Raw genomic sequence first — 128013 nt, 5'->3', positions numbered from 1 at the left:
GGGTCTAACCTTAAGAACTGGGTCTAAGAATAGAGGAGACTAAGGCTAGCTGGGTTTCAATTTCCGTTCTCGGGAGAGAAACAAGGTGACTCTTCTTCTCATTTTCATGCTACAACCAACATTTCTGTGACCACGAAAGTGCAAAGATCACAGCCCTAACTAGTAGGAGGCACTGTCAGATCCTACAGGTTGGGGGCTCAGTCCCCATGACTTCCTGCCTTCCACACTAGATGCCAGATGGAAGTTGTTTTAGTCAGGTTCACTGGCTGCCAATAAGCCAGAGGCCCCATGGCTCCCTCCTTAGGTTCCATTACTTTGCTCAAGCTGCTCAGAGAACTCAGGAAGAGAGTGGGATTTTACTATTTTATCATAAAGAATACAACAAAGAAGAAGATGACAAAACGCAGTGGGAAAGGGGCCACGTGGCACTTCCACGTCCTCTTTAGACCTGCCACTCCATAGAAGTTGCCACATAGCCAACTATCTAGAAGCTCTCTGAACCCTGTCCTTCGGCGTTTTATGGAGACTTTATTGCCTAGGCGTGATTGCTAATAAACTGGGTGGGAAAACCCAGCAAGGTCTATCTTAGGAAGATTTTTTTTTTAGTCCTCTCTATGTGGCTTTCCTATGGTTTGGATCTCACTGGAGTGAGGAGGCCCCTATTACATACTATACCACAACAGTCTTTATGGCGAGCTCCCAGACAAAAAGTGGGAGCTGGGAATAAGTTTGCTATGGCCTATTAGAGAAGACATAGTTTGCTTTTATGGCCTGTCTTGAGGAGAGAGTTATAAAATGGCAACCATGGACAAAATCTAAACCCAGCATCATACACACACACACACACACACACACACACATATATATTTACATGTGTTTCTCATATTTATAATCACGCATACACTCACCATAACTTACCTGGTCTGTAACCTAATTGATTGCTCTCTTGCTTTGTGGTTTGGAATACATACTTTGGAGTCCGAAAGCAAAGCCAGGGACTTATTTACAACCTTGCAATAGAAATTTATTCTATTTCCATTCAGTAATCCATGCGAAGAGCACCCATCCTTGTCCCACCGATGTTGAGCTTGGCCACGAGACTTGTTCTGACCAATGGAACATTAGCCAAAGCAAAGGAAACAGAAGTTTAGAACGCGGTTTCTGATCTTACCCTCCAGCCTCTGTCCCTGATTAGAAAGTGGCCTGAGGAAAATGAGTGACAAGAGGAGCAAATCTGGACCAGCCTTCAGGGTGGCACCAAACCCAGCTGAGCCCAGTCCAGGCTGACTGAACCCCAGCTGGTCCTCAGACGTGGGAAGGAGAAATAATTACCATCAGCTTTTGCTTCCTGGGGTTGCTTTGTTGCATGGGTATCACGGTGATGACTGAGGTGACTGAGACAGGCTCACCCTGGCTCCACTTTTTTTTCTTTTTTCCTTTTTTTTTTTTTTTTTTTTTTTTTTTGAGACAGGGTTTCTCTGTGTAGCCTTGGCTGTCCTGGAACTCACTCTGTAGACCAAGCTGATCTCAAACTCAGAGATTTGCCTGCCTCTGCCTCCCAAGTGCTGGGATTAAAAGTGTGTGCCACCACCACCTGGCCTGGCTTCATTTTCTTAATAATTTTTCCTTTGCAAAATTTTGAATTATTAATTTTTGAGACAGGGTCTCACTACGTAGCTCAGACTAGTCTCAAATTCCTGATCCTTCTGCCTCTGCCTCCTGAGGGCCTGAATGATAGGTGAATGCTACCACAGTTGACCAACTTTTAATTTTTTTTTTTTTGATTTTTCGAGACAGGGTTTCTCCGTAGCTTTTGGTTCCTGTCCTGGAACTAGCTCTTGTAGACCAGGCTGGCCTCGAACTCACAGAGATCCGCCTGCCTCTGCCTCCCGAGTGCTGGGATTAAAGGCGTGCGCCACCACCGCCCGGCCCAACTTTTAATTTTTAAATTTATTTATTATTTATTGCAGGGGGTTGGCACTGCCACAGCACTCAAGTGGAGGTCAGAGGACAAACTGTAGAAGCTGGTCCTCTCCTTCCACCATGTGGGTTCCAGGGGTGAACCACCTTTATGTACTGAGCCATCTTTCCAATGCCAGGTTTTAATTGTAATGAAGTACAGTTACCCAAAACTCCCTGGGGCGGGGCGGGGGGTGCTAGACAGATGGTTAAGGGCACTTACAGCTCTTGTGGAGGACCTGGTTAGGTTCCCAGGCACAACAATCTGTGACTCAAATTCCAAGAAATTGGGTGCCCTCTTCTGGCCTCCTCAAGAACAACATCAACATGCAGCAAAATGTACATACCTATAAAATAAAATCCTTAAAAAATGTGTGTTTGTGGGTGGGGCAGACCACGACAGAATACATACAGAGGTCAGGAGAAAACCTCAAGTGTAAGTCCTCACCTTTGACCTTTCACCTTATTTGAGACAGGGCGTCTTGATGTTTTCATCTGTGTGAGCCAGGCTAGCAGCGCTGTAAGCTTCCACAGCCTCCACTTCCATTTAGAGAGGTGCTGTCTGCTTCTGTTTAGAGGGGTGCTGTCTGCTTCCGTTTAGAGGGGTGCTGTCTGCTTCCACTTACAGGGGTGCTGTCTGCTTCCGTTTAGAGGGGTGCTGTCTGCTTCCATTTACAGGGGTGCTGGGCTTGTACTACCCAGCTACTTTTTCAGGGGGAAGGGTATGGGACAGGGTCTTACTATGTAGACCACGCTGGCCTCAAACTCACAGAGATTTGTCTGCCTCTGCTTCCCTGAGATTAGAGGCATGCCCACCATGCCTGGCTCATGCCCAGCTCTTTAGGTTGGTTCTGAGGATCTGAACTCAAATTAATCCAGTCTGTCAGGCTTACACAACAAGCACTTTACTCACCCCCTCCTCATATTTTTAGGCAAAGTCTCACTGTGCTGCTCAGGCCAACCTCAAGTTCCTGGGCTCCAGCAATCCTCCCATCTCAGAATAAATTTTTCTTTCATAGACTATGCTTTTGGTATTGTATCTGTCTCCATGCTTTCATCTGTCTTTTCTGTGATCAGAGGGATGAGTCAGTGTTAGATTTAAAAAAGTAGGAAAAAAGGAGCTGACTCATTGACCTTGTCTATGCAGTAATAAATTCTAATCCCTGTAACTCCAGCACTTGCAAGACCAAGGCAGGAGGACTGTTATGAATTCCAGGCCAGCTTGGTCTGCATAGCAAATGTCAGGCCAGCCTGGGCAAAGGTCAAGAAGGAGGAGAGAAAAAATCCTAAGCTTGAAGAATATGTTCTCAAAAAAATTATCTAATGGAAGACTAGTATCCAAAATGTACAAAGAGTACTCTTGACTCAATCATAAGAAAACAACTTGATTTCAAAATGAGCAAGGTTGGGCCAGGCGATGGTGGCGCACGCCTTTAATCCCAGCACTCGGGAGGCAGAGGAAGGCGGATCTCTGTGAGTTCGAGACCAGCCTGGTCTACAGAGCGAGTTCCAGGACAGGCTCCAAAGCCACAGAGAAACCCTGTCTCGAAAAACAAAACAAAACAAAAAAAATGAGCAAGGTTGGAAAAGGCACCTCGTAAAAGGCACACAGGCAATGGATAAGCATGAGAAAGATGTCCCATATCATGTGTCACTGGGAGATGAAAACTAAAATGACAAGCGCACACTTAAAAGGACAAAGACTCCAAATGTTGATGACACCAAACTTGACTGAGTACACAGTCGCTCAGTGCTGCAGGAACTCAGGATACCACAGTCACTTGGGAAGATGACCCAACATTTCTTCTATAAAACTAAACCATCTCTGAACTGTAGGAGTCATCAGCTGGGTCTCCTGGTGTTTTGCGTATGAGTTGAAGATGTGTGTCCATACAGGAATCCACACAGGACTGTCCAAGTAGCTTCCTTTGTTATTACCAAAGCAAGCAGATGGCCTTTCAAAGAGATTGAGGAAACTGTAATAGATTACTAACACTTAAAAGAGATCAGGTATTAAGTCAAGAAAAGAGAGAAGGGAATCTTATTTCGTTCCTGGGAGAAGCCAAGTTGGTTCTGTGGATCTGAGTGGTAAAGCCTTTTCTGGCATACACAAGGTCCTCGGTCCCACCCCCCCAGCACAACAGGGTGGGGAAAGAACCAGTCCATAAAGGGCATATACTATAGATCTCAGTTACATAACCTCCTGAAAACAGAAAACCTCAGATACAGTAACAAGTCGTTGCTACGAATTTGAGAAAAGTGATCAAGGAAGAATAGAAAGAACACAGGCGGGTTTTAGGGCAGTGAACTATTCTGAATGATACTACTTACCAAGAAGCCGCTGTCAAAACTCACTGAAAGTATGGCACGAAGAGTGGACCTAAAGCCAGGTATAGAGGTGGGTACCTTTAATCCCAGCACTTGGGAGGCAGAGGCAGGTGAGTCTCTGTGAGTTCAAGGCCATCCTGGTCTACAGAGTGAGTTCCAGGACAGCAAGAGCTGCATAGTAAGACCCTATCTTAAAAAAAAAAAAAAAGAAAGAAAGAAAAAAAAACTAAGAGGAAAAGGAGAGGGGGAGGAGACCCTGAGGTAAGGTAAAGACTTGAGTTGCTAATACATCACTACTGGTTCGTTTGCTTCCACAAATGGACCACCCAGGCAAGGTATCAACGGGGAAAACCAGTGTAGGATGCCAAGTTACGTGGACCTGTATTCTATGCACCAGTACTCTATACTTAAATTGGCTTCAGTCCATTTGTATTGCTCTAATAGAATTACTGAGGCTGAGTAATTCATAAAGAATAGGAATCCATTTCTTAGGAGTTCTAGGGGCAGAACTCTCTCTTCAGCAACACGAATAATAAGATTGGAACCATACAGAGCTTATCACGGCCCCTGTGCAAGGATGGCACACAAACTCACAAGCACTCCATATGACAATATAAAAAGCCCCAGAGGCAGAGATTTCTGAGGCCGAGGGGTCAGCATACAGCAAGGGTCTTTTTTGGGGGCGGGGGGAACGGATCAAGACAGGGTTTCTCTGTAGCTTTGGTGCCGGTCCCGGAACTAGCTCTTGTAGACCAGGTTGGCCTCGAACTCCCAGAGATCCGCTTGCCTCTGCCTCCCAAGTGCTGGGATTAAAGGCGTGCGCCACCACCGCCCGGCAAGGAAGATGAAAGAACAAGAAGGATGATAAAGCTGGGTGGAGACTGAATCCCTGAGTGGAGTCTGGGGTACTGAAACTGCACCAGCCTGGGCTCTTCCACCTCTGGCTTTTACCTCCAAGGCCAGGACTCTCTCTCAGAGTGGGCTGAACTTTCTTTTGCCCTGGTACACATGAGGTGCCTGGGATGTAAGTAGTGTGTATATTTTAAACTACAGAAACCTCAGGAACTAGTGTTTCCAGAATGTTCAAAGAGCCGTCGTATGTACACCCTTTGGGGGCAGTGCTCCTTTTGAGCCCAGCTCCCCTCTTCTGGATGGGCAGGTTCTAAGGCAGTGATTCTCAGTCTGTGGGCCACAATTTGAGGGGTGAAGCAACCCTTTCACAGGGTCACCTTAGACCATCAGAAAACACAAATATTCACATTACAGTTCATAACAGTAGCAAAATCACAGTTATTAATTTGCAATGAAAATAATTTTATGGTTGGGGGTCACCATGACATGAGGAACTTACTAAAGGGTCACAGCATTAGGAAGGTTAAGAACCACCCCTCTAAGAGATGTGTCCTCCCAGATTCCTCACTGAAAAACCTTCAGATTCTCATGAGAGTAACTTGCTTGATGCCTTACCCTTTCCAGATGAGTTCCGACATCAGTACAAGTTCAGAATTTGTTAATCTTCATGAGTAATATGAAGGAGAATGTTGGGCACGGTGGTACATGCCTGTATTCCCAACACTAGGGGAGCTGAGGTGGAGACTGTGCAATTGGGGAACCGTTTTAGCATAGAAAACAACAAAGATGAAACTGAAATAATAAAGACCTCTCCTTTCTTGATTCATCAGGGACTTGAGCAACTATGTCAAAGAAGCTGAGAATTTCAAACTATCATATATATACCTTGTGGTTATAGTATAACGGCAATAGACACTACATGCTGTGAAATAGAATCTACAATACTGGGTATACCAGATGGCTTAGTGAGACACACGCAGACAAGCCTCGAGATCTGAGTTCAATCCTGGGTCCCACATTGTAGAAGGACAGGATCAGTTACTGAAAGTTGTCCTCTAAATTCTGTATGTGCAGCAAGGCATGTAGTCATATGTACACACTCAAACACACACACACATGCACTAAATATATGTAATAAAAATGTTTAAAACTGATAACATTGGAGCTGGGCAATGGTGGCACCCACCTTTAATCTCAGAACTCAGGAGGCAGAGGCAGGTGGATCTCTGAGTTTGATGTCAACCTGTTCTACAGAGTGAGTTCCAAGACTACACAGAGAAATGCTATTTCAGATATATTTATTTATTGATATGAATATATTCTTTTATGTAGTTTGTATGGGTGTTTTGCTGCATGTATGGCTGTGCACCATTTGCATGCCTGAAGCCTGCAGAGGCCATAAGAGGGCATCAGATTCCCAAGAAACTGGAGTTATAAACAATTGTGAGTAGCCATGTAGGTGCCGAGACTTGAACCCTGATCCTCTGGAAGATCAACCAGTGCTCCTAACTGCTGAGCCATCCTTCCAGTCCCATCAGTATTCTTCCTTAAGCAGACCGAGATATAAGAGATTTCCAAGATTTAAGCCACAGTAGAACTGGTCACAAGTTTGCAATTCAGAGTTACTGCAAGACTGGTAAATCCTTCCTGTTTCTCTAGCTCCCTGCCCTCTAGGACTATATCTGCTCTTTGGGATGGTTGGGACAGGTACAGTCATTTACCAGTGTGTGTTTCAGGCTTCGTAATAAGCCATCCCCAAAACTAAATCAACTAGGTTCAACCATGTAGTTCTTTTGTCTTACACAATGCCAATAAATTATGCTCTTCAAACTAATTTCATGCATATGTGTAATGTCAGGTGGAACTTCTAGAATGCCTCTAGGAACGAAGTGGACCTGTCACTTTACAGGGCTCTCCAGCAGGACACCTAGCTTTATTTATATCCTGGGGTAGAAGAAGCTGCCAAGCCTCTTAAGGCCTCGGTACAGAACTGGAAGACACTCATAATTCATTCTATTGGTCAAAGCAAGTAACTTGACCACCATATTCAACAAGAGGGGAAAAAGTTTACCTTTTGATAGGTGAACCAGTTGCTCATCATGTGGGATGTCCTTCTATACATGTGTTGCTTTTCTTGGTTGATGAATTTATTGGTTTCTGCCAATGGTTTAGCAAAGTAAAGCCAGGCAGGAAATTTGAACAGATATAGAGAGAAATACAGGGAGCTACAGATATGATAGGATAAAAGGGTAGAATCTACTTTGGGAAAAAAAGGGATGATATAGATATGATAAGATAAAAAGGTAGATTATTAAATCTACTTTTAGAAAGCAACCACTAGTTTTAAATGTTTTACATTGGATTGGACTTTTGTATATTGTATACAAATTTTGTATATTAATACAAAATTGAGATTAGCTTTGTTAAAACAGACTGTACATGTTTCTAATCTTGTTCAAGGTATTGTACCTATACAGCTCATTTAACAATGTAATGCAAATTTCTAGTCCTTGAATAGACTAATAAGAAATAATAGAATAATAAGAAAACGCAGGCCGGGCGGTGGTGGCGCACGCCTTTAATCCCAGCACTCGGGAGGCAGAGGCAGGCAGATCTCTGTGAGTTCGAGACCAGCCTGGTCTACAGTGCTAGTTCCAGGACAGGCTCCAAAGCCATAGAGAAACCCTGTCTCGAAAAATCCAAAAAAAAAGGAAAGAAAGAAAGAAAGAAAGAAAGAAAAATGCAGGTTAGTAGCTAATCACCTATTATAATTGAACTTGTAGTCACATTAGGTATGTTTTCTTTCTTTTTTGAAGATTTATTCATTTATTACATAGTGTTCTGCCTGCATATATGCCTGCAAGCCAGAAGAGGGCACTAGATCTCATCACAGATGGTTGTGAGCCACCATGTGGTTGTGGGGAATTGAACTCAGGACTTCTGGAAGAGCAGCCAGTGCCCATGATGGCTGAGTCATCTCTCCAACTCCTTGGTATGTTTTTAAGGTCAAACAAAGATATATTTTAGATAGACAGGTCATCTTCAAACACTACAAAATATGGCATTTAAGATGTTTTAATAACATAGGTTCTTTTCTTTATGACAATGAGACAATGTCTGCCCCTGGCAGCACCAATCTACTTCAGAGAAGATGATGGGCATCAAAGAAACTCCACATGGAATTTGCTTTCTTTGTGACAAAAGTAAGCCACTGGGCAAGAAAGTGCCCTTGCCTCAACTGCTGATGGTATGCTGTGATATGGGATGTCCTAATGGGACAAGCAGGACACAAAAGGGAGTGGCTGCCAAACCTTGCCCAGACAAGGCAGGCAAGTCCTTCAAAAACCCTGCTTCATAGAAAAGTCTGTCAGATTTTCTAGGCCTATAGGCCAAAGATGGATGCTCCAATTTTGCAGAGGAACTTTGGGTGACTGTCCAGGCAGCCAGCTGTTTCTGCATTTCTCACAATTTCCCGAAGTCACTTACTTGCACTTCCTGCTTACTCAGTTAATATTATCTCCTTCTTGGGTCTCTGAGGGAGTTGAAAACTAGATAGAGTTAGAGTTTTCCTTGTTCACCTGATGTAGAAAGCAAATTATTATAGAAAATAAATTAGGTACAAGACTTTGGACTCACCAAGATAGGATAGATATGGAGGATTTTCTCTAAATTTGTCAAATGCAAATGGACTAGACATTGTTGATGTACTTATTGTCTGTAGTTATTATGTATAGTTTTCTTATATTAGTTATAGCCTTTTAATTTTAGACAAAAGGGGGAAATGTAGTGATATTTTATTTGTATTTTAATAAATAAAGCTTGCCTGAAGATCAGAAACTAAAACAGCCATACTGGTCAGTGATATAGAGCAGGCAGTGGTGGCACACACCTTTAATCCCAGTAGCCACACTAGTTAGCCAAAGAAACTGGGCAGTAGTCATGTATGCCTTTAATCCCAGCATTAGAGAGGAATATAAAACAGGAGGAGACCCATCTCAGCTCAGTCTCATTCTGACGATTCCTGGAGGCAGGATCGCCATTACCTCTACCTCTGAGGTAGAGGTAAGAGCCAGTGGCTGACTGCTTTGCTTTTCTGACCTTCAGGTTGAACACCAATTTCTCTCTCTGATTTTTATTATTCATGATAGATGCTCATACAGGGATGAGAAGGCTGTTAGTAGACATTTATGTAGAAGAACCTACCAGAGTGGTGGTTGACCACAGTGGTGGTCGGAATTCAACTGTTCCCTGCCAAGATGAGGAATGGGATAACTAGAACCCTCAGCTGTTGTGAACAGCACCAAGAGCCGCAGCGTTCAGCAAGGCTAAGTGGTCCCCCCCCCCCCCCCCCCCCCCCCCCCCCCGCCACCCCAGGGGCTCGCTCTCTCTTTCTCTTGTTCAGGCTGGACTAAAACTTACCAGTGCAGGCCCCACCCCCGCCAGCCCTTTTTAAACCAATACTAGAAACTAACAATGAAAACTAACCAGGAGGCCGGGCGGTGGTGGCGCACGCCTTTAATCCCAGCACTCGGGAGGCAGAGGCAGGCGGATCTCTGTGAGTTCGAGACCAGCCTGGTCTACAGAGCTAGTTCCAGGACAGGCTCCAAAGCCACAGAGAAACCCTGTCTCGAAAAATCAAAAAAAAAAAAAAAAAAAAAAAAAAAAAGAAAAAGAAAAAGAAAACTAACCAGGACATGTTAACCCCAAGATTAGAGAGGAGAAAGACCACTGACCCAAATTATCACGGCCAAAGTAATCAAAGCAAGCCTTTAAAAAAAAAATCGTGTATACTGGTTGTCTCTCCCTAAAATTGGGGTTCAAGAGATCAGCACTGGAGACCGGGCACAAGAGATCAGTTCAGGAGTGGAGGCTTCCAAATGGAGGAGCTGGCAAACAGGTGGGTTACAGAAGCGGAACACGGGCATAACAAGTTGACTATATCAACTTTCTCAAACAACAACAAAAGATGTCTTCGCAAAAGATGCCGTTCGGGCTAAGTATTTTCAGAGAGTCATTTAACAGTGTATTGTTTGAGGGACCTACCATCTACGGGAAGGAATGTACATGATCATATAATGACAATTATTTATCGAATACTTCCTGTGTACGATCCGTGAATACTCAACATAAATCAGTTATGAAAGTAATCTAGAAATCTGCCCCATTTTAGAGACGACAAAAAGCCAGGGTAAGGTGAAAGACAGTCTTACCGTCATAGGGATTACAGCCGATTAGTATTATTAGTATTAGAGAATATATAATAGTCAAGTAAATATCTAAACACATAATTACAAATTACTTGGAATCCAGCTGCTGTCAGAGAGGGTTTACCAAGCCTTCTGTCTCACAATTAAGGTCTCGGGTAACCCTAGCAACGGGTCTTTCTGCCAATAGTAAAGATGGCATCCAGAGAGCGCGCCTGTTTCTACACACCCCAATTACCCACAATGCAAAAGGAGTGGGGGGAGGAGCACTGTCTGCCAGGAGTTAATATGGCTCCAATAGTTACATCGTATTCTCTCTTTACCTGCTCAGAGACCTCACTGTTAAGACAAGTTTTCCAAGGAGAAATTAAGTCTCCTTTACCTCCTCACTAGTGCGACTACAAAAGCAACTGAAGCGAAGCGACCCCCTTGTGGAGTTACAGTCCGTACTCAGGGAAGCACCACTTCCGCTGACGTCATCACGGCGACACGTGGATCCAAGATGGCGGCGGCGATGGTGAGTGAAGGAGACTCCGGGAACCGGAGCTGGAGCAGGGCCCCCTGGCTAGCCCAGGACCTTCCGGCACCCCATGGCCTGGTCCCCAGCCTCCTTCAGAACCCCTGCTCGGGTTGCCCTTCACTGGGTTGGCCCCTCACAAAATCCCTTTCGCCAGCATTGGCTTCCACCTAGACTTGTCAGGGCCTGGAGTTTTAGGGGAGGTGCCGCTTGGAAAGAAGACCTCAAATAGTGTCTCCGCGGTTCTCGTTTCTGCTTTCGTTCCCGCCCCCTTGTCACCCCTATTTCCCAATTTTCACCTCCTGGCCTTGTCTCATTCTCCGTTATCTCTACCTTCGCTCCTCCTCCTCACGTTCAGACCCAGCTCTCCCCGTATCCCCATCATCTTGACCAGTCTGCGGATGCTGCCTCGCTTCGGACCACCTCTTAGCCCAAGCCCTGTCCTTAAATGCACCCACAGCTGTTCCCATAACGCATCCCGCTTGTTTGCTGCTCTATCAGGGCACCTTGTGCCCATCTTCCATCCCCAGGTCCTTTCCTCCTGCCTTCCTGTCAAAACTCATTATCTCTCCTAAAGTGCTTTTATCCAATTGGCTTTTAAACTTCACCGTGCATGGAAATCTTAGGTTGTGGATGGGGAGGCATGTTAAAATGCAGTTTCCTGAGCTTCACCCCCAAAGAGTGCAGTTCCTTAGGGTTAGGCAGTGCTCAAGAATCTACACTTTCCCAAGCAGTCCTGTGATTTTAATGGAGGAGGAACCTGTACAGCTGTTTAAAAACACCCCCGGCCCCTACCTGTCCGCGTCCCCTTCCCATGCTGTACAGCTCCTTATAGATGAAGACTCGCTGTCACGAAGCTGACTGGACTTAAGGCTCTTTATGGGTGAGATGGGTGAGGTGACAGCTGTGTCTGGAGGGTGGGTCACAACTTGCTGGCTTCTATTATGGAACCACAGAATTGAGTTTTGGAAGGACCGGCTTTTCTCTGAGAAATTCAGCTCAAATTCTGTTAGCCAAGGAATAAGAACCGAGGTGAAATTTCCTGGGTGGCCCTATATATTCTTCCTCAGAAGATAAAATTTTATTTCATCCTGATAGTGAATGACAAGAAAGACCCAAAGAACAAGCTTGTGACATTTGACTCCACCAAAGGAAAACTCTTGCTTAAGCTGTGTGCTGTTGGTTTTCTCTAAACAGGGTCAGGTTAATCATCTGACAGGATTCCCTGCTGTTAGCAAATTGCTAACTTAATTGTTTTTTAAAACAGTTTTCTTTTTTATAAACCGAGAAGTCAGGTAAAGGATTTCATGGCTTGGGGGAGTGTAGCTCATTGGTAGAGCCCTTGCTGAGCCTACACAAGAGCCAGGGTTTGTTCTCTGCACTGTTTTGGGGGAAAATGTTTCAAAGCTTTAGCTGGTTTCTGTGGCTTCAGGCTTCAGTCTGAATCAATGAAGTGGGGACAAATCCTCAGGGTGGAAAGTTGAACCCGTTTTCTCCTTTGCCTCATTCAGAACAAGGCTGATGGGAAGACAGGAAGTCACACCCTTTCTTGCCCATAGAGAGTTCAATAAAGTGATATTTATGGCACTACACTGGGAAGTTTCTGTCCTGTACAGAGTTTTAAGAGTTTATAAGTTAGCAATATGTGTTTCTAGTATGTATTTTATTTAATCAGCAAATATTTGAGAGCCCAGTCAGTGCATGGAACCAGGTGTATAATTGTCAGAGGGTCAGGGTCCCACCCTTGTGGAGCTTCTTTCGTTTGCAGAAATCTACAGTGAGGCAGACAGAGAAATAGTGAAAATGGAGAGTGTGCTGTATGCCGCGGCCAGTTTTAAAGGCACACAAAAAGCTGCATGTTTAGTGAGGAGACACAGGGCAAGTTTGTGCAGAGGTGTATGTGGAGTCACAGGTAGATGGGAATTTGGTCTGTGCCAAGCATGTTACTACACACTGAAGTCAGAACTGTCCCCACGCCTTCATACACGTAAGCTATTTTGCAACCATTTTGGGTGGGGCATATAGATCTATTTTGGGGTGGATCAGCTTCTGAGGCAAGTCATGCTGAGAGGAACTTAGCTAGTGGACTCGGTGGCTATGTGAACAGGCTGGGACTTGAGGAAGCTGTTTACTTTGAAAGTTAGAGTTGTAGATATTACAGTTCAAGGGCTTTCCCCCTCCCTCTTACTGTCATGAATGGCTCTTCCCCAATTGTACAGGTGCTGCCCAAGTCTGCTAAGCACAACAGTGTTTCCTGAATCTGCAGAGTAAGACTTCTGGCTATAGGGAAAGGAGGCCAGGAGTTTGTCTTCTGCCCTGGATTAGACCACCCTATAAAGTTACAGGATAGAATTCATCTGGCTGGGTCAGAATTGAGAAGCAGGCTCATATCTCATTACAGGAAGCTACTCTTGGGAATATTTTAATGGAACTTGGGAAATGCCCATTGAGTACATTCATAGGCATATAATATTCTATTTTCCTTATATATTGCCTGTCTCACACTGTATTAGCTTTTATTATAGTTTTATCTCTATGGATATGACTCATATAGCACAAAATCGCCCCTTATTAAAAGATCTTTTTAAATTTTATGTGTTTGTCTGTGTGCATGTATGTGCACCGTGTGCATGCCTGGTGCCTGGGGAAACCAGAAGAGATGACTGGAACTGGCGCTCCAGATGGTTGTGAGCCACCTTGTGGGTTCAGGGAAGCAAAGCCAGATCCTCCGCGGGAGCAGTGAGTGCTTCTAACACTGAGCCCTTTTAAAGTTCACAGTTCGTGGGGTCTGGCGTATTTAGAGGATCATGTGTAATTCCAGAACATTTTCATCAATCTACAAAGAAGCATTCATATCACTCCCAGGCTTTGCTCCTCCTAGTCTCCGGCAGCCCCTGATTTCCTGTCTCTGAGGCTTTACCTTCCCTCATTTCATATAAAGAGAATGTACAGTATGTGGTGTTTCTTACCTAACTGCTTTACTTTTCCATGCACTTTCAAAGTTCATCCATGTTGTATGTAACATTCCTAGTACTTTATTCTTTCTAAATGGCTAAACCGTTGTGCTGTATGGATAGACCACAGTCTCTCTATCCCTTAGCTGCTGGAATAATCCCGCTGTGAACTTTGTGTGCATCTTTACATAGCGTGTTTCAGTGTTCCAGTATACATGCCTGGGAGTAGAGGTCCTGGGCCGGTTTATTCTAGTTTGAAGGCTTTTGTTCCATGTAGGGCAGAGTAATAAGCTGACTGACACCAGGTTGGAGCCAATAAAGGTGGTGCTGATAGGGCAGCTGGATGGAAGTGGAGCAGGAGGCAGGCAGCTCCTCTGACTCAGTTTCATGTGGTGGCAGCTGCTGTCTCCTTTGGGCTTTTAGAGCATCAGTCACACTGGAGAAGGAGGCAAAAGCTTGGCTCATTGTAGTACAGGCATTGATTTCATGTGTGGCCTGGCAAATGGATTTGGCTTTCTTGGTCTGTTTATGTAGATGTCATATGTGGCATTAAAACTTGAACTTCAGCTGGGGGTGGTAGTACATGCCATTAATCCCAGCACTGAGGAGGCAGAGGCAGGTGCATTTCTGAGAGTTCTGCCAGCCTGGCCTACATAGGAAGTTCCAGGCGAGAGAGAGATTGCCTTTAGAAAAACTGGACTTGATGGATTTCTGAGTTCAGGTGGAATGCTCTGCAGCGAGCGCTCACATCAAAGCTGCTTTTGCTAATGAACTGTGCAGTTGAATTTGTTTGTACCAATCACCGTTCTTGTGCTCCCTCCCCTCCAGGGTGTTGTGTTGGGGATATTTTCTGTCTGCTTCCTTGAGTTGCCTCACCTGGGACATATTCTGCATGAACCACTGTATCCTGGGAACTGAGTGTCTATACCAAGCCTTGGTTAATGTGTTTCTCCAAGCAGTCTCTTTTAAAGGAGGCCCTCAGCCCCCAGGAAATGCAGAGGAGATGGTATTTAGTTGCCTCTTGGTCTCTGTTTTACAACTTGAACAAAAGGTCTCCTTTGATCTTGGAATTAAAGAAGTGGGTTACAGAATGTTGGAGAAGGTTGAGTTTTGATCTCTGAGCACTGGCAGGGAGGTGGGAAGGACCCAGTATGAGCAGAGCCATCTGGCCACGGATGGTAGGGGCCGCTGCCTTATGCTGCTTTGATCCCTGAACCATTTGCTGTCACTATTGTTTCCCAGGAGTGGGGGACACCCAAGACTTTCTCAATTCCACCTCATTCCTCTTCATTGCTTCCTCTGTGCCATCCAATATGTCCAGTACGATTTCTCACCCACATCCGCTGCCATAAGCTGACAGAGCCTCCCAGGGTGTAAAAGCAGGGGGTAGAATTACTTTTGTGACTGGGCAAACTTCTTGCCTCTGGAAGCCTGTTATTTTTTTTCTTACTATTTTCATTGTGGCGAAATAGATGTAAAACTTGCACAAGTTCAGGACGTTCTCTACATTCGGTGTTACCGCAGCACCTCCTCCAGCCATCTCCAGAGCTTACCCACCGTCCCATACTGAATCTAGTCCCATAATTTGAAAGTGGGGATGAGACTCCTCAAAAGAATTATTGTAATAGTGATCTGAGTGCCTAGCGCTTTGTAGCCAGCATCCCAGAGTTGAAGTGTTGTTGGCCTTCCTTGTCTGGGCCTACCGTCTGCCGACCTGGGAGCTATTTTGTGAATGCCCCCGAGGGCAGGGACAAGCAGTCATTTCACCTGGACTTCCTCCTTCCTGACAGGCCTCCCTAACTCCACCTCCTCTGGAAGGTTTTTAGTCTTGCCTTGTTTCTGTTTAGCTGTCGTGTCTCTGTTCTGAAGTAAAGGCTGCATTTTTAGTTGCTAGTGGCTAATTTAGTTCTGAGTATTTTGTTATTTTCATGTAGCTGGGTGAGTTCTTTAGCTTCTTGGGGGTCTTGGTGAGTGATCTTTAGTTGTCTTTAGCCTCATTCACCTGTGGTTGAATTCTTAGGGAGCTTTAACTAATTAGATAATTGATTTCAGTTAACTGCTGGCAAACAATGCCTTGATAGCCTCCCTACCCCCACCCCTGTGCCTCAGTTCCTTAATCTGGGGAGTAGTCCCTGACCTTAAAGCGGTGCTGCGTGCAGAGAGGAAGAACAAGATAGCAGGCTCCAGTGTGCCCTGAGAAAGGCGCTGCTGCTTCTGGAGGACTGCACAGAAATGGCCTGTTCAAGATTGGTCCCAGCTGTGTGGCTAGGTGATGCTATTTATAGGAGAAGCTGGAGAAGCAGAGAGCTCCAAAAAGGAAGAGGTTAACATCTGGTCACAGAAATGCTATTGGATGAACAATTTTCACTTCTAGGAGAAACTCCCTGTTTTCTTTGGGAGAGGTTAACTGTCCACAGCTTTCAAAAGGGCAAAATTGGCAGGCTGAATATTTTTTTTCCTAGTACCCTTCTCTTAGGTTACTATGGGTCGGGGGGTGGGGAGTTTGCCAGTTGCTTCTTAACATCCAGACCCCAAGAATTTAAAAAACAAAACAGGAGAAACTGATTCTTGGGTCCCTTGAGCTTTTCAACTTTCCAGGTCACTGGTACTTTTGCCAGGGGTGGAGTGTTAGATTACCTGCAGAGAGTTCTCGATTGCCATCATCTGGTTCCTGACAGGCTGCTCCTACAGTCTTGTGATGCTGTGGAATGGACTGAGACACAAGTCAGGGCTAGATGGATGATGGCGCAGTGGTAAGAAGACTTGTTCTCGGTGGGTGCCATCCGTGATTCCAGTTCCTGCTCCAGGAGAGCCTGTGCCTTCTCTGACTTCAGGCATACATGTGGTGTACAGATACATATGCAGGCAAACACTCACTTGTAAAATCTAATAATAATTTTGACAAAAGACCAAAGAACAAGACAGAAATTTCCCAATATACAGGGATTCACCATCCTCTCAAGCTTTGGGACCCATAAACTGCTAAGTCTTCAAGCCTTCTTAAATCGGGCAACATCCTAATATTAGGACTTTTGACATTAGGATATGTAGCTCTTATCAGCATTTTGTGGGAGTTTACAAGACTCTCCCAAGGTTAGAATTGCTGATTTAGTTATCACCTGAAAACCTGGTGATCAAATTTTCTGTTTCTGGACATTTCATATGTCTCCCATCTAGGTAATTTTACAGGCAGTGCATTTCCTTCCCTTAAAATATAAATGTAAGCCAGGCAGTGGTGGTGCACACCTTTAACCCCAACACTCGGGAAACAGAGGCAGGCAGATCTCTGTGAGTTCGAGCCCAGAGAAAATTCCAGGACAGCCAAGATTATACCAAGAAATGCAATCTCAAAAAACAAAACAGAGAAAAATATATATATATAAATATATTACTGGGAATGTTGCTCAGTTAGTAAAATGCTGACCTAGCAAGCATTAGGCTCTAGGTTCCATCTCTATCCAGCACTGCATAATCTGGTCATAGTACTACATACCTGTAATCTTAGCATCGGGATAATGAAGATAGGAGAACAGAAGTTCAAAGTTTCCTGTCTATATAGCAAGTTCAAGGTCACATATGAGACTCGTCTTAGGTTTTTAAAAAATTTGTATGTATCATTGTGTATAATGCTGATCCATGTATATGGGAAAGTGTATATGAAAATATAAAAATATGGCACAGCACCAAAGCTACAGAGAAACCTTGTCTCGAAAAAAACAAAAATAAAATTAAAAAAATATGAAGAAACACATAATCAATATGTACAATTTTAATTTGTTAATTTTTTTAAAACCTGTATAAATTACTTGGCTTTGCAAGCTTGGCAACCTGAGTTCGGTCCCTGGAATCCAAGTAAAGATGGAAGAAGAAAACTGACTTTACAGTTGTCTTCTGGCCTCTACACACCCTGTAGCATATAAGCACAGATGGCGTGCACACCGCAGACACACAATAACAATAAAGGAGAAAATAGAAAAGCTGGATAAGTCACTTGGCATTTTTATAATACTTTATGCATATATAATTTTTACTTTTAAAACCTTATTATAGGTTGGTTGTGGTAGTATATGCCCTTAGTCTTTGTACTGGGGTCGGGGGTGCAAAGGTAATTGAATCTCTGAGTTTAAGACGAACCTAGTCTATATAGGGAGTTCCAGGCCAGCCAATACTACATAGTAAGACCCTGTCTCAAAACAGTAAAAGCCCAGCTTGCTGTAATGATTCCAGCAAACAGCAGCTTAGATATTGTCACTTATCACCAAGCTTCACCAGATGTCATCACATTGCCACATCCTTTCACCTCCAGCTAGCTAGTTCCTTCTGGCATATTAATCTATACTTCATAGTATACAAATCACTCTTGTGACCTTTAGCTTTGTGTAAACTTTTGCCCTTGTTACAGTGACGACAATGGTATAGGACAGTTCTGTTACCCCAAGTTTCCTCACATTGGTCAAGGGAGTGGTGCAATCAGGCCCTTGTTCCCACAGCCAAACCTCCACTAATCTGATTTCTGTCTCTGTAAATTTCCTTTGCTGGGCATTCCGTGGAAACGGAGTCGTGTGTTATTTAAATGTCTGCATTTGGCTTCTGTTACTTAGGATAGTGTTTTCTGGGTTATTCCTTCTTGTGGTGTTTATTGGTTGTTTTTTGTTTTTGTTTTTGCTCATAGATGTAGTGTTTTTTCTGCTTTTGCTAACGATTAGACTTTTGAGTTGTTTTCAGTTTTCAACTATAGTAGTTCCCCCAGTCTGAGGGTGTGTGTGTTCCAAGCCCTCTGAGGAGATGCTTGGAATCCAGCCGGGATGGAACTCTGTGTTTTCACTATTTTGTGTACTAGGAATTGAACCTAGGGTATGTTCTAGGCAAATGCTATGCCCAGACCTCCTCTTTTGAGACAGAGTCTTACTAAGTTGTGCAAGCTGGCTTTGAATTCACTCTGTAGCCAAGCAGGCCTTGAGTTTGGTGATTTCCTGCCTCGGCCTTTTAGGTAACTTAATTATAGGCCTGTGTTAACTGGGTGTTGCTGCCTCCTTGAGTTGTAAGAGCTTTTTATGCATCCTGAACCGGTCCCCTCTACCTACATCACTCACAAAGATTTTCCTGTCCATGGCCTAGAAGTGTACAATTTTTTATTTTTATGAAATTTATTAATTTAAATGGTCATATTTTTGGTGGCATCTCTAAAACATCTTCATTTAACTTAAAGTGACAGTTTTTCTTCTAGGAATTTTAGTTTCAGCTTTTTTTTTCATCTGTTGTTCATTTTGAATTTGTTATTTTTGTGAATGGTCTAATGTTACTTATGAATATGGTTACCACATAGTTAAAGCTTTTGTTTCTCTTGCCAGTGTTTTGTAATTTTCAATAAATAAGCCCTTAAAATTCGTTTTCATGTACCTAGACATGGGTAGTGCTTGCCTGTATTCTGGCATCTCAAAGGCTGAAGCAGGACAAGTACCATGAGTGTGAGGCCAGCCCAGACTACATAGAGGCCACCCTGTCTCGAACCAAAACAAAATGCTATTTGTTTTCCCTTTTTTTTTTTTCTTTATTATCTGTAATGTTGTAGCTTTGTTGACAATGCTTGGCAAGTGCTTTACCACTCCACTGCATTCAGCCCAAAGTCCTTCCTGTTCTTAGGGCTGGAGAGGTGTCAGCAGTGCAGAGCACTTGACTGCCCTTCAGAGGACCCGGGTTTGGCTTCCAGCACCACATGGTGATTATAACTCCAGTTCCCGGGGTTCCAATACCTTTAGACCTTCTCAGGCTCCCACACACATGATATACATACACTCATTTGTACGTGTATGCATATAATAAGTATTTTTAATATATATTCTTAAATGTTTTTCAATACCAAGTAGAACCATGTTTTAATTTTATTTTTGAGTTGCTTATAGCCAATATATAGAAATACAATTATTTTTTATATATCAATCTGATAGTCTGTGCTTGTCCTCAGCTTGTTTAATTCTAGTTATTGTATAGATTTCTTAGAGTGTTCTAGATGCAAGATTATATGATCTATAAATAAAAGCATTTGTTACTTAATTTTTCAGTTTGGATGTGTTTCAATTTCAATTTTCTTTCTTTCATGTGTTGGTTTATACCATAGAAGAATAGACATGGCAAGAATGTGTATCCTCTTTTGTTCCTGATCTTAAGGGAACTTAGCATTTAGTTTTTCACCATTAAGTGTGATGATTGCCTGTGGGTTTTCATAGCTGCCCTTTGACTGGGGAAGTTCCTTTTTAGTTATGCTTTAAGTTGTTTTGATAACTGTTGAATTTTGTGAACTGCCTTTTCTATGTTAGTTGTGATGCTGACTTTTTTTCCTCTGTGACATGCGGTAGTAATTGACGAGCGAGAAGGCCTTCCTTGCATTCTTGGGATAAGTCAAACACCACCACATTCTATAGTCCAGAATGACCTCAGCTCATTCTGTTCTGCCTCCAAACTGCTGGGGTTACAGGTCTAATTCACCATACCTAGCTGAGGTGGGTTTTGTGCTATTAATTGCAGAACACTTTCTTAAGGATATTTCCGTCTGTGTTCATGCTAAAATAGTTTTTCCTTTTTGATTACTTTGATTTTGGCATATACTTAAAAAGGGGGCGGGGGCAGGGTCTCATTGTATATTCGTGGCTGGCCTCGAACTTGCTATGTGGACCAGAAGCCTCAAACTCACAGAGATCTACCTGCCTCTGCTTCTGGAGTGCTGGGATTAAAGATGTGCCACCAAACACACTGGTATGTGCTTTCACACATTTAAACAGGCAAGAATGGGCTATACATACATAAACTAGGATCATTTTTGTATACCTAAGAACTTGTGTTGGCAGTACTTGAGAGTAGCTCTGTCTCTCACGTTGCTAATTCTCTGCTCAAAGATGATCCAGTTTATCTCCCTCTAGCATACTCTTTGTTTTGTTCTGTTTAGAGACGGAGCTTACTTATTTATTCATTTGTACACATTTGCATCTATGTGAGTGCTTGTACACAATGTGTTTTGTATGCAGATGCCCAAGACGCCAGAGGGCATTGGAACGCCTGGAACTTGAGATACAGGCTGTGTAAGCCTTCTGACGTGGGTGCTAGGAACTGACCCCATGTCCTTTGCAAGAGCACTAAGTCTTATTAACCACTGAAGAACATCTCTCTACTACCACGACTCCCTTTTTGGAGATGGGATTTTGCTATGTTGCTTAGAGGTTGGTCTTGAACTTGTAGGCTCAAGTAATCCTCTTGTCTCAGCAGCCTCCCGAGTAATTGGGATTACAGGCACGTGCCACAGCTCCCACCCCACCCCCGAGTTATGAAATGGGAATACAGGCTTATACATGAGAAGAACCTAAAACTGCCTGGCACATATTGGCATTTAGTAAATATTAGCTGTTGTCATCAGCATCATACATTTTAATATATGATGCTGACCAGGCTATAGACCAGGCTGGCCTTGATCTTGGAGATCCACCTGCTTTTGCCTCCTGAGTGCTGGGATCAAAAGCGTGCACCACCATCAGCCTGCTCATCATCTTATATTAAAACTCACCTGCCTCAACAGAGCACACAAATTCCATCATCATATTTGGGTTGCAAGACCTGGGATAAGTTATTGTTTGAGGGAGGGGAGTGAGTTGAGATGGGATCTCACATAGCCCAGACTGGCCTAGAACTCACTGTAGCTGAGGATAACCTTAAACATCCATCTATTCCTCCTACCTCTGTCTCCCAAGTGCTAGGATTAGATGCTGGAATCAAACCCAGGGCTCTGAGCATACTAGGCATGCACACTCCTTCTAGCTCACAGTCACAGCCTCCAAGTTAGTCTATCTCTCTGTCTCAGATTAACTGGAGATCCACAGCACAATGGTGCAGAAGTGGACAGGTAGCCGCTGTGAGATAAGCAGTGAGGGAGAGGTGCTTAGCACAGCAGCTAGGTAAACAGTTGCCATGTCTGTTCAGTTCTATGTTCTTCACAGGTGTTAATGACTCTGGTTCCTTGTTGCTTTTTTAATGTTGCTTTCCTGCTGGCTTGAGCGTGAATCTCACTGTTTATTTTTGGGTTTTGTTTGTTTGGGGGAGGAGGAAGGGCTTCATTGGTTTGAGACTTTGGAACCAAAATTAATTGTAGTCTTCCCGGATTTACTTTTCGTTCTTCTGCAACCTGAGGTCTCAAGGGAGCCTTCTGCTGCCCTGGGCAGTGTTCTCAGTTAGATCTAGAGATTCTGTTTCTGAAGGAGGTAGAACTAAAGTAACTTCTTAGATTTAATTGGCCTGATAAACTTAGAAGATTTTAATCCTCTGTCCGTGCTTCGAGTCACTTATCAGATAAGGCTAAAGGTCCAGTATCAGGCTTCTTAGGAGGAAATCCAGAACACGTTTTCTTTACATTAACAGAAACAGTGATCTTGGTGCCTTACATGTGAGACTAGCGACTTGGGACTGGAGAGATGGCGCAGTCACTAAAATGCTTGCCGTGCAAGCATGAGGACCCTGAATTCAGGTTCCCAGCACCCACACAGAAAGTGAGCAGGCCCAGCCAGCACTGCATACCTGAGCTGGTCTAGCTTAATCCGTGAGCTTTAGGTTCAGTGAGAGATCATCTCTAAGAAAAGATGGGCAACAATTGAGAAGTCATCAGATGTTACACATATGTACACACATGTACATATATGAAAAAAAGTTACTAAAAAGAGTAGTTGGGACTAGAGAGATGGCTCAGCAGTTAAGAGATCTGTGGTTCATTTCCTAGCACCCACATGGCAGATTACAACTGTATGTAACTCTAGTTCCAGTGGTTTCAACACTCTCTTCTGGCCTCCACTGGCATCAGGCACACATGTGGTGCAGAGATGTATATACAGGCAAACACCCATATAATAATAATAATAGTAGTAGTAGTAGTAACCTAGAGGTCAGTAAGTGGCTCCAACCCCACTTCCCTTACGTGAATCTCTTATAAAAATGAGGAGACAGAAACGTTGGGCCATAACTGCTTAGCTGAGGGGTAGGCTACAATGCCCTGCCAATATTTGAGGCCCCCAAATTTAATGCCTTCTCTGAATATGATAGCCACCTCCCTATTGATTGTCAGGATACACTTTTAAACCTGACCGGGGAGAATTAGAGACCCATACTTCCTGCTTCCCAGTTGACTCTAGGACACTCCTCCTCACTCCCACAGGAACAGTTAGTTCTTCACTCTTACTGCTAGGTCGTCTTGCAGAATTTACTCTGATTCGCCAGGCCCACTGCATAACCATACTGTCTGTGCTTCTAAGAAACTTCTAGAAAATGCTGCTGCCGGTGCTCTCCACAGATCTCACTTTGTATGTGAGCATCTAGATACCCTTTAAACATACTGAAAGTAGGACACTGACTCCCAGAGATTCAGATGGTCCATAATCTAGATGAAGCTAGGTATTGTGGTTTAGTCCTAGCGCATAGGAAGCAAGCAGATCCTCTCAAGTCCAGCCCTGTCGACATAATGAGTTCCAGGTCAGCCAGAGTTAATGCAGTGAGACCCAAATAAAAACAATGGTAATAATAATCTGGCATTGGTAGGACTGTTTGGTTTGGTTTGGTTTGATTTGGTTTGGGGAAGAGGTTTGAGATAGAGTTTCTCTATATAGCCCTAGCTGTCCTGAACCTCGCTTTGTAGACCAGACTGGTTTTGAATTCACAAAGATTACCTGACTCTGTCTCTTGAATGCTAGGATTAAAGGCATGTGCTAACATGTCCCCCACTCCTCAATCTCATGCAGTACAGGTTGGTCTGGAACTTGGCATCTTCCTGCCTCTAATTAGAATTGTGGGTGTACATTATCACACCTGGCTAACTGTATTTCTAAAGTGATGTAAATATATAATTGTATATAAAACGTTAGAAAGAACATAAACAGAAGAAGGGGGAAAAGCCTATCCATCCATATAGCATTCTGGTAAATGTCCTTCCTTGTATATTTTGGTAGAGTTGCCTTATCTTTCTTAACATGTCTAGAAACAGTCCAGAGCCTGGAGAGATGGTTCAGTGGGTGGGAGGGCTTGTGCTCTTCCAGAGGGCTTTAAAACTTTTAAAAAAAATCTTAGGAATAGAATTGCTGGGGATTCTAGGAAATCTAGCCAAGTTGCTATCTGCATAGCCCCAGCTTGAAGTCTGCCCACCATATCAGAGCACAGAGTGGCATTTTAATATCTCAGACTAGCAGTGGTGCCAAGTCTATTTTCCTTCCAGATAGTAATTGCTTGACCCATCTTGTCCCATTTCTGTAAGTGCAGAGTCTTGTTCCTTGAAGCATTTTGGGAAGCAACTTTACAAGGGCATCAGGCTTCCCAGAACAGAGGTGACACTGGCCAGTGCAAGCAGATTTGAAGATTCCCACTTAATCTGCCCTGCAGGAAAGTTCACTTCTCTCTCTCTCCCCAGCAGGTTTGGTGGCCAAGGTTCCTGCTGCTTCTCTGTCTTACATGTAAAACAAGCACCTTCTATGTCCCTGGAGTTGCACCAATCAACTTCCACCAAAACGACCTGGTAGAGATCAAGGTGAGTGAGTGCTTCGACCATAGGAGCACCTGTGCCTAGCAGCCTGGCTAGAGGACTGTGTTGAGCTGTTCGTGTCCATCCTGGACTTATAGAGAACACGGACAGACAAGGGCCAGCTCCCCTGGGAAAAAGAGGGTTGACTCCATACTACGTGGCTGCCTACAGTTCTGCCTTTTCATTGTCCCTCTCTGCCTCTGGGTCTCTGTCTCCTCACTCTCACTTTTCTGTGGTGTGTCACACGCCCTGCACCATCTGTGTGTTACTCTGCTTGCTTCCTTCTGTGACTTCTCTGCCTCCCTTTCTCATCTGCTCCATCATCTTTCATTGCCAGCTGTTCAGATGTCTGTGTTGTAAGAAGCTCTCTTCCTTATACCTTGCAGGAAAAACAAGAGTAACATTTCCTGAGGGTTATTACATGCTACGCATTGGGCTCTGCTTAGGTCAAGATGCCCCCATGAACCTTCTGAGGGAAATTTTGGTTTACGGATTTTCTGTGTGTTTCACAGATATGGAAACTATTGCACAAAGAAGTGAGCCCACTGGTCACATGCAGAGAAATGCAAACACTGACACCAAGTGAGAGTCACGATATGAGCACATGGCACCTAGTGGGGCACCTTGCCAACTCAGCTATGTTTCTAGATTGTCTCTCTGTCTCTATTCCTGTCTCTCCTCTCTCTTTCCTTTCTTTTTACTCCTTCTTTCCTCTTTTCTTTCTTGGTTTTACTCTGTAACTTGAGTTCACTCTCCTGCTGTCTCAGTCTTGATTATATCATGGTTGATCAGTTTCCCATCGTAGAGGTTGTAAAGGGTTTCTATGTTTTTCCTCTTTGGTCGTTTGTTTAGCAGACATTAAATGAACATCTACTGTGCTGTGCTCATAAGTGGGAAAAACTGATTTTTAAAGACATAGGGAAGACCAGGGTGTGGTGACTGGTGGCTCACACTAGTGATGAGAGCACTGAGAATTGTGGATTCAAGGCCAGCCTGAGCTACAGAGAAAGACACTGTCGCAAATAAAAAAATAAAATAAAATAAAAATAAAACTTAATATACAATAATTGCAGAGAAAGTTGAAATGGAATGATGAGGACTTCATTTAAATACAGTGGGTATGGAAGGGCTCATGGGTTGAGACCTAGATAGGAGAAAGCATCAGATGAGCACAGAGGGGCTCAGAGAGGAATGGCAGGGGGAAGGCCTGAGGTAAGAGAGCTATAGGCTCAAGGAACTGAAAGGACAGGGCTACATGGGTTTCAATTGAGGCACAGAGCTCTTGGTTCTAAAGCCTCCTGCAGAAGGGCACTCAAGTGACATCTCGTCCAAAGAGCAGCCACATGTTTACGACTCAGTGAGTATTGGATCTCACTGTGGCTTTAAACTAGATCTGTGTGCTGTCTACAGCAAAATCCAGAATAGTGGGCTGTACAGGAGTGGCGTGCAGTGAGCTTGCCTATTGGGTGATAGTGCTAAGTGTGCTAAAGACATCTGAGTGCCAAGGAGTCTTCTTGGAACAGCCTTCTGTTTCTGGTGCATTGAAGAATAACGACTTCTCTCCTTCCTGCAGGCTGTGAAGCTTACCAGCTCTCGGACCCAACTTCCTTACGAGTACTACTCATTGCCTTTCTGCCAGCCCGACAAGATAACCTACAAGGCAGAGAATCTGGGTAAGCCTCTCGTACTGCTTCTGCCTGTCTCACAGGAACCTGGCATGGTTTTCATAGCAGCTACCTTACCGAACACTTGCTATGTGGTAGACACTGTTGTATATATTTATGTACAACATTGTTTGTGTTAGCTTAGTGAGTCATACTGGCCCTGCAGAGGTAGTGATTTTGTGTCTGTTTGTAGACTGACTTGACTTTGGTTATACTATTAGGTAATAGCTAACCTGGGCTTTACTAGCTTTCAGAGTGAGAGCGCTCAACTTCTAACCATAGCAGCTTTCCCTTGGTTTCTAGATAGCCCTTTCTTTTCTAGTGGCTTCTATTATTCGCTCTGCCCTTATCCTGCTTTTGGTGTGTATTGATCAGAGATTGACATTAGGTGTCTTCCTGGATTGCTCTTCACAGTATTTATTGGGACATGGTTTCTTTCTTGAACCTGAAGCTCACTGATTTGGTTGGTTAGACTGGCTATCCAAGTTGCTCTGGGGATTCCTGTCTCTGTTCCCTAGTGCTGGGATCACAGGCAGGTCAGCACATCCACCCAGTATTTATATGGGTATTAAGGAGCTGATCCCAAGCACTTTACCCATTGAACCATCTCCCTAGATCGTTGCTCTACCTTTAATTAAAAGGTTGATGTTAAATATTGTATTATATATGAAATTCTCAAAAAATAAAAGAATAGAAAAGTCTGGGCAGTAGTGATGCGCTCCTTTAATCCCAGCACTTGAGAGGCAAAAGCAGGTGGATCTCTGAGCTTGAGGCCAGCCTGGTCTACATAGTGAGTTCCAGGACAGCCAGGCCTACACAGTGAAACCCTGTCTCAAAAAAGAAAAGAAAAGAGTGATTATCTTTGCCTCGAAGCAAGCGAAAATATTGACATTCTTGCTAAGCCAAGCAAGACTTACTCAGAAAGTGTGTAAAATGCCCTGCACAGTGTCTGGCACAAGAGTTAAATAGCAGCCATGATTCTAGTTAAATATTCTCCCACTGGAGGTACCTCTTCAGGACAGTTGCTTGTGCTTCCTCTCTGCCTGTCTCAGCTTTAAGTCCTAGAGAAGCAAGCAGACAGACACTCCTTGAACCTCAGAGGCCTCAGCAGATTTCCCTGTTATGTCTTAGCAAAGAGAAGGAAGACACTTGTTCTCTAAAGGTTTGTTTTATTTATTCATATGTGCTCATTTGTGTGAGTGTATGTGATGTGTATGTGAGTAAGTACACTTGGAGGCCAGAAGAGATGCCTCAGAGCTGGAGTTACAGGCGTTTTGTGGTACACCTGGCTTATCATGTGGGTGCTGAGATGTGAAGTCCAGTTCTCAGGACTGTGCAGCAAGTGCTGTTTTCTGCAGAGCCATCTCTTTGTTCCCTCTTTTTTTTTTTTTTTTGAGATAAGATTTCTAACAAGGAACCGGCCATATTGCCTATTGCCCAAACTGTCCTTAAACCTATGATCCTCCTGCTTCAACCTTTTGAGTGCTGGGATCTGAATTCCAATCCTCATGATCATGCAGCAGTTGCTAACTGCCTAGATATGGGGTGCCATAAGAAAGGTGCTGGGGATCAAACCTAGGACCTTTGGTATGCTGGTATGCTGGGCAAGTGCTCTCCACTGAGCTACACCCTAGCCTTTGGGAATTGGTTCTTTTAAATGTTTTTTTATTAGCATATATTGTTTAGTCACATCATGGCTTCTTGTTTATTGTTAAAAGGTGACAGGCCTGCTGTCTGAGCTACTTGAGAGGCTCAGCAGGAGGACAGCTTGAGCTTGGGAGTTTGAAAACAACCTGGGTCCATAGTGAGCCCCTGTCTCAAAAAACAAAAAAAGGTGGGGGAGGGATGATTTAGCTAGGCATGATGGCCCATGCCTTTAGTCACAGCACTCCAGAGGCAGAGACAGGTGTATCTCTAGGAGTTCAAGGCCAGCCTGGTCTACATAGTAAATTTCAGATTAGCCAAGGCAATATAGTGAGACCCTGTCCCAAAAGAAAGAGGAATATTTATATATTTTTTAGAAATGAGGCATGCTAGACCAGGATGTCCTCTTTCCCCTTTTTCTTCCCCAAGACAGGGTTTCTCTGTGTATGTAGCCTTAGCTGTCCTGGAACAGAGATCCACCTGCCCCTGCCTCCTGAGTCCTGGGAATAAAGGTGTGTACTGCCACCACCCAGCACCTTCTTTCTTAATTCAATTTACTTTCCAAACTTAAGAAGTGACACAGCCTTACTCAGTGTGTGGCCTCTTTTCTCTACAGTCCCTCCTCTCTTCAGCTCCTTATTGGCTTGCAAATAAATGAGCAGTAGAACATGGTGTAAGGAAAGAGCCCACTCCTGAAACTGAGGTTTCTCTCCCGCCCGCCAGTTCCCCAATAACCACTCTGAGGCTTAATATTAATTACAAACTGTTTGGTCTGTTAACTCAGGCTTAGTATTAACTAGCTCTTACAACTAAATTAACTCATTTCCATTAGTCTATATTTTACCACAAGGCTTGTGACTTGTTACCTCACATCTTACTTCCCCAGGGGCTGCTGGCATCTTCCTGACTCCACCTTCTTTCTTCCTGTATCTTTGCTTAGATATCCCTCCTGACTCTATTCTGCCTGGCTATTGGCCAAATTGGGTTCTTTATTAACCAGTGGTAATAAAACACATTCACAGCATACAGAAGAGCATCCCACTTTAACTCTGGGGATCATGTTGAGCTACTGTCTCTAGTCCTGGTTGTCTATAAAATGCCATTTCAGCTGTGGGCTATGCAGATGTCCTATTGATATCCTCACGCTCTGTTCACCACTGATCCCAGACTTACAGGCTCATGTGCACTGTCAGGCATCTAATAGCACCTGAGGAATAGAGGCCTTCACCCTCTTCACTCTCCTCCTTTTCCTCTCCTGGATGGCCTGTGCCATACTCAGGATATGACGTAGGGCTGCTACCTTGCATGGCTACCTTCTGTCTCTGGTACGGTAGAGTTTGTGGCTCTACCACTTCTCACTTATCTACCAACAGCTCACAGCATCCAGCTGCCTGACCTTAGAAACCAGAGTGTCTTCCCTTCCTTATCCATAGTACCCAGTAAGCAGCTGGTTCCCACAGTTTTACCACCTTCACTGCTCTTGAATCTGTGTGCTATGATGGTGGCTGCCCCACACACTCTTCCTGTGTTTGTCCTTACTTCTTGACTGGTGCCATTACTCCAGCCAGATTTTTGCATCCCTTTTTCTGCACAAAGCAGTCAGAGTGATCTTTCTGTGATCATTACTGCAGACAGGTGATGTCTTCTCTATTCGTATTGGAACCCCTCATGAACTTCTTTGCTTTCTGGACAGAGTATGTGCTCATCCTAAGGCCAGCCCAACCCATCTCTTACCCATCTCTCCAACTCTCCCAGGTCACTCCCAGACATTGCTTTGCCACACACAGGTAATCTTAAAGTCTCTGCCCCCAAGCAGCCTTGCTTTTATCTAAATTGCCTGGTTAATACTGCCCCTCCTCCAAGCCCTACCTGATCACGGAGATTTCCCTGGATCTACTCTCCATGACATCAGTTACACAGTACATTTTCACTATGCTATTTCATCAGTCTCTTTCACACTAGATCTTAGGGTCGTAAGTTCTACAAGTATGTCTGTTCAACATTGTATCTTCAGGCCTGGCACATAGCCAGTTCCCAGTAAGCGTTGGGTAATGAATGAGTAAGTGAGTAGATAAGGCATGTTGAGTGTAGCAAGTAGATCCACTGGCATATGTTGGACCGAGTACTTGTGGAGGTGGTAGTCCTGCCTGTTGGCATGGTGTGTCTCCTTCAGCCTGCCCCAGTTTCATATCATTACTGTTGAAGTAATGAGCAGCTCTGAGTGAAAACACAGTGGGTCTAGTTGATGCTTCCCAGCTGCTCAGTGCCTGTGAGTATAACATTTGGCTTCAGGTTCCTCGGGGGAAACAGGCATGAAGTGCCAGTGCATTGAGTGTAGTAGGTGTTGACTCAGAGAGCTCCCTGGTAGTAGGGGGGTCAGACCTACACAAATTAACATGCTGCAAAGTAACATCACTGATGCAGAGGAGCTGCACAGAGATAGAAGGTCTTGGGTAGGAGGCCAGCTGGCCGCAGAGGTGATGCCAATGTTGCAAATGATGTTCTTTGTCTCCTGCCTGATCTGTGCCTGGGAGTGAATTAACCCCACAGTTCTCAGTATATCTGTAAGGAGAATATTAACTGCTGTCTCATTTTCTGGAGGAGGGAATTGAAGCTCCGTAAAGTGACATGCACAGACTAAGCTGGTAAGTGTCAGGCAGGGTGAGTTAGCAGGTAGCCTAGAGTCAGAATATTTTCTTCACTGTACAGAGGGGGGGCAGGAGGGAGTGGCAAGCTCCAGGCTGACAGGGTCAGCAAAAGCTGCTTGGGGGCACACACTATGTGATCTTTGTCCAGAAAGCTAAGGAGTTCATGAGGGGTTCCAATAGGGATAGAGAAGACATCACCTGTCTGTAGTTATGGAATCAGGAAGGGGAGTGTGGGGCAAGACACACCAGGCATAGGATGCCACCCAGGACTCTAGAGATACGGGAGGATGTGGAGCATCTACCAGCAATGGAACACAGAGTAGAGAGGGTAGCAGAACAGTTGAAACAGGTGGGGCAGAGCCTGACAGCAGGTCTGTGGCACTGTGACATCCTTGGAGCTCCATTTTGTCCTGCTGTCTACAGCCCTGTGACTGCTGACCTCAGCCACCACAGGGCTGAAGCTCTGAGCTCCGTCTGTCTCTCTTATGGCAGGAGAGGTGCTGAGAGGGGACCGGATTGTGAACACCCCTTTCCAGGTTCTCATGAACAGTGAGAAGAAGTGTGAAGTTCTCTGTGGCCAGGCCAGCAAGCCAGTGACCCTGACAGTGGAGCAGAGCAGGCTGGTGGCTGAGCGCATCACAGAAGACTACTACGTTCACCTGTAAGTTACCTGCTGTCCTTGAACTCAGCCCAGGGAGGACCTGGTGGGAGTGTGGTCCTGAGAGACTGAGTGAGGCCTTGGGTTTCTAGCATTGCTGACAACCTGCCTGTGGCCACCCGGCTGGAGCTCTATTCCAACAACCGTGACAGTGATGACAAGAAGAAAGAAAAAGATGTGCAGTTTGAACATGGCTACCGACTTGGCTTCACGGATGTCAATAAGGTAGAGTAGTATCTGGCATGCTCAGAGGACTGGGTTAACAGGTTGCAAGTAAAGGTGCTTGTTCCCAACTGATGACTTAGGTTCAATCCCTAGTACCCACGAGGCCGAAGGAGAGAACTGACTCCTACAAGCTGTCCTCTAGCCATCACATGTGCTAAAGTGTGTGTGTGTGTGTGTGTGTGTGTGTGTGTGTGTGTGTGTGTTTAAATGAGGGTCAACAAGAACACATTTCTGCCAGTGCCTCATGGTAGATAGCCTGTGAGAATTCTGTGGCTTTGGACTGGTTCCAGCCTACACTATAAAGAGATAAAAGTATAGTCGCTAAAATATTAGATTCTGTTTCTGTAAGATTAAAACTAGAAAAGGAACCTAGAAGTTGTAAAGTGTGTAGGAGAGAAGACCACATGATGATCAAGATTACACTGAAGGTTCCTTGGGCTGAATCCTGCAGCCACCATTTACTAGTGATCTAAAAGTTCTTGGTCCAGTGTTTCTATCTTGAAACAGTGATACTTACATGGTTTTGAAAATCAGTCTCTGTGTACACTTCATGACACAACTCCTGGTGGTAAGCTAGTAATGAATGACATAGATTATAGTTGTGTCCTCTTCATCCGATTTCCCAGGGAGTAAAAGGCTGACATTCCTTTGTTTGCATAGAGGGTTAGGGTTAGCCTTGTCCTGATTTGGAGAAAACTGATGGTGTGAGGCCCCGAGTTGTGTTGCTTCTCACTAGCTAGGGAGCCGTTGTACATTTGGGGCTTTGTGAAGGAGCTAGGGCCTTAGAAAAGAGTGGAGTAGAGGAAGGAGAGCATTCCAGTTGCTGCAAACAGAGGTACAGGGTAGGAACTGCCTGTGAGGAAGGGACAGGCTAAAGAGCCCAGGTGAGCTAATGTGACAATTGGTAAGGCAGAGGGTGAGCAAGACAAGAATAGAATATGTATGAAAATGCCATAATGAAACCAATATTTTGTGTGCTGGCTTTTAGAGAGAGAGAGAGAGAGAGAGAGAGAGAGAGAGAGAGGAGAGAGGGGGGACACAATGACAGCCAGGCCGGCCAAGGAGACTTAGCTACTGAGCCCCAGGAAGTCACAGCGGGTGTCAGAGCAAGAGTGCACTATGGCCAGAGGAAGGCTGGTCAACCTTGCGGACTGGACAGAGGAAGGCTGGTCAACCTTGCGGACTGGACAGAGGAAGGCTGGTCAACCTTGCGGACTGGACAGAGGAAGGCTGGTCAACCTTGTGGACTGGCCAGAGGAAGGCTGGTCAACCTTGCGGACTGGACAGAGGAAGGCTCTAGTTGCTTGGAGTGGGCTCCCTGAATAACTTTCTGCTTTGCTAGCTATTTCTTATTCTCTCTTTCTCTGCTTTAGATCTACCTGCACAATCACCTCTCGTTCATCCTTTATTACCACCGGGAGGACATGGAAGAGGACCAGGAGCACACATACCGCGTCGTCCGCTTCGAGGTGATTCCCCAGAGCATCAGGCTGGAGGGTGAGTGGGGAGGTAGCACCAGAGGGGCAGGGCTGGATGGGCCTGGGCTTCCATACACAGGATAGGATCTTCTCACAGTCTCACCTCGCTACCAGCTGATAGGCCCAGTTGTGGCACATAGGTTCATCCCCAGAAGGCCACTGTACCCCAGGAGAGCAAGTTGTGAATGAGGGAGAGTTGTATCTGCTGTCTTGTGGACTGGGTACCATGTAAGCCTACCACCTTCCAACAACTCCAGGAGGTTGGAGGTGATTATAGATGAGGAACCAGAGGCTCAAGAGGTTAGTGACTTGGCCGAGGACTTCGTTGAGCCTCTTTCCAAGAACCAGTCTGCCTGGTTGAAGAACAAGGGATGATGATACAGAGAAAGCAGTTGTGGTTTACTTTGTCTCCTTCTATGTGGGTGATAGACTGAAATTGCCCAAGGTCGGCAATAGGCCAGGAATTAAGGGCTTAGCGCAGTCCTGATGGCCACACAGCATTTGATGGAACTTGGATTTTTTGTTCTTCCACTGCTGCTGCCTCCTCTTTCCTTCTTTTTTTTTTTTTTTTTTTTTTTGGAGTCAGGGTCTTTCTATGTAACCCTGGTTGTTCTGGAACTCACTATGTAGACCAGCAGGGTGGCCTCAAGCTCACAAAGATCTGCCTCTCCTTCTGGAGTGCTGGAATTTAAGGCTTGCATCACTCCGCCTTTTTGTTTTCTTTTCAAGACACAGTCTCACCACACTGCCCAGACTGACCTGAACCCGTGGATCCTCTTTTCACGTGCTAGGAGTCAAATCTAGGGTCTCACATATTCTGGGCAAGTGCTCCACTGAGCTCTGTCTCTAGCCTGCCTCCCAGCCTTTGTCCACAATGGTGATTTTCTGCCTTCTTGAAAAAGTATGGATCATGACTTCCCACGTGAAGCAGTCATAAAGCGTGAGACCTGAGCTGTAAGGACTGTCCTTCCTCTCCTATGGATGTCATAAGCACAGTTCATTTACAGATGATTTTTTAAAAGGTCTCCTACATCCTCGGTGGTTCCATTCCGTCCTTTTCTTGGCAGCACACACAGCACTGACCCATGGTTGGTGTTTGTATGTTGTTTGACTAGATGAGGCAATGAATGACAGCACCCAAATGAGGGAATGGAAGGGGAAGGCGTAGGCTTGGCGGGCTTGCTAAAGTAATGAAGATGACTGAGTCCGTGAGCAAGCAGAGGGAGCCGCAGGGATGCAAGCTGAGTGGGCCTGATTGGATGGTGAATGAGTGAGTGGGTGTTTGGGTTCAATGTAGAAATGGAGGGAATTAGACTCAGATCCTTCTCTCCCTCCCTCCCTCCCCCATGTATATACCTTTTTACTCCTGAAGGCCCTTGGGAAAACCAGGGCTCCAGAGAGTCAGTTACCTCTTGTGTTCCCAACCTCCATTCAACCCTGAGACGCCTGCAGAACAGCCCTGCCTGGGGGAATAGCACTGGCCACTGTGAGAGCAGACTGGGTCTCTGTCTCTCACAGACCTCAAAACAGATGAGAAGAGTTCATGTATCCTACCTGAGGGTACCAACTCCTCGCCCCAAGAAATTGACCCCACTAAGGAGAATCAGCTGTACTTCACCTACTCTGTGCACTGGGAGGTGAGACCGAGTGCCTGCTCTGGCCAGGGAAGGAGGTCTTGCTCTGGGCTGGGGTTCTCTGACCAACAGGAGGCCTGACTCTGCTTCCTCCTGCCTGCCAGGAAAGTGACATCAAATGGGCCTCTCGATGGGACACTTACCTAACCATGAGTGATGTGCAGATCCACTGGTTTTCTATCATTAACTCTGTCGTGGTGGTCTTCTTCCTGTCAGGTGAGAGCTCTGAGTACTGAAGGTGGAGCTGAGGGTCTGAGGTATCACATACTTAAGGGGAATTTCTAGGGTGTTATCAGGGTCACGTGCATCAGAAGCAGTCAGTCACCACGTCCTGTGCTGGGCTTCATGTGTACAGATGTGAACAGGAATTGGCAGAGGCCCTGGTAAGCTGCTAGAGAACAGATACGTTTGTCTGCACAGCCACTGATTCATTCAGTAACCCCCAGAAACATGGTTCTGCCGTGAAGCAAGCTTGGCAGAAAGCTGGGTGGAGAAGATGTTGGACAGAAGTAGAATGAGGACACTTGTTTCCATCTAGGAGAAGCGAAGGTAGTAGCAGCTCCTGCTTCTCCACTGCCTCCCCAGGGGCTGGGTGCTGCCCTTCTTTACAAACTCCAGCTCTCAGCGCAGGGGCTAAGCCTAACAGCATAGAGAGCTTGGGCTCATGGCCCATTTCCATTCACCATGCTGCTGCCTAGAGAGGGAGGCAGAGTGACGGTGCTGTGCCCTGAGCTGTTGAGGAACAGAGAGGTGATGGTATCCCAGGTGAGTCTTGATGCACGGGTGGAAGTCCATCATTCAGGGCATTTCCAGCAAATAGACTTCTCCGGTAAACTCTCCTCCCTGACACAAAGCAACATTCTGTAGCCGTCTCTCTCATCCCAAGGTTTCTTTCTCTTCACACCCCCTTCTCAGCTGGAGTGAAGCTCTGCTTGTGTGGGAGGGGCTTGGGTGGTCTCATGACCAGGCCCTGCTGGAAAGGGGCATGGAGCTAGACCTCTCTGTCAGCAGTGCTCACCCTCCACCCTGTCGTTTGCAGGCATACTCAGCATGATTATTATCCGGACCCTGCGGAAGGACATCGCCAACTACAACAAGGAGGATGACATTGTACGAGGTCTTGGCTGGGGCGGGATGGACTGGAAGAGGGAGGACGAGCTAACAGTAGGGCTCTCCACGTGCACACACATGAGAGAGAGAGAGAGAGAGAGAGAGAGAGAGAGAGAGAGAGAGAGAAGGAAATAAACCTCAAAGGCATTGAAAAGGAAAAACAGAAACATTCCTAATCATCCAAATGGGTAGATCTGGACTAAGTCACAGAAAGAAAACTTAGTTAATTTGTCATTTTAAAGTAGAGCTTTTGAGATGGCACATAATGTTAAGGGTGCTGGCCACCAACCCCTGACAGCCTGAGTTTGATCCCTAGGACACATATGGTGGAGGTAAGAGAAGTAACTTTCCACAAAGTGTCCTCTGACACTTTATTATACATACATGCTCCCACACACACACATACATACATACATACATACACACACACACATACATACATACATATACACATACATACATAAATAAATGGTTTTTCATAGAAGGTTTAAAATTAGAGCCAAGCATAGCATTATATACCCATGATCCCAGCATTCAGTAGGCTGAGACAGGAGAATCTCTAATTTGAGATGACTTGGTCCATAACAAGACCCTGAATCAAAAATAGCAAGGCCCAGCATGGTCATTCATGCCTATTTCTTGGGAAGCAGAGGCAGGTGGAGCTCTATGAGTTCAAGGTTAGCCTGATCTATATAGAGAGAGTTCTAGGCCAACAAGGATCCAAAAAAAGAAAAAGACGGGCTGGAGAGATGGCTCAGAGGTTAAGAGCACTGACTACTCTTCCGGAGGTCCTGAGTTCAATTCTCAGCAACCACATGGTGTCTCACAACCATCTGTAATGAGATCTGGTGTCCTCTTCTGGCCTGCAGGCGTACATGAAGGCTGATCACTGTGTACTTAATAAATAAATAATTCTAAAAAAGAAAAAAGAAAAAGACAAAAACAATCACCATCACCACCACCAATAAGAAAATAAAAAATCCTAAACTTTTTATGTAGTGAACATTTCTTATGTATTTACAGGTGAGAAACTACACATAGCCAATAATCGCACGATGCTTTGGTATTTGTTAGGATTTAATACTATTATTACAGATATGCATGAACACGTTTTATTTGGAATTTTTTTATGCTTCAGGAATAGCCCCCCAAAATTCAGATTCCAACTGTCATAAGAGTGGTTTGGGGACATATAAATAGCACAGATTTTTTTTTTTTTTTAAAGACAGGGTCTCATTGTATTGCCTGGGCTCTTTTAAACTGGAGATCCTTCTGTCTCAGCCTCTGAATGCTAGACCACAGGTATACATCACCACACAAGACTTCCCTCCCTCCCTCCTTCCCTCCCTCCCTTTCTCCCTCCCTTCCTTCCTTCTTTTCTTCCTTCCCTCCTTCCTTCCTTCTTCGTAGTGCTAATTGTGGGGCTGGGGAAATGGCTTAGTTGGTAAAAGTGCTTGCTTTGCCACACAAACACAAGGACCTGAATTTGGATCCTCAGTACCCACATACAGCTAGGGATGGCAGCATGCATCTATAACCCTGCTGAAGGGGTCAGAGACAGATGGATGGTTCCCTGAGGTCCAGAGAGAGACCATGTCTCAAAAAATGAGGCAGAGAACAACTGAAGAAGATGCCCGAGGTTGACCTCTGACTTCACATGTACATACACAAGAACATATACACCCAAACAAAATGGTTAGTAGGATTGACAGGAGAGTTGGTGGTGGTGGCACACCCCTTAATCTCAGCTTTCAGGAGGTAGAGACTGGTCTACAGAGTGAGCTCCATACAAAATGAGACCCTGTCTCAAAAATACAAAAAGAAAAAAGATTAACATGGAGAATTGTATAAAATCATATATCACTTGAAAATAACAAGGTACATGATGTGTTTATTATTTAAAACTATTCATATGTATACATGAATAAACAGATTAAAGAAAGAAGACTAAAGAAAACAATGGTATCTTATTATATTAATGTGTAAACATTACTTACATATATATAGGTCACTTTTTTTTTTTTTTTGGATTTTCAAGACAGGGTTTCTCTGTAGTTTTTGGTGCCTGTCCTGGAACTAGCTCGCCTCGAACTCACGTAGATCCGCCTGCCTCTGCTTCCCAAGTGCTGGGATTAAAGGCGTGTGCCACCACCGCCCGGCCAGGTCATTTTATTTTTTAGATCTTTCTACCATCTAGAAAAATGTGTCTGGGAGTGAACACATTTGCTGGGAAATGTCTCTTGTCACATTGCTCAGGCCGACCTTGAACTCTGAATCCTCTCCTTTACCCTCTTGAGTGCTAACACTACAGGCATATACCACTGCACTTGACCTTTTCTGTGTTTTTAATTTTTTTCATATATTAAACATTTTCTGTTTCTTTAAATTCATTTGAATTCCATGACTTATAGCATTTGTTTACACAAGTAAATACATCTTTTATTTAAAATCAGAAAAGATAAGTTACTTCAGACTCACCAACAAAGACTATTAATATTTCAGTACACTGGTGTTTGCATTGTTTCCCATTTTCTTGTTTTGTGGAATTAGGGAGACTTTTTTTCCTGCTGCTTCAAGCGTCCTGTTCTTGACCTCCTTTTTCCATGTAGCGTTCCTCTAAGAAGTCTGTGGCGGAATGGTGCTGGTTTTAATGAAGCAGCCTGGGTCTATGGGGGTGTTCCCTGCAGGAGCCTCCCTGTTCACACAAACCTACCTCACTCTCTGCCCTGTGCTGCAGGAAGACACTATGGAGGAATCGGGGTGGAAGCTTGTGCACGGTGATGTCTTCAGGCCACCGCAGTACCCCATGATCCTCAGCTCCCTGCTGGGCTCAGGCATTCAGCTCTTCTGCATGATCCTTATCGTGATCTGTGAGTGGACCATGTGGGCTGGAAATGGGGGGTCAGAGGAACACAACCTGATCCTGAGGCATAGCCACCTTTTGTGCCTTGAGCTAGGCTTATCTCCCCTGAGCAGGCCAAGCATTCTGGGCAGCAGCGCCAGCATGGCGGTAGTGATTTTCCTCTCTTCATTTCAACTCTGTTGACATAAAGCCATCCCGAGTACTTGGTCAGGGAAGCACATATCAGCACTGTGAGGCTAGCATCCTTCTGCCCTTAGAGTAAGCAGCTAGCCCAAACTCATTATCAGGGTCAGAGCTAACTCAGGTCTCTTCCCCATCTGTCTGTCTTTCTTTCTAGGCTGGGTCTTATATGTAGCCCAGGCCAAGATGAACTCTCAACTTTTTCTGCTTGTGCCACCATACAGCAGGACTTATTTCATTGGTATAGAAAAAACCCTTGCTAATATATATTAATTATAGACAGGTGTGGAGTCAGCCTGCCTAAATTTGTATCTCACCCTCATGACTTTAAACTTCATGACTAGCTAGCCACTTAATCTTGTTAAACTTAAGTTTGCTTGTCTAAAAAACGGAGAGGCTAACTTTCTGTCTTTCATAGTCAAGTTAAATTCAGCTTGTAGGTATTCAGAATGCTCTTGGCCTTCTTATGTGGTTCATTCCAAGGACTCTGGGGACTAGAAGCTATGGTTAGATTCAGACAGCAAGGCCTAGCAGCTTCTCCACCCCCAAGCCTAGCTACAGTCCAGTCTTTTTCTGTAGAGAGCTGTGCTCTTACAAATGCCAAGAAAGAAGGGAATCTCTTCTAGCTTCATTTGTGTAGTAGCCTGTGAGTGTGCCATATCCCTGATCCTGACTCTGCCCTTTGCTTCCCTCTAGTTGTGGCCATGCTTGGGATGCTGTCACCCTCTAGCCGAGGAGCTCTCATGACCACTGCCTGCTTCCTCTTCATGTTCATGGGGTAGGTGTATCTGAGAATGTTCCCAGGGGCTGGCACAAGCCTGCTTCACACCATTTACAGGACCCCTTGTTGTGGATTCTGCCTTTTCCTACAACAGGGTATTTGGTGGATTTTCTGCTGGCCGTCTCTACCGAACTCTAAAAGGCCACCGGTGGAAGAAAGGAGCCTTCTGTGTAAGTGTCCTCCTCCTCCAGCATTTGTAGGGCCTGGGATACTGTTCCACATGGTCGGGAGCATAGGCAGGCCCCAGTGGGGATTTTTTTAGACCCACAGTCAGAAGTTCTAGAAGGCTCTCTCTCTCAAGTTTACAAAAGGATCTCCCAGAGCTGCAGCTGCACTGTCCATAAAGTTATATAAGGGGATTGAACTCGGGTGACTTTTAGCTTGCATTGTCCAGTGGCTCAAGCAAGAGAATAGCGCATTCAGAGTGATCAGCAACATCGCAGGAGGACACCATGCCCAACAGACTAGAAAGAATTGCCTGCCAGAGAAAGAAGCCAGGCTCGTGTGACAGCTAGCCAACATGCCAACCAGTGGAGTGAAGAGACATCTTGGATGTAGAAAGGCCCATAGAAATGGGGTGGTGCCAGGCTGGGGTTCTCCCAGGAACTTCCTTCCTCTTTCTCTGCCTGGTATCAGACCTGGTGCCCAGACTGTAAGTTTCATCCAGAAAGGAGGGTGTAGAATTCTCTGCTACACAGCAGAATGAAAGAGAATAAAAAGGAAAAGACATCTTGACATTTGAACTGGGCCTTGAAGATTTTAGGCAGCACCCAAAATTCTGTAATTGCCGAGATCCTAGTCTTTACTTGGCTTTTCTTGATGGGTAATCATGAACAGCCCTCTGAGCCTCTGCTTCCCATCTCTCCAGTGGACTGGTTGCTTCTACTTTGCAGCACATAGCCCCTGGTACTCTTTTTTTATATATATAGTTTTATTTATTTATTTATCTTTATTTATTTTATCTGCACTGGTGTGAAGGTGTCAGATGTCCTGGAACTGGATTTTAAGACAGTTGTGAGCTGCCATGTGGATGCTGGGAACTGAACCCGGGTCCTCTGGAAGAACAGTCAGTGCTCTTAACTGCTGAGCCATCTCTCGCCCCCCCCCCCCCCCGGTACTCTTATACATACCACAAGATATTGATGACCTACTTGAAGGCCCAGGGACAAAAACCTGCAGGAGCAGTGGCTAGCTGTTGGATGGGAGAAACTGAGCCAAAGAGGAATTAGTGCAGTTTGAGTGCTAGTTTGCTCAAGATATCCCAAGGCCCTTGTGCTTAGTGACTCACCTGGATGCCAAAATCCCAGTATGGAAGAATGAGACCCAAGTGTAAGCCTGCGGCCTTGGTTCTCTGTGCCTGGCTTCTAGCCCAAGAGACTGACAAGATTGCATTACAGGGGACCAAGACTGGGTTTTAGAGACAGGCTGTCTAGATTCCCACCTCTGCTCCACCATTGATAAACTGTAGAGTGGTGGGATAAACAGGGTATCTTCTAAACCTGTAGTGAGATGATACGAGTGGAGCCCACAATTGTCATCCTTAAGATGCCATTCAAACTGAACCATTATTTTAGGCAGTTTGGAGTTGTGAGCTAGACATAATGTTATTCATTTATTTATGATGCAAATACTCCTTGAGTAGCTGCTGTTTGTGTGATAAGAACGCAGTAAAGGACAGAATTTGGAGCGTGTTGGGGAGACAGACATTGATTAGGCGCAAAGCTGCATGCTGGAGCTCCTTGTCTCAGTTGATAGTGTCCTGAGATGAATGTGCATCTAACATGCCAAATGCAGTATGGTTGCTACTGAATGCCTTTAACCATCAGTCCATCACCAATTCAAAAGATCCTAATAGAACCTTTCTAAGTTGAGTGCCATCTGTAATTAGAAAGTGGGATGAGGGCAAGGAAGAAGTGGTTTCAGGGCTCTACAAAATGTCTTATAGAGCAGGAGGCCTGCCTGCTTCAGCTGAAATCCAAAGGACCAGAGAGCTTGAAACCTCTAGTCTTCTGGTCTGTGAATCCCCCAAGGACAAAGTAGGAGCCCTAGATCAGCTCGCCAACCTGTCCTTCTTGCTCATAGACGGCGACACTGTATCCTGGTGTGGTATTCGGCATTTGCTTTGTGTTGAATTGCTTCATCTGGGGAAAGCACTCATCAGGAGCAGTAAGTGCCCTCCCCCACTATCCCACCCCTCTCCAGCAAGAAGAGCTTGTGGTGTTCAGTCCTCCCTCAGGTCACTTCCTGTTCTTCCCTTCTTCCCTTCCCTTTTCTGAGTCCCCAAAGTTCTGTTCCCAGCTGTCAGGGCGGAGGGTTGACTGGGGTTTCCCCAGCATTGCCCATCTGTCATCTCTAGCGCCCTGACCCTGACCCTGGCCTTTTTGCAGGCTTAGAAACAGCTGGCCATAGCTCATTTCTCTAAGAGGTTTCCACATCCCAGGGGCCAGTTGGGGAATTCCCCATGTCTCAACCAAGTGAAAGCTGCTTGGTGTGCGTGGATAATGTCAGAGGGCTCACCTCAGCTCCTATGAGTACCACTCCAAGTGGAGTTCCCTTTAGCCCCAGGCTGTGCTGTTGCCAGCAGCTTCTCAAACTGAATGAAATTTCAGGCTCTGTGGCTGGGGGCACATAGGAGGGAGGGCCCTTTGGTCAGTTCTCAGGTCTGCAGAAGTGGGACAGGTACTTGCCACCCCAGCCTTAGTGTGCTGAGGGTTGGTGTCTGATAAGGGCCCTGGATAGGGTTCAAGTGTAGACTGTTTCTTCCCAGCAGCATAGGGAAGGAAGTGTTCATGTAGACTTTGTAGAGAGCACAGAGACAGTGGGAAATGAAACATAACCCCACCCCCAGTAGAGCCACTCAGAGGTCAACACTGCAGAGGTCTTTGATAGGTGTTTTTTCCTTCAGCAAAGATGTTTAAAATGAGATTATGTGATTTAAAAATTATAACAAACAAATTATGCTTATTGTAATAAATACTGCTCTAAACATTTAACATACTCTTTTTATTGATTTTTAGGTTGGCATACAAAGTAATACATTCCATTATGGCACTTCACACATATGTATCATTATACTTTGTTCTTATTCATTCCCCTCACCCACTGCCCTTCTGTCGTCCCCTCCCCCCTCTGGCTGGTCCCCTTCCTCCCCCACTAACTCCCAACTTCTGCTTTCTTATCACATGTATTCCATTACCCTATTTCCCCCTCCTTGAAGATCTCTTCCTTCTGTCTAGTGATCCCCTTTCTAGTTTCACAAGTTACACATACACATATATAAAAATACACACAAAATTTTAAGTCTAGGTTCTGCATATAAGAGAAAACATGCAGTCTTTCAGAGTCTGGCTTTTTTTAATGTAATGTTTCTAGTTCCATCCATTTCCTGCAAATCATCATTATGTTTTTCTTTATCTTCTGTACAGTTCCGTTTCCTGGCTATGTGACTAATGCAGCAATAAATGTGGATGTGCAAGTAGCTCTGTGGTGTGCTGACTTAGAGTCCTTTGTGTGTATTCCCAAGTGCTAGAGCTGGATCACACTAGAGTTCTATTTTTACTTCATACTGACTTCTAAAGTGGCGACACAGTTTTACGTTCCCATCTTAATATGGGAGTATATGGGAATATAAACACTTCTTTTTGCACAAGTCTTAGAGAAAACGACTATACAGAAGATGAGGAGGAAGATAAAACTCAGTCTAACCTCCATGCCCCATCCCCAGAAGTGCTGTTAGCTTTTTATTGTGGGCCTCTCAGACACATATGCATACAGACATTGAGTTTGGGGGCTTAGGATGTAGCTCAGGAGAGTGCTTGCCTAGCATGCTTGAAACCCTGAGTTCCATCCCCAGCTCTTCATGAACTCACTGTGGTAGTGTATGCTGTGTAATCCCAGCCCCCAGGAGGTGGAGACAGGAGGAGCAGAAATTCAAGGTCATCCTTGGCACACAGCAGATTCAAGGCCAACCTAGGATACGTGAGGCCCTGTTTAAAAAATGAATTTTATTAAAATGGAGTTCTTTTATAACTCCAGGCCTATGTTCTGCTTTTCCCCACTTGGAAGAATATTGCAGTGTTTCATTTTAACCACACTCGAGGAGTTTTGCTTTTTCCGTTTTTCCCTTTACCCAGCAGGCCTCATGTTGTGTCTTTTCCTTTTGGCCCCTTCACAGCTCCTTGGAGCTCTCAGTTCCCACTTCTTCCTTGGATGCTGAGCTTCTGGGATGCTGAGGTTCCCTCTTCACTGGAAGCTCACACAGCCCCATCTACACTTTGCCCTCCCCACAGGAAATTCTTGGCCTCGAGAAATTCAGGCCAGGAGCCCTGGGGCGGAAAAGTCTACCGGACCTTCCCCACCACAGTGGCCCTGCTGAGCGTGTGGCTTCTCCTCCCCTGGAGCCCAGAGCCGCCCATTTCCACTACCACCACTTGCATGGCTTCTGTTCTAGGTGTCAGGGCCTATGGGGGCCTCACAGCACTGTGTCCACAGGTTCCATTTCCCACCATGGTGGCTTTGCTGTGTATGTGGTTCGGGATCTCCTTGCCCCTTGTCTACTTGGGCTACTACTTCGGCTTCCGCAAGCAGCCATATGACAACCCTGTGCGCACAAACCAGATTCCCCGGCAGATCCCTGAACAACGGTGGTACATGAATCGATTTGTGGGGTGAGTCTTGGCAGAGGTGAACAGGGGACTTCTGGGGTGGGCAAGACCCAGTCCTCTCCTAAGGCATCTCCTTAGGAGAATGAGGAGCCTACCTTCCCAGAAGGGTGCTGAGGTCACCTGCACCATCAGCAAGTGCACTAGTGACTGGCCTGCAAGCGCAGCCTCACGCTACAGACTTCATGTCTGCCTAAAAACTAGGGCAGAGAAGCAGAGGTAGAAAAGCTGGGGATATGGCTCAGTGGCAGAACACTTACTTACCTAAGTTGCATACTACCCTAGGTTCAATCCCCAGTATCCCAAAACCAAAAGGCCATGTGGAATAGTTGTATTAAAAAAATAAAAAATGATGAGAGCCTGAACCTTGGGCAGGTCATCCACCATTCTGAGTTCCCATCTATGAACTGAAAGAACTGCCACTATGTAGGCATTCTCTGTACTGATGCTCAGAAGGGGCATGGGCTTACCTATAGCCGGGGTCTGGGTACTATCAACATTGTTCTCTGTTGCAGCATCCTAATGGCTGGGATCCTGCCCTTCGGTGCCATGTTCATTGAGCTGTTCTTCATCTTCAGTGTGAGTACCGCCGGCTCCCCACCTCTCTACATGCAGCCTTGCCACCCTCGCTGCTTCTTGCTTCTGAGAAATTGCAGGAGCCCCTTTCTTCGCCCTTAAATTCAATAATGGTCCTGACTGTCAGGACAGTTGTGAGCAGTAATAGAGACATGCTGTACATGAGGGGCTGATGCCTGGAAAGGGCTTAGCACATGGAAGCTGCTTCAAGTGATGCAGTCATTTACAACCGTTAGTGATAGCGCTGTTGCATCTGCTTCCATTCCTGGGTCCCTCACCCTCTTCACCGGCCAGTGCTACCCAAGACTTCAGGCACATAGAAGGATCCCCAGCTGTCAGCATCACTGTGAGACTGGAACAAATGGAAACAGACTTGGCATTCAGAACATGCTGCTGCCATGTTGGTGAGCACACCTGCTAGAAGTACCAGCATGAAAGCTGGCAGGAGGCCTGCAGAGCATGAAAGCAGCTGACTCGGTGCCCAGCCCAGGGTGCCATTTCAGTACTCTGCAGGTCTCTGCTATTCCAGAAGAGTAGTCCTTCCTTCCTTGCTAAGAGCCTTGCCTACCTAGGATGGTCACAGAGGAGGAGCTTGCTGCCCTGTCCCCAGAATACGTGCCATGGGCTCTCCTGGTATTTTGGGACCCTTAACCAATCATTTGTGCTCTGACTTCCTCGTCTATAAAAGGCCAAGCTAGAGCTGTAGAGATGGCTCAGCAGTAATTCCTCACTGGCCACTTTTCCAGAGAACCTGATTCCCAGCGTCCACATAGTGTACGCAATCATCTATAATTCCAGTATCAGGGTATATGACATCCTCTTCTGGCCTCTGGGCACCAGGCATGTGCGTGGTGTACAGACATTCATTCATACAAAATAATTTTTAGACTTTTTTTTTTTAAGAAAGGTGAGGACCAGGTAAGTGTAGTGGTACAGCCTTTAGTCCCAGCATTTGGAGTGCAGAGGCAGACGGCTCTCTAGCCAGCCTGGTCTATACAGAGAAACCCTGTCTTGAAAAAAAAATAGAAGAGAAGCCAAGGTTAGGAGTAGTTGGTCAACACAGAACAAATTCAATGCTATTTTTGTAGATTCTTTGTCTCATTTTACTTTTTTCGGGCTTTTCCCCCCTTAATTGGTTTGTTTATTTGGATTTTCGTTGCAGGGGTGGAAGGTATATTTGGGGGAGGTTGGTTATTGTTGTCGATGTTTTTGTTTTGTCTTTTTGTTGTTGTGGGGGAATTTTGTTTTGTGTTTGTTTGTTTGGTTGGTTGGTTGGTTTGGTTTGGTTTTTTTGAGGAAGGGTTTCTCTGTATAGCCCTGGCTGTCCTAGAACTTGCTTTACAACGCTATGACCTCAAACTCATAGAGATCTACCTGCCTCTACCTCCCAAATGCTGGGATAAAGGCATGCACCACCACTGCCCAGCTGTTTTTATTTATTCTTAAAGAGAGACAAAAAGAACATATAATTGGGTGGGGAGTGTCCGAGAGGAATTGAGAGAGAAGGAAAACATCAAAATATATTGTATGAAAAAGTTTTTTCAAAAAAAAAGTATTTTTTTTTATGCCAAGGTCATGCAAATCTGTGTTTAGTAATAAAGCTGGTGGGTACAGCATGCACCTGGCATGAGATGCACTCCTCAGTGGTAGCGGCTGCTGTATAATTTTGATTGGGGTAGGAATTACCTTACATGCTGGCAGGTTTAGTCTGGAGTCCACGCAAACATTAGTCACCTGTGCCACAAGCCCTCCCTGAGGAGCCCTGGTTGAGCTGTTGTGAGGAGTGGCTGCTGAGCAGCAGGTCACCGAGACCATCTCTGGTGCCCACAGGCAATCTGGGAGAACCAGTTCTATTACCTCTTCGGGTTCCTGTTCCTCGTTTTCATCATCCTGGTAGTGTCCTGTTCACAAATCAGCATCGTCATGGTGTACTTCCAGCTGTGTGCAGAGGTGAGGGGAGTAGACCAGTAGGCGGGGGTGGGGTGGGACTGCAGTGGGTGGATATCCCATGTGAATACCTCGGGCTGTCTTGATTCCCCTGCCCAAGCTGTTTTCCTCTACACTGGAATTGATGGTGCCCACCTCTCTGCATGGCTGTGATTTGTCGACACCCATCCACTCCAGGGACCAACTCTCCAGTTAGCAAGTGCAGACTGTTGGCCTGTCTCCCCTGTGGGCAGAAGGGTAGGCCAGCCCAGAGCCCCTACCAGCCTGAGCTGAAAGCCAGCTCTTCCACTGGGAGACTGGGAGCGGCTCACCACCACTGACTAAATGACCCTAGGCCATGAGAAGCATTTGCTCAAGCAAAGTTATTTGTTATTGTTTTTTTCTATTGATCTTTAAAAAGCTTATGATTTATAAGCAGTAAAATTTACCCATTTTAGTGGACAATTCTGTGGTTTTTAGAAATGAATTCAGATATGGGATGTCATCCTTTTTTTTTTTGGTTCTTAAGACAAGGTTTCTCTGTGTAACCCTGGCTGTCCTGAAACTCACTCTGTGGATCAGGCCAGCCTTGAACTCAGAGATCAGCCTGCCTCTGCCTCCCAAGTGCTGGGATTAAAGGCTACCACTGCCCAGTCAAATGTGACTCTTCTTACCCAGAGTCTTGAGTCCCTCTGTTGATCATGAGATCTGTGGAAAGATGGCCTGGAGCCTACGGTGACCATTGCTCTCTTCGCTCTCTTTGCTGTAGGATTACCGCTGGTGGTGGAGGAATTTCCTGGTCTCAGGGGGGTCTGCATTCTACGTCCTGGTCTATGCCATCTTTTATTTTGTTAACAAGGTACCACCCTCCTTGAGATCCCCCTTAACCCACTCTGGGGCAGGATGGTTGGGGAGGAGGAGACTGTTGAAAGGAAGCCAAGTGTCTGGATTGTGCTTTCATACCCAAAGTGGGAATGACCAGAGCCATTTAGAGCCGTGTTCTGTGTTTGGGAAACAAGCCTTCAGTCTGAATAACAGTGATAGTGCTGTGTGCGGAAACTTGTGAGATACTTGGAACAGAAAGGCAATACGTCCTGTAACCTCAGCTCTGGGTGGCTGAGTCTGTAGGGGTTGAAGTTCATACAGGCTACATACAGCCTGAGGTATGTATGTAGCAAGATCATTTCTGCCATGACCCATGTGACTTGAGTCCTGGAACCCTGGGTAGAAGTGGTGAGGTAATGAAGAAAGGACAGAGACAAGTACAGGAAAGCTGGGAACAGGTGGGGTCTACTATCAAGGTCAACCCAGGATCTCTGTGTTTGTTATGGCTATACCACAGGGGAAGGATTGGCTGGTCTTGGTAGGAGGTCTGTGTAGGCCAGCAGTCTTAAGGTTGGAGGAGGAAGCTGCAGTTGCCAGCCTTAAACACTCAGACTCCTGAGGAAAACTTGGCTGTTCCTCTTGAGCTCAGTGTTGGAGTCTTTGAGATGGTTGTGCCCATCTCAAAATGCACATTCATTCAGGACTTCACTAACTTGCGGCCTCCATCACTCCCTATACATCTCAAGGGCAAAGTGTTAGCTGCAGTAATTCTCCTGGGAAGTAAGGCTGGTGATGCAGTATTTACCTCAAGACAGGGGGAAAGGACAGTGACAGTATAGTAAGAATAGCTGAAAGAAATGCGTAGAGATAAAATGTCAGGGGTGCTTCTGTGCAAGCATGAGGACCTGAGTTTGATACCCCAGAGCCCACATAAACAACCGAGAACAGCAACATGCACTCTGTAGACACTGTGCTGAGGAGGCAGAGACAGGTTCCCTGGAGCTCATGGGCAGCCAACCTAGTCAAGTGAGGTCCAGGTTTTGAGAGGCCCTGTGTCAGAAATAAAGTGGAAAGTGAGTGAGAGGCACACTCAGTGTTGACCTCTGACCTCACACCCAGAGTGTACACAGAAAGATCAAGGTAGACTATTTACACACCCTATGAAAGCCACATCTAGGACCTCAGCCATCGTGTCTCTGGGGCCCCCTTTTCTTCACTCAATTACTCCTTGCTTATGCCTAGTGAGGAGAAAATGAGCCAGGACCAGGCTTGCTACATGAGCTCACACAGGTTAAGCGTGGGCTGATAATCAACAAGAGTCTGGCTTAGCAACTAGGGCGCAAACCAGATGGGCCAGTTAGAGAAGTTTAGGGAGGCTTGGTGGGTACCTCACCTCCAACACTGAAGGATTTTGCATGCTTTACTTAAGGTCTCTAAAACCCAAGGACCTGCAACCAGGTCTTATTTGCAAAGTAAGAGCTGCGGGTCTAGTAGGTGAACTCAGAATGCCTACGTTTCCCCAAAATCCCAGATTCTGGAGAGAGGACTTCCCAGATAATCTAATGCAGTGCTCCCCCCGTGCTGCTTCTACAGTCCTGGCAGATGGCCACACCTGCCTCAGGGGCAGCAGAGGTTCACAGGCCAGTAGTCTCCTCTTGAAAGAAGATTTGATTGGAACACAGCCTTGTACATTCATCCCCATGTCTCTGGCTGCTTTCCCACTGCAGTGGCAGTTGAGTAAACCACATAATATAAAACTGAGGATGGAATACAGATACCGTCGGCCCTGCAGACAAGGTTTGCTGATCCTGCTGAAGCTCATCCAGTATCAGTCCATTCTCTAACTGGACAGCTCCTGTCATTACAACAGTCTCAGGCTCACACCTCAGCCTGCCCTGTGCACCTTGTATCTTAGCCTTATTCCTAGACTCCTCCCATCTCCGTAGCCTGTTTAAGTCAACCTTTGTGACTGTCAAGTAACCAAAACCTAACTGAAACTGACATAAGCAGAAAGAACCCTTTGCCTGATGTAGTGCACAATTTAGGAAGTTGGAGTCTAACTTCAGACCCTATCAGGTCTGAACTTGGGACCCGGTCAGCCCTTTCTTTTTGCCCATTCCCTTCCTGGTTTGACCACTGTCCTGTTCCTTTCCTCTCCTATCCCCTTTACTCCACCTGCAGACACACACACACACACACACACACACATACCCACACGCACACTCGCACACACTTGTATACATGAGAGATGGCAGGGACCTGGAGCCTATAAATGTAGTCTTCACCCTTTAGACTTAGAAGTTCTCAGACAGGGACCTATATTTTATTTCTTTGATTTTATTTTTCTTTATTGTTTTCTTCTGGGCTTGTCACATTTTGTGGTGTGTATCTGCCCATTAGCCCTAGAACAGACCCCCCCCTTTGGGGCCTGGTGCACTGGGCACATACCAAGGTGTCAGGTGGGCCGTATTCTCGTCCACCAGCAGACATCACACCACCAGTCCCTTCCACCTCTACCTCAGTCACAAGAGGCCAGTGTACTCCAAGAGAAAAAGCATTGTGAGCTGTTAGAGATTTGCCAAGCATTCTCAAGGTCACAGGAATGGAAACTGAGGCAGCCTGATGACAGCTCCGTAGTCCTTAACCTGGAGCAGTGAGAACCTCCACACATTTCCCACCTCTTGACTCTGATGTTGCTCTAGCTGTCCAGGAATATTGTGGTGCTGCTTTGGGACAGTGGACCAGGAAATGAGGCAGTTGTGTCCATTCCAACCTATAGAGTTCTTCCCCTGACCCCTAAGGTCATGAGGTCCAAGCCAGTACTCTGCCCTGGTATAGTTGGAAGTTAGTCTGCACTGTGAGCCCTTTTACCTTGCCAGGTGTCAATTTTACAAGATGGGGCGGGGGTGCAGGCGCATATCCTAGTTACTAATCTACTGCTGTAGTGAAACACTATGACCAAAAGCAACTTGGGGAGAAAGGGATTTATTTGGCTTACACTTCAGCATCATAGTCCTGTCAATAAAGGAAGTCAGGACAGGAACTCAAACAGGGCAGGAACCAGGAGGCAGGAGCTGATGCAGAGGCCTTAGAGAGGTACCCTACAGCTAGGTCTTGTGGGGGCATTTTCTCAACTGAGCTTCCCTCCTTTCAGATGACTATAGCTTGTGTCAAGTTGACATAAAACTAGCCAACACAGGGTGGGTGTTACATAGCTCATAGCTGCCTGGTATTAAACATCAATCCCTCTTTTCTCTGCCATCACCCCAGCTGGACATCGTCGAGTTCATCCCTTCTCTCCTCTACTTTGGCTACACCGCCCTCATGGTCCTGTCCTTCTGGCTGCTCACAGGGACCATCGGCTTCTATGCAGCCTACATGTTTGTCCGCAAGATCTATGCTGCTGTGAAGATAGACTGAGTGGGTGGACCAACGCTAGGCCCACTCCATCCTCGGACAGGAAGCCACCCTGCGTAGGGAACTGCAGGCACACAAATAAAATAGCTCCTGCTCATTTGGAATGTAACTCCTGGCACAGTGTTCCTAGATCCCCAGGCTGCATGGGGGCAGGAGGGCCTGTAACCCATGCATTCCCGTCATCTTATTCCAGTCTGTAGGATACATTTTCCTGTGGGTTTTCTTCACCCAAGAGTCGCCTTTAGCAGGAGTTTTCTGACCTGTTAATTCAGGTTTTATTTTTTTGTTTTTGTTTTGTTTTGGGTTTGGGTTTTTGGGTTGGTTTTGTTTTGTTTTGTTTTGTTTTTGTTTTAAACAGGTCCAGGATGGATAAATGTGGGGTTTTGGTCACTGTCCCCATCAGCTCCTCAGAGCTGTTGGCCACCCTACCACTAACTGGAAGAAGGAATGCCAGGGCTGTGGTGAGGGCTCCAAGCCTCTTCGTTGCCCATCCTTACCACTGAAGCCACAACACAGCACAGTTCCAGCCTGGACAGTAACCTCAGTGCCAACCAACCCCTGCTGGCCCCCCTTTCATTCTCTTCCCCAGCCTGCCCTCTGCCGCCCAAACAGGGCTTCCAACCAGGCCTTTGGTTATCATATGACTGGGAACAAGCCCCGGCCATGATTACTACAAGGACATGTCCTGGTTCCCTAGGACAGCAGGATTCTCATCATCAAAGCAGCCAGAGTTTGCTGGCCACCAAGGAAGAGATGAGATCTACAGTGAACTGTTCTTGTGCCAAGAAGCCCTGGGTCAGGGCTAAGGATTTCCAGAGCCAAGCACCCATATGTGTGTCTGGGAAGAAGTGGCTAAAGCCACTAGGGTGCTCATCCCTCAAGATTGCTCCCAGTCCTTTCCTCAGGGGGCACCACCTGAAGGCTGATGGTGGACCTCCTCTTCCCTCGCTTTGAGGTCGAGTTCTCACATCTCTTCCTTGAGGTGGCCAGGGAGAGGCGCTCTCTCCTCATGGTTCCTGACCTCAGCATTTATACTTAGTTCTTTCAGCCAGACCCATCCCCTCTTCCTCCCATGCAAGTTCTTTTGGGGACACCCAGAAAACTTCTCTGAGAAGGAAGATGGAAGGTAAGTTGGATTGCTCCTTTTCCAGTTCCTAGGAATAGGCAAGAAGTCAGTCTCCCCAAGTTGGAAGGAGGCTCATGTACCTGGCCTAGCTCCTTCACCCCAGCCCCTGTGATCCCTGTACAAGCCACAGAGATTGCTCTTAAGTAGCAAGAGACCAAACCCACCCTGGGTGCAGGGGTCAATAACAGCCACTCACCCTTGTTCAAGTCCTTTGGGACCGTGCTGGGAGACAAAGCTCAGGATGCTGCTTGTACTAGGAACACACCCTGCCCCTCACTGCCCCAGCCTCCTGGGGACTTGCCACCATCATCTGTCAAATCAGTGAACCTCTCAGTCTTGCCTCACAGTGATTCCACAGCACCAAGTGGCTTCCACCAAGAGTCAGGCTGGAGAAAAAGGAGCCCAAAGAGTAGAAAGTGATGGGGAGTTATTTGTTCAAATCTTACATTTTCCCTCTAAGGTTCTCATTTGGGGGTGGGGGTTCAAACATTGTCAATTTTTCTGACTTTTTAAATCATTGTCATTATTTTTAATTAAAAAAAATTATGCCTGTATGCCTTTTTCTGGTCCAATTGTAAATAAAAATGCCATTGTCCTGTTACGTCTCAACTTATTCAAGAGTTTCGCCTAATGGGTTGAGTAGCTGTTTTTGAAGCTCAGTCTCCCATCCATGTTCTCTAGCATTCGGCTGTTTGTGCCTGCTGCAAGCCAGCCTCTTCTGTTCACCCCTCCATGTGGAATTGCAGGCCTTTGCCCCTCCGGATTAGCAGGAAGTGGCGAATAACTATGGACTCAGATAACGTTGAAAGCTGGTTTGAAATTTCCAAGTTGCTTCACTCTGTGTCAGATAGGATGCTTTCAAAGCAATAGATATTTAGGCACAAGCATCCCAGAACTTGGAAGGCAGAGTTGGGTTTATTCTGATTTACAGTTAGAGGGAATATATCCCATTAAGGCCAAGTCATGGCCACAGGAACCTAAGGTCAGGGGACAGCCGTGAATGTGAGTGCTGTACTCCCTTTTCTCATTTAGTTCAGTGTAGGACCAAAGCCCATGAAATGGCGCCACACACATTAAAGTGGGTCTTCCTGCCTCCACTTCCTTCATGTGTATCTGGAGGCTTGTCTCTGTTCGACAATCAAAACCATCACAGGATTCATCCTTCAATGGGAAGGCTTTTCAAATCTTCCCTTATTGTTAGATTTACACCATTAGGGTGCACGCTGATGTTGAACGGAACTGTTGAACGCCATCTTGGAGGTGCCAGGCACTGCGCAGGATGATAGTCAGCTGGGACAGCTCACTCATTGACTGCGAAGTCGGCTTCCTGGTAGGCCACACTAATGCCATGGACCATGGCCAACAGAGACACTGGAGAGCCCAACATGCCTCCTGTCCCTGAGGTCACTATGACTCCTGCCACTGTGGCTTTTTAAGATATGTGTATGTATTGTGTGTGTGAGAGAGAACACCATGACACACGTGGAAATCAAGCCAACTTTGACGAGTCGGTTCTAGCCGTCTGCCCTGCTGAGGCCGGATCACACCTCTGTGCCTCTGCTGCATACTGCAGCTGAGCTGGTCCTCAGGCTCCCAGTGGTTCTCCTGTCTCACCCTCCTAGCTGACCTTAGCAGTGCCGGGATTACAGATGTGTGCCACTGCATCTGGCTTTGGTTTTGTTTGTTTGTTTTTTAACATGGATTTTGGGAGTTGGACTTGGGTCATCAGACTTACTTGCACATTAGGACCTTTGCCCTCCGACCTCCCTCTCCCTGGCCCCAGCCTGAGCTTTGTGCATGCCAGCCAAGTGTTGTAAAGCTGAGCTAAGCTAGATCCTTCCTTTTCAAGTAATTCGTGAGCCCAGCCTTTTGCATCTCCATATGAACTGTCCTCTTGACTTCCACAAAAAAAAAAAAAAAAAAAAAAACTTGTCGTTCAGTGCAGATTGTCTTAAATTCGGATCATTTGGGAAAGAATCTTAGCAATATTGTGTTTCCCTTCCCATGGACATTCATTTGGGGTGTCTTTTTGTTGCTTTTCTTATGTTTACGTGTTATTATGGGAGCGTTTTGCCTGCATGTCACCATATCCACCTGCAGAGGCTAGAAGAGAGCATTGCGTGTTCTAGAACTGAAGTTACAGGTCATCGTGAGCCACTGTGTGGGTGCTGGAAGTCGAACCTGAGTCCTCTGAAAGAGCAGTCAGTACTTTTCACTAAGCCATCTCTCCAGCGCCCACTTGCTGTTGATTTATACTTTCTGTTGCAGTTCAAAGCTGTGTAATGGCCACACATACAGTCTCTCCTTAAGAGGTCACGTACACTGGAAAAGAATGTGTCTCCTGTGTTTTGGGATGGAGTCAGGTCAGCTTGGCAATGATACTGTTCAGATCAGCTGTTCTGGAATCCCTGACTGCAACTGTAGACTTGATCATTGGATTAGATGTCAAACATTGTGGTGATGTTTTGGAGTTTTTTGTTGTTTTGTTTTTGCTTCAAGGTCTTATGTAGCCTAGGCTGGCCCTCGGGCCCTCAAAATTGTTACTCAGCTGGGGATAACCTTGACCTCATGATCTTCCTGAGTCACCAAGTCTGGCTTCTGTGTGTGTGTATTAGTTACCAGCAAACAACTCCTTAAAGCAACCACTCCACCACTAAGCTATACTTCTAGTGCTTGACATGTGTATATGTATATTTATGTCTGTATGTGTATGTGTGTATATATATTATATATAATGCTTTGCTTTGTTGAGATAGACTCTCACACAGATCAGACTGGCCTTGAACTTGCTGTGTGCCCTACGTGAACCTGGAACTTTCTGTCCTCTTGCTTCTCCCTCCTGAGTCTTGAAATTACTAGCCTACTCCAGTGGCCCAGCTAAGATGCCATGCATTGAACATTTTTATTTGATGGGGTCTTAGATATAATCCTGTAAATCTTCTGAGATTTGCTCTGGGACAGTTTAAGTATTTGGAAACTGTTTTTCTCTGGGCTCACAAGATGTTTTATTTGCAAATCCACACAAGCTCTTTCTACTGGTGATAGTGGGCTATACAGGGGTACCTTCCTGGTACGCTGGGTACCCTATGATGCCTGGTGGGATAGACACTGTCTCCTAGGGGACAGCACACATGCCTAGCCCTTCCTGAGTGTTTCTTACCTGGTTTCAGGCATCTCCTCACAAATGTGGTCTCAATTGTATTCTGAGTGCTCAGAGACCCCCTGAAGCTGTCCAGGGGCCTCTCTCGGCAGTGTCGGTACTTTCTGAAAATGTTTGACAGAGTCAGAGAGCCGCCACCATGATTTCTTCGCTGTCAGCTTGGTCTCTTCAACTCATGACATTCACTCACTCCAGGAAGACTGGGTTAGCTTCAAGCTCACAGAGATCTGCCATCTGTCTCCTGAGTGCTGGGATTAAAGGCCTACACCATCATGACCGGCCTAAAAGATACATCCTTTAAGACTTGTCTAATGTCTGTGTGTACATACACTATGACACACGTGGAGATCCAAGAATAACTTTGAGAGAGTCTTTAGTTCTCTCTACCTGGATGTAGGTTCTGTGGCTCGAATTCGGGCCATTAGGCTTGGTGGCGAGTGTCCCTGCCCACTGAGCCACTTTGCCAGCTCCTGTTTTGTTCTTTTCTGGTTATGTCAGCTAGGCAGATAGCCTGCTCTGGCCTTGGCCGAAGACAAGTCTCTGCAGCTCCCTTTTCATCTAAGCCCACAGGGACTCTGAGGGGCTGTGTGATGCGCTGAGTGAGAATCCTCTGCATGGCAAACAGTTATTTCTTCCTGGCTGCTCTGGCAGAGGGGCCAGGTTCTCTTTCCAGCACTCACTGGTGGCTCATCTGCAACTTCAATTCTAATCTCTGTGGGCACCAAGAATGCATATGGTACGCATACATGAATGCAAGCAAGACACTCACACACATCAAATCTTTGAATAAATAAATAAAAGACACTACTTGCCTGTTTAGTTTGGTAGACTAGTGACTTGATTTAAGGAATGTTCTAGAAGTCAGCACCCTGTAGCTCTGAGGGCCACCACAGTACAAGTGCTCCCTTCAAGAACTAGGTAGTAGCTACTTGCAGACAGCCACCTCCCCGATGCTTACTTTGAGCAACTCCCAGTGCTGTCTTTCCCTCTGCCAGTCACAAACTCCAGAGCAGGACCCAGTTCCAGCCAGTGAACTACGGGAAAGCACAGAGGCCCCTGGAAAGGGTGCTCTCGCTCTCTCTCGCGCTCTCTCTCCCTCCCTCCCTTCCTCCCTCCATCCCTCCCTCCATCCCTCCCTTCCTCCCTCCAGAGTGGAATCAGGAGCTACTGCCTGGGCCCCAATCAGAGAGCGAAACCAACATGAAGGATGGCAGACAGGACAAGGTCCCGGTCCTTGAAGACATGAGTGAGCTGATAAACTAAACAATCCCAAGCCTGTCTTACCTAAGCAGACTCATGTAAGGAAGAAGCCTACTGTGTGTCAGACCTGTTAGATACCTCCAAAAGCACTGTCGCTGAGTCAGTCTCTTGGAAGGCTGGAAGTGCATGTGGAGAAGGGACCCTCTAAATCAGTGGTAATCAACCTTCCTGAGCTGTGACCCTGTAATACAGTTCCTCATCTTGTGGTAACCCCCAACCATAAAATCATTTTCATCGCTACTTCATAACTATAATTTTGTTACTGTTATGAATCATAATGTAAATATCTGTGTTTTCTAATAGTCTTAGGCAACTCCTGTAAAAAGGTCATTCGATCCCTAAAGGGTCATGACCCACAGATTGAGAAACACTGCCCTCAAGGGACACTGTCTCCCCACTAAGGAATTCCCAGTTTCTCATTTGGAACAGAAAATTGGCTGAGGGCTGTGAAGACACCCGAGGACACACAGGGAATGATAGAGGGCAGGAAGGACCTCCTAGCTGGTGCCCACTGGACCACAGCTCACCAGCAACCCACATCTTACACCACTACCCAAGGTTCCCACACCCCCTGCACCATCACCCCACACTTGAGTCAGCTCTGTTGGGGCCACTGGTGGGGAGTCCACATTCAGACTCCAATCAATGGTTGTGCTAGTGAGCAAGGGGCAAGCTGACATAGTACTTCCTCGAATTTTTGTACTGAAATAATATCTTTGAAGGAAAATATCAAAGTCCCTTGGACTATAATCAAGGCGGTTGCTGATTATGAGCAATTGCCATAGTTTAGGGGCAGGTTTTTCTCAGATTGAAAGTAATTTGTCGAAAGTTTTATTTCTAGGTCAAAAGAACAGGGTAGACACCCAAGATGAGGTAAGGAAAACTGGGCTCCTTCCTTGTGCTTTGGAACCTATAAACTCACAGCTATCTCTGCAGTATGGGTTGGGAATGGGCCCATGGGTATTTATTGCTCCAGTTCCCAGGCTGCCTGGAGAGTTCCTATCCCTGAAGAGATTGAACCCTGAAGTGTCTTCAGTGAGTCCATGTCTTGTCCATGGCCCTCTGGCTCAAGTGATCTATTTTCCCTTTGCCCACCTGGAAGCCCCTCCATGTATAACCACTGAGTTCACAACTGTGCCAAGCCTAATTTATTCCAGGTGAGGGGAGACAGCAGCGAAGAAGTCCCCGAGAGACCCCGGGAAGTAGCTGTTTAACAATGTACTATAATAGTTGTGTGGTGGTGGTGCACTCCTTTAATCCCAGCACCCAGGAAAAGAGGTAGGCTGATCTTTATGAGTTTGAGGCCAGCCTGGTCTACAAAGTGAGTTCCAGAATAGCCAGGGCTACACAGAGAGACCCTGTCTCAACTTTTTAAAAAAGCAAACAAAGAAAGAGAGAGAGAATGCAGAAGAGCCTTAGGTGGTGTGAACCTCCAAATAAGACCCCAGCCAGTGGAAGTGGGTACTACATGGGTACAGAATGGTTTCACTGAAGAGGGGAAATTCTTTTTCAGATGTGCACACTGATGCTGGGACAGACACTGTGACAAGAGACTGCTTATTTGTTTCCCAGCCACCCAGACCGGAATAATCACACAGAAACTAAATTAAAACACTGCTTGGCCTATTAGCTCAGGCTTCTTGTTAGCTAGCTCTTACATCTTAAATTAACCCATTCCTATTATTTGGTATTTTACCACGAGACTCATAGTTTACAGGCTCCAGGGCATCTGTCTCCATCAGCAGCTACATGATATCTCCTTGACTCCATCTACTTCCTCTCTATATCTGTTTGGATTTCCCACCTGGCTTTATTCTGCCCTGCCATAGGCCCGAAACAGCTTCTTTAGTAACCACCGGTAATAAAACATATTCACAACATACAGAGGGGAATCCCACATCAGGAAACCTTAGTGAAGCAATAAAGTAGCCATGCAAATACCTAGAGAAGAATGGCAAAACCCAGGTTTGGAGACTTGTGGCTGGAAGGCTGTCTGAAGGCGGGGAGAGCCAGGTCAGGTCTTCAGGGTCTTGTGGGCTGTGTAGAGCCAGCTTGCTTTTGTTGTGTAAGATCCAAGCCCCAAGAGAGTTTGGAACAGAAAGACATGGGCTGACTCAGGTAAAGAGAGCCACTGTAGGTACTGTAGCCATGTAGACTCCCAAGACACAGTAGCTATTCTGTAAGAGCTGAGGGCAGGGACCTGAACAGAGAGAGTGTTAAGATGTGTGGGTAAACAGCCAGACAGTGGTGTTGCACACCCTTAATCCCAACACTCAGGAGGTGGATCTCTGTGAGTTCCAGGACAGCCAGGACTACACAGTGAAACCCTGTCTAAAAAAAAAAAAAGTGTAAATAAACAAACATGCTAGAAGCAAGAGCTCCTTGTGTGGGTAAGGCTCACACTCCACAAGGGCAGGGCACAGGGCTGAGCAGTGTGAGGGAAGCCTAGTAGACTGTGTAATAGGTAAAGCACCTGTTTCACTTCAGTGCCACCATCCGGGGACTGGAGAGGGCACAAGGCAGCTCGGCCCCAAATTAGGCAGGAGCCAGAGTGGACCTAACAATCAACAGGCTCAAATCAAGCAAATCCCATGGCATGCCAGTCCCTACAATGCCACCACCACTCAAGCTGGTGGTGCGCCTCTTTAATCCTAGTTCTCAGGAGGCAGAGGCAGCAGAGTTCTATGAGTTCAAGGCCACCCTGGTCTGAGTTCCACGACAGACAGGCCTACACAGAAGATTACTGTGGGAATGTTGGAGGCTTCCAAGAAGAGCTACAAACTGGAGAGGCAGATAAGACCAACCGAAGATACTGGGGATCTGGAGCAGCACGGTCCTCTCTAGCTCCCTGTGAGCCACGCCTCCTCCAAGCCACACCTGACACTCCTCGCTGCTATCCACAGAATAAAGCTTTGCCTGGCATCTCACCTGGCTCTACACATCTCCAGCAGGCAGTTGTGTTCAACAGACTGTGATTACATACATTAGTGTCTGTTCACTTATGCTATCGGCCCTGCCAAAATGTCCCTTCCCTTCTCCAGACTTACATTTTGTTCGTATTTATTTGCATTGCTGGGATGGAACCAGTGCCTCACAGAAGCTAGGTTACCAAGGGCTCACACTGATCTGCATCCCCAGCCAGAGCTCTGCTTCTTAAACTTTTGCCTACTCCTCTAAGGCCACCTCTAGGCCAGGCATGGTGGTACACGCCTTTAATCCCAGTACCTGGGAGGCAGAGGCCAGTCTGGTCTATATTCTCCAGAATCCCTATACTAAAGAATTCTCCCACCACCCATCACTTTCAGCTTGGGTAAACTGCTGGCCATGTTGGACTGAATTAGGCTCTCTCCTTGGCCTGGTGATTTCTAGGGGTGACTTTTTCATTTGCATATATGTTTTAGTGGGATGGCAAACTGTGTGGTCACCCCTCATCATCCCGCCCCTCTCCCCTCTCCACCCAACTGCAGCCCTTTGGGCAGGAGCCATGCCTTGTTCCTTATCTTGTCAGAACTTCACACCGCACTCCAGCACACTCAGATAGGTCACTCATTCATGCCGATAACGGGGGATGTGGGACAGAGAACCACGTGAGCAAAACAGCCGACCGATGGGTCCCTGCTCTCCTGATTCATGGGAGCGAGCGAAGAAAGGAGGCATGAAAACATCACTGCAGAGTTACATGTGATAAAGAGAATATCCCCAAGGTGGGTGTAGGAAAGGTTTTCAAAGAGAGGGTATTTGAGATTTGAATAAATTGAAGGAACCAGGCCCATATCTGAAGAAAAATTCCAGAAAGAGGGAAAAGCTAGTGCAAAATCCTGAAGCTGGACACTTCCGAAGCTTCTCAGGAGTAACAAGGTGTGTGTGTGTGTGTGTGTGTGTGTGTGTGTGTGTGTGTGTGTGCGTGTGTTGGGGGAAGCAGGAGAAACCAATGAACTTAGGGAGGTGGTGGAGAGGCCACAAGGGTTGGCAAAGGCAGGGCTTGGGCAGCTGTGATAAGGGCTGGGAGATTCCTGTGTTTGCCTGTTCGTGAATAGAAGCTTTTAGACGAGGGAACAACATGGTTTAATTTCCCCAGATCAAAAAGTTTTTATTCTTTATCATCACATTGCAGATAAAGTGCCACAAACCCTCTTCTGACTACACAAAGTAACCTAGGAACATTTCTCCATCTGGAAACAAAAATGTTTGTTACAATATGGTCTGCAGGGCTCAGAAGATGCTGGGTTCCAGGTTCCTTCTGGGGTTATTCTCACAGAACACAGCAACAATGCCCAGCATTAAGTTCTACACAATTACCAGATTCAAACTCTACGGCACCAAGCCACAACTCGATAACAACCGTGAATAGTCACAAATGTCCAAGTGGCACAGAGCAGTTACAGAGGCGTCCTCAACGAAACACAAGCAGGCCTGTACAGCTTAGTCGTCCAGTAAAAGCAGAGGAGGTGCATGGGTCTTACTCAAAAGGTGCAAAATGAAGAACACATTAACTTTCTGCCCATACAAGCTCATAACTGGACCAGAAAACACCCAAAAAGTGACAGTATTATGTTTCTCTTCTAATTTACAAAATATATTGGTGAATCAAAGGAGAGAAAGGAAAAAAAGGAAGAAAGGAAGGCAGGCAGGCAGGGTGCAAGCTAGCAAAGACTGAGGGTTCTCTATCCCCATTATTTTCTGTCTCCAAGTCCTAGGGAGCAGAAAGGAAGGCCTTTCGTGAGACAGAGACAACCTGGGGGGCAGGGCAGTTTAGCCTCTTTTATCTATAAACCCACAAGGGGTGGGGGAGGCAAAGAAGGAAGAGACACCAAAGTTTCTTTAAAAGAACGCAGTGTAAAATGAAGTGATTAGCTGTCCTGCCCCAGCCCTGCACTGTACTGTGACTGTTCTAAGTTTTGCAAGGGCAAGAGGGCAGAGAGCACTGGTAATTCATAAGACAGGGCCCCCTCTCTGGAGACAGGCGGATTCAACAAAGTGTCTCCTTAGCTATGTGGACAATTCTTCTTCAGTTATTCATTTCAGAGATGGCCTATTAAAACCATGTGAGACCCATGCCAGTGTAAAAAGCCACAGGGCCAGAAAGCCCCTCTCCAGCACCTACAACCTAGCAGCTTAAAAACAGGTAGGTGAAGGAGAAACTGACAAAGGGTCTGACTTCTGTGTAGGTCTAGAAGTGAGGCTTCAGGTAGGAAGGCTCCTACCTTGAGCACATGCCCAGATATGCCCAGCTATGCCAGCCCGGTGCAGTCTCTGGAATTAGGAGCTCTCGCTATATTAACAAGGGGCCCTTAGGGACCTGAGAGCGAGCAGCAGGGATGATGGTGGGATAGGCAAAGCTCCTCAGAAAGGCTATGGCCGGGCATGGGTGGGGCACAGCGTGGGTTTTCACAAGCCAACAGCTGTCTATGAGAGGGACACACGTAGGATATGAAGAACAGTACTGATCACGACGATGTGCCGGCCATTGCTTCAGGCCCTGGGCCTCAGCCATGTCTGATCATCTGGCTGCCCAGGTTGCAGATGCCCAACAATCCAGAGGATAGGAACTGCTCTGTGGTCCTGGAGCCATGGGCTATCCAAGTCTGGTTGACTGCCAGGACCACATGTGCTTCCTCTTAGGTGATGAGCTTCAGCTTGGGACCGTCGGCACAGCTGTGAAGCCCAGCATACTGTAGCTTTGAAGCACTAGGCCTCAAACAGTGAAGCCCTGTAGGTAATGGTGTCACGTGAGTAGAAAGGCCATGTTTTACAGGTGGATCCAGGCCACACAACCGGATGGTAGTACAAGTCCATAGAGTTGGGTGCCCACTATAAGTGCAGTGGCATATGAGATCACACAATGTCACAACCTTGGCCCTGAGTCCACCAAACACGTTGAAGAGCCAGAATTCACAGGAGAGGAAGCAAACAGCAGCGCTCTGGCATGGACATAGGTAGGTTCACCGGCAGAGGAGTAGTCCTACGTAGGCGCCATGTACTGGAGCAGGACTTAGCCAGACTGGAACCCATAGGGCCTATGCAGAGCCTCTGGTGACCACCTTGCAAAGCCTGGTCTAGCTCTGCAGGGCCTTTGCCCCAGTAAGTAGTACTGCAAAGGGTTGGGCCACAGGTCATCTTTAATGATCTGGGCCACCCTGTCAGTTTCTACAAGGCTATGCTGTGAAAACCAGCTGAAGAAGCTTCGCATGGTGTCGCGGTTCCTGTGCACTAAGGCCGGGGGTTCCTGGCCTCGGTGCCAGCGGATGCGAGTAGCCTTGGACACCACCCGGCCTGAAGGTCTACACTCATACTCCTTCACTATCGTCTCATTTTGGAAGTAGGGGTTGCTCCCAAACAGGAACTTGAACTTGCAACCTGTTCTGGTGTGTCTGAGCTCCCTCACCTCCAAATTTATCAGATAGCCAAGCATGTCTTCATCCCTAGGGCTGATCATGGTTGAAAGCTGTGGGTGGTTCAGAAAAGCAGTGATCCAAAAGCCTGGAATGTTTTGGATGATGAAGCTCCGGCGGGCTAGATGCAAACGGCGCATCCTCCCAAACCTGCGCTCCAGCGGAAGGTAGGCCCCGGCCCCGTCAGCCTGGGCACTCATGACCTCCAACTCCCATTGGATGGCCTCCAGCGGGTCTACGATAAGGGCCCCTAGGTCCAGAATCCCCAAGCTCGCCTGGGCCTCAGCAACGCACTCCAGCTTTTCCCCCACCTCCACAGGCTTCTCCGCGGCTACGGTGGCCTCCTCAGTCGTCACTTCCTGGGCCTTCCCTCCGGTCCCCACCTGAGTCCCCCATCCTTGCATACAGCCCTCCGGGTTCAGGACGCTGGACGTGGGGGCCTCTCCAGTGTTTTCTGGGGCAGGCAGTGTGGTCCCGGGGCTGGCTGTGGGGTCGGAAGACCCGTGTGCCCCAGCTCCGGGGACGCTGGACGCCGGGACGAGGCGCACATCCTGCTCTTGCCCAGGCGGTGGGTGCACGGCCAGCTCCAGAACCCCAATTCCCTGGCCCGCCATCTCCTGCTGAATCTCTGGATGGAGAGGTCCGGAAAGCACTGGCAGGACTGTGGTGTTGTTGCCGCAGTAGGACGCTGGTGGCAGGCGGGGTCTCTTCTCTGGGGTGAGCTCCGCCCCTTGCCCCCCCCCCCTTTGCCGGATGTGACTTGCTAGGTTCCCTCCACTGCTGGGGACGGGGAAGACCACCCATGACAAACAGAACTGGTTCCAGGTTAGCAGGGCAGGTGTGGACTAGGCAAAAGGGCAACTGGAGCAGCATCCGGGGACAGGCTCAATCCTCAAACATGGTTATAACCTTCCACCGCGCAGGGGAGGACTGTTTCCCTTGCCTGGTTCTTTGCAGCTTTAGAGCAGGCAGCTAGGACATTTGCAGCCTTGCACAGGATATATTATATTGGCACAGGCAGAGGGCTGACCAGATTCAAACTGGAAAGTAAAGACAAGCATAACTGTCTGGCAATCAAGCTGCTGGAAAAGAAGGTACTAGAAGGATCAGGCCAGCAAAGATCTTAAATTGCTGCAAACCAGGAAGCAATTGTCGCTAGCCTGGTTCCCACAGGAGCTAGATCCTCTTGGTTATTGCTGTTGAAATCAAGTGGTCCTTACTTCACATGGCTCAGGCTCCAGACTGCCCCTTTGCTCAGTGGCAGCCATTTCAGAGGAGAATTTTAAAGGGTACGTACGTGCTGGACAGTGGTGGCCCAAGCTTTTAACCCCTACAGGGGAGAGGTAGGTGACTCTGAGTTTGAGGCCAGCCTGGTCCAGGACAGCTAGGGCTACACAGAGAAAGCCTGTCTCAAAAATCCAAGGTGGCAGTGATGTCCCGGGTGTAGGGAGGGGTGGAATTCTATGTACAAATTGAGGTCTTGACTCAAAACAACAAAAAAGGGCCAAACAAGGTGACAGAGCACTCAGAGGCAGAGGCAGTGGGATCTGAGTTTGAGGCCACACTGGTCTATATGCTGAGTTACTTGGGGCTACGTAAGACTGTGATAGCTAATCTTGATCAAGTTGACACACCTGGGAAGAGACCTTCACTCGAGGAACTGCCTCCATCATACTGGTCTGTGGCATATCTGCCGAACACTTTCTTGATTGCTAATAGATGAGGAGAACACAGCCCATCATGGGTGGTACCATCTCTGACTGCGGGGAGCGGAGGAAGCCTTGCCAGTGTGTATTACTTGTAAGGATCAATGCCTCAGACCCACAGGAACTAGCAAAGCCTTCGTCTGGTCCTGTGGGAATGCTGATTAAGTTCAGAAAGCTTGAGACCTGAGACTGTTCGCCCACAGAGACCTTCTACCAAGACTAGCTAACCCTTCCTTCCTGGGCCGAACATAATAAAATCATGGAGGTTCCAACTGCTACGTAGTTGGTTTGGCTCCATAAGAGGGAACACCAAACTAATCCCAGCTTTTCATACATGTTTGTTTCGTTCTTATTCCCTCATCTCAGTCTTCCGGGGAACCCATTTCCAGGACCAACTCATGCATGGTCTCTCAGTTCCTGCCCTGTTTGAGTTCTTACTCTAACTTCCCTAATGATGGACTGTAACCTATGTGATGAAATAAACCCTCTCATCCCCAAGCTAGTTTTGGTCACTGTTTTATCAAAGCAACAGGAAGAAACTTGGATAGGGACCTGGTCATAAAAAAAAAAAAAAAAAAAAAAAAGGACTCAATGCAGGGGCTGTGTCTGGACAGACTAAGAGCCTAGATGGAACTGCCCTTGCACTCCACAATCCTTCAAGTGTGGCTGCATTCCTGTGATCTCAGCTCCCAAACTACGGAGGTCAGCATACTGAACGCCTCCATATCTCTGCCTAGATGTCACCACAATATCCTCCAGAAAGCCTTCAGCCACATCCAGAGGACACTACAGCTCTATCTGAACCCCCTAGACCAGTGGTTTTTCCACCTTCCTAATTCTGCAACCCTTTAATACATACAGTTCCTCATGTTGTAGTAACCCCCAACCATAAAATTATTTTTGTTGCTACTTCATAACTAATTTTGCTACTATATGCATATTAATGTAAATATCTGATATATAACTCCTGTGAAAGGGTTGTTCAACCCACAGGTTGAGAACCACTGCCCTTGACATCTCCTAGACTGAATCTCTTGGGGTCCTAGCTGGAGTTCTGACCACTGGGGTAGGCAGGATACTTGTCAAAGGAGAGGCTAAAATAAGGAATCTGTCCTCTGTCTTTGTGTGCCAAATCACCTGCACATTGCTGCTTCTTGTCCTCATAGCCTCTTGGACTACACTCCGAGTGACTGCCTTTGGACACTGTTTCCAATCCCCTAGATGAGAAGATCTCAGTGCAAGGGGTGGGGCCTGGGAGGGCAATGACAATCTGTTAAGAAACAGGCCAAGTAATAGTGTCGGGTGAGCCCACATCAGCCTGGAAGCACTATCTAAACAGTGTTTGAGCACAGACGTGTAAAGCTGGGTCCTAGCTGTTAAAACATGTGCACCTTAGGGAGCCTAAAAAGGGTTCTCTTCCTTTCAGAACTTCATGAAGACATCTAAAATCACCGTCCACTCCAAGATACCAAAGGTGAGTCTTTCTAGGGCCTGAGGACAATCAGCTGCACAAAAGTGGGCCAGAGAATTAGTAATGATGAGATTGAACACATTTGAGCCTCTGCATCAAAACAATTGTGCAGACTGAACTACTTCTGACATTTTCAGTTATGAAACACTTCAGTGTTTAAAGCCCATTTGATCTGGGTTTTCTGATCCTCAAGTCCAATGAAGACAATGAAGCCACTTACCTCAAAGACATTCAGTTAAGATCCACTGTTTGCCCTGCCCTCACCAGCATTACCCTGGATGCTAAAGAAGCCTGCAGGTTCCCATTCTTCACAATTTCAGGCTCACTCCAACCCTTCCCCAATAAACAGGCTCAAAACTGCAAAGCACATCATTCAGAAGTTTTTAATAAACAACTTCATTATAAAAACTTTTTTTGAAAATTAATTCTGTAAAACATTGAAAAATCTACTTTAACAAAGATATGCCCTGTGCATTTTCTAATGGCACTTATATTTTACAATTAAAAACCTTGTTTTATATAAAGCCAAAAATACTCCAAGAGGTTATTCACTGTGTTTACAAAGTGCTAGAAGGTTTTTGTCTTGTAATTTTCTTTCTTTAAATAATCTGGCATTAAGAAAGAGTGGCTCCAAAGCTTCAACCAACTGGGAGTAAGAGAAGGGTGTGAAGTAGTGTTCAGGAATTCTAGTGCCGGACACGCAGAGGTTGCGCATGGGAGAACTGGCAGATGACACAGGCAACACCTGAAGCAAGTTGGTAGGAACCACTCCACACAGTCCAAGATTACACCATGAACACCCTTTCCACACCACAAACCCCACTCTCCAGTGGTGAAAGTCACAGCCACTTCCTTCCACAGCAGGTTCAGAGCTCCAGGAGAGGCCAGGGTGAGGTCCCAGAGAAATCTGGACTTTTCTGGCCAACACCTGCCTAAGGCAAAGTTTCTTATTACATAAATATCCTTGTTAAAAAGCAAAATATTGATCCTGTATAATACAACCTGTTTTTTTTTTTTTGCTTTTTTTTTGTTTTTTTGTTTTTTAAATCGTGGAGAAGGGGTAGGGAAAATAGCTACCAAAAAGGGAAGGGAAAACTTAAAGGCTACTAAGGGAGGTTTAGGGAGATTTCAACTTATGACAATATCTACGAACAAAAAAGCAATCACACCTGCTTCCCCAGATTTGCATTAACAAAAACACCACATAAAGTCGGGGAGAGACACACTGGCGCACCCTTCCCTGCCTCCCACCTGTTTAAGATGGTGCTAGGATCCTCTGAGCCGACACCTGGGCATGCTAGTCCCTAGCCCCAGGACAGTCCTCAACTCTGACAGCCTGTTCAGGCTGAGGGGCGCTTGTCCCCTGTGCAGTGCATTGCTGACAGGCTAGAGTATGTGGCAAGGAAAGGGGACATCATTCTTTTCTGGTCCCTGATTGGTCTGTGCCACACACACACCATGGCTCCTGTCCTGGGCAGATGCCCCTCTGGCTCTCTTGGCCTCATAAGGGGTACTTAAATGAGTTTGGGCACCGAGTACAGAGCAAATTATTTTCATCCTTTTAACAACTGGCCAAAAAGGCTCTTTTGGGTGGTAGGTTGGGGAAAGAGTTAAGAAACTGCAGGGTGGTTTGTGGTCCGAAAGAGTGAAGGCAGATAACCAGCGTTCACAGTGATATGAAATTTCCTTAGGTAAGGACACTGAGAAAAGCTGAAAAACAGAAAGGATGGATGAGGAAAGGCAAAGAGAAAAGACTGGAGGTGGGAGCAAGGCCCCAGCTACAAGATTTACAATAGGTGCTCTGCTGTCCTATGAGCACCAAGGGAGGACAAGCTCAGGAGAACAGATCTCCTCAAACAGCCCAGTGCACTATACTGTGTGGCTGGAGGCTACTGGCTTCTGAAAACGATAGGGAGGTGGCAGGCAAAGGGAGAAAGGGGCCTGGGTCTAGTGAAGACCAAACACAAGGAAAATGGCAGCAGTGAGTTCCACTTGGATTCTCACATGCCATTTCCTGTAATACGAGTCCCAACAACATGCATAGCATGCAGGAGATGGTTGCGTACCAAGGTAGACGCTTTTAAAAATAAACCTTAATTAGTCCCTGGGACTCACTGAAACTAATCTTTAGAAGCAAATCACCTAGTCTGATTCCAATCCTGTCAGACGTAGTTATATCCAGTTTTTTTTTTTTTTTAAAAAAAAGGTATTCCAAGCTACCTTGCTTAAATCAAAACATCTTATTCACTCCACATTGCTTCCAAACAAGGGCCAGGGAGTTAAATCTGAAGGTTTTCACCTCAAACAAGGAGTACTGGCCTGGGCTGAAGCAGGAGTCCAGGTCTTGGACCTGCACAGTTCCCAATGATAAACTGAAGTGAATCTAGACAGAAGGGAGGGGACAGGGAAGAACTGGTGGGAGATTGAGGCAGTTCCTAGGTAGTCTGTCCTGAAACCCTAGTGGAGGAGCCAGCAAAAGGCACCACTAACAGAAGTGCCCAGGCTGCTGGCTACATCTGTAAGAGTTAACAGTAAAGAGGTAGAAGTGTGTTTCTGAATTAGAGAGGTGTCTCAAAAGGTTCCACAATGATGGTCCCTGAGCTGCCTCCCTTCCATGCATGGGAAAAGCCCATACAGAACCGAGATGAAATGGGAGTAGGGATTCGACTGCTCTGGGCAAGGGCTGTGCAGTCTGTTGCAGAGAGCCCCAAGTCAGCAGAAGAACTAACTTCTTGCAAGAAACACTGCTAGATACTCAGGGCAACTGAGGGGACCACAACAGGTTGAAGGTCTTCAACGGAGAGCAGAGAAGACAATGCACAGTGCCCAGAGTCCATGGGGACTGCGAAGCAGGGAAAGGAGAAGGGACGCTGTAGGTAAGAACATTTTGGTATGAGAGGCAACAATGATTTGATAGATTAGGACTCAACTATCTGCCCAATCCTAACTTTCTAGAAACTCCTCTGACAGTTCCATTCTGTCCTAGAGAAAGGACAAGCAGGAGGGAAACAAACACAGGGCACATTCCCTCTTCTCTGCTAACCAGCCCAGAGCCCAGAACCCCTCCTTCCAAGACAAATACAACAGCTCATGATGTCCAGGGTGGGGCTAGAGACTGGGGAAATGGTGGATATGGATGCCTTTCATTTCTTCCTCTCTCCAGTTCAGGAGGATGAAGGTGTCATGATGTACTTGGAGAAAAACCAAATTGCAGACCTGTGAGAAAGCTGCTCCAATCTTCTTGCCTATCTCCTGTGGACACTGCCACGGAAGGCAGGAACAAAAGCAGTCATGGAGATGGCAGAAACTGAAGCAGTCCAAAGTCAGTTTATTTCCCCACAGGGGAAAAAAATGTGACCTCAAGTGAAGAGAAGTCAGCAAGACCCGACTCCGCCTTGTAAACAGGGTTCCAGTTAACACCAGGTACCAAGTGGTTCAGGCTGGTGACAACTGAAATGGACTGGTGGGAATGGATTCACGGTGTGTAAACAGTGTTCACTGCAATTACTCTAAGGCTAACAGTGTGGTGAGGGAGGTGAAATGGTGTGTCTGAGGAAAATGTGTAAACGGTACCGTTGCTGGACAACACTGACTGAAATGGAGCTGCTGGTAGAGTAGGGATGGGATTGCTGAGAATAGAGCCCCTCTTTCCTGCCTGGTAGCCGGAAGCAGGTAATAGTCAAGAGACCTTCCACAGCAGGTACTCAACGGCCACCTGCTGGAGGGTCTACAGGTTGGGACCAGAAGGCGGGCTTCTTAAGCTATTTCTCTTGAGGTCATACAAGTAAAACCCTCTGTCTCCAAGAGGCTTCCCCTTCTCCAGATTGAAGGTGGTTCTGATGCTTTGGAGAGACAGAGGGCTAAAAATAGCTCCCAGTTCAGATCAAAAAATAAAAGTAAAAATACCTGAAAGTCCTATGATAGATTGTTCACGGGGCTGGGTTCAAGGATCTCTCTAGACTGATCCTGGAGCCTGAACCCCCAAACCAAGTGCTCCATATAGACACTGGAATTTTCTTTTTGAACCCAGCTCTGAAAGCTCAGCTGCCTTCATGGGAGAGGTGGACGGGGTGGGTACTTAGGCTCCCTTGCAGAACCAAAAGACTGAGTGGGGGACCTCCATGGGGGCTACTGGAATGCTTGGTGGAAACGAGGCAGGGTGGTGGTACTCAGGCCAGAGGTGAAAACAGGAGGCAAGGAGTGCAGAGGTCCAAAGTTCAGGGGTCCCCCAGCTCCAGGGGAATCTTGAGGCTGAGCTTGCAGAGTGGTGAGCAGAGGCTGTGCTTCAGCTTGGGAGTAGCCCATGACCAAGCCTCCTGTGGCTCCTGGCGGGTTACATGGGGGTAGGTTGAGTGGAAGAAAGCCCAGTAAATGAGAGAAGTCCACATTAGCAGCGCAGAGGGCCTCAGAGAGGTTGGCGGGACTCTTGGTGAGCAGGGCTTCATCTAGAAGGGCTGCAGCTGCCGCTGGCTGAGGTGAGACGGGCTGGGGTTCAGCCGATGAGAGAGAGAGGCTTCCAGGAAGCTCTGCCAGAAAACTATCCACCTCCACTTTGGGCAGTTTGTCAGGCAAGTATGAGGTAGATCCAAGCTGGTATTTTGGAGGGAGCTGAGCTGAGGAGGAGATAGGAGAAGATTCCAGAGGGTAACTCATACCCATGGGTAGCGTGTTGTGCACCAGGGAGTGTGGCACGCCCGCGCTGGGCATGGTAGGGATGTGGGCACCGTACATACCCATGGGCAACATGCTAGGAAAGGCCTTGGCCCCCATCACGTCCCGAGAAGCCATGCAGAGCACGGGGCTCAGCTCTTCCTTTACACTGACTGTGGAGCTGCAGCTGAGTAAGCCTAACATATCCACTGGCTCTGTCTTGATCTTGAGCAGCTCCTGTGAATGGCTCTTCTTGACATGGCGTGTCAGGTGATCCTTGCGGCCAAACCTCTGGGCACAGTACTGGCACAGAAAGTCTTTACGACCAGTGTGGACCACTAAGTGCCGTCGAACATCCTTCCGAGTATAGAACCGCCGGTCACAGTGGTCACAGGGGTGCTTTTTCTCCTTGGCACCTCCTGCAACCCGGCGTGAGTGAGCTTTCAGGTGCTCCAATAGGGCCTGGGTACTCTCAAAGGTCTGCAGGCACACCTTGCAGCTGAGATCACCACTGCTGGCAGCATGCATGGCCAGGTGGCGACGGTAACCCAGCTTTGTATTGTAATTCTTACCGCACTCAGAGCAGTGGAGGGCCTCCTTGTTGGGGTCATGGGTCTGCAAGTGGTTCCGCAGATGGTCCTTTCGGTGAAACATCTTGTCACAGTACATGCACTGGTGGGGTTTCTGGGCCGAGTGGGTGGCCATGTGCCTGGGGGTAGGGATAGAAGATGGGGAGAAAGCTGAAAGAGGGAAGTTCAAAAGGGCTAACTAGACAACCAGATGTCTATGAACAGGAAACTACATTAAGAAATTTCAAAAAAGCCATGCAACAGAATACCATAACAACTATATTCTACCAATATTCCTATAAAATGCATTATCATTCTTTTTGTTGTTGTTTTTTCAAGATAGGGCTTCTCTGTTTAACAGCCTTAGCTGTCCTGATTTAGTAACAAACATGAACAATCTGAGTTTACTAACAGGGAATTTGCTAAGTTTGTAATGTAACTATGATATTTAAGAGTGAGCTTTATATGTACCTTTAAGGAATAAGCTTCTTAGAGATATTAAGAGGAAAAAGTGTGTGGAAGGTGGGCAGTGGCACATGCCTTTAATCCTAGCACCTGGGAGGAAGAGGCAGGCAGACCTCTGAGTTTGAGGTCAGTCTGGTCTACAGAGTGAGTTCCAAGATAGTCGAAGCTACAGAGAGAGAAATCCTGTCTCAAAATAAAAAAATAGAAAAAAAAATTTAAAAAAAGGAAAAAGCAATAGTACATAAAGAATGATATTTGCTACATTAAAAAAAAAAGGTATTGCTTGTATGTGCTTGCAAATAAGAACCAGGTATCACTGGCAGCTTAAGAGGGAAAAAAGTAAAAAATTGGACAGTGTATAAATGGACTTGACGGAGAACTTTCTTTTTTTTTTTTTTTTTTTTATATTTATTTATTATGTATACAATATTCTGTTTGCGTGTATGTCTCCAGGCCAGAAGAGGGCACCAGACCTCATTACAGATGGTTGTGAGCCACCATGTGGTTGCTGGGAATTGAACTCAGAACCTTTGGAAGAGCAGGCGATGCTCTTAACCACTGAGCCATCTCTCCAGCCCGACGGAGAACTTTCATTGCAAGTCTTTTAATACCTCCTGAATTCTGAGTCTGTGAAGAATTTCCTCTTCAAAAGTTTACATTTAATTTTTTAATGTTACAATAAAGGGAAAAATGAAATATGAAATGTATGTAAACCTCCTGATCTGTAACAAGTTCCCAAGATATACAAGGACAAGTCAAAAAAGGAAGTTCAACAGTACATGTAATACACCCCCTTTTGAAAACCAAAAGGAGAATACACATTTGAATGTCTCAAGGATTCATAAGAAATGAATCCCACCAGCTGCCTTTGGGAGAGAAATAGCTGTGATGAATTTGAGGACAATTCATTTTTCACTACTTGTATCATTTCAATTGCTTATTTCCTCATTGCCCCTTAGTTCACATGTCTCCTGTCTGACTGGAAAGCAGCCCAGAGCCCAGGAACTGGATCCATAGCTCCATATACATTCAGAATCAATTCACCAAGACTTTAAGGCCTAACATTTGCCAAGCTGCAGGTGAAGTGTCATTAACATTCTCCAGTTAAGGACAGAAAACACCAGGTAGCCCCACCCATCAGTCAGTCAGTAGCAGAGGCTGTATTTAAACACTGACCCTCTTGAGATAGCACATCATAGCTGCGTCTAGTACCCCATGACCTTTTCTATATAGAGAACCACCTTGTGTTATGTGTATGCATTCATGTTTATGGGTGTTATCAACCTCCTGAAATACTGGCAGGATGGCACATGAGAGGCAGTGCTGAAGGACTCAGTCTGTTTCCTTTATTTCTCAGGTAGAAAAATAAGGCCCAAAGAAGTTCAGAAACTCACAAAGATCACAAGTAAATTCTGCCAAAGCTCTTGCCTCTTGGACCAGGATTTTTCTATCAGTCTCTCACTGGTACTCAGACCACCACAATAAAGTCCAAGAAGACGTCCCTGATTAGGGTCCCCTAAGATAGAGAAGCACACAGAATCAACACATTCCTAGGTCTACACAAATGTCCTGAGGGCAATCCTGCCCTCCACACAACCCCTGATGCCTATCTTAGTTCCTTCCTCCCAACTGTTTTCCAGATGAGGAACTGGGGCTTTCTGTGGTCATCTCATTGTATTTACGGGTGTGCTGTCTGTCTTCATTACTGAGAAAGTATACTCCAAAGTTTTTACTTATGTGTAAAAAACAAACAATAGTTAGCCCCTCCCCCCCATCCTTCTTGCTCACTATTCTGTCCCTAGCAATGAGGACTGTTTGGTACATAGCAGGAGATTAATAAATAATAGGTAGATGAATGGCTAGATGCACCAGGTTAGTCTACCTCATTTGATCAGGGCAAGTTCATGGTTTCTTTACTGGAAAGGCAGGGGATCAAGTGAATATAAATGGCTCTCATCAGGTCCTTTCCCTAACAGAGCTGCTCTTATCTGCCATAAAAAGGGCTTTCACATTCTCTTTCACTTTAAGTAACGGTTCTTGGGTTTACAAATTTCAGGAAAGGAGCTGACCCACAGAGCAGCAGGGACTCTACACAGACAGAAACAACCATCTGATTAGCAGGCTGAGTCAGAAGCAGCAGCACTGTGGGACCAACACTCTGCGATCCTGGCTAAGTCACGAGAACCCCAGCTTTAGAATGAACAGATTAGACCACAGGATCATCTTTCTAAATTTCTAAGACCAATTCCTAACTTCTGGCTAAGATTCTGATAATTTACCTGCCAGGAATGGAGGAAGTACTGAAAAAAAAAGTTAAGTCTAATTTGTTCATGGCTGCTTTACACTATACTCATCAGATTCCATTTGTCTCAATAAAAATACCACCATTTTTGATGAGGCAGGGATTCTTAGAATTCTAGGCTAACTCAGGCTACATAAGGAACTCCTTTTTCAAAACAGACAAACACTAATTTTGTTGGTCTGGTGTTTAAAAATTTTTTTGGTGGGGAGGAGGGTTTGAGACCGGGTTCCTGTGTGTAGCCTGGCTTCAAACTCACTGAGATCTACCTGCCTCTGCCTCTCTGGTGCTGGAATTAAAGGCGTGTGCCTACTAAAAAAAAAATTTTTTTACTACATTTATTTTGCGTGTACATGTAAGTGTTTAGGGGCCAGAGACAACTTGCAGAAGTCAGTTCTTTTCTTCCACCATGAGGGTCTCAGGGACTGAACTCAGACTGTTAGGCTTGGCAGCAAGCACGGAGCCAGTTCAATAGGCTCTAGGTGGTTTATTTAGAAACAGTCTCACTCTGTAGCCCAAGCTGGCTTTGAACTTGTGTGACTCTTCTGCTTCTGCCTTGTAAGCGCTAGAATTACAGGCATGTGCCTCCATGCCCAGCTAAACACTATTATTACTCAGTGAGTGACTTCAAATGGTTAGAGTTCAGAGTACACTTACAGGACAATTTTATCTTTTACTCTTTTGCTACTAATGAAGTCCCACACTCAGCTAAGTCTCTGGTTTTGACCTCTGGGAAGCTGGGGGCTAAAAGAGGTATGGGAGTGTCACCTACCTATACAGCTTGTACTTGGAGGCAAAAGCCTTGCCACAGTGCAGCTGAGGGCAGCTATACGGTCTCTGCTCCGGATGGGGAAGGCTGTGAGGCCTTAGCTTCTCCCCATTTGAGAAAGGTGTCCCCGAGATTTCACATTGGCACTTCACTTGACTCTCTGCCTCCCGGCCCCGAGGCCTGGGAACTAGTTTCCAGCCCACTTCCTCCTCCTGCTTTGCATCTTGAATCCAGGGAGGGACGCTGGTGAAAAATGTGGTCATGGCAAGGCTAATGGCAGAGGGCCATGTTATTCAGAAAGCCTCCCCATCGGTTCTGCTCGGTCTGCTCGGTCTGCTCGGTCACAGTCTCCAACGCAGCCTTCAGAAAACAGTCTCTTCACCTGAAACAGAGTGCCTGGTGTTAAGAAGACCCATGCCAAGGGCACAGAGGCTCTAGCAAACACCTCCCAGACCTACACCCAGCCATCTCCTCCCACTTAGAAGTGGCGTGACTTTCAAACAAGCACGTGCTTCCCTGACCTGCTTCCTTATTTACAAAACAGACACAACCCTCAAAATCATGTTTTGGAGGTCAATGCAGCAATGAGTATAAAGCTTCCACTGGTACTTGGTGCTTGCCAGTGCTCATCGGGGTTATTCTAGTAGCTCTAGGCTAGAAGAGACAAGGTAATCCGAGGAATTAAACTTACCCTTCATTTTTACATCATCCCAAAGCTTAGATAGCTTTCCTCCTTTTCTCCCTACTTCACTCCATCCTCTATTATTCCCCTCATCAGAGGTGCTAAGGAACAATAAATATCCAAAAGGCAACAGAGAATGAGAACCTGTTCATAGGAAATTCAGACCCAAACTAGGCTCTGTGCCACATGCACTTCTTAGCACCAGGAGGTTCCTTCTAGAGAACCTAGAAGTTGCCTCCAAGAATTTTCCCTAAACTAATGCCAGTCCTACCCTGACCTCTACTGCCTTTCTGGATCTTTTGTTGTCTAGGTCCATCTTTACCTAAGCCGTGGTTTTTTGTTTTCTTTTAAACCACAAAAACCAAAAGTGCTGAATGGTTCATTCTAGAGACTCAGAGGGTACACATGCAATTCTCTATTAAGACAGAACATTCTTGGAATGTAAGTAAGTCCTCACCACCAATTAATCTGAGGGATCCTTCTGTATTCCTTTCATTTCCATATACCTAACATCTAGAGAAGGAATTTCAACTTCCTTTCAAATGAGTACGTTACTCACTGAACTCAAGTTGATTCTCAGGGTCTTAATTTATGCCCAGAAATTCTAGTTTAAAACTGAGTTTGCCACCCTCCAAAGAAGCCAAAACTTGAAATTTGACCCTTCCCCTTGTTGGTGACAGTGGTGTAGTAAGGAGAGGAAGACAGAGTAACAATAACACAACCCCTTCCTGACACCAAATCAGAAACTATCCCAAAATTTAGTCATGAGGATTTTCCACGTAAAGAGAGCAATGATGGTGTATCTGGAAATTGGCTATAATAATCTGGGGAGAGCTTCAACTGCACAAACTAGCTATGGATCATGGAATGCTTGCTCAGCTAATCAGCACCTGCTGCTTACAGTGACCATTCATCCAACAGACTGGCCATGAACGAGATGATCGTATCAGCGGGTTCACGCCCCAGAGAGCTTTGCTCATCATACCATGAGCTACATCCTGTTCAGGAATCATTCCTTCTGTTAAAAAAATACTGTAATGTAATATGACAGGCATTTCTCCTCACAAGTGGGGATTTGCCTAAAATCATCTGCACAAAAGTGGCAGTATTTTGTATTAATCATGTACGGGAAAGAGCAAGAAATTACTGAAAAATACTCACTTGAGTTATCCTGGAATATCTGCCTGTTCTCTATACATCTCAAAGGCATCTGATGGCTGGCTTTCATTGTTCAAACTCACTCCCCTCCTGCGCAAGGGTGGAATTACCTGTTTATACCAGCGATTACTATGTACCCTGGAACTAGAGAGAATGAGCTCCAAGTATGCATGTCTAGTTTAGAGAGAATTTCCCATACCTTCAAAGTCAAATTCCGCTCCCACTTCATATCTAAATCATGCATCTCAGCCTTAGAAGTTGGGAATGGCAGCTAGAAGAAAGCAAGTCACACTGCTCTAGCTGATGAGAGAAGGGAGCCTATCTCTGGAAATTCCGCACAAACTCAGAGAGAGAATGGTACATCCCCACCTCCCACACGTCCACCTCATCTGTTCTGGTGAACATGCACAAACAAGACACAGCAGTTTAGCATGCTGGCACTGAAAGAGTGAGTAATGGGCTTCTAGGAAACAGGCTGTTAGTGGCTAAGAGCTCGTGAAGATGCAGACAGAACCAGAGGAGGAAGGTGGGAACCACGTGCTCAACTTCAGCATTAATGAGGTTATGGCTTTAGAAGAAAAGAGTCACCACCTTGATCCTACTCCCCTAGGCCTCTGAGAAAACAGCAAGATTCTTACCTATAATCAGTGGCTACCAGGCTGCTGGGCAGCCACAGTTGCTGGTATTACCTAGGAACCTTTTGGGGGATCTAGTCTTTCTCTGCGTCCTTTGTCTACATACTCCTCTGATTCAAAAAAATCCTGAGTTTGATTAATGAATCAGACCTAGTTCTTCATACTTCCTGTCAAAACTGTGAAAGAATGTTGCTTCTCCCCAAAGCTGCTCTTCTGGTCTCACTCTAACCGTAGCTATGGAGAAGCTGACAGAACCTGTTTCCATAAAACAAACACAATCCCTCCCAGGGACTGGTATAAGTCAGTGTATTTTCAGCCCAAGATTCTTCTGGCATCTGATCTGAAGGGGGAGGCAGCACGGAAAGAACCTTGGACTTGCTATCAGAAGAGCCACCACTCACTGGCTGTGAAACCACAGGCAGGTTATTTCATTTCTCTGAACCTTACTCTCCTCAATTTCTGGAAGAGATTCATTCTCAATCTGTACATTTTCTAGAGGATGAAGTGAAGAAGTGGCACTATTTAGAGTAACATGAAATGTGAACAAATGAAGCCCACAAGGGCAATATCGCTGCTGCCTTTCTTCCTGAGGGCCAAGTGGAACTTCTCTCTCCCTCTTGGTGTTACTTCTCATGCCTCAAAGTCAGTTTCCTTCCCTTCCCAACATCTCAGAACTCAGCCTTCCTCTTTTCCCTCACTGTTAACCCTCACCACCAGCCCTTTACCTCCAGCACATCCCTGGGTCAGAGTTTTCTCTTGCCTGGATGACCACTTTATTATACCCTCTTCTATTATTAAAGTTCCATACCCAAAGTAAGAATGCTTGCTCAATGCTCTCTGTGGCCTTTAGAAGCTCTGGTCTGTCTTCTGTAGTGCTGTGATGTAGGCTGCCCTCTGATGAAACTATAGTTTTTATGGTGTTACATCATCTCTATAGAAACTGCGTTCTTTCTCCATTATTAGCCTGTTTCCTCATCTGTAAAGCTAAAAATACTTACCTCACAGTCTGGTTGTAAGGATTATTTTAGTCAGGTATGCAAAAAGCTCAGCATTAGGTTTGGCCTGCTCAAAGTGCCCAGCAAAAGAAAGCTATTATCTTGGTCTTTGTACTGAATTTTGTGTTCCCACCTTCAGCTGCCACAGTCCAGTTTTCCCAACTCTCCCCATCAAATAATGTTGAGCCAGCAGTTTCTGCAGCAAGGAAAGGGTTAATCTCTTGAGTGTTCTTAACCAAAGAGACCCACAGAGGATTAACAGCTCCACTTCAGTGACTACCCTAAAATAGCTTTTATCCCTCCTGCCCAAGAGCTACTTGGGGACCTGAAGAACTCAATTCAACACCTGCCTAGGAGGAAACACACCCAGAAAGGTTCTTGGAGGTGGGATATTCCCTCAAAAGAACTTAAAATAGCAACTGGGAAATTATAAATAGTGTTAGAAGGGAAAACAAAGCAGGCCTTGACCTGGGCAACAGAAACAAATCCAGAGGCACACTGGCTGGCTGGAAAACAGCAAGAGCCGGAGGAATGGAAATAGCTGCTCGTTTCCTGAGGCCAGCACACACACACACCACTCCGGAATGGTGGGAGAATTAAATTACAGGGAGGCCCGAGAGTCTCAATGACTTGCATCATTCCAAGAAACATCAAACAGGATTAACAGGGGTAGGATTTACTCTCAGGCTGCTAGTTCTTCTGTCAGTGTAGATGGGCCTCTTCGGAGTCCCTTTGATTCCCTATTTCCTCGGATTCCCGCTGCCTCCCACCCCTGGGGAGGCCTTGAGCAAATGGCTGCACCTCAGTCCAGCCTCATTTCCACCTACAACCCCCCACCCCCAACTGCAACTCAGTCCAGCCTCATTTCCACCTACAACCCCCCCCCCCCCCCCCCAACTCAGCCGCTTTCCTTGGGAAGAGAGGGTTAGAAACCCAAGGCCAGACTTATCACGGTCCCGGGCTGACAGGTGGAAAAACACACAAGCCAGGAGTCAGGCTATGCGGGCAGGTGAAAGCACACACTCCCCTCGGCAGCCAGGACCCTTTTCCCTTCTGTCCCAAGGACGGACGGACCACAGCACAGCGCTGGGGCTGTAGGCAAACAGGCTGGCCCTCTGACCAGCTGCTAGATCACCCCATTTTGTGTGAAATGTTAAATTCTCCCTAAGAGTGGAAGATGGCACTTGGAGGACGGGGAGAAAATAAGAATTCAGAAAGAAGTCTAGATAGGGTCTCGGAGATGGGAAGAGCAAGCGTGCACGGTAAAGAATCACTAACACGGTATTTGGGTCTCTAAGAGACCACCACGAGAAAGAGGTAGGGAGATTCCATAGGTCGGAAGAGGCTGGGGGGGGGGGGTGAAGACAAGTGAAGACAATTTCAAGAGGGTCTAGAAACGGGACTCTCCCGATGGAAAAAAAATGTCTAAAGTTTCCTCAATACGGTCACTGGGGAGGCAACTACAGGTAGGACCTTATTTGGGGTTATTCAGACCGAGGTATTGGTGCGAAGCCTCAAAGTAAGTTTATGAAAGTCTGGAAAACGAAAGAGCTGAGAGGACTATTTGGAGCAGGAAAGGGGGTTATGTGGGTCGGGGTAGGCGTGTCCGAGGAGGGAGCAGGTGCAGCTTATCTATGCCCCCCAGACCGCGGTCCCGAGGAAAGTCAGCAGCGTGTTATCTGGGTCTCCAGGGAGTCTGGGGGGCGGGGGGTCGACAGTGGGGGACCCCCGGGGCTCAGTCTCCAGGTCTAGGAATGGAGGGAGCCTGAAGGACTTGTTCCGGTCCCCCGGGCACAAGTCTGAGGTCCGGGAAGCGTTTTCGTCACCACGGGGCCTATCCGGGGCCCCGGCTGCCGCAGAGGGGGCCCCCAGTCAGGGGTGTGGGCGACCGCGCTGGGCGGCCCGAAGTGAGGGGCGCCGCCGCTCAGAGTGCCGGGCGTGTGGGTACAGCGCGACGGCCTCCCACCCCGCTCCCCACCATCCCCCAGGACCCTCGCCGGCACTCACTGCGCTCGGGACCCCGCGCTGCGGGCCGGGCCGCGCTCGGGCTCCGCCAGGCCCGCTCAGGCCCCGGTAGTGGCGGCGGTCGGGCCATTGTGCGGTGCATTGTGGGAGCCGCGCGAGCGGGCGCTCGGGTCGTGGAGGGGGCGGTGCCGCGGGCTCTCTATGGTCCCGCCCGCCCGCGGGCTAGAGCGGCCAAGCCGGCGCGCGGGCGGCGCGCGGGGAGCGTCGGGAGCGGGGCGGCCACTCGCGCCTCGGCTTTCCCCCTCCCCGCCTCTCAGCCGCGACGCTCTGGGGCTCCGCCGCCGACATGGGCGCCGCCGCGTGGGCACCGCCACACCTGCTGCTGCGGGCGTCTCTCCTACTTCTGCTGCTGTTGCCGCTGCCGCTCCGTGGGCGGTCGGCGGACTCCTGGGACCTGGCCGGTTACCTGCTCTACTGTCCCTGCATGGGTAAGGCCTCCCGAGCCCACTGCTCAAATGGAGAAACTGAGGCTGGGGAGGCGGAGCCACTTCTGCAAGGCTCTCAGAGACGCCTCGTGAGGTCCAAGAGAGACCTCCTGGAGCAGGACAAGGTGTGCTCTTCGCTGCCCTAGCTGCACGGGTGCAGACGGGCCACTAGTGTTCAACTTGCCATTCGTCGGAAGGGAGAAGCTAAGTGACTCACTCGAGGTCTAATCCGAGACCAGTAAATGGAGTTTGTCGGGCAAGACTTGCCCGCGCTAAATCGTGGCAGTACCTACATTCATTCAGCAAGTATTTATGTGCCACTTTTTTTTTTTTTTTTTTTGTCCCAGGCGCTGTCTTCTGTGCCGGTAGTGAATGAGACAGATAAACCTCATACATACCCTTATCCTTCATTTTAGGAAGACAGACAATAAACCAAAGTTTTGTTTTTGTTTTTGTTTTTTTAAGTACATGAATAATTTGGTACAAGGTGATAAAAACTGAGGTAATAAAAGATAACAAGGACTCTTAAGAACCAGTCCAGGGATGCAATGTAAACGGAATAGTAAATCATCACTGAAAAATTAATTCCTTCTTACAACCCTTAGTTGCTTGCATACCTGACCATGGCTGTCATCTTGAATTAGGTGGCTCCACTCTGGTCTTCTCCACACCCCTTCTCCCTTGGCCCTTCAGCTACAGACACACTAACCTGCTTTCTTCTGTTCCTCACACACACAAAGGTCTATGAGTTATTCCCTCTTCCTGGAACAGCCTCCTCTAATTTCTGCCCCCACCCCACCCTTCTCACCAGAGAGGACTGACCCCACTGATCTCTGCTCAAGTAATTTCCGTCGTTTCCCATCACCAAACCTTTTTGTTTTCTTCCTTGCAACTCTCAAAATCTTATGTAATGAATTTGTTTTCATGTTTGGTGTCTCCAAACCTGAATTAGTACTGAGTGCCTGGGGGGCAGAGATCTTTACCTTTGCCCTATTTTATATTGTAACATGTAACATTTTATATTGTGGCATCCGGCACATTTTGGCCTTGCAGTGGTTTTGGAGTGGATGAACGAATGCCATACCGATGATAGCTTAGTGTGGTTGCTTACAACTGAAATCTCAGAATTGGAAGCCAGAGACAGGTGGATTTCTGTGAGTTTAAGGCCAGTCTGATCTACATAGCAGCCAGGACTACCTAGAGAGAACTTGGCAAAACAAACAAACAAACCAAGCAAACAAAAGAAAACAAAAACCAAATAGGCCTTTATATGCAAAACATCCACAGACTGAAAAAAAAAACAGTTGATACAGAAAGCCAAAAAGTGGGGGAAAAAAGACATTTGAGGGGAAATGGCAAATGCGAATAACCCAAGTTGTGGGTCTAGCTCAATAGTAATGCACACATGCACGCAACATGTGTGAGACCCTAGGTTAAATCCCCGGCACATAAGTAAATCCATAATCTGATTACACAGCTGTAATCCTAGCATTTAGGAGGTAGAGGCAGGAAGATTGTCACAAGTTCAAGGACAGCCTGGTCTATAAAACAAGTTTCAGGCCAGCCAAGACTACACAGACCCTGTCCCAAAAAATAAAATAAAATAAAATAACTCAAATCCATGCTGAGAGCAAGAGAATTGGATAGGGGTGATCAAAGTGTCTTAGCAAATGAGGTATCAGGGTCACCCACCCCCCCTTTGTGCAAGTAAGTGGAAACAGGCTAAAGGACACTCCTGGCAAAGAAAACAAGTAGGGATCATGGAGCATGTTAGGGAAATGGCGTGGAATCTGGGGTGACTAAGCAATGTCAAATGTGGAAACCTAGACCTCTTAGGTGCCAGTGTTACTAACTCACCTGGGTGACTTGACCCTCCCCCATCTCAGATGTACGTCTTTTCTGAGCCCTTCATACATCATGCCTTTAGTGCCCCAGACCACTCTACCCACAATCTACCATTTCCAGGGCGCTTTGGGAACCAGGCCGATCACTTCTTGGGCTCCCTGGCATTTGCAAAGCTACTGAACCGCACCTTGGCTGTACCTCCATGGATTGAGTACCAGCATCACAAGCCTCCTTTCACCAACGTGAGTACATGTGTTAACCTCGGCCCCTGTCCACCTTCCCCGTGCTGGCTGACTTGCTTGACTCTAAGGCCTCTGGCTTTCACTTCCACTCCAGGCTTGTCCTGTTCTCTGCCTAGAATTGTCTTCCTTGAAATAGCAACTTTTTTACCCAACACCTGCCATGTGCTGGCATTGTATGAACACTGCGTGAGGATTAGCTCATCTTTCCCACAGCTCATCCTCGAGGAAACCCAGGTTTAGAGGGGTGAGGTAACTTGCCCAAGATTGCACAGCCTGTGGGTAGTACTTGAATTCAACCCCAAGGCTGACTACTTCCAGAGACTGTCTTGAAACTAAAGCCTCCGTTTCCATTCCTGATTCACCCTACCTTGCGAACATCCTATTGGTCAATAGTAGGTGATAAGTGCTCTTATCAATTTTAAAAAAGAGATTGAGGCATGGCTTAGTTGGTAGTATGTTCAAGGCTACCAACCTAGGCAGTCTGGCTCCAGTGCTGCCTCTCATCCCAGCAAGAGGTCCCTGGGCATGACTTTCTCATCATTTGCTGATACTTAGCTTATTCTTTGTGTCTTCTCGTGGCCTTCTGTTTCCTTCTGTTCACCATGTCCCCAGAGACCTGGATGTGGGAACTTAATATTTAATGAATTGACTTGAAAAGTTTAAGTAGTTAACAAAAAGTTAAGTAGTTAAAAATATATATACTTAGCACGAACAGAACACTGTTTTTAATTCCAATGCTTTTTCTCTGTGTGTATTTTTTTTTCTTTGCATGGAAGTTGTATAGCCTGGGCAAACTACTTCATATTTCTGTACCTCAGTTTCGTCATCTTTACGATAACCTGTGATGATTGGCTACCTCGTGATGAGGATTGAATGAGTTACTGACAGTAGTGCCTTGATCCTGCCTCAGGTCTTCCTCTTAGAATCTGCTAGGCTCCTCAGTATACCGAACCAGGACACAGGAAGTTCCTCAGATCTGACTTGTTAGGCTTTATGGACAGATTTATTGCTCATCTGTCTCTTTCTTGCTGGCTTGCTGTATCCTAGCCTTCTCAGCCAGTTGTCATACTGAGTCTCCACTTCTTTACTTTCTATGGATGTCACAGCCTGTCTCAAATAAGCTTCCAGTTCCTAAAGTGACTATTGTCACTGAGGTCACCAGCGACCTCAGAATTGCCAAATCAAGGTTTATTTCTCAAACTGTGTCTTACCTGACCACCCAGTGACTCCCTGTGAGCCTCTCCTCTTCTTAAACTTCCTCCTCCCCTGGCTTCCAGGACACTGCTTCTGCTGTCCTGACCTCATCAAGATTCCATTTTTTGTGCCTCGGTCAGGGCTCACCCATGGTTCTGCTGGTGATGTCCTTCCTCTGAGTCAGGTGAGCAGACCCTTGTACAAGGCTGAGTACAGCACCGGGAACTAAGTCAGCACTCAGTGAATAGCAACTGCTGCTGCTGCCATTAACTGACTCTGTTATAGGTGCCGTTGACTAGATGGGGTTCACTGTTCTCCTTACACCTCCAGTACACCTCTGGTACAGACTTGTGTTTCTTATGTTAGACACTCAAGTCTGCTTAGTTGTCACAGGTATCTCAGATTTAGAACGCTGGAGCTACACTTGCTATTTTGCCTACAAACCTGTGTCACCATCTGCAATTCCAGCCTCAGTTATCCACCATCTCTACTCATCTGGGCTCTAGGTTTCATCCTGAATGCCCCTCTTGAATACACACTCAGCTGTCAAAGCCTCGCTTCGCCTTCTTTGGTATCTAGACCACTTCATATCTCACTTAGATGTATGGGAGGTACATATTAACTGCATGCTTAATAAGCTGGGTGTGGTGGCTCATGCCTGTAATTCTGGCTCTTGGGAAGCTGAAGTAGGAAGATTGCTTTGAGCTTAAGTCGAGCCTGGGCTACATGGGAATGTCTCCAAATTTCTTTCAAAATAAAACTAAGCGGATAAATAATGCATTCTTGAACATTAATAAGGATCATTGTAGTAGCTCCATAATTCCCCTCCTTTTCTGTTCTTAAGTAGTCAGTGCAATCCCCTCTCTGTCAACAGATCAATTCTTCCAGAAAAGCAAACCTTGCTAACTGTGATGAAGTCCTGTACATCTAGCACTTGGAGGCTGAGGCAGGAAGATTGTAAATTCAAGGCCAGTCGGAACTACATACAAGTACCAGGCTAGCTACCGCTATATAGTGAGATCAAGTGTCTCAAAAAAAAAAAAAATTCCTGTCTGGTTTCAGAAATGCTAGTTCCAATTCCCATTATCCCAAGTTTTTAGATTGAGGATATACAACAGCACAGCAAAGGCCTTAAGAAGCCCTGCTGCAGTAAAGAAGCCAGCTTAAAACAGAATTTTCTAGATCTCTTCAACTCTGAAGCCTTATACTTTATTGATTGATTAGTTGATTGATTTTTTAAAACAGGGTTTCTCTGTGTATCCCTGACTGTCCTGGAACTCAGTCTGTAGACCAGGCTGGCCTCAAACTCACAGAGATCTGCCTGTTTCTGCTTCCTGAGTGCTGGGATTAAAGGGATGCACTACCATACCTGTAGCTCTGAAACCTTTTTACTTCACCTGACCTCTTGGGATATGCTTGAGAAACCTTGACCTGTAGGATAGAATCCAGATTTTGTTCCATGGTGTTGTAAGAATATATTTAAACTAAATTTTTATTCTTTTGTTTGGTTTGTTTTTTGGGTTTTGTTTGTTTGTTTTTAAAGAGAGTCTCATGTAGCCCAGGCTGACCTCAGATTTGCAATGTGAATGACTTGAATTCCTGCCTCTATTTCCAAAGTGCTAGGATTACAGGTATACACCACACCTGACTCAAAACTTTTTTAAAAAATTAAAAACCTTCCTGGCGGTGGTGGCGCACGCCTTTAATCCCAGCACTCGGGAGGCAGGGGCAGGCGGATCTCTGTGAGTTCGAGACCAGCCTGGTCTACAAGAGCTAGTTCCAGGACAGGCTCCAAAACCACAGAGAAACCCTGTCTTGAAAAACAAAAAAAATTTAAAAACTTATGATGATGACTCTAACCACCATCCATGAACTCACCTGATTGGAAGTGGTCCTCGTGAACATATTCTTCTTCTTCTTGCCTCATCATCTCTATTTTGATTTTCTGAGACAGAAGTTTATAAATCCCAGGTTGGCTTCAAACTCTCTGCTCTTCCACCACCATCTCCAAGTGGTCAGATTACATTCATGCACCACTGTGCATGCTTTTCTGATATCATGCATTCCTGTAATGAGAAGAAATAAAGAATTGTTTGAAAAGAAACAAAGCTATGTAGGTCAAGTCGATGAGAAGTTTGCTAACCCTGGTCTCTTGTTTGACGGCAACTACCCTCTTGGACTTTGTGATATGACTGCTTCTTTCCTTGGCTTCCATTGAGTAACTGAGTGCCATCCACACTTCCTTTAGGAAGTACCAGAGCCTCTCCAGAGTGAATACCGTCTATAGAAGGGGCATGCCCATGCTCTGGGTATGCACCCCAAGTAGTTGTCCCAAAGCAAGCATTACTCCCAGCAGCCATGTAGAGAGGGCCATAGAGCTCAGTTTTGTACATTTGTTCCAACAATGGGAGTTGACTTTAAAATTCTACTCTTAGGAAAGATGTAAAGCCACTACAGCAGCAGCCTACTTTTCGTAACTACTTGTGAGGCCGCGCATCTTTTGAATGTATGGGCTGTTTGGGTTCCTTTGCTGTGAGATGTTTGCTGTCTCACTCACCTATCTTTCCTTGTAGATATCAGGCATTTTGAACACCAGAGATGCTGCTGTTTGTTCTTGAGCTGGAAGATAGCTTCTCTCAGTTTGTCTTTGTCCTAACTTTGGTGTCTTGTTGTGGCTGTTGTAATAGGGATGAAGCCTACAGCCTCATGCATGATAGACAGGAACTCTACCACTGAGCTTGAGCCGAAGCCCACTCCAGGCCTCTCATATCACCTAGTCTGGGCCTTAGTGTTACTATGGAGACCTGTACCCCTCTTTTTTCTCCTTTAGCTCCATGTGTCCTACCAGAAGTACTTCAAGCTGGAGCCCCTCCAAGCCTACCATCGTGTTATTAGCCTGGAAGACTTCATGGAAAAGCTGGCCCCCACCCACTGGCCCCCTGAGAAGCGGGTGGCATACTGCTTTGAGGTGGCAGCCCAACGAAGTCCTGATAAGAAGACATGTCCCATGAAGGTAGAGCCTGTTCTCTGTCCTCGAGGCCCTTGATGTAGCAGTGTGTGGAAAGATGGGGATTTGGTCTGTTTCTGGCCATTTTTAACAGTGTCACCTTTGACACACTTCTCTGAGCTTTGTTTCTACCTGTTCTAGCTGGCGTATAGAATGTAGGCCGTAAGGAAGAGCACCTGGGAGCAGAAGTGTTGTCAGCATAGTAACTAATGCCCGCACAGCAGTCCCACATGCAGACTGCTCCATGAGAAAGGTGCTGATGATGTCCTCATGGTATAAGGAAGCCCTGGCCAACATGGTGTAGCTTGGCTTACTGTTCACGCTCTTAATGTGAATGTTCTCCCACTTCTTAGCAGGACAAGAGCTGTCATGGATAATTAGTAAAAATTTGCATTTCTGGTATTTTGTGAATGATACACCCCAATATCTTTTGGTACAAGTGGTAGAAAAGCTATAAATTTTAAAAGTGCCTAGCTTGTTTCCCCCTATATTGCCCTTACCAGCTATCTGACCTTGGGCACATGTCTTACCTTCTGTAAGTCTGATTCCATCTTGAAAAGTGGCATGCTATAGTATCTTTTTAAAGCTTGAGTTTCGTGGTTCTCAACCTGTGGGTCACAATCCCTTTGGGGTTGAATGACCCTTTCTTTTTTTTTTTTTTAATTAATTATTTATTTATTATGTATACAATATTCTGTCTACGTGTATGCCTGAAGGCCAGAAGAGGGCACCAGACTTCATTATAGATGGTTGTGAGCCACCATGTGGTTGCTGGGAATTGAACTCAGGACCTTTGGAAGAGCAGGCAATGCTCTTAACCGTTGAGCCATCTCTCCAGCCCTTGAATGACCCTTTCAAAGAGGTTCCTAATACTATCAGAAAACACAGATGCTTTTATGAACTAGCAATGAAAATAATTTTATGGTTAGGGGGTCACCACAACATGAGGTTTTATATATGTATATGTGTGTGTGTATATACATACATATATATATATATATATATATATATATATATATATATATATATATGTTATAAAGGGTCGCATCATTAGGAAGGTTGAGAACCACTGCCCTAGTTCTTAGCATAGTTCCAGCCCAAACCTACCACTACAGGGTTAGTGGTATATGACATGTGAACAGAGTAGATTCCTTCACACACAGGTGGAAACCAAAAGAGCACAAGCCCTCCCCTCAGCCCCTAGCCAAGGGGCCATCCTATAAGAATTCTTTACCAGGTGTCTTGCCATCCATCTCTCAAGGCCCTCTCTGCAGTTCTTTGGCCTCATCCCCAGGTAACTTGCCCTCCCGTTGACTAAGCTTTCCACTGCTCTCTTTTTGCAGGAAGGAAATCCCTTTGGACCATTCTGGGACCAGTTTCATGTGAGTTTCAATAAGTCGGAGCTGTTCACAGGCATTTCCTTCAGTGCCTCCTACAAAGAACAATGGATCCAGAGGTACTTGGAGGGGATAGCAGTACTGAGTTTAGGGAGGGCTGGGGCTCAGAGGCATCCAGCTCCTTCCTGGCCTTTCCACCTCTGCTCCACCCTCTTGTAAGAGACCAAAGGTGCAAGCACTGTGTTCTGTCTGTTGAACTTGGGATCCTATGTGATCTGTTTCCATCTCATCGCCTGACACAGCGGGATGTTGACCTGCCCCAAGGTTGAGCAAGAGTTTCTCGGCTGATAAGGGATGTCATAAAAAGAACATTGTTCAGTCACATGCATGTCGATTTCCTCCTCCAGGCGTGAGAATCACTCCCCTGTTGTCTTCCTCTTCACAGGGTGAAAAACTGGAAGCATTGCCTAGAGAAAAGCTCGGGTGCAGACTGAGAAGTGATGTCACCCTCATAATTACTAGCTAGGCATTATTAATTGTGTGCCATAGGCCCTATTTAAAAAAAAAATAGGTTAGCAGGACACAGGCACAAGCTGTGAAATATTTATGGAGCGTCTGTCATGTGTGAGACACAGTATTCAGAGACCAAAGGTGTATGCAAAAATGAGGATGGCCCAGCCCTTTTCTTTGGAGAACCACAGTCTAGTCAGATTGATATCCTTGCATGGGGAATCTGTTATTGGGGCTCTAGCAATGCAGGAAAGAGCCTGGGCTATGTCAGAATGGGCTGAAAAGCCAGGCATGGTGGCACACGCCTTTAATCCCAGCACTCAGGAGGCAGATCTCTGAGTTTGAGACCAGCCTGGTCTACAGAGTTTTTCTGGACAGCAAGGGCTACACAGAGAAAGCCTGTCTTGAGAAAAAGAAAAGAAAAGAAAAAAAAAAACCAGATTAATTAGGGAGTAATAGGAGCAGCAATACAGACAGGAGTGAACACTGTGAGCTCAACCCAGCTTTGCCTGTTTCTTGGGAGACTGAAAACCATTCGAGGTCTCTGGTCCCAGTTTCCACTAAAGAATTTGCTTCCTAGCATAGAAAGTGTATGTATGATGCATACTAAGCAAGCAGTCAGCTCTCACTCACATGCTTTATGTTAATTGTATCTATAAGAAATTTAATGAAATGGCTGTTATTATCAGTTTCATCTTGAGAATGTTGGGGGTTAGTCTCAGGACCTGACACATGTTGGTAAACCCTCTACCACTGAACTACCCATTTCTCAGTCCTCAGTTTTACAAAAGGAAGCTTAGCTCAATGATTAAATACCCAAGGTAGTAAGGCTGCCACATAGCCAACTTGGATCTGCATGTGAATCTTTAAAGTAGTAAGAGCTGGGACTGGAGAGATGGCTCAGTGGTTAAGAGCATTGCCTGTTCTTTCAGAGGTCCTGAGTTCAATTCCCAGCAACCACATGGTGGCTCACAATCATCTGTAATGAGATCTGGTGCCCTCTTGTGGCATACACACAGACAGAATATTGTATACATATAAATAAATAAATATTAAAAAAAATAAAAATAAAGTAGTAAGAGCTAACACATTTCATGCATGCTGTATACCACATTATTCTTAAAGTCTTGGTAGGCTTAAGCTCAGGATTAATGAATCTTTGGAATGGTATGGTCATCTAAGATATATGCATAAAACAGGAAGCAGAAAAGAACGAAATCCCTTGTCCAAGGTCATGAACTTTGAAATAGCAGAGTCTGACCCAAAAACCCATTCCTTCTTTTTGTTTTTCGAGTCAGGGCTTCTCTGTGTAGCCCTAGTATCCTGGAACTCTCTGTATACCAGGCTGACCTCGAAGTCACAGAGATCTGCATGCCTCTGATTCCTGAGTGTTGGGATTAAAGGCATATGCTATCACCAGTTTGGACAGTTCTTTTGACTTGGACTTTTTTGTTTTGTTTTGTTTGGAACTTGTTTTCTATTTTCTTTATGGTATCTCTTCTATACAAAGTTTAAATACAGGTTAACATTTAATTTTTTGCAATGAGTAGTTCAGAATATCTACCACAGACTAGATAGTTTTGGGGGGTTTTGTTGTTTGTTTGTTTGTTTTTCAATAAACAAATTGCCAGGCATGGTGACTCAAACCTGTAACTCTCATACTCAGAAAGCTGACACAGGAGGATCAGGAGTTCAAGGCCAGTGTGAACTACATTAGTAAGTTTAAGGCCAGCTTGGGCTACATGAGACCCTGTCTAAAAACAAAACAGCAGAATTAAATGTTTTCTAATCCCACTGCTACAGGAGCACCATTAGCCCTTTGTAAGTGCATTTGCCCTTCAGTATATTTATATCCATGAACACATCTACATACATTAATTAAACTTGCTGTTTGCTCAGGCTGGTCTTGAACTTTTAAACAGTAATTTTAGCAGGGTCAATTTCAAACATGAAAACATAAGAGCTTAAAAGAGTGAATAGCATTATATGTATGTATATTTATGTTGATGGAGATTTTTTGGGGTTTTTTGTTTTGTTTTTGTATTTTTGAGACAGGTTCTGGCTTGCAACTCGCTATGTATACTGGCCTCTAACTTTCGATGCTCTTCCTGCCTCTGCCTTACTTTGCTGGGATTACAGATGTGCCCCATCATGCCCACCCAACTCAATGAGCTTTTTTAAAGCCACTGTAAGTGTACAACTCAGTCACATTATGTACGTCGTAATGTGCGGCCCTTGCAACCCTCCATCTCCAGAACCTTTTCCTCTTCTCAGCCAAAGACTGTACTCAGTAAAGGCTAATTGTCACTCTCCACTTTCCCTTCCCCAGTATACCTGACTCTAATTTCACTATGAGCTCACCCATTTTAGGAACCTCAAGCATTGGATTGACAGTCATGTAGTATTTGCCTGTTTAAGTCTAACTTGTTCATATAGCAGCATGTTGTCTTCAGGCTTTGTCAGTATTGAAGCATGTGTCCAGATCTCACTCATGCTAAAGCTGAATGGCACAGTTTGATTCATCTGTTTTGTCTCCCGCCACATGGATCATTTCCGCTCTGCTGGTTCTCAGTCTGTGAATCCTGTGGTAGAGCTTCAATTCAACAGATAACGTATGCTTATTTGCTATCATAGTCTTGTGATAGCAAGCCTGCTCCAAGACTGTACCTAGGGTGTGCAAAAAAAAAAAAATCCATGAATATGGCGAGGGCTAAACTTTTTCTGTCTGAGGGGTAATAAAGAAACACACGCTTTCTGATGGTAACTTTTCTCTTTTACTTCATCTTTAAAAAATCTCTTTCTGAAGCCGGGCGGTGGTGGCGCACGCCTTTAATCCCAGCACTCGGGAGGCAGAGGCAGGCGGATCTCTGTGAGTTCGAGACCAGCCTGGTCTACAAGAGCTAGTTCCAGGACAGGCTCCAAAACCACAGAGAAACCCTGTCTCAAAAAACCAAAAAAAAAAAAATAAAAAATAAAAAAAAAAATCTCTTTCTGAAAACAGCTACATTTTTCATACACCTCTTCTCCACAGCTATATAGCTCTCTTCTGCCTGCATATCTGTCTCTTACACATCTCTCTTCGGCATATCTCCTCTTTTTTTAAACTTATTTATTTTAGGTAATTATTATTATTATTTTATGTATTATTATGTATACAACATTCTGTTTGTGTGTATGCCTGCAGGCCAGAAGAGGGCACCAGACCCCATTACAGATGGTTGTGAGCCACCATGTGGTTGTTGGGAATTGAACTCAGGACCTTTGGAAGAGCAGGCAATGCTCTTAACCACTGAGCCATCTCTCCAGCCCAGCATATCTCCTCTTACACATCTTTACACAGCTGCTGCTCCATCTCTACACAGTTCTGTCTTCTACACAACTCTCTCGGCACATACCGCCTTCTACACATAGCTCTCGCTGCGCACACCTCCCTCAACCACCTACTCTGGACAGTTATGAGTTGCATATACAGGATCTGACCCATTCTAATGACACATAAGTCACAGGGTTTCTCTTAGGCTAGGGAGGTCATGCTGACCATGCATGGTGAGTAGAGCAGGCACATAGCTTTAAGTGGTCAGGATTCCCAGACAGGGAGTGACATTGAAACTCAGGACTTAAACAGTAAACAGTTAATTGGCTGTACCTTGAGTCCTGCACCACAAACTGAAGCAAGGAGTATGTGCAGAAACTCAATTGCTGCAGGATGTTATGTCTTAATGTTATCGGCTTAACTTTGGTTCAACAAACAGACACCTGAGAACTTGCCTTTATGTATTTTTGCAGGAGTAACTAGTCTATTTTGAATCTGCCCTGAAATCTAAAATCAGCTAAATGGGTAAAAAGCTGCCTTTGTAACTGAGAGTATTGCAATTTTCAAAAATATTCTAGTATTATTTCTAATCATCAAAATTGTACAATTAAGCAGAAATCATCTTCCTGACCATCCACAGCTGTATGTGTGCCCAGTAGATGGACTATATATACTAGATAAACACACTGGCAGTGGGGAAAATACCCACAGCTGTTTTTAGGGAAGGAATGTTAGTGGCACATGAGAAGAATTACAGACAGAAGCAACCAGTTTCCATAGCCAGTGACTTATGGTCTTTGCCTAGTGAGGCCCTCCATCAGAGAGTTAACTCATCTGATGGGTTGACCTGTATAGTATTAGTTGTTATTTATTGTATATTCTTTTTCTTTTTTTTAGGGGGAGTGGGGTTTCAAGACAGTGTTTCTCTGTGTAGCTTTGGAGCTTGTCCTGGCATTCACTCTGTAGACCAGGCTGGCCTCGAACTCATAGAGATCCACCTGCCTATGCCTCCCAAGTGCAGGGATTAAAGGCATGTACTACCACTGCCTGGCATGTTGCATATTCTTAGTGGCCTTCAGTGAAGCCATTGCTACCATCAGCTCTCAGCAATTTGTTCTTGGAAGTATGTGGACCATTGTGTTGAAATTATCCACATGTATAAAGAACAGATATCTGAGTATATCGTGGCAGCTTTTTGTCCTGTGACAAAATACCAGAGAAAATTAAAGAAGGAAAGATTCCTCTTGGCTCATGGTTTCAAGGGCTTTAACTTGTCACTTGGTTCTGCTACCTCTGCACTTATAATGAGGCACAGTATTGTGGCAGGGAGCATATGATGGAATAAATCAGTTCACACGGTGGACAGGAAGCATAAAGAGCCAAGGAGAAGGACCAGGGACAAGACAATACCCTTTAGGGCATTCCCTTAGTGTTCTACTTTCTCCAACTAAACCATACCTCCTAATAGTCCATTCAACCTATGAGCCCCTTGGTGAATTAATCCATTGATAAGGTTGGAGATTTTGTGCTCTAGTCACTTCTGGTCAGTGCTGCACTGGGGACCAAGACTTCAACACATGAGCCTTTGAAAGATTTCATAGCCAAACTGTAGTACATTGCTGGTCATTCTCCCAGGGTGAAACCTGAGAAGACAATAGAGGTCATGTGTGATTGGCAAGACCTTTATGGCTGAATCTATGAAGCCCTAAAGGCTAATCCAGAACTACCATGCAAAGAGCAGGAGGGAAAGTGTCTGTCATGGCAGGGACTTTGAGAGCAAGACTCTGCCTTGCTTGTGTTTCTGTGTCCTCTGTACTCAACGTGGTATCATCTACTGGTTCCATAAATGGATGCTGAGCCTAGAGGACCTCAGTAGCCGGGGTGTGATGGTGATATACCACTGAAGTTCACCAGGTTCAACAGCAGGAAGCCAGCCTTCTCTGGACCTAAGAGGGAATGGTCAGGTTGGCTGGTGGAGTTGGTTAGGTTTTCTTTGCAACTAAGGGTCTTCCAGCTTTTCTAGTCAATTCTCCCAGATAGCACTGAGGGAGAGTGAGCAGCTGAGTCTTGATCTCTTGTTGCCTGTTGAGCCACAGCTGATGTGGTCCTACTGGGATAGCTTTGTGCTGGCCCAGGTCCAGGGCACAGGAATAGACATTCCAAAACTGGAATTCACCAAGGGTCAGTTCCAAGCTCTTCCCAAGAGAGCAGGAAGGGCATAAATCCCAATTTATTCTAGTGAGTCAGCATCCATTAGGTCAGAAAAGCTCTTTTCCTTTCAGAGGCCCCTGAGGTTATACCTGAAGAGATCAGCCAGGGTCTAGCCCCTCGGAGAGTACTCAAGCAATATTAGTTTCTTCCTCCTCTACCCACCACCATCAGCATGCCCTGGTATTTTTATAAGGCCCTTGATTCCTCACATTCAATTCTAAAAATATGTATGGCACCTGCTGCCTGTGCTAGGGACTGTGGCTTAGAGAAGTAAGCCTTATACCCCTATGAGGAGGTGCTCCTTGTCTGGGAGGGAAGATGAAAGTAGTGTTTAGGGGTCAAGAAGACAACTAGTAGGACTGGTTAAGAGCACTGGCTGAGCCAGGCATGATGGCTCCTAGCACTGGAGAGACAGGGGCAAAAGGATCTCTGTAAGTTCAAAGCCAGTCTGGTCTACATAGTTCCGGGGCAGCCAGAGCTGCATAGTCAGACTGTCTAAAACAAAAGCACTTGCTGCTCTTGCAGGGGACCCAGGTTATTCCCAGCCCTCATATCAGGCAGCTCACAACTACCTATCTAACTCTAGCTTCAGGAGATCTGGAACCTTCTGTTTTCCACAGGCACAGGCATATACATGATAGACATACATACACTCAGACACATTTACGTACATCTTTAAAACTGAAAAACAAAAAACAGTGAAGCAGACTGCGTGAGTGCAAACCGTGCTCCTCCAGTTCTCACCCTTTGACTTTGCATGTCATTTAGCCTCTTTGTGTCTAGTTTCTTTATCAGTAAAATAATAGTAGGCACACTTCCCTCACAAGGCTCTTGTGGGAATTAAATGAGTTAATATGCAAGTAAAGCAATTGCTTCTCACGTAATATGACTCGGTACATTGTTGCCACGTATATACTTATAAACAGGAGCCAGGCTGTGGGGGGACCCTTTCCTCCTGCTTCCACTGCTTAGGCCTCTGACAGTGTCTGGGGAAATCATGGTAAAGAGACTGCTAGGGCCACTGTCCTTAGTTCTGTCCAGTTCTGGCAGCAGAAATGATGGTTGTTAAGCGTGTCAGAATGCAGAGGACAAGGAACTGAGGCCTGTGAGTGGTGACCCATCTGGAGGCTTGGAAGGCATTTGCTGATCAATGTGTTTGGGTCAGTGTGAAGAATGGGTGTCAGGTGCATTGCAGTTCTGTGGTATGAGTGGAGGGTGAAACAGCCTCACTGGCTAACAAAGGATTTACTCATTCAAACTGGAAATCTCAGGAGATGTCATCATGACCCTGTGATCTCCATGGTCAACACGGTCCAATCACCAGACATAAGATTCAGTTTTTTAAAAGTTGAACTAGGTTATATGCAACATGACAATGATGCCCAGAATTTTGTAAGACCTTTCTGTGTGCCAAGTACTGCTTTAAAGGTTTTACATATATTAATTCATTTAATCCTCTCAATAGCCCTATAAATGGGTATCTTAGTAAGCTTGACTGTGCTGATCATTGCATACAAAACATCACATTGTGTACCTTAAAATATGTAATTGTATTTTTTTAATAGTGTTATGAGGTAAGCCTATTCTCAGCTCTGTTATAAGACAAGGAAATTAAGGCATGGATAGATGGATGGATGGATGGATGGATGGATGATGGATGGACTTATACATGAAAATGCTGTCTTCAGGGAGGGAGAAGAAAAGAAGGGAAAAACCGGGCGATGGTGGCACACGCCTTTAATCCCAGCACTCAGGAGGCAGAGGCAGGCGGATCTCTGTAAGTTCGAAACCAGCCTGGTCCACAGAGCTAGTTCCAGGACAGGCTCCAAAGCCACAGAGAAACCCTGTCTCGAAAAACCAAAAAAAAAAAAAAAAAAAAAAAGAAAGAAAGAAAGAAAAGAAGGGAAAGAGATGGTGAGGTAGGGCTTTGTATTTATTTTATTTTTTAGTTTACTTTGGGCTATGTGTGTGAGTCAGAGAACAGGAGTTGGTTGGTTCTCTCCTGCCTTCAGTGTGGATTCCAGGGAACCAATGAGGTCTTTAGGTGTGGTAGCAAACGCTTTTACCCTCTGAGCCATCTCACCAGCCCTAGGTATGTATGTTTTAGTGTCTGCTGATGTAGGCCATGGGCCTTTGAATTATTTTCCAAGTTTGTTGTAGGGTTTACAATATTTCATGATGCTTTACATTTTTTTTGTTTTCCTTTCATTGCATTTATTCATTTGTTTAGAAGGACAGCACACAGAGGACCACTGACTGGAGTCGGTTCTGTCCTTCTGTCATGTGGGCCTGGGAGTTGAACTCAGGTCATATGGCTTAGACACCTTTATCCCATGGGTCATTTTTCCAGCCCTTTCATAATTTTTAAATTAAAAAAAATTAGGCACTTGTAGATCCACATGTAGTTGTGATAAACAATATAGAGAGATCTTGTCATATACCCTTGACTCAGTATCCTAGCCAGGATCTCGACAATGATGTGATCCTATCTTCTTTAGATAGTCTTACTTATACACAACTGTGTGTATGTGTATGTTAGTTCTGTATAATTAGTGTAGGTTTATATATTCAGTACCACAGTTAAGATACTGAGTAGTTCTTTGTTTTTGCAAGGCAGGGTTTCTCTGTAGTTTTGGAGCCTGTCTTAGAACTCACTTTGTAGACCAGGCTGGCCTCGAACTCACAGAGGTCAACCTGTCTCTGCCTCCCTAGTGCTGGGATTAAAGGCGTGCGCCACCACCCCCCAGCCTGAGTAATTCTTTCAATGTAAATATTATTACTACACCTGCCTCTGTAAACACACATCATCCCTAACTCTAGCAGCTGTTGACCTCTTCTCCCTTTGCCCTTTCAAAAATATGCAAATGGAGTCATATGGTTTGTGCCCTGTTGGGATTGGCTTTTTTCCCTTAGAATAATTCCCTTAAGTGCCATAGCTTGTGTTGAAAGCCCATGCTTTTTATGGCAGCGACAGCTCATAGTATGGATGTGCTGTTGTATTTATCTGGGTTGTTTCCAGGTTAGGGCAGTTGAAGTAAAGCCGCTGTGATCATTAGTGTATATGTTTGTGTGTGAATACAAGTTTTCATTTCCCTGGATAAAGGCCCACAAGTGCCATCACTGGGTCATATTGTAATTGTATGTCTGATTTCATGAGAAACTAACCACAAACATTTCCAGAGTGGCTGCACTTGGTTGTAATATCTAGAAGGGATTTCAGCGGGTAGGGAAGATGTTTCAGGTGGAGACAGGAGACGAATGCAGAAGTCTGGAGTCAGAAAGTGCATTGTAAATTCATGGGCAGCAAAGTGCTTTATGTTGCTAGACTGGAGTCTGGGTTGAGCTGAAGAGGAAACACAGGTTTAATATTCTTTGTCTTACTGAGCCCTCACATGCGCTAAGCAGTGATCGAGGCACATGGAAGGAGGCACTGCCGTTGGAGCCTGGCTTAGTGAAGAGAAGATGTGGAAACATTGCAGAAAAGATTTTGTGTGGTGGGAGTCTTGAGAGGGTGTGCTGGGTTATCTGCAGACCTTTGGTATACTACATGACGGTAGGACCTTGCTGGTCTCTTTCTTCCTGGGTCCTGGCATAGGCAATCAGTAAGTATTTGCTAAGTGCTGAATGACTAGCTTTGTCCCAATGTGCACAGTCTTTGTGAGTGGGACCAACATTGTCTGTGTAAGCAGCTTCATGTACTCAGTCCCGCCGAGTGGGTAAAAGGGCAAGGCTTGGTCCAGACACCCCACCCTGGAATAAATTACTACACCACAGACTGGAAGCCAGCGTGATATATAAAATGTTGGAATGCTCTACTGTAAATTTTTAATTGTTAAACAAGCAAAGGAGGTTGTAAATTCCGTGCGGCAGGAACAGTATTGCATATTGTGCCTGCTGTCTCCACCAAGGTTTCTTATCAGCCCGTTGAGATTTCACAACCTTTGCGTCTCTTGCATGTTATAGGGGCCTCTCCACAGGGTCTCTGGGGCATGGTGCAATGCCGTCCTTTTTCCCGTGGGGGTAGTAGCAGGGCTCTCTGTGCATTCTATCTGACTTCCCCTTGTCGGTCTTATACCTAGATTTTCTCCAAAGGAACATCCAGTGCTTGCACTGCCAGGGGCCCCAGCCCAGTTCCCTGTCCTGGAGGAACACAGGGCACTCCAGAAGTACATGGTGTGGTCTGATGAGATGGTGAAGACAGGCGAGGCCCAGATCAGCACCCACCTCATCAGGCCCTATGTGGGCATTCATCTGCGCATTGGCTCTGACTGGGTAACTTCCTTTTCCTTTCTCTGGCTGACATTTGCCTAAGCAGAGCCCAGGCCTGTAGTGATTGGTGGAAAGTCTCAGCCTGGAGCAGAGGCAGCTAACTCCACCAAGTCTGGATTATATATCATGATCTTGCTACTACAGCACACGTCAGGAGTGTGTAGGTAGAGCACCTGCTGAAAAGCTAGCATTGTTTGCAGATGGGTAAACTGAGGCATTAAGTCAGATCCCAAACTAGGCAGAAAGCTAGACAGAGGCCCTTGGCCTAGAAGTCCTCTGCCCCACTTGAGTTAGCAAGTAGATTGCTGTTGAAAATGAAATATAACTGAATGTGGCACACACCTTTAATCCCAGCACTTGGGAGGCAGAGGCAGGCAGATCTCTGTGAGTTCGAGACCAGCCTGGTCTGCAAGAGCTAGTTCCAGGACAGGCTCCAAAACCACAGAGAAACCCTGTCTCGAAAAATCAAAAAAAAAAAAAAAAGAAAAAGAAAGAAAGAAAGATAACTGAATGGTGGTGACACATGTCTTTAATCCCAGCACTTGTAAGGAAGAGGCAGGTGGATCTCTCTGAGTTTGAGGCCAGCCATAGAGAACCCTGTCTTGAAAAAAAGAAAGAAAAAAAAAGTTAGGTTAAGTTCATTAATAAGACTGGGAGTATGGCAGAGTGGTAGATCATTTGCCTTATAGAGGCAAGGCCAGAGCCTTATCACCACACACATGATTAATAGTAAGGTAATTTCACAGTTAACCTCTAGACTCTCCCTGGCCCCTCTGTAAGGAAAAGGACCCAAGGATCGGGCTCAGAATGTTCTGTGAGCTGTCCGAACCATGCACATGCTCATATACGTACAATGACTAGCTGCCGTCTGTTCTTTCCTGGAACACAGAAAGAGAAAAGATGCTCAAGACTGGGGTATAGCTTAGTGGTAGAGCATTTGCTAGCAAGCACAAAGCCCTGGTTCCATCCCGGCACTATGAAAAAAGCTAACCTAAACAAATACCAAACTCAGATAAAAAATTTTAATTGTTAAACATAGGAGCAAAGTCTATCCCAGGAATGAAATTCATTGTTCTAATACCCAAAGAAGAAAAACCATGTAGTCATCTCATTAGAGGGTAAAAAAGAGCATGAGAAAAACTCGATAACCAGCCAGAAATAGCCTGGACCCACCTTAGCCAGATAAAGCCTATCTCTCTGGAGCCACAGCAAACACGTGCCTCAGGGGAGTGATCAGAAGTCCCACCTTGGCAGGAATCAGATAAGCCTCCCCTTATCGGCAGTGCTGAACTCCACTCAACTTCCAGATAACAATGAGAACAGAAAAATGCTTTTCAAACCCCACTCAGAAATAACCTGTGTTGCTGTTTTAGTATGTCCCCCACTCCAGGTCCTGTGTAGCCCAGGTTGTCCTCAAACTCACTGTGTAACCAAGGCTTGCTTGAACTTCTTGATCCTGCCTCTTCCACCTCCCAAGTGGATCTGGGATTACAGATCAGCCTCACCATGCATGGGTTTTCTCTTAATGCTATTAGTATACATGTATTGGGGGTGGGCGTATAGCTCAGTGGTGGAACATGGTGCTTAACATGCACCAAGTCCTGGGTTCAGTACATACTCTAGACTCCTTCCCATTTACCCATTCCTGTGTCTGCTTCTCTAACTTCTCACCGCCCACCCCTCCCTGTAGAAGAATGCCTGTGCCATGCTGAAGGACGGGACTGCAGGGTCACACTTCATGGCTTCCCCTCAGTGTGTGGGCTACAGCCGCAGCACAGCGGCCCCCCTCACCATGACCATGTGCCTTCCCGACCTCAAGGAAATCCAGCGTGCTGTGAAGCTTTGGGTGAGGGCACTGAATGCCAGGTCAGTCTACATCGCCACAGACTCTGAGAGCTATGTGCCAGAGATCCAACAGCTCGTCACAGAGAAGGTACGCCTAGCCTAGAGGGAGTACAGCGGGGAGGGAATGGAAACAAGGCTCCGCTAGTCCCACAGCTGTCACACCTGCCTCGTGCTCCCCCCACCGGCCCTTCGCCTGGTTACACACTCTTCTCCTAACCTTCCTTCTGTCCACAACTCAGACATCTCCGAGTTCTCTCCAGTTTTCATTCTACTCCAGAAGTTCACACATCCCTCCTGGAGTCTCCATGGCCCTTTCTTTCCTTGAGGCACGTTCTAGACCACCCAAGACTAGTATAGACCCCTCTTCTGTTCTCTGAGGTTTCCCCTAGTGCACTGACCTCTGCAGGTTGTCACCTGTCTCATCCTAGTATCTAAGACAGTGCCTGACACATGGTGCAGATGCTTTGTTGAATAAGGACATAGTGGACTCTGAGAAGGAGCCACAGTTGCTGAGAAGTTAAGCGCATATACTCTGTTTTGATTTGGTTTTATTTTTGAGGCAGGGCCAAGTCTCATGTAACCTAGACTGGCTAAAAAATGTAATAGGTAGCTGAGGATGACCCTGAACTCCTGATCTTCTTGCCTCCACTTCCATCCAAGTGCTGGGTTACAGGACTGCACCATCTCACCTGGCTTAAGAAATATACTCTGGAGACTTGAATTCTGCTCACTGTGAGCTCTCTGTGCTTGTTTCCTCATCCAAAGTGTGTGACCTGATAGCACTTGTCTCCCGCAGCATCCCGCTGTACAGTAATGCTCAGTAGTTAGCGCTCCTTAGCACCAGAAATGAATGAAAGGGACGGTCTTTGTGCTCAGGGACTGTCTCAGGAAGTGCTGCCCAACAGCAGAACTTTTCTAGTACCAGGGAGCAGCAAGTGGTGAGTGAGTGTGCCTCTGTGTGGTGGCTAAGCGACTAGTGAGCATTCAGGGGACCAGAGTAACTGAGGACCTCAGATGCTAGGCTGGCCTTAAGAGGAAGATGGTAGGAAGATGAATTTTTTAAAAATGTGTGACAAAGTATAATTTAGAGGTTGTCAAGGGCTTATGTAAAAGTGTTTTCAAGTCTAAGAACTCCAACATATAGAAATAGATAAGAGAATATTTATTTGAATGTTTAAAATCAAGGGGGAGGCAGACATTGGGAGCTCCTGGCCTTACGTCATTGGATGCCTTTCTGTCCTTTCACTTGCTCCACCCCCTAAAAAAAAGATGCTCCAACCAACCAGGAAGTGTGCGGCCGGTGCCCTCTGGTCTGTCCTGCCCATTTCCTACATAGAAAATCAGCTGAGAACCCTCTGGTCCACTCACTACCCCTGCATGCTGTAGTTGAGGAATGGGCTTAGAAGGGGCAGAACTTAACTACGAGGCCCCAGAGCGAGCCAGCTGTGGCTGGAGTGACAGAGCTGGTAAGTTCAGGGAGTGGGTGGGACTATTTGGGGGGTTTTGGTGAGATGACAGTGATAGTGTCTCTACTAGAGCCCAGGCGCCTTGGTGGAACAGCAGAGCCCTTCCAGGCAGAGCTGAAGCATGGAGAGTCCCAGGGAGTTTCATGAGCTGTAGGGTTGATGCATTTGTTAGGCCATGAGCCTCTTGATATTTCCTACTTCCTGTTCCTGTGCTGGTGTTCTTGCCCCACCCCTGCCCCCACCCTCAGCCCCATTTCCCATGGGCTCACTTTCTATTCTCCTCCTCCCCTTTGTGATGTGTGACATTTGCATGTGTGTCCACACACATGCAGATTTGCATGTGGAGGTCAGAGCACGCCAGGTACCATTTACCTTTTGCTTTGAGAAATGCTCTCTCACTGACCTGAAGCTCACCAAGTAGACCATGCTGGCTAGCCAGCAAGCCCTGAACTACCTGCCTCCTTTCCCAATGCTGGGATTTTGAGCACACACCACTAAGGTAGCTTACTTTCTTTAAAAAAATAAAATAAAAATAAAAAACACAGTATCACTATGTAGCTGTGTCTGGTTTTGAACTCAAGGAGATGCAACTGCCTCTGCCTCCTGAGTGCTGGGATTGAAGGCACCAACCAAATGTAGCAGTGCTGATTTTTAAATATGCATTCTGGGGGTGGAATTCAGGTCTTTTTGCTTACAAAGCAAACATTTTTCGGACAGAGCAACCTCCCCAGGTCCCTTCTTTGTTCTGAGTGACACCTTACACCTTTAAACTAGGAACCCAGATGAATGAAATGTGGTCCTGCCTTCAGGACCACAGCCTAGACTGGAGAAGACTTTGTGGGTGGCAAACAGGAGTGAGGACAGGGTTTGTCAAACCTGTGTATGTTAAGACTGAGCAGAGCAACAAAGGTCCAGGTCAGGTCCCCCAGGCCAGGGTGTTAACAGAGATAGTCATGTACTGGGGTGCATGGTGGGGGGCCCTAAGAGCCTTGGGAAGGACTTCTTTAGAGGTGTGCCACGTGATCTGAAATGAAGGGTGATTGGCAGTTACCGGTTACAGAGAGGTTTGCCCGTGTCTTAGGTATGGTTACTAGTGCCACAATAAAACACCATGGCCAGAAGTAAGTTGGGTGTGGTGTTTGGTTTGAGCTTTCACATCACTGTTCATCATCAAAGGAAGTGAGGACAGGAACCTGGAGGCCTTGGAGGCTGATTATTGACTTGCTTAGCCCGCCTTTGTTTGTTTTTGGTTTTTCAAGACCAAAAGGGTAACTTTGTGTAGCCCTGGCTTTCCTGGAACTAGTTCTCTAGACCAGGCTGACCTTGAACTCACAGAGATTCACCTGCCTCTGCCTCCCAAGTGCTGGGATTAAAGGTGTGTGTCACCATCTCCCGGCTAGCCTGCTTTCTTATTAGAACCCAGAACACCAGCCCAGGGTTGGCCCCACCCCCAATGGGAGCCTTCCCACACCAATCACTGTTTTAGAAAATGGTCTGCAGGCTTGCCTACAGCCCAGTCTTCTACAGGCATTTCTTCAACCAAGGCTCACTCTGCTCTGGTGACTCCAGCTTGTGTCAAATTGACATAAAACTAGCTAGGACACCTCATAAAGGAACAGTATTTGTAAAGGTCCTAAGGAGAAACAAAAAGGGAGGGCGCTTGGCAGATGGTGGCTGTCGCTGTAAGGACAGTGGGTGATGGAAGAGCTAGCCTGAGCAGGCCTTATCAGGTGCATTGATGACTTGCCATCCTTATCTGAAAGGCCCAGGGCACCTGTAAAGGGTATGCAGTTTGGATAGCAGTTCAGGGGAGATGGGTGTCTCAGAAGTCTCTTACAGCAGTTCTGTAGTGACCAGACCAGAAGAGGCAGTGAGAGACAGGGAAGAGCTATTGAAGTTGGTCAGGCCAGGGAGAGGTAGCCTCTCACAGGAAGTGACTTGCCTCTGCAAAGGTCGCAGGGGTCGGTAGATGGTAGTGACCTACCTTTGCAAAGGTCACAGGGGTCAGTAGATTGTAAGGACATCGGGCCTGGTAATGCTACTTGGAAGAGGAGGGCATCTTGACAGCGGGATGAGGGGGGAGCATGATCCTTGCTCCCGTGTCCAGCTTGAGGGAAGCCAGCAAGCAGTGCATAGCTGACATGAGGGGTTTCTTAGGAGGACTATTTGATGCTGGGACTAGAACAACCCAGGGCCTTGTGCTTACTAAGGTCACATGAGTACACCTCCAAGCCTGGGCAGCCTTTCAGTGAGTTGTGAGGGCACTGTAGGGTAGGCAGAGGAAGGTTCCATCCAGTAGGAGCCGTGTAATGATGTTTGGTGATCTAACAAAGCTTGTCTGAAGATCAGAGTGCAGAGCCACTAGTTAACCATTGAGGCCAGGCAGTGGTGGCGCACACCTTTAATCCCATCACTAGGGAGGTGGAGACAGGAAGGGATTTGGCTGGGCAGAGAGAGGAATAAAAGGCGGAAGGACACAGGAGCTCAGGGCATTCAGTCCTTATAGAGAGGATACCCTATTCGGTCTGAGGATTTCGTAGAGGTAAGAAATAGTGGCTGCTGCTCTGCTTCTCTGATCTTTCAGCTTTCACCCCCTAATATCTGACTCCAGGGTTTTTACTATTAAAACCAATTAGAAACCGTGCTATAGGAAGCTCAGGAATCGCTCAGGGAGCTGGGCTTGGAGACAGGACTCAGGTGGGCACACTTCAAAGACATCAACGCACATCTTCATCCTCTCCAATCTTCCCTCTGTCTGAAACTTCAGTCAGGAGAGGAATGTTGAGACTGGCCTGTTGGCACCTGCTCATGCTCTTACCTTCCTCCCTACAGGTGAAGGTGGTGAGCCTGAAACCTGAGGTGGCCCAGATCGACCTGTACATCCTTGGCCAGGCTGACCACTTCATTGGCAACTGTGTCTCCTCTTTCACTGCTTTCGTGAAGCGGGAGCGGGACCTCCACGGGAGGCAGTCATCCTTCTTTGGCATGGACAAACCCTCTCAGCTGCGGGATGAATTTTGATCCCACCTGGAGCCCCCAGCCAGACTTGGCAGCTAAGGATGTTCTGGGACTGTAAGCGCCTCTTCTCTCCTGGGAGAGATGGAGAACAGTACCAGGGACTTCCTAGAAGAGGAAGGCATTCCATCCCAGACACGGACTTCCATTCTCTCCAGCCGGAGCTGCTCTCAGCTACCTATGCTTCCAGGGAACATTTACATACAGAGCAGCCCACCTCTGGCCTGGGCTTGCCCTGCTCAGAGCAGCCTGCAGTACTGAACTCTCTCAAACAGTTACTTCATAAAGAGGAAGATATTTTTTTATAGGGTTTCTCGACTCGGGTGTCAGGGAGGGAGGGAGGAAGGATTGAGGTTAAGATGATCTCTTATAGCCCAGGCTGGCCTTGAACTCCTGGTCCTCCTGCCTCTACCTCCTAAGTGCTGAGATTACAGGTGTGTAGCAAGACACTCAGCTGATCTCTATAGTTTTGATGCAAAGCCATGACTACCTGAAAACTCGCCCTTGTTTTTAAAGTCCATGGACTCCCTTAGCAGAGACACCTAAAGTGACCTTATAAATACAAAGGCAAGGAGCAGGTGGCCTATTGGCCGCTTTTCCAGGGATTCCCTAAAGGACCCTTAGACTCATCCCCCTGCAGGCCCAGCCACCATCATCCCTGGGCTGCCCTGTGGTGAACACTGCAGGTTGGAGTTAGCAGTTATGCAGTGTTCTGCAACAGGTAAGTGCTCACACAGCAGGTGATGGTGTTAGGGCCTCAGCACCATCCCTGGGCAACCAGGGTGCTGGAGGCTGCTGTCTGGTAGATCCTTCTCCCAGCCTCTGCCTGTGGTCTCAGCCCTCACGTAGCTGTTCCCCAAAGACTGCACTCCAAGCCTCCATTAGTGCATAGAAGTCTTGTGAAGCCCCAGCTTGGGAACAACCTTTGCCCTTCCAGCCAGTACACTGCTGGGGTAGTGAGGTCTTTCTGAGAGTGCAGTTCTCATTCCTGAGAGCCTGCGAGTTTTCATCCGGTGGATCTAAATCCACCTTGCATGGGGACATTGAGAGGTGGGGGCCTCGGTGTGTGACCTTGCAGACCATCCTGATTGGTACAGAGTTCCTGAAGTGTGGCAGGCACTGTACTATGTCTGTTTGTGCCCTGTAAGTGTTGTCTGACAGGTTATAAGCGTCAAGTCATCTAGTACACATTGTAAATGTGAAAGAGACCAAGTTCCCTGTGTAGTAGTTGTGGGGTTTAGCTGCTGCTTATTGCCAGCTTTCCAGGCCAGGCACTGTGCTAGTGCCTTATGCGCATCCTCTTGTTTACTTTAGCCCTGCTATTTTCCTTCTCTTTTTTTGGGAGGGTGGGGGGGATGAATGATTCTCCCAGTGTGCACAGCTGTGGGTGGTGAATTAGATCAGGCCTTCTAGAATTCAATTCTGTTTGCTGCTAGACTCTGCTCCGCAGGACACCTGGGGAAACGGTGGGCCACCCTGGCTGTTGCTGTATACCTGCTGTTGACTTCCACTGCCAGCTCGAGGGCCAAGCCTACCAGTAGCTTCCAGCCCTCTGGATAGCTCTGTGATTTCATTCAGGAAGTGTTTACTGATCACCTACTATGTGCAAGGAAAGAGGGATGCAGCAGAGAAAGCCTCAAAGGATCAGGAATGCATCCAGAAAGGAAGGCAAAGCTTGTGTACTTTGGATGGGGAGTCCTGCAAGAAAAGCCGCAGCTGTGCGTACAGGGAAGCCATTTTAAGTTAAAAGAGAACTTCCGCACATGCAAGGCCCCAGGCTGGGCGGTGGGGATGCAACGAGGGATCAGCGGGATCAGCGAGACAGTGAGGGGGCAGCAGTAGACAAACACTTTGAGACCACAGGGCCTCCTCACAGGTTTTAGACAGAAGAGGAAGACCTGGCCTGTGCTTATGAGAAAATGGATGAGAGGAGGGGTAAAAGCCGAGGCTGGTGCTGGCTGGGGTGAGCAGCCTGCCCATTGTGCTGGAGGTGGGCTGAGAAGCCACAGTCTCAGCATATCACGTTATTTTTGTAATTCAGTTTTTTTTTAAAGATACCAATCTACATAACCATGTTTAATGTCTTGGGTTTTTACTTAACCACACATTGTGTTTTCACTGCTCACACATAGATGAATAAATGCTTTTAATTATGTAAACTTACACTGAGGGATGTTCCATCCATAGTTTGTGATTCACCTTAAATGTGTCCCCAGTTTTTACTACTGTGATTTGAAAATGACTACTTGCAAAGCTTTTTCTTTAAGATGGTGCAAATTATGAAAAATTATGAGCTGGGTTGTGGTAGCGCACGACTTTAGTCCCAGCACTCATGAGGCAGAGGTGGGTGGATCTCTGAGTTCAAGACCAGCCCGGTCTACAGAGCAATTTCTCTGTTACACAAAGAAACCTTTCTCAGAAAAAAAGGGGAAAAAAACAAAAGTTGTGAATTTAATAAACTGATTTCACAGTTGTCAGTATTTTACCAGCTAGATTTTTTTATTGTTTTATTCTCTTTGGAGGGTCTTCTGTCTCCCAGTCTGGCCTTAAGCTCTTGATATAACCAAGGCTTGTGATAGAATCCCAGTCCTGTCTCAGCCTCACAAGTGTGGGATTACAGGTGTGAGCTGTCTCACCTGACTCGCCCTGAGTCTTTAAATGAATCAGCATGGGTGCCCAGGGAAATGCCAACAGGGTCTGCAGTGAGGAAGTGGGGAGAGAAGAGCACTAAGGCCATGGGTACCCTTTCTGTGGAGTCCTGCAGGACAAGGCACTGAGTCCACTCCCATCATTGGCCCCAGAAGCCTAAACCTCTGGGGGCAGGAAAGCCCTCCTCCCCAGGTGACTAAGCTCTCAAGTTCCTGTTTGCTCTCTGACAACAGCTGGGAAAGATGGTCTCACCTTGAGCAAACAGTGTGGGAAAGCACAGGCCAACACTTCTGGAAGGCAGTGCCCAGCAGGGCTGACAGACTCCCAGGACCGCTTCAATCCCGACTGAAGCCTCCAAGACTCCCCAGGCATGTCAGGTAGGAAGGATGGCTTGACCTCTTTGGCAGCCCTGTGCCCACTGCACACAGTGGAAGCAGCAGCTTGGGAAAGGTGAGCAGTCTCCTGGAATGGCCATGCTCTGTCATCACCAAGTATCTGCGGTGCATTGGCTGCAACTGCTATTTCAGTTCTCACAGTGGCCCAGCAGGGCAGAGTGGAGTGATGTCTCCCACGGGCTTACAACTCACAGGTTGGGGGCGGCATTGATATGTGCAGTTTTTAAGTTTTTCTTTGTTAAATTCAAGGGCCAGTGAGATGGCTCAGTGGGTAAAGGCACTTGCTGCCAAACCTGAAGAACTGAGTTTGATCCCTGGGACCTACGCTATAGGAGGGAACCAACTCTTCCGAGTTGCTCTCTGCCCTCAACATACATACTGTGCGCATGCAAACGCACACGCACACTGAATAAGTAAAATATAACAGTAAAGTTTTAAAAAGTACATGAATTCAGTTTGTAGAGTGTTGTAGCACATGCTTTTAATCCCATCACCCTGGGGGCAGAACAATCTGAGTTTGAGGCCAGTCTGGTTTACCTATCCAGTTCCATGCCAGCCAGGACTACACAGACCTATTTTCAAAAAGAGAAAAATAAAAATTAAATTTAAAACAAGCCAAGAGGCTGGGAAGATGGCTCCGTGTATAAAAGCAGTGTATAAAAGCTTGCTGTGCAAGTGTAAAGACCTGAGCTCAAATCCCCAGTGTCCACAGGAAAAGTCAGACATGGCCATTTATGACTTTAACCCTGGTATTAGGGGGAAAGTGTAGATGGATCCTGGGAACTCTGGCCAGCCGGGTTAGCAGCACTTGTGAGTTTCATTGAGGTACCTCGCCTGAGGAATTGAGGCAGAGTCGGTAGAGACACAGATGCCCTTCTCTAGCCTCTGGATGTGCTCACACAGGCACACTCAAAGCAGGCATGCGCCACATAGACCACACATTAAAAACAAGAAGCTGGGTGTGGTGATACACTAGGGAGGCAGAGGCAAGCGAATTGCTGCAGGTCAAGCCCAGCCTGGCCTGCATAATAATTTCCAGGTCGGGCTGGGCTACATAATGAGACCTTGTCTCAAAAAACTACAAAAAAACAAAAAAGGCAAATTGAGCTGACAAGATAAATGATGTCTTAATGTTTTTGGACTGGACTTTAAGAGATATGGGACTAGCCTGTCAAAGCCATCCTTTCCTTCCAGGCTGTGACTTACTTGACTTGCAGCCAGTGACTGAACCAGGGTTCATCTGAAGCTTCCTAGGCTACAAAGCCAGGCATACACAGCTCTGGAGTGGAAATCCGCATGTTCAGATCTGAGTCCAGCGCCTTCTCCCCAAAGCCCATGAAAACCCAGAGAAGTAAAAATATCCAGCCAGAAACCTGAGGGAATCAGATGGTCCAACGTGATCTGTTTTCATCAGAACTGGAGTTTCAGAAATACTGGGCTGCCCTCCCCAGGTCTGCTGGGTCACGCCCCTGGGGAGGGAGGCTTCTGGGAAAGGGCTTTTGTTGCCACTGTCCTTGCTGTTCACCTGGTGATGCCCACAGCCTGGCACTGCTGCTCAGTAAAGGTTTTTATGTAGAAACCTGCCATTCTTGCCTACTGTTGCTGCCAACATTTCAAAGAAAGTGTTCCTTCCACAACAGTCCGTTCCCAAGCAGAGATTAGAATTAAATCTCACAATGTAGAATTTGTCGCCCGTTCATGGTCCTACCCTGTTGGATTCCCAACCCCAAGCATCCTCCACCACTCTCCCCTCCCCCAACTCCAGTAAGGAGAGGAGAGAAGAGGAAGGAAGCTTTGCTTTCAGACTAGTGGGCACTAGCTCACCGCTCACCAAGGCTGCTCGGCTTGTACACTAGGTTTCTTTGAAGTGAATAGAAAATGGGGAGAACTCAACTCTCCCTCAGTCCCTTCTACCTCTCTTCCTTTTTCCTTTCTCTGCACCGGTCCTTCTGTGTTTCCCTGGGTCTAGAGAGATGGCTCGTCAGTTAAAGGCACCACAAGCTTTTAATTGGCACCAAGGACCTGGGCTGGTGCCGGGCCGTGATGGCACATACCTTTAATCTCAGCACTCGGGAGGCAGAGGCAGGAGGATCTCTGTGAGTTTGAGGCCAGCCTGGTCTACAGGGCTAGCTCTAGGACAGCTCAGACTACTTTATTACACAGAGAAATCCTGTCTCCAAAAAAGAAAAGAAAAGGAAAAAAAAAAAAGGGAGACCTGGGTTGGGTTCCCAGTATCAACTTGGTTGCTACCATTCTCTTGTAACTCAGTTCAAGGGTGTTAGAAATATTGTTGTCTAAGTTCTCTGGGATTGTGGTTTGTAGCTGGTTTTCTTTGCTTTATGTTTAAAAACAACCTATGAGTGAGTACATGTGATAATTGTCTTTCTGTGTCTGGGTTACCTCACCCAAAATAATGTTTTCTAGCTCCATCCATTTTTCTGCAAAATTCAAACTGTCATTTTTTCTGCTGTGTAGTACTCCATCGTGTAAATGTACCACATTTTTCTCATCCATTCTTTGGTCAAGGGGCATTTAGGTTGTTTCCAGGTTCTGGCTATGACAAACAAAGTTGCTATGAACATAGCTGAGTACATGTCCTTGTGGCACAATTGAGCATCCGTTGGATATATACCCAAAAGTGGTCTTACTGTTTTTTTTAAAAAAATTTATTTATTATGTATACAATATTCTGTGTGTATGCCTGCAGGCCAGAAGAGGGCACCAGACTCCATTACAGATGGTTGTGAGCCACCGAGTGGTTGCTGGGAATTGAACTCAGGAACTTTGGAAGAGCAGGCAATTCTCTAAACCTCTGAGCCATCTCTCCAGCCCTCTTACTGGGTCTTGAGGAAGGTTGTTTCCTAATATTCTGAGAAAGCGCCGCACTGACATCCAAAGGGGCTGTACCAGCTTGCATTCCCACCAGCAATGCAGAAATGTTCCCTTTTCCCCACAACCTCTCCAGCATAAGTTATCATCAGTGTTTTTTTGACCTTGGCCATTCTTACAGGTGTAAGATGGAATCTCACAGTTGTTTTGATTTGCACTTCTCTGATGACTAAGGATGTTGAACATTTCCTTAAGACCCCATCCATTTCTTACAGGGCATAATGGGATTACAGACAAGTTTTGTGCCCAGATTTTAGGTGTGCTCTGGGGGTCCCAAGACAGGTCATTAGACTTACACTACACACAAACTTATCCACCGAAGTATCTGAGTATCCCCAGCCTTGTTATTTTAGACAGGGTTTCTCACTGAGCCTCCAACCAATTAAACTAGACTTCCTAACAAGTGAGCCCAGGGACCTTCATGTCCCTGACTCCCCTGCACTGTGCTGGGATTACAGGTGTGTATTGTCCTCCCTTTATTATTATTGTTATTGTTGTTGTTATATTAATCTAATGTATAAGTGTTTGCTTGTATGTATATCGGCGTACCACATGGGGGCCTAGTTTTATGGAAGACAGAAGAGGGTTTTGGATTCCCTGGAGCTGGAATTACGAATGGTTGTGAGCCACCATGTGGATGCTGGGACAGGTCCCCTACAGAAGCAGCCCATTCTCTTAACTGTTGAGCCATCCTTCCAGCTCTCTTTCTAGCTTTTTTGCATGGGTTCTAGGGATCAAGCTCAGATGTTTATATTTGCATAGCTAGAATTTTGCCTACTGATCCATTGCCCCACCCAGAGGAAATTTAATTATATTGGAACATAAAAATTGTACTTGGGGACAGTAAAATGATGCTTCAGACTGTAAAGAAAAGCATTGCCAGGCGGTGGTGGCGCACGCCTTTAATCCCAGCACTCGGGAGGCAGAGGCAGGTGGATCTCTGTGAGTTCGAGGCCAGCCTGGTCTACAAGAGCTAGTTCCAGGACAGGAACCAAAAGCTACGGAGAAACCCTGTCTCGAAAAATCAAAAAAAAAAAAAAAAAAAAAAAAGCACTTACCACCCAAGCTTGAAACTCAAGTTTAATCCCTGTAAGCCAGGTCAGGGCCTCTGACTTCATAAAGCTCTCCTCTGGCCTTTGTGCATACTGCCCCCAACCTGCCTTCATACACACAATAATAACAATAAATGTACCTTTAATTGCACTTATTAACGCTGCCCCCAACCTGTGAGTTGTAAGCCCATGGGAGACATCACTCCACTCTACCCTGCTGGGCCACTGTGAGAACTGAAATTGCCGCCAATGCACCGCAGATACTTGGTGATGACAGAGCATGGCCATTCCAGGAGGCTGCTCACCTTTCCCAAGCTGCTGCTTCCACTGTGTGCAGTGGGCACAGGGCTGCCAAAGAGGTCAAGCCATCCTTCCTACCTGACATGCCTGGGGAGTCTTGGAGGCTTCAGTCGGGATTGAAGCGGTCCTGGGAGTCTGTCAGCCCTGCTGGGCACTGCCTTCCAGAAGTGTTGGCCTGTGCTTTCCCACACTGTTTGCTCAAGGTGAGACCATCTTTCCCAGCTGTTGTCAGAGAGCAAACAGGAACTTGAGAGCTTAGTCACCTGGGGAGGAGGGCTCTCCTGCCCCCAGAGGATTAGGCTTCTCGGGAGTAGAGCTCAGAGGGCCCAAGGCTGGGGTGGAGGGGTGTGTGGAGAGGACAGTGAGAGGCAAAGAGCTTCTTGTTGGTGACAGACGCCGTTCACTCTGAACTACTGTCTCCTCTTCAACTGTGAAATTGAGGGTTTGAAACTGAATGATCCTTCGGAAAGGACACCAGGCTTGTGACCTAAAGGCTTGCGCACAAGTCCCAACCTTGCCGCTCTCCAGTCTGTGACTACTTAGAACTGACTTGGTGTTCTCATCTATACAAAGCACAGGGCCAAGGAAATGGCTCAGTGGTAACGTGTCTGCTGTGTGAACATGAGAACCTGTGTTGGCAACCCCAGCCCCCACGTAGGAAGTCTGTGTGGCAGTGGTCACCTGTAACCCCAAGGCTAGACTTTCGAAGACAAATGGTTCCCTTGCTGACCAGCCGGTCTAGCAAAACAATGAGCCAGGAAGAGACCGTGTCTCAAAAATGCCCTGGAGAATGTCCGCCATGGTGCACGTCTTTAATCCTAGCACCTGGGATGCAGAAGCAGACAGATCTCTGTGAGTCTGAGGGCAGTTTGATCTACAATTTGAGTTCTAGGTTACCCAGGCCTACATAGTGAGACCCTGTCTCAAAACGGCAACAACAAAAAATTAAATGCAGAATGATAGGACACCTCCAGCCCCCACATGCACTCATATAGGTTGCGAGCTTGCATACATGCATCTTTGTGCACTCACATGTATGCGCACACACATACAAATCAATACGATTTAAGTCCCTGCTCCCATTTTTAGCGGGTGAGAAAGAGTTTAGAAGAGTACAAATTTCAGGACAGACTGGACTACATAGTGAAACTCTGTCTAAAAAGGAAAAAAAAAAGAAATAAATGAATCATGTATTATCTCTCGGTTGACACAGGTCTGCGGTGAGGCTACAGTCAGATGCTGGCTGGGGCTGCAGTTGCCTGAAGGCTTAGTCAGTGCCACAAACTCCATCTCCGAGGACTCCAGCTGGTGAACTGGAGCTGGCAATTGGCTTCTTTCCATAGGTCACGCTGGAGTCTTCGCAGCGGTGGCCCAACTTCCACAGAGTGCATGTGGCTCTAGACAACTAGAAAAAGCTGACACATCTTTTTTTGTGACTTCAGAAGTCCTACATTCTCACTTTTGTAATTTTTCTGGAAGCCTAGATAATGAGAGAGGAGACCCCAGGTCCCAAGTGGAAGGAGGCAAGGATCATTGTGGGTCAGCTTAGATGCTGGCTGCTACAGGCTGTCTGTGTAATTGTCAGAGAGCAAAATTCACCCTGTTCTTTTTCTGCCTTGTGTACAGATAGTTCTATGAATGTTCACACATTCAGGTTTGCATAATCAACACCGCAAACAGGATACAGAACACTTTTGTTGCCTGAAAAAAAAAACCCTCGAATTTCCCTTTGTAGTGACACAGTCCTTCCACCCCCAGCCTGGGCAAACACAGACCCATCACTGTGGTTTCACTTGTCACATAAGCAACATTCTATAGTAGTAACCCTTTGAAAAGAACTGGTTTTTTGTTTCTTTTTTTAGATATGAACATTTGCCTGTGTCTGTACACCCTGCACTGTGTGCAGTGCCACTGGAGGCCAGAAGAGGGCATCAGATCCTCCTGGAACTGGAGCTACAGATGATTGTCACCCTATGGGTGCTGGGAACCAAACTCAGGTCCTCTGCAAGAACTACAGATGCTCTCAACTGCTGATCATTACTGCAGTCCCAAAGCCTCTTTTACTCAGAACGCCTCTGAGAGTCATCAAAGCTATGGAGAGTACTAATAGTTCATCCTCTCCACCCCCTTTTTGGCAGGACCTCCTTGTGTAACTCTGGCTGGCCTTGAACTCACAGAGATTCACCTGCTTGGGCCGCCTGGGTGGTAGGATTAAAGGTGTGCACCTCCACACCCAGCTCTTTCCTTTTCATTGGTAGATTGCATCCTATTGTATTCATGTATGTAGGTGGAGTTTTCCCATCCCGGAAGCCACTTCCAAATTACCACACAGAGGCTTATATTAATTGTAAATGCTCAGTCAATAGTTCACACTTATTACTAACTAGCTCTGACATTTTAAGCTAACCCTATTCCTTCTTTATGCTCTGCCTTGTGGAGATACCTTTATTAGCATAGCACGTTCATCTCCTGTTCCCTGTTACGTCTGGCTGGAAATTCCTCTTGCTCTGCCTTCCTTCTTCCTGTCATTCTGCTTGGCTTTCCCACCTAATTTCCTGCCTGGCTACCAGCCTGTCAGTTTTTTATTAACCAATGAGAGTAATACATATTCACAGTGTACAGGATTATTCCACAGCAGATGAATCAGATTGTTTATTGATCAACCCACTAACATGGCTGTTTACAGGTTTGGAGAGTCAGGAATGGGCTGGGTTTTGCCTTTTTGGGCCTCTATACTGAAACACCAGAGATGAGCTGGTGATTATAAACAAAAGAATTTAGCCAGGAGGGGTAGAGTCACCTTTGGGCTGAGGATATGGCTCAGTGTTAGAGCCCTTGTTTAGTATGTACAATGCTCCAAATTTGAGCCCCAGCACTGAAAAAAAAAACCCAAACTCACAAACTGTCACTACCACCACCTCAACCCCCCTCCCCATCTTGAGATGGTCTCTCTTGTAGCCCTTGCTAGCCTTGAACCCTCAGAGATCTCTTGACTTTGCCACTCTAGTGTTGGGATTAAAGGTGTGTGCCACAATGCCTGAGGTCCTTTTCTTTTTAGTGACATTTGAAATTACGTTTTAATGTATGTATTTGTGTGTGATCATATGCAAGTGTGCTAGGGTTATTCAGGAGCTGATTCTCTCCTTCTACCATATGGGTCCTGGGGACAGAACTCAGACTGTCAGTTTTGAAAGCGAGCACCGTTACCTACTAAGCCATCTCACCAACCCTTCTTTGGCTCCTCCTCTTCCTTCTCCTCTTCTTGTACTTCTTACATACATATATAGATGTATGTATATTTTACTATATATTATATATAGTAAAATTGGCTTGTTTCTTGTTAGTTTTTCTTAATCTAATTTATCCAAACTACCATTTGCCTCTGGGTTTTCTCCTTTTCATATATATGTGTATATATAAAATATATATGAAATATATACACACATATGCATACATATATCAAATATATATAATTTTAAAAATTATATATATATATATATTTATATAAGCTAGGCCATCATGTATCCCAGGCTGGCCTTAAATGTATTGTGTTGCAAAGGATAACCTTGAACTTCTGATCCTCCTGCCTCCACATCACACTGCTAGGATTCTCCTTGTGCTCTATTACCTCTGGTTTATGTGGTACTGGGATTAAATTTAAGACTCTGTGTATGCAGGGTAAATAAACTGAGCTACATCCCTAGCTCCAGGGGAAATCTCAATTTTAACATGAAGTAGGAGTCACTGAAGAGATTCCTCGAAGGGGACCAGTGGTCTCAAGCCCCTTTCTTCTCATGCTTCCCTCCTGGCCACATGTGCAGTTTCACTCCACCCAGAGGTCCTGCTACAATGTGTTCCCTCAGCACGACTTCTAAAAGCAATAGATCCAGCCAATTACAGCCTGAGACATGTTTTGCTGTAGAATACAATTTTAAGGTGTGTTCCATTTGTTTAATGATGTAAAGATGTGTTGATGTGTTGCTTTTGTTTACGCTGCATTTCTTTAACCCTGTGAAGCTCTGAGTCTTTGCCTGCCTAAAACACCTGATGGGCTAATAAAGCACTGAATGGCCAATAGCGAGGTGGAGAAAGGATAGGCAGGGCAGCAGGCAGAAAGTATAGATAGGAGAGATCTGGAAGAAGAAGGAGCAAGAGAAGAAGAAGAGAAGGACGCTAGGGGCCAGTCATCCAGTCAGCTATGGAGGAAGAGAGAAAGTAAGACGTAAGAGAAGAGCTGGGCGGGGCTGGCACACGCCTTTAAACCCAGATTATGGGAGGCAGAAGCAGGTGGATTTCTGTGAGTTCAAGGCCAGCCTGGTCTACAGATGAGTGACAGGACAGGCTCCAAAGCTACATAGAGAAACTGTGTCTAATATATATATATAAATATATATATATACACATATGTGTATTTCATATATATTTTACATATATACACATATATATGAAAAGGAAAAAACCCGGAAGCAAAAGGTAGTTTGGATAAATTAGCTTAAGAAAAACTAACAAGAAACAAGTCAAACTAAGGCCAGGCATTCATAACTAAGAATAAATCTCCATGTCATGATTTGGGAACTGGGTGGTGCTCTCCACCACAAAAAAAGTCAAAAAGAGCCAAAGAGTAAATAGCAACCAACAACATTTTTTTTTATTTTGTTTTCTTTGTTTGTTTAGAGACAGTTTTTCTTTATGTAGTCCTGGCTGTCCTGGAACTCATTCTGTAGACCAGGATGACCTCAGACTCAGGAATCCAGCTGCTTCTGACTGTCCAGCCAGATTGGAGCTTCTAAACTGTGAGCCAAAACAAACCTTTCGTATACATAAGGTGGTTTATCTTGGGTATCAATTTCAGTAATGACATTGTGCCCAATACACTTTAAAGTCTCAAGTGCTGTGGAGAGAGAAAGCCATGGACGTCGGCAGCTGGGACTGAGGCTGAAATAGATAAGGAGCTGTGGTTTCTATAAGTTAAAGAAAACCAGGGCTGGGAGGAGATGGCTCAGTTGGCACATTGCTACACAAGCAAGAGCACCTGCATTCAGAACCCCAGAACCATGAAAAAGATGGTATCAGACTAGCGAGAGGCCTCGGTGGATAAAGCCACCAGCCAGACATACACAGACAAAATAAGTAAATTTGATTTTTTTAAAGAGTTAAAAAGCTAGGTATGACAGCTCATGCCTATAACCCCAGCCTGGGCTGGTGTAGAGGTACTGGGAGGCTGGGGAGACGGGGAAGGAACAGAGACAGACAGATATGTGGATCCTGACAGTTCAGTCTAGTCAAACCGACGAACTTCAGATTCAGTGAGAGATTGTTGTCCCCCCCCCCCCCCCCGCCAAATCGTTGAACCATTGAGGAAAGACACTTGATGTCTATCTTGGGCCTTTACACACATACACATGTGTACACACACACGCACACACATACACAAAGGAAAAGAACAAGTGATACTTTCCACAACTGTGAAGAGGGGAAAGTCCCCACCCCCACATGAGAGACAGGATGTGGGGATGCAGGGGGTGATGAGAGCTTGGCAAGGAAAGGTGGCATCTGTGCGGAGGAAGAGCATGTGTTCACAGCCACTCAGCTCCTCTTGGGCCAAGGGGGCTATGAGAGTGACCCAAGTCATGTCTGCTTTAGTTCCCAGGGTCGTCTTATTTCCAAACAGCTTGCTGCACATGAACTGGGGCGTATGGGAGAGGATGTGTTACGGGTCTGGATGTAGGCATAACAAAGAGCCTCAGCTACGCTCCTTTTTTGGACCATGTGTTTTGTATATTAATCAAATAAATCAGCCCCATCTCAGCAGCAATGCAACAAACAATTTGCTCGAGGGGAAGGGATCTGCAAACAACCTTGCTGGGTGCTGTTAGCTCAAGTTTTGTTTTTGTTTTTTTAATGTGTGTGTGTGTGGGCTTTTGTTTGTTTGTTTTGTTGGTTTGTAGTGAAAATGTTGATTGGGGTTGCGTCAGCTGGAAGACTTGCCTGGACCTGGGAGATCTACTTTTAGGATGCTGTACGCAACGGCTGTTGCTCAGAGGCCTCCTTTATTCTTCACATGTGCCTCTTCACAGGGCTGCTCCCAATATGGCAGCTAGCCTTCCCCATAGCAGAGGGTCTGAGAGACAAGACATCAACATGGAAGTGGAAATATCTTTCTTAACTGAACCTCACAAATGGCTCATCACTGCATTTCTGCTATATTCTGTTAGTCACATAGGTCATTCCTGGTTCAGTGTGGGAAAGGACCATGCAAGGGTTTATTCCAAGGTGGAGGTCCCTGAGAGCCATTGTGGAGGCTGGTTACCACGATACGTTAATGTTAATCAAAGTCAAGGTATTCTGTAAATTTAAATAGATCACTGAGACACTCATGGAAAAAAAGGGGACAAATTGCCCTTTTTCTGCATGTGTATGTGTGTGTGCATGCTTGCACATGTGTAGACATATATGAGCAGTTGTGCGAAGGCCTGATGTTAACATCGGATGTCTTCCTTAGTCACTTCCCGTCTCTATCTCTTGTTGCACTCAGAGGTCACCATTTAGGCTAGTCTGGTTAGCAGTCTTGTGTTGAATTTTCTCCATCCACCCAGCACTGAGATTACAGATTTGTTGTCATGGCTACCATGTGAGCGCTGGGATCCAAGCGCAGCAAGCGTTTTACCCACTGAGCTGTCTCTGTAGCCTTGCACCTTAATCTTTGAGACCGTCTCTCCCTGAAGGTGGAGTTCACTGTTGACACTAGACTCGTTGGTCAGCAAGCCCAGAAATCCTAATGCCGCCACCTCAGCTCTGGAATTACAGATGCACCCTGCTTTTATATGGATGCCAAGGATCTCAACTCAAGTCTTCATGGTTTGCAATAAACACTTCACCAATTAAGCCATCTCTCCAATACCGGGATTAAAAAAAAAAACCTGCCTCAGATACATACTTTAAAAATCCATTTTAAAGTCCCTAGCATGGTGCTCCTTGACTTTAATCCCAGTAGAGGCAGAAGGATCTCTGTGAGTTCAAGGCCAGCCTGGTCTAAATATCAAGTTCCAGGACAGCCAGGGCTCTGTAGAGTGACCCTGTCTTGAAAAGCAAAGACAAAACACAGAATTTATTCTAAGCAGTGGTTCTCAACTTGTAGGTCTCAACCCCCTCAGGTGTTCAAACAACCCTTTCATAGGGATCACCTAACGCTGTTGGAAAACACAGATATTTATGTTACAATTCATAACAATAGCAAAATTACAGTCATGAAGTAGCAACGAAAATGTTCTGGTTGGGAGTCTCTACAATGAATGGAACTGTATTTAAAGGGTCGCAGCATCAGGAAGGTTGAGAGCCATTGATTTCAAGTCAGCCTGGGTGCATCCCCCTTCATGCTTCTCCTAGCTGCCCTACCCCAGACTGAGCTCCTCGCCCCTTCTCCTGGAGCTCAAATATCACAGGGAAACTGAAGCAGTTAGAACTTAGAATTCCTTTTATTTATTTTCAAACATGCAGAACCAAGCCCTTAAACAGGTATTTAAATAGAGGTTTGTTTGTTTCCCATGTCTGGTTCCAGAAAGGACTTGATGAAGCTTACAAGAAGCTTGTAAGAATTCATGCAGTCAGCTCTATAGACAGATCAAGACACAAAGGTGATTGGAAAGGAAAGGAAAGATTGGACGAGGAGTTGGAGACCGAAGGGGAAGTTAGTTATTGAAAGTCTTCAGCCAGGCCTTGAGTAAATATTTGCCAGTGCATGTCTGGAAGGAATCGTGTGCATCTGAGTTGCTTCCCTAACTGACTTTTGGAAAACTTTTATTTATTGCTTGAGAATTTCATACATATGTACAATGTTTTTTTTTTTCTCAAATCTATTCTACTCTCTCGTTTCCAATTCCTCTTTCACCTCTTCCTCCTTCTCCCTCCAAATATCATGGATTCTCTTTTAACCCACTGAGTCCATTTAGAGCCGCCAGCGTGTCTGCGGGTGTAGGGACATCCGCTGAAGCACGGGCAACACCAGTGACTGCATCCCTGAGGGAAACTGACTCTCCTTCCCAGGACCCATCAACTGCCAATAGCTCCTCAGATATGGGTGGGAGTTTGTGGACCTCACCCCCTTCCATGCTACAATTTTGATTGGACTGATCTTGTTCAGTTATAACCCTTGTGAGTTCTTATGGGAAATGTCTCTGTCATGTCTGGAAAACATTGTTTTGCAGAGCTCCTCTGCAGCCTCTGGCTCTTACTGTTCTTTCTGCCTGTGTTCTTCAATGATCCCTGAGCTTTGAGAGGAGAGTGTGAAACAGATGTCCCATTTAGGGCTGAGCATTCCGCAGTCTCTGTTTCTCTGCATTCTGAAGCGTCTCTGATGAGGGTTGAGACCTGCACTGATCTACAGCTATAAAGATAGATATTATGTCCATTTAGTAAAATAATAGTAACAGGTTCTCCCCTAGTGCTTATGACCTGGCCACTCATGAGTTCTTGTTCCAGTTGATAGTAATATTCATGAGCTCCTTTTCTTTCTGCTCTCTCTCTCTCTCTCTCTCTCTCTCTCTCTCTCTCTCTCTGTGTGTGTGTGTGTGTGTGTGTCTGTGTGTGTGGAGAGAGAGACAGACAGAGAGACAGAGAGAGACAGAGAGACAGAGACAGAGAGAGTCACTATGTACCCCTGATTGGCCTGGAACTTACTATGTAGTCCAGGTTGGCCTTGAACTCATAATAGGATCCATCTGCCTTGGCCTCCCAGGTGCTAGGATTAAAGACATACATTACCACATCTTGCCTTGATTTCCTTTTCCTGAAGTCGGGAAGAAATCCTACCAGAAAGTGGTTGGTTGAACTCACCAAGGCCAGCTGGCCTGGGTCTGAAAAAGCATGGGATAAATCCGGACTAGCTGAACATAGCGGACAATGAGGACTACTGAGAACTCAAGAACAATGACAATGGGTTTTTGATCCTACTGCACGTACTGGCTTTGGGGGAGCCTAGGCAGTTTGGATGCTCACCTTACTAGACCTGGATAGAGGTGGGCGGTCCTTGGACTTCCCACAGGTCAGGGAAGCCTGATTGCTCTTCGAGCAGATGAGGGAGGGGGACTTGATGGGGGAGGGGGAGGGAAATAGAAAGTGGTGGTGGGGAGGAGGCAGAAATCCTTAATAAATAAGTAAATTTAAAAAAAAAAAAGAAAGTGGTTGGTTACTCCCATAATGTTCATGCCACTGTCACATCAATGGACAAACCTCTCCAAGCTAGTTGCTGTAGTTTACAGGGTCACAGCTTGCTAACAGCTGACGAAGACTGCTGATTACTTTTCTCCCCAGCAGACAGGGTAGCCACTTTAGGCACTAAGAAAGCTAGCCAGTAGGGACGAAACTTCTTCCAGTTCATTACCAACTTGATTTCTCCATATCCTGTGACAAAAGTGTATGGTATCTTTAGTGATAGGGTATTCTGTCAAGTTCTGAAGGGTAACCAAGAACAAGGGCAATACCCAGTAATAATTAGGAGTGGGGGTTGTCCATGGGACCTCGCTGCTAACGAGAAAGAAATGATGATGGCTTTTCCTTCCTTTTCCTGGATGTCTGTTGTAGAGCCCAAGCTGTAGCCACTCTTCTTCTTTGTGTGACTGATGATCAGGAAGGAAGAGTTTATCCTGGCCCATGGTTCGAGGGACACAGTGTACCCTGGTGGGGAAGGCATGGCCGCAGGAGCAGATAGTGGCTGGTCTCACTGCATCTGCTGCCTGCAGAAAACACAGTTGCCACTCCATCCAATTGCTCCTGTTTAATCCATTCCCGAACCCTGGGTCTTCCTCATTCAGCCAAATCTTTTTGGACACACCCTGAAAGACATACCTAGAAGTAGAGGTCTGTGATGATTCTCAGGGAGTCGGGTTGACGTGGAAAATTAACCGTAACATTGACCTTGAACTTGCAAGCCTCCTGGCTCAGGACTCTGGGAGCCAAGATTACAGGTGTGAGACACCACCACTCCTTGTATGGTATAATTTTTTGTCTTCTTTTTTAGAAACAGCTTTTCTAGTTGTGTGTGAGAGTGGATGGGTGGGGGAATATGTGGTGTATATTGTTGTGGGAATTCATTCCACAGACAGATTTGGGGTTCCGGCCTTTCTTGTCTGTAGACGTGATCTCTTATAGGAAGAGGGGGGTCTCTCTCGCTCTCTTGTGGTGGGCAGAGATCTGATTGCTGCTTCCATTCTCCTCAGGGTAGAATGGAAGACCGTGGCAGCTCTTACCTTGTTTTTATTCATGGTTTCCTCATAAATATTTGATATCCTTTTATGTGGGCTCTCGAGGATTCACACACCCTCGCCTACAGTAGGTATACATGTGTGTGTTGGGGTGGGATGCGCGTGCGTGTGCATGTCCACATGGGAAAGCTGGAAGAAGACATCATCCTGTATCACTCTCTGCCCCATTCCTTTGAAGCAATCCTGTCGCTGCTCCCCACAGCACTGGAGTTAGAGGCTATCTCAGGACCATGTCTGAACCGGTTGTTACGTGGGTGCTGGGATCCAAACTCAAAGTCATAGTGGTTTGCATACTAAACCCTTTTAACCACTCAGCAGTCTCGCCAGGCCCCCATGATTGATGTTTTCCACATTTATTTATTATGTGGGTGAGTACACACATACTACGGTATGCATGAGGAGGTAAGAGAACAATTTGGGGGAGCTCTGTTCTTCCACTGTCTAGCTCCTGAGGATTGAATTCAGGTTATCAGTCTTGGCAGTTAACATCCTTACCTGATGAACCATCATACTGGCCTTAACGTGTGCTTTTTCTTGTTTTCGCTTTGACAGAGGGTCTCACTCTGTAGCCCTGGCTGGCCTCACAGTGATCCATCGGCCTCTGCCTCCCGAGTGCTGGGATTAAAGGCTTTTAATGTATGATTTTAATACGTGCCTTTATGGCTGCTGTGGACTGATCACTCTGTGCTTCAGAAGATGCACACAAAAGACAAACCCAGTCCTGGGAGCTATGTACAAACCCTGGCTTGGTTACTTGACTTCTGTGGCTCCCGGCTCTGGTATTGACGCTGTTGCTCTCACCAGCCCTTGTCATTGACTGGGCCTTACTACTATTTAGAGTAGTGTTTCATCGTTATTATCCCTTCAGCAAATCCTCACAGGAACCCTTCAAGGAGGCACCAGAGAAAATGAGGTCCAAGGGTTAGAGATTTAGCTCAGTGTAGAGCTTCCCTAAAGAGTTCAAGGCTGTGGTTACGTTCCAACACTGGGGGTAGGAGTTGGGGCGGGAGGGAGAGAAGGGAGGTCCAGAAAAGTGAACATGATCAAGGTCACACAGCCATTAAGTGCCTGAGGAGGAAGCAATTATCAACCAGCTCTTGCCGGGCTTGCTTCAAAAACATCAAAGATGTGAATTTCGAAGCTGTTAGCTCCATTCCCAGCCTTCTGAGCCTCTCTCAGGTCACACAGTCTTATCCATGCTGAACCTGGGCACCTAGCCAAGTGACAACCATTAAGCCCGTCTCATGTACTTGGCCTCCATCCAAGCTCAACCGTCTTATTTCCTCTTGAAAGGGGCTCAGGGATACCACCTCCTTACCATGCAATAAATAATTTCCATTCCTTTACAGTCTTTTTACACGACCCCCTTCCAGCCCTCTTCCCCAAATAGCATCAAATTTCAAAGACCTCTGAGCTCTATTACCGGCAGGGCTCCTCACACTGGCAACTGCTGCTTCCCTAGGATGCCAGGGACCTGCCTAATAAAGTGTGTGTGTGTGTGTGTGTGTGTGTGTGTGTGTGTGTGTGTCCCGTGTGTTAGGGACTGGAATCCAGGGCCTGGTGCATGCTCATCAAGTGCTGGGATGAGAGGCATGCTACACCATACCTGACTCCATATTTAATTTTTTGTTTTGTTTTGTTTTGTTTTTGAGACAGGGTTTCTCTGTGTGATAGTCCTGGCTGTCCTGGAACTTACTCTGCAGACCAGGCTGGCCTTGAACTCATTGAGATCTGCCTACCTCTGCCTCCCAAGTGCTGGGATTAAAGGCGTGTGCCACCACCACCCAGTTTTTATTTAATCTTTATGACAAACCTGGACAGTGTCACTTATATATTTTTACAGTTGGAGAAACTGAGTCCTAAAGATGTGACTTACATTGGGTTACCTGCTAGATAAAGGAAGGAACTGGAATTCAAGCTCCAGATTGTCTACACCCGAAATCTCTGTTGGACAGGCTGGAACTGTGCTGTGTGGTATGATAGCTGGTAGCCACGGGTGAAAACTCAAACTTGAGTTAATCAGAACTAAGTAAACAGGACTCATTTCTTCAGCAGCCCTGGTGTTGTTTTGGAAACTAAGCAGCTGTGTGTGACTGGTGGCTGCCATGTTGGATGGCTCCAATAAGGAGCATTTCCGCCACAGCCACCGAACTGTCAGACAGCCCTGTTCTAGAATGTCAGAGAAGAGAAGTGGTGTTTTTGTCACACCATGGAGAGCCAGACCAGGCTGTTGGCCAATCCTGTAGGAAGTTCATCAGGAGTTCATAATAAAGACCAGGGATGCTGGCGCAAGCCTTTGATTCCAGTGCTCAGGAGACAGATGCAGGTGGATCTCTGTGAATATGAGGATAGCCTGGTCTACATAGTGAGTTCCATACATAGGGAGACCCTGTCTAAAAGAAATCACAGTAAAGCCGGCCCTAGTGGTCCAGCTTGGCGGGTTACCTCCATGAGAGATCATGGAGATCTGAGTTCAGTCCCCAGCATTTACATGAAAAAGCCACATGGGGGCTGGAGAGTTGTCTTTCTTACTGCTCTTTCAGAGGACCACGGTTCAGTTCTGAGCGCCCACATGGCAGTTCACAACTGTCTGTAATTCCAGTGGATCTGAGGCCCTCTTCTGACCTCCTCAGCAACCAGGCAATCACATGGTACACATACCTACATGTAGGCAAGCATTCATACACACAATATAATAAAATAAAGAAGTCTAAAAACAATTTTAAAAAAGCCATGTGGTAGCTTGTACTTGTAACCCCAGTGTTGGAAGGTTGGAGCAGATTCCAATAAAATACTTTTTTATAAATTGCATTGGTCGTGGGGTCTTGTCAGAGCAGTAGAAAAAAAACTAGTACAGAGACTCTGTCCTTCCTGTAATATGAAATGGGTTAACCATCCCCCTCCATCTAGGAAGAATCACCCCCTTAATTGGTTCAAACTTAAGAAACATCCTATAGATTACCCTTACATATCTCTTTTCCAGATTCTCAGGAAGAAAGACCTTTAGATTTCTTTTTTTTCTTTTCTTTTTAAAAAAATATTTATTTATTAATTATGTATACAATATTCTGTCTGTGTGTATGCCCGCAGGCCAGAAGAGGGCACCAGACCAGGTTGTGAGCCACCATGTGGTTGCTGGGAATTGAACTCAGGACCTTTGGAAGAGCAGGCAATGCTCTTAACCTCTGAGCCACCTCTCCAGCCCCAGACCATGATGATTTCTTGACATCTGTGATTGGCATATGGCCTGCTGTCATGATGAGGATGACAATTATAATAAGCCAAGTGTTCCTAACTATAGATCCAACTACAACCCTCATTCAGGCAGTAACTCAACACATGGGGTCAGTGCCTTTGACAAGAGGCTCACTGACAGGAGACCTGAATCTCCACCTGGAGGTGGTGCAAAAGCCAGTGCTTGCCCCGAGAGCTACCGCAGCTGGATCAGGGATGCAAGTTACTGAGGAACTCCGCTCTAAGCTAAGGGGCATCAATGTCCATCTAGGCTAAGTCACTAAAGATGTTCAGTATCCTAAAAAGGGGTTTCTGAGGGATGCTTTGGGAATCCACGTACACACACCTTGCTCTCCTTCTTAAGGGAACGCCAGTTTTGGGTGAAACAGGCCAGGAGTTCTCCATTTTTTCTCCTCCGTTCATCTTCCCTCCTCTCCATTGCAGTCATTATCCCCCTTTTATTCTACTGGCCTCTCCCCTTGAATGCATCCCTAACCACTGCTCTCCTGATCCATATACCCACAGAAAAAAAAATAGATTTTATTGAAATATTGTGTGGCCCCAATACCAGCTAGAAGGTAGAAAAAGACAGCCTTCAACTGACAGCTTTAACTATAACCCTGCCCTTCAGTTAAATCTTGACCGTGACTGTAAAAGGCAAGAAAAATGATCTGAGATCCCATAGGTCCAGGTGTTCATGGCCCCCTCACCAAGACATCTTCAGCTACAACAGAACCAGGAAAACCAAAGAGGTTTCAGAGGTTTGCTCCATTATCATCAAGGCATGGAACATCATGACACACAGGCAGACATGGTGCTGGAGAAAGAAAAAGGGAGGAGGATTGCTGGCAGCAAGCAGAGCCTACTGGAGACAAGACAGTTACCAAGAAGATACACTTGATTCTGTTCTTGTCTCTCTCAAAAAAAAATGGATTATGGATGTTTGTTTTTGTTTAGTGTGTTGGTTACAAGTTGTTATGAATAATGGTCAGGAAAAAAACTAAACAAAGGCGATTAGATTCAGGGTTTTGTTTTGAAAAGACAAAAAGGGGAAATGCAGTGGGATAATGCTGTTGTACACTGTAAAGATTTGTCACTCAGAGCCGGGCGGTGGTGGCGCACGCCTTTAATCCCAGCACTCGGGAGGCAGAGGCAGGAGGATCTCTGTGAGTTCGAGACCAGCCTGGTCTACAAGAGCTAGTTCCAGGAAAGGCTCCAAAACCACAGAGAAATCCTGTCTCGAAAAACAAAAACAAAACAAAAAAAAAAGATTTGTCACTCAGATTGTCAAATGCTGATTGGCCAGTAGCCAGGCAGGAAGTATAGGTGGAGCAGCCAGACTAGGAGAATTCTGGGAAGAGGAAAAGCAGAGAGTCAGTCACCAGCCAAATGCAGAGGAAGCAAGATGAGAAGGCTTTACTGAGATAAGGAACCAAGCCACCTGACTAAACATAAATGAGAATTATGGGTAATTTAATTTGTAAGAGCTCGTTAATAATAAGCCTGAGCTAACAGGGCAAACAGTCTATAATTAATATAAGCCTTTGTGTGTTTCTTTGGAACTGAGCAGCTGCAGAACTGGGCAGGACAGAAACTTCCATTTACAGGGGTTCTTAAGCATCCTCATGCATGCAGCTTGCCCTGTGCCTTGACAGTATCTCCCTCTATAATCTGTACCCCTGCTCTGTTGGTATTGTCTTACTTCATTTGCAAATCAAAGTGAGCTCTTATTTTCAGCAGATAAAAGGCCAAGAACCTGGAAACACCCTGCCTCACTCCAGTTAATGTTAGCAAGACCATGATACAAGCGTGAAATTTAGACATACAAAGACTAAAGGTACCCATTTCCAAGCACCCTTTGTCAGGAATGCACTGAATGCTGTGCTCCCTGGAAATAAAGAACAATACAGAAGATACAGAGTCCAGGGCAGACAGCTCAACCTGGATTCAGGATATAGGGCAATGGCTGCCAGGAAACCTGGAGAGCACAGACTGGATTAGAACCGAAGTCTTCAGGACCAAACAGAGCAGACCAAAATCATGAACAACTGTTGTGCTTAAGAATCTAGATGACTACAGAGAAACCCTGTCTCGAAAAAAACCAAAAAAAAAAAAAAAGAATCTAGATGAATTAGTATTTTACTGGAGAGATATGATAGGCATGGTGGCTCAGACCCATGATCCCAACACTCAGGAGGCTGAGGCAGGAGGGTTGCTGTAAGTTTCAGGCCTGCCTGGGGTGCCGTGTGAAAGTTCATCTTAAAAAATAAAAAAAAAATACAGCCAGATGTTGGTGGTGCACACCTTTAATCCCAGCACTTGGGAGGCAGAGTCAGGAGGATCTCTATGAGTTCGAGGCCAGCCTGAACTACAGAGTGAGTTCTAGGACAGCCAGTGCTGTTATACAGAGAAACGGTGTCTCAAACAAATAAATAAAATAAAAAATAGGGGCTGTGTTGTTGTAGTTTGTTTGTTTGTTTGCTTTTTACTCTTTTAGCTCTTTGGGGCCTTGCCACCGAGCTTTCAAATAAATCACACAGAGAATTA

At 46.1% G+C, this 128013-nt stretch overlaps 4 protein-coding genes across 7 annotated transcripts; 2 read left to right on the top strand and 2 right to left on the bottom strand.

Moving 5' to 3' along the window:
* The first annotated feature begins 10821 nt into the window (after positions 1-10821).
* On the top strand, positions 10822-52374 carry Tm9sf4 (transmembrane 9 superfamily member 4). Of its 2 annotated transcripts, none has more exons than XM_041670655.1 (18): positions 10822-10860; positions 24247-24363; positions 25931-26030; positions 30806-30974; positions 31064-31196; positions 32570-32693; positions 34193-34311; positions 34413-34524; positions 35348-35418; positions 38156-38288; positions 39158-39239; positions 39337-39412; positions 41325-41408; positions 43734-43909; positions 44419-44482; positions 46310-46429; positions 47175-47264; positions 50501-52374. In XM_041670655.1, exons 1-18 carry the CDS (start codon positions 10846-10848, stop codon positions 50648-50650), a joined length of 1935 nt encoding a protein of 644 aa, XP_041526589.1. In that variant the 5' UTR covers positions 10822-10845; the 3' UTR covers positions 50651-52374. The 2 variants fall into 2 exon arrangements, with proteins under 2 accessions (XP_041526589.1, XP_041526590.1); XM_041670656.1 differs by having other exon boundaries at positions 10829-10860; positions 24250-24363.
* Positions 52375-60261: 7887 nt separating this feature from the next.
* Positions 60262-63302, bottom strand: LOC121460516 (putative testis-specific Y-encoded-like protein 3). Its single transcript, XM_041670970.1, has one exon. The coding sequence runs from the start codon at positions 63197-63199 to the stop codon at positions 62186-62188; it is 1014 nt and encodes a 337-aa protein (XP_041526904.1). The 5' UTR covers positions 63200-63302; the 3' UTR covers positions 60262-62185.
* A 2834-nt stretch (positions 63303-66136) lies between these two features.
* Plagl2 (PLAG1 like zinc finger 2) lies at positions 66137-80104 on the bottom strand. Of its 3 annotated transcripts, none has more exons than XM_041670800.1 (3): positions 79992-80104; positions 74518-74896; positions 66137-71121 (listed from the first exon to the last, which is right to left on the bottom strand). In XM_041670800.1, the coding sequence occupies exons 2-3, from the start codon at positions 74775-74777 to the stop codon at positions 69891-69893; spliced, it is 1491 nt and encodes a 496-aa protein (XP_041526734.1). In that variant the 5' UTR covers positions 74778-74896; positions 79992-80104; the 3' UTR covers positions 66137-69890. The 3 variants fall into 3 exon arrangements, with proteins under 3 accessions (XP_041526734.1, XP_041526735.1, XP_041526736.1); XM_041670801.1 differs by lacking the exon at positions 79992-80104 and adding an exon at positions 72841-72962 and having other exon boundaries at positions 74518-74644; XM_041670802.1 differs by lacking the exon at positions 74518-74896 and having other exon boundaries at positions 79992-80057.
* A 123-nt stretch (positions 80105-80227) lies between these two features.
* Pofut1 (protein O-fucosyltransferase 1) lies at positions 80228-106847 on the top strand. The gene is made up of 7 exons (XM_041670979.1): positions 80228-80437; positions 82400-82521; positions 86546-86728; positions 88066-88178; positions 98173-98365; positions 100053-100295; positions 104506-106847. Exons 1-7 carry the CDS (start codon positions 80296-80298, stop codon positions 104692-104694), a joined length of 1185 nt encoding a protein of 394 aa, XP_041526913.1. The 5' UTR covers positions 80228-80295; the 3' UTR covers positions 104695-106847.
* The last annotated feature ends 21166 nt before the right edge of the window (positions 106848-128013 follow it).

This window comes from Microtus oregoni, unplaced genomic scaffold (genome assembly GCF_018167655.1).
Source record: "Microtus oregoni isolate MIOR12 unplaced genomic scaffold, Mior012 000020F_ref0000438, whole genome shotgun sequence".
NCBI classification, from domain to species: Eukaryota; Metazoa; Chordata; class Mammalia; order Rodentia; family Cricetidae; genus Microtus; species Microtus oregoni.
The sequence above is the reverse complement of the archived record's forward strand: the minus strand, read 5'-3'. Positions and strand labels throughout refer to the sequence as shown.

What these genes read in the sequence shown, in the direction of transcription:
- Pofut1 (XM_041670979.1), top strand. Translation starts at nt 80,296, where the DNA reads ATGGGCGCCGCCGCGTGGGCACCGCCACACCTGCTGCTGCGGGCGTCT. An exon ending in AAAGAACAATGGATCCAGAG is followed by an intron (nt 88,179 to 98,172) that starts GTACTTGGAGGG and finishes TCTTATACCTAG; the next exon opens with ATTTTCTCCAAAGGAACATC. An exon ending in TGCGCATTGGCTCTGACTGG is followed by an intron (nt 98,366 to 100,052) that starts GTAACTTCCTTT and finishes CCCTCCCTGTAG; the next exon opens with AAGAATGCCTGTGCCATGCT.
- Plagl2 (XM_041670800.1), bottom strand. Translation starts at nt 74,777, where the DNA reads ATGACCACATTTTTCACCAGCGTCCCTCCCTGGATTCAAGATGCAAAG. An exon ending in TCCAAGTACAAGCTGTATAG is followed by an intron (nt 71,122 to 74,517) that starts GTAGGTGACACT and finishes CCCTACCCCCAG; the next exon opens with GCACATGGCCACCCACTCGG.
- Tm9sf4 (XM_041670655.1), top strand. An exon ending in GGTGGTCTTCTTCCTGTCAG is followed by an intron (nt 34,525 to 35,347) that starts GTGAGAGCTCTG and finishes TGTCGTTTGCAG; the next exon opens with GCATACTCAGCATGATTATT. An exon ending in ACTTCCAGCTGTGTGCAGAG is followed by an intron (nt 46,430 to 47,174) that starts GTGAGGGGAGTA and finishes TCTTTGCTGTAG; the next exon opens with GATTACCGCTGGTGGTGGAG.
- LOC121460516 (XM_041670970.1), bottom strand. Translation starts at nt 63,199, where the DNA reads ATGGCGGGCCAGGGAATTGGGGTTCTGGAGCTGGCCGTGCACCCACCG.